The sequence below is a fragment of the Diuraphis noxia genome, unplaced genomic scaffold (genome assembly GCF_037042655.1).
Source record: "Diuraphis noxia isolate RWA-SAM2 unplaced genomic scaffold, SU_Dnox_SAM2 contig0003, whole genome shotgun sequence".
NCBI lineage: Eukaryota > Metazoa > Arthropoda > Insecta > Hemiptera > Aphididae > Diuraphis > Diuraphis noxia.
The window spans coordinates 79,387,360-79,497,830 of NW_028301713.1; the positions used below are offsets into that span (position 1 = coordinate 79,387,360).

General features: G+C 33.5%; 3 protein-coding genes across 7 annotated transcripts; 2 read left to right on the forward strand and 1 right to left on the reverse strand.

Annotated features, from left to right (window-relative positions):
• Nucleotides 1-14,765: 14,765 nt before the first annotated feature.
• On the forward strand, nucleotides 14,766-90,609 carry sv (paired box protein shaven). Of its 5 annotated transcripts, none has more exons than XM_089223009.1 (12): nucleotides 14,766-15,359; nucleotides 29,668-29,823; nucleotides 30,230-30,283; nucleotides 64,503-64,668; nucleotides 68,496-68,693; nucleotides 79,540-79,919; nucleotides 83,974-84,080; nucleotides 84,231-84,462; nucleotides 85,382-85,489; nucleotides 86,313-86,552; nucleotides 86,835-86,942; nucleotides 88,383-90,609. In XM_089223009.1, exons 2-12 carry the CDS (start codon nucleotides 29,697-29,699, stop codon nucleotides 88,610-88,612), a joined length of 1,950 nt encoding a protein of 649 aa, XP_089079135.1. In that variant the 5' UTR covers nucleotides 14,766-15,359; nucleotides 29,668-29,696; the 3' UTR covers nucleotides 88,613-90,609. The 5 variants fall into 5 exon arrangements, with proteins under 5 accessions (XP_089079135.1, XP_089079137.1, XP_089079138.1 ...); XM_089223011.1 differs by having other exon boundaries at nucleotides 86,835-86,955; nucleotides 88,383-88,559; XM_089223012.1 differs by having other exon boundaries at nucleotides 86,835-86,946; nucleotides 88,383-88,559.
• Nucleotides 90,610-92,744: 2,135 nt separating this feature from the next.
• On the forward strand, nucleotides 92,745-95,623 carry LOC107164642 (uncharacterized). The gene is made up of 4 exons (XM_015512536.2): nucleotides 92,745-93,027; nucleotides 93,829-93,999; nucleotides 94,060-94,323; nucleotides 94,390-95,623. The coding sequence occupies exons 1-4, from the start codon at nucleotides 92,872-92,874 to the stop codon at nucleotides 95,149-95,151; spliced, it is 1,353 nt and encodes a 450-aa protein (XP_015368022.2). The 5' UTR covers nucleotides 92,745-92,871; the 3' UTR covers nucleotides 95,152-95,623.
• A 1,925-nt stretch (nucleotides 95,624-97,548) lies between these two features.
• LOC107172186 (uncharacterized) lies at nucleotides 97,549-107,639 on the reverse strand. The gene is made up of 3 exons (XM_089223109.1): nucleotides 107,394-107,639; nucleotides 101,253-102,146; nucleotides 97,549-99,798 (listed from the first exon to the last, which is right to left on the reverse strand). The coding sequence occupies exons 2-3, from the start codon at nucleotides 102,144-102,146 to the stop codon at nucleotides 98,488-98,490; spliced, it is 2,205 nt and encodes a 734-aa protein (XP_089079235.1). The 5' UTR covers nucleotides 107,394-107,639; the 3' UTR covers nucleotides 97,549-98,487.
• Nucleotides 107,640-110,471: the final 2,832 nt, after the last annotated feature.

Here is a 110,471-nt window from a genome sequence, read left to right on the forward strand (position 1 = left end):
GGTAATAGCTGTATAAAGCTGTGTTATACGCATAAAAGTGGATATCTATAGGCATATATTACATGCATAAACTGGAAATTAAAAAAATAATAATCGACGTGACGCCTTCCGCAGAGCGAACCTTATTGGACGGTCGCCAGATCCATAGGGGGGATATAATCCGGCCCCCGAGACCCCCTCCTAGATGGACCGGTCCTCTCGCTCGCCCACACTCGTGCCACTTCCAAATAAATTATTACACCAATTGAACTGGCAAACGCGGTGTCCTCCGCCCGACAGGGAAATCTCAACGACTCATATCGTGTACCCATGTCGTATATACCTAGGTATATAATATATTTATATAAGTACACGGTTCAGGAAAATCTATTATGTTTTTTCAATAATAATAATAACAATATTACGTTAGGTATATCTAAATACATAATAAAACATAACCTTATTATACATTATGAGTATATTAGATTTTATGATCGGCGCGTATTTTAATAATATTACTATGGTATAAACGACATTGAATTTTTATTTTTACGTCAACTATGTTTTAAAATGTATATTAAATAAAATATAATTTAATATTGTAGAATAGTATAATACAACTACTTTTCCATTGTAATTTATGCTTATTGTTATATTTATATGCATATCGAGATTACAGGCAGACGTATTTATAAGTAGATACTAGATACTTAAGTAATGATTATATTTTATAGTCAATGATGTTGTTTAAAAACTGAATAGCTCTATCCATAATAATATTATATACCATATAAATATATTCGTTATAATAAACATCACATAAAAACGTGCATGATTAGTTTCCTAACACTTATATTAAAAAATGTTTGAATTACAATAACATCCACTCAATAAACTCGATGTAGATAAGATATTAGGATGCTGAGATTAATCCGTAATTATGAATTATTGTATATGAATATAATATATATTTATATATACCTAGGTATTGTATACAATTTACCTATGTCTTATACAGCTACAGAATATATACCACCGACAATAATTACTGCCGTCACCATTTATTTTTCTCTTTCGTTTTCTTAACTTCATATATTTTAAATATAGAAATATGTATTAATAGGATATTATTTAATTTATTAGATCACGACATCACTCAGGCGTCTCTGAGGATTGCCAAGTATATTGTGATTGTGGCCAAGTTTTTTATTTATTAATTTGGATCATTATTTAAACCGTTGTGGAATATTTTATAAAACATTTTCACTTCATCAGTAAAGTTATTGACTTAAGTTTTAAGTCGATTTATAATATATGAATATATGATTAGGTACGTAGGGTGGAGAATTCGTTAGTGTTCTAAGAGCGATATTTTGAAAATTTTGGATTTTCATGATATTTGTCCTTTTCGCATTACCCCAAAGCTGCAGAAGTCCATAATAATTTCAATAGTTATTTGCACACAACAGTTTAGTTGTAATAGAGTTTGATCATGCAAATACAAAAATATTCAATGCTATAATCTTTTAGTTGTAATATGATAATTCCTAAGTTCTCGTAAATGTTTGACCCACAGTTAGGCCGAGGAGTTTAATTTTTGGAGAGTATAGGGAATAAAAATGGGCATGTACCGTTTCCGCCAAAATTTGAAGTGACCGATTCCGCCATCGCCCGTTTCCACCAATTTAAAAAAGGTTCGATTCCCGTTTCCACCAATCTACCTGCTATGGTAAAATTATTAAAATTATATACATTATAATAATATAATATATTATATTTTAATATTCTGTATTAATTGCAGTATTATTTTCAACTTGAAGTAATTGTACGTGGTATATAATATGATAATATTAAATATTGGAAAATATATTTATAAATAATAAAGCAAATAATAATTACATAATATTTTGTTATATAGTTTTAATAAGTACAATAATAAAGTAAAAGTCACTTATTCATAAATAGATATAGTAGTTTTATCGAGTAAAAATGTTCTTATCTGTAGTTTCAATCTTATCGATTTATATACAATGATTCCATATTTAAGTAATAAATATATATTTTATAGAGTATGTATGGATAGGTACCTAATATAATATTGTATGTATGTGTGCATTTAAAATCGACACTATCATAGATTAATGTGTACAACTATGACAATCGCTTATCGCTCATTTGTATCTAACACTTCCTTATGTATCTACTACTGCATCATGTGTACGTAGTTTTAGTGAATTGAAATTAATTAAAACATTTTTACGATCGACGATGAACCAAAACACTTAAAATTTATGAACTATGAATAATAATTATTATTATTCCATAGCAGGTAGATTGGTGGAAACGGGAATCGAACCTTTTTTAAATTGGCGGAAACGGGTAATTCCCATACAAAATACCGTATGGAAAAACTCTGGGACAAGGATGTCCTAGGGTGTCAGGTATGTCTAAGATTGAAAGTTATTTGGACGGATTTACATTGAAACACAAAACGATGTAACTATAGTCAAGTCACCTTCAACTCACAAGTTGAAATGTGGAATAAAATAAACAAATTACATCCACTTATATTATTTTTTTGAAAATTTTTAATTGTTTAATAAATAATTTTAGTATATTTTAAGTTATCTATAATTTGCGCCGCAATTCAGTCTTCAGTAAAAAATAATAATAATTTCAGATTACTGTCGTGCGGCGTGTGACCCAAGGACTCCTGAAATCGTTAAATGACTTTCGACCACTATTCTAAGGAGCTCGAAGGAAATAAAATAATACGTGCTCGGTACCACAACTGCACGATATAACAATAATGAGTTTTTAGCGACAGCGGCGCAGCATCATTTGGAATCGATGTTAAGTGTGTTCGGTTGTATACCTGCAGCAGATCACGCGTACTGCAGCGTAATATGCCATAATACCGTATTACCATTAAATTAAGTCGGACACCCGTGACTTGTGTATTGACGATTGCCCAAATAATCGATTATTTTAACAAAACAATATATACTAAAATGAGTATACTCTGTTCTTATTACGTAACGAGTATCATCGAGTAGCGAATATTTTTCGTGCGCAAAAGCTGTGCTAACCCAATTATTTACACTATATAAACTGCAGGCAACTTACTCAATACTGGTGCTTATATTATATAATATGTGCCTGCAGTGATACGCATTTGTGACGATAAACAGTTTTTGATCGAGCGAATACGAACTGCACGATAGAAGTGGAGAAAAAGGCCAGTGACCGCGAAGTGTTTAACCCGGGCTCAGAATGACCGCCGACGCGGAAATTAACTTGCAGGTTACCCGATCGCTGTATAATCTATACCATAATATTATTATATTATACAATGTTTACCACGGTCGAGGTAACCGTCGCCCAATTATGATTTACGTAACTATCGTGGCTGGTATAACCACCAACCGCGACGTTTACCATAATTCCGTTGGTTAACGGCCTTTGAGGAAAACTATAGGGGCGCTGACATTTTACCTCCACGTACACTTCAACGATTCCTTAGAGACTGACCTATGAAAGACATTATACTTGCAAGCTGATAATTCTGATAATTTCCACGTCATCGTTGATAGTGAGTTTGAGTAAAACCACGCAGTCATCGTCGACCTTTTTCTTAGTGTTTGCATTTTCTTTCTTTGATTCTTGGCCGAACCGTTTTCGTGGACACTGTTCACAAGTGCGTAAAGTGTTGTGAAGTACGACTACAATGACACGAGTTCACGACGAACGAATTAGTTGATAAATCTCCAACACGCTTTGAAACAGTTGAAACAGTTTAATTTTCTTCAAATTTATCGGTTTCAGTTTCAGTTTTGAGAACAATTTTTTTTTTGATTTTGTGTTATAAATGGTTTTTGAAAACTTTCAATTTCGTTTTCGTCTCTCAAAATCAGTTTTTTTTAAACCTAGTTTCTGGTTACCGATCACTATTTATAGACTAGTTTCAATATATATTAAGGGATTTATGTAGGCACGAGCTAATATAATATTGCCCTGTTGCATGACCACTAGGTACTACTTACTAGTGAGCTAATGGTCCCTTAAATATGGTTCATTGACCCATGATTGTTCCATTAAATAAATTAAATTTTCATGAAACTCGGTATATAATATATTATTGAATTAAGAATGTCATATACACGGTAAATATTAACAAAACAACATATACAATATAATAAACCTTTTTGTGTCTGAGACAAAAAACATTTTTAATGACGGTCTAGGTACCCGGGTACCTATAATATCATTATCTGTGTTTTTACGATAAATTGTTTCGTTGTCGTGAGTTTATTGGTATTACATTGAACAATATATTGTTTGAATTATAAATAAATATTTTATGATGTACCATTTTTATCAAACACTTTATAATAATGGTTTTTCTATGATCGTAATTTTAGTATATCGACATTGACGTGCACACGTCACAACTGTTAATTTAATTTTTATTCAAACTCACGTCTACAACACAAGTATTCATGTTGTTTTATACTTTATTAGTGAATTATACGAAATAATATGACTGATTGTCAAGCTAGTAACCAACGTCGTTCGGTAAGACTACGGATATCTAAGTAAGTTATAACAATATTTAGAAACATTATCAAACATGTAATGTACAAAATATATATGTTTTAGAAACTTTAAAATATTATATGATATAATTGTTTTCACAATTCAGTATTATTGTTTTGTGTGAAATGTAAATAAATTCTATAATTAGTTCGACAGAAATACATTGGTAATATGAAATAAATACATGATATAAATTGATATGATTAATTATAATTATAAAATATCATAATATGCACAGTGTAACAATGCCATCTGATATAATATTATGTACAATATACGTTTTATATTTTTTTAAGATTACCTTCTGATGAAATAAGATAAGTATTGTCGGAATCTGATTCTGAAGACGAATATTATCCCGAACCAGCAAATATCGAAAATGAATAATCAGATGCATATATAGAGCATGTTATCAATTACAATGAAGAATTTGATTCAAATGAGAGCAACGAAGATGAATCTATAAATATTATGCCCGGATTTGGTAAAGAGTGATATGATGCACCATTTCCTCAAGCTCTAATAAGTTCTCGTAATATTTTGCACCAAAAACCTGGAACATCAAGTTCCACTGTATTATTTACAGCAAAAGAGATATTCAAATCTATCATGACAAAAGAAATGTGTGACATAATCTTGAGAGAAACCAAAAGAAAATGACAACGAGTTACAGAAGATTACAAGTATTGCAACAAAAAACTAACAGACAAATTTTACGTAACTAATCGACCACCAACGAAAACATTCAAACCATTTACTGAAGAAGAATTTGATGCATTCTTAGGAATCCTTTTTGTATCTGCAGGTGTACATCGATCTAATAAAGAGCACATATCAGAAATGTGGAAATTCGACTCGTTACCTCTTATTCGTGATGCTGCTATGCCTCGAAATCGATTTAAAATGTTGATAAGGTTTATTCGTTTTGATTATGTAAACACGCGTAACTACAGACAAAACTGCGCCAATTCGTGATATTTGGACAATGCTCAATCACAACTTACAAAAAAACTAAAAACCTACAAAAAATATAACAGTAGATGAACAACTATTTCCTTATAGAGAACATACAAAAGTAAAAGTTAAATACAATAAAAATGATAATCAAACAAAAAAAAACTTTTTATTTATGTAAATTAAATCTTAATTTGTATAAAATTATTATAGAAGTACCCGGGTACCTACTAAGTCCTTAAAACGTATTAAAAGTAAGAATTTTTTTAAGTTCAATAATTAAACATTTTTCAATAAAAAAATATAATTTCGTAAACTGTATATACCTACTATTGAAAGATGTCATGGAATTACAAAACATGCATACTAAAAATTTAAGAGGAAAATAAATTTAAAAACTAAAAATTTACCTGGGTACGTTTCCAGTCACGTAAATGCCTACTGATGAAAATGACATAATATTTAGTGATTAAGCTGCGGTATGCGAGGCTATATAATGCTGACAAATAATTAAAATTCCTTATTTTAATATTTTAACGACTAGAGTTTTAAATAAATAAATTTATAAATTTGGGAGAAACCTATATGAGGTAAACGAGTTTCAGTGTTTAACGGTTTCAGTTTTTCGATTCTTAGGTTTTGAGAACAGGTTTTTAAATTTTTAGGTTAACTATTGGGTTTTTATCTCAGAATTTAGAATCTTGGATTCGGTTGAAGTTATGGTGTCGAAATATATAAAACCTAAGTTTGATTTTAAAAATATCTGATTCTTCAAACCATGGTATCAATAGGATTGGCAAAACTTGAATTTTTCCAATTTTCATATGCATGTTAAATATGAAAAATTGTGAATGAGTCTTTTCAGACAGCGTATCAAAAAAAATTAAGTGTATGAAAACACAGATATTGCCAAAGAAAATATTTTTTAAGAATAATTTCTTAAAAAAATGTTTGGTTGACCACGTTGAAACACTGAAACGTCAAAAATATTTTACAAGCCGTCTAGCTACGTTTTTACGATAACTATAATAATACAATGTTTACACGTCCCCTCTCTCCTGTTCAGATGTAAATCAATATATTTTATTCAATTTAAATTTCAGATATTTATTTATTAAAAAATATTAAATTTAATCAAAATAATATCATTGTCACACACTCGCATTCATTATTAAAATTATAATTTTAAATTTTAAAGTAGGTGCCTGCACTGAAATATCATAATAATTTCATATAGAATTTTTTACTAACATTTTGGGATTTTTTTGCGTAATATTAGATATACTTATAAACTAATGATTTTATTTAATGAAACATTCATGTTTTAAAAAAATATTGATGCATCTAAATCGAAAGTCGATCGATTAATTCATAAGTTATTAAACTTTACCAAGGATATCTTAGAATAGTCCTTACTTTCTTAGTAGTTGTCCTACATGGAAGATAAAATATATTTAAAAATGTTTTTTCAAGTAATTACTAACCTACCTACTGATAACTTATTAGCTATATATACCTACTCTGTCACTCCAACAATTTAAACAAACTATTAAATTGAATATTTTTTATTTTTATTTTTTATTTCAATATATCATTCTTATTTATTTTCAAAATTAATTTTATCATATTGACTAGCTATTATCCTCAAAACCTTAACACATCAATTTTAATATTTCAGGAAATACTCGCTTGAATTTCAAATAATGAACCTCAACAAAGATGAGCCATCACTTTCAAAAAAAAATTTCCTTCTCAAAAGTTAAAAACAAAATATGTTTTATATTTGAGAAAAAAATTTCATATCACCTCACGTAGTTTAAAAAATTTAAGTATTTAGATATACTTGTACCTACCTACCTACCTACGTCATATTTTTATGTTATTAATATAAAATTCTATACTCTTCGTACATGGTAGGTAACTTAACCTATGGCCTATTACATTTTTTACAAACGTCTGTGACAATGTTACCCAATAAATTTGTGGTATTTATTCCAAGGAAGTTTTATACTGCTGCAGTTGTGTAACTAAGTCCAACGCCACATAGCGTGACAATTTTACACGTCATATATCGATCGTTAGATTAATAAATTTATTTATTTATTAATTTATTAATTGTCCACCTTGATTATATTATGACTTTACGAAATTGTAAGTAGAACGCAGAAGTACCTATACCTAATAATGATAAAAATATTATAACATTTTATACTTTTGTAGAACGAAATATAGGTATTTTAACATTATATTGTAATATAAAATTACTATGTATATTACTGATAAGTGATGAGTAATATAATAGTATAACTATATTATAGTGATAATCATAATAGAAAAAAAATAATACCTAACAAAAGTAATAAATAATAATAATAATATATTGTTTTCAAGTTTTAGCGGATAATAATATGGAGGTTGCACTCACGTTCTCAACGCATTCTCTTGACGTACCAATCAGGTAGTTACGCACCAGTAGATCGCGTTGCAGTATACTCGGTGACTGCATTTAAAAAAATCAAAATTTATATTGCCAAAACATTTCACCCGATGACCCTAATGTAGAATATATGTTAAACGTTCATTTAACGATTAATTTAATGGTTATTGGAAAGAAAGCAAAATTGTAGGTACTATAATACCATACTGAGTAGTAAGTATCATAACATGTTATTGTTAGGCATAACAATAATATGATGGACGAGGGACGACTAATCTGATATTAGAACATCTCAGCAGACAACAATTAACAGCAGTTGATTATGAACAGTTTCTAATGAATATTGAAATATAAATATAATTAATAATTTATTATTATCATCGTCTATACTCAATGCCACTCAACAGGTTCAGATAGACCACGTCCACGGTTTAACATTTCAGTAAGATCTAAAATAATAATGTATGCCATGCTACCTTAGGCGTGTCAATTAAACTTACTCAAAAGTATGATTGAAAAATAAAAATTAATCAGTAAGAAACTTAGAAAACCAATAAAATTCATCACTTGCAGGTTAATGGGTTACACTTATTTCTCACATTTTTAGAATATACCTAAGAATGTTTTTATTTTACATGAAAATCTTACTTGTTGGAATATATTATATAGGTTGGTAGTTTAATTTAAAACTAAATTTATCACCAGTGAATAAACATAAATAAACCTAGTTATAAATGCATTAAATATCGATTCACTACATTAATCGCAAACTTCGACGATAAATGCATGAATATCGTTATTTTTGGATTCAGAGCAAAATAAATTATTATTTTTATTTTTATTTAATTAAAACAGTAATAATTAACTAATAATATTCCTGGGTATATTTTTTTTTAAATTTATTTATTACAGGTTTTATAATTTTCAAGTTAGTAATTTGGGATGGATTTAGTATTGGAGGCACAAGTACAGTAAAATAATATAATATTATCTGTCTATTTATTAATGGCTCACCAATCAGACACAACTAAAAACTATGCGGTTGTCTAATGGTGTTTGAGTTGTTTTTATTATTGTTTTTAAAATCTACATTTGAATTGTATCTTCGTAGATACCACTATACATATAATAATAGAAATTAATAATAATAAATTTAATTTAAGCTTAAAAAAAAGCGGGTAAGTCGTGGATGTCGCTCTGCAGTACAGTAAGTTACAAGTGGGTTACTGTAATGGATGGAATTAAATTTAACACTATATCATTGTATGCGAAAACGATTCTGAGCGGAGACGGTTTATTTGTCTAGGATATATTATAGATTATTAAAAAATTTCAAATGCTAGATTTAAAAAGAAAATTTTTTATGAATTTCTAGCATAAAATAGTTTGCGAGTTTTTATGATTTTTACGTATTTTGTCAAAATTCAAACTTTGAATGCTTGTAAAAAAAAATTGTGACGATGTATTTATTTTATATTTCAACTGCTATTGTAACAATAGGTATGTTAGAAGCCTTGTAATTTTCAAGCCTTTTTACCCAACAAATACATTTTTATCGATATTAATTTTAAAAAAAATTAAAAATGATCGAAAATTGCATAGCCTATAAATAATAGTTCAAATTTACAATAAGCACAATGGAGGGTTGTATGGAAGGTCGTGGTTGGCTTGGTTGAAGAAGCTATTCAGTAATAGCACTTCATGGCTTGATAGTTGTGATTAGTGGGCTAGTTAACTAGTCCACTAATTGATCACGACACCACCTAATAGTTCAACTTAAGTCGACATTTTTTGAAAATTGCATGGTGGATAGAATATATTTATATAAACATTCGGTGAAAATTTCATGTATTTATGATGGTCATTTGTTTTAAAGTTACATCAAAAACCAAAATTGACTTTGTCGAAAATTAATTGTGCGTAAAAATTCCCGTTTTTTCCTTAATTTTTAGTTTGTCATCATCCCGATTATATTGAGAATATTTTACTTTTGACCCCCAAAGTACCAACAAGATTCATTTTCTGATTAAATGAGGTACTGAAGTCGAAAATCGAAGCACTTTTACTGTCCCAAAACGTGATGACACACACAAAAAAAAACGTACATCATAGTAAAATCAATACATTCGCTCTGCTCAGAATCTAAAATATGGCAATTTCGTATTATAAGTACGTAATAGATAGTTAACCATGTTGATTTTGTGGATTTATAGATGCATATACTCTACAATAATACATATTTTATTAAGATCAAATTTATTGTTATATTATAAATATTTATAAGATAATATTACCTGTATTAATGTGAAGTAAGTATGTATTGTAAGTATGTGAACTTAGTAAAATATATATACCTATGTTATTGCTGGATTTCTTAGATGTAAATTTTTAAATATACTGTATATATATAAATATATTATACTTTTCCATAATATAATTGTAAGAATATTGTATTGTTATTGTTAAGATTAAAGATCATAAGCACCTATTGTACTCGTATATTTAATTGGTAGCAAAATTTAGTCATAAGATAATGTTATAATAAATAAACTACAAATTATTTTATCAATTTATTTATAGCTCTTGCGCCCGACATTAAACTGCAGCAAAGTTTAGTAAGTGTAGGTAAGTACTAAGTACTTATATTGGCGAGTGAGATTCTGAACATAACTATTATCTGTTTTTTATTCTGAAGTTCGGAGTATAAATGCTTAAGTCCATATTTACAGTAGATTTAAATAAGAGGATTCAGTTGATCGATGTTTTTTTTCAAAAGAAGGTATAAGAAGCTCATGCTCAACCTTGAACGGAATCCTGTATTTGAGTAGGTATAAAGTATTTGAATACTTTTACTCAAGTACCTACTATATATAGTTGCATATGTCCTGCGGTAAAAATGTCTTCTGCAGCAATGCACGCGGCCCAGTAGTTTTACATATTTATACATACTACATGTTTATTGTGATTCAAATTGATACTTATCATTATTTTTATGTGGTAACCGATTGGTACCTAAACTATAACGTCTCTACCGGAAGTTAGAATGTAATATTACTTATTAAGTATGCATCTATATAATAGCATCTCAGTTTTGAATATGTGTATGATGGCGGTATACGGGTAAAAATGTATATGTTGTAATTTATTATCTGAAGATACCTATATACATATCATTATGCTCTGCAGTTAAAAATTCACAGCAAACTTTACATACGAGTCCTATATACCTAGTTAATGGTTATATGGTTATTTATAAAGTACTTTAAAAAGAAAACTATGAACAAATTATATTTTATTGATAATACAACCAACATTATACGGCGTGTGTTAGTGCCAACAATACATTAAGGTAAGCAATAGTAAAAATTATTTTATTGTAGGTATAGTATAGATGAATGCGGTCAGAACTCATTTGAAAAACATAATATATTAGTTATATTATGATAGTCGTGTACCTATCATCATCATCATCATCATCATCATTGCGTTTTTATAGTATGATATGATGTATACACTAAGTCTAATTGATATTATTTAAAATTTGAAATACTATAAGTAGGTAAATGTCTGTAGAGTGTAGGGTGCGGTCACATTGTTTTTTTCCCAAAGAAACGAGATAAACATTGTGTACACTGCCGGGTTTTAACAATAAACTATATACATATTAGGTATATAAAATTATTTAATATATAAATCTACAACACGATGCTCTACATAGGTCTATATATTCGTGGCCCGTCGTGTTCGCGTGAGAATGAAAATAACAAAAATAATATTATTGTTATTTTTACGGCAAACATATCACAATAATCTCATGTATAGGCCTGCATGAGTATATCTACACCCCGATGCAGTAATATAATAATTGCATAACATATTATGTCTCGGTCAACTATAATATATATCTACAAAGTAACAGGATAACACCAACTAGTAGTCAAGTATTTAATATGTATAGTGCAGTCTATATACTGAGCACTCGCAGTGCAGTCGAGTGGAAAACGCTCAAGACTCGGAAACAGGACGTGTTGTTTTTTTTTATATATTTTTATTTTCCCTTTCTGTCAGCAATGCATTTTAATAATATATCATATATATATATAATTTTATTATATATGTGTATACGAATGCCTATAATAGTATATAAAATAAGAAACAGAAGAATATTAAATAAATAAAAATATTATATTATTATCTGATACCTGCTAGGGTATCCATAATTAATAGGTATAACGTTTTGACAAATCAAATTTACGGCACCAAAACGAAGGCTATACATGTTCCAATCCCTTGTGCGGCATGTACAATATACCTAGTGACTTAAAAGTTAATTTTTATACCTGTCAGAAATGTTCCATGTTAGATATTCGTGTATAGGTATTAAAACTTGTTTTGTTGAACAATTACAATATATGAAACAGTATAGATACAACTATTAAACTTTGCTGTAATAACTAGAGATGCTCCGTGTAGTGAATTTGTTATAAACCGTGTACCGAGTAACAATTTTAATACTATAACCCGATATCGAGTATTGGCCGAGTAAATCGATTTAGTTACTCCAATATGTACCAAAATAAATTATTATTAATTTATCTAAAATTTTAGATTTTTCCCATTAAATTAATTACAGGTATGTATATATTTTGTAAGTACAGAATATATCACCGTTTGCCAGTTACCGGATATGAGTTGAGTAAAAATTTAGTATTTCGTAGAGTACCGAGAAAAGGCCGGGTACCGAATAGGAGCCGAGTCTTAAGAGGACGCCATATCCGCATGTGTCGTCATCGTCGTACAAGTGCGTAACATAACAAATTTTAAACTAACCGAGATAAACGTTATCTGCTGAGCGTAAAATTTGTTATGCGTACTTGTACGACGTAGACTACACATGCGAGTGTGGCGTCCTCTTAAAATAAATATGATATCGAATACCATGCCATCGAGTAATTGCCGGGTACTCAGAACTTCTCTAGTAATATCTAAATCGGACCTACGGGGTCCAGCTCTGGGGTAGTGCAAAAAAATCTAACTTTTAAAAAAATTTCCCAAAGAAAAATAACAAATGCTCTCACTTTGTTTTCAATCTTACACTCCATAATAACCTAAAAATAGCAACAGTATTTGATGAAGCGAGATGTTATAACAAAAGATTTCACACCAAACTACCTCTCCATTCTAATAATCCTCTTAAAAAAAGATTTTTCTACCTCGTCCATTCGAGGTAACCCCCAATACGGCTTAAGCGAAGATGATGCGTGACATTCTATCTAAAATTTAATTAGCTCTAAAAAAAACTCGAAATAGGTAATGTTACTAATGGGTGGCATCTTTCCTCAAAAAATTCACATGTAATTACTTTGTCCACATTTGCTTATTGTTCTAGCTAAGAACAGATAGTAAATTTCTTATAAAAATAAAAAACAAAATTTAATTTATAATTTTTATACTATAATATATTATGTAATTTGTGTGAACAAATAATGTTAACCAACCATCAGTTTAAATGATTTAATAATCAAATTTTTTATCGGATTTTGAATGAAAAATACTGTAGTTTAAAAATAAATTAATATTCATATACATATAGGCAAGTACTTATTATTTTTAATTCTCATTAGTGTGTAATTCACACAGCGTTGTACAAAAAATCAAAACCCAAATTAAAACAATGTACATAAATACATATATGCAAGCTTCTATAACAGGTGTATAATATACTATGCATAAAGGCATTAATCATAATTCATAAGCTAAATGCATATTTAATAGGTAGTCGAAGTTAATTAAATGCCGAATATATGTTTTGCTATTGTTCGATTTTTATGAAAAACAATAACTATTCTACTCACACAATGCATCAATATTTTGTATATTTTTGGAGATCAAAATAAGATAGGCCTTTAATATCTAATTATGTATAATTTTAATTTTAAAAAAAATTAATCGAACAGGTAAATTGTTTAGAAAACCAAAATATTATTTATTAAAAATTAAATTAAAATAAATCTTACAAGTGTTATGTTATATTATTCTAATTTTATACATATTGTAGAGAAATACAATATTTTAAATACCTACTGCGATTAACATTATATATTATATAGTTATATAATAATTGGACATACCTATAAACAGAGGCAAAAAGACGGTATTATAATACTTGCACTCCAGCATACGTCATATTATAATATAATATCATACTGTATAAAAGTTATGACGGCGCTTTAGTCATAGTTCTCGCGCGAATTACTTGCAGTGCTGCAGCACGATGACCACGGCACGGTGTACGCCAGGCGTGAGGTGGGTAAATGTTGTGTTCTGCAGTGCTCGTATGGCAAGTATAGTAATAATAATAATAAATAATATAACAGTGTAGCGTGCGTAATATTGATGGTAGGACGTATAAATATATTATATTATCGTTATTATTATTATGGTGAAACTTATACTGTGGCGGGAAATGACCAAAAAGACGCGGGCGGCAATAAAGTCGTCGTCGTCGTCCCCCCGCCGCCGCCAATAGCGCATCCCCACTCCCCTATAGACCTGAAACATTAGCAATGATATGAGGGGGGAGAGGGGCAACATGTAGCCGCGTGTGCGTGTGTAGCCGACAGGTAAATGCGCGCGCCAGAGCGTGTGTGTGTGTGTGTGTGTGTGTGTTTGTGTGTACGCGCGTGTGGCACCTGTTGCGGGCGGCCCCGGCTCCGGGCCAATGGCGTGAGGCCCTTGTGACGGCGGCGGGGGAGACGGTGTTCCGAGCGTTTGGTTTGCCAGTGGACCATAGTACAGACCGGTACCTCCACGCGCATAGTAGCAGTGCCTAACCAGCGAGCACGGCGGACGACGGTCGTGACGCACCATCGGTAGACCATATAGAGAGCTTGCGATCTCGCCGGTGTGTGTAAGTGTGTGTGTGCGTGTGCGGTGTTTGTGCTTCGATTGACTTATCGTAATTTTTTTTTCTCACCCGGTTTGCTTCTCCGCACCCGTGCGCATCGACGCCCTAGCCCTTCGGACCACTCGACCGGATTTCGAATATTAATTCCATTTACGAATTAAACAATAATATTAAAATATTTATTAATTTATCGTCGTTCTTATTATTATTATTCGTAAATCGCCGATTTCGCCGTGCCACACCGTAGTCAATACGATAATTATAATATCATATTATACCTATAACATAAATCATTAACCGTTTACAAAGACGTGCGTTGTTCGTCAGTAAAGTTGTATAGAATAACATAATATTATCACCCTCGTCGTCGTCGACCGATTTCGTGGGCGCATCCGTAGAGAGTGTGCGTTCGTGTAAGCATCAGCTATAACTTCAGCTTCGGGACACGGGACCTACCCCGGAACGCGCTTCGACTCACTGCTTTTGGTAAGTAACTATACCTATATTGTCTATATATTATATTATTAAACACCTACCTGTGCGATATTATTATATTAACAACCAATAAAATGTTATTATATCAACGACACATTATGATCCACCACGCCAACCAAGTGACTTTAACGCAAGTAAACGCCGGAAATGAATTTTTTCAAATTAGATTTTACAGGGTAAATTCGCATATTTTCTTCGATTAATATTAACTCTATTCTTATCAAACTACTAAAATTTTAAGTCGATAATATTTATTTAAATTTCAAACAAACTTTGATTGTAATCTATAATATACCTATAGTAGGGATATTTTAATAAATAACTTAAGCTCTAAATAATATAATAATAATACATTATTGTTGAAGTTAGATAGAACGTGTAAGAAAAATTTGAAAAAATATCATCTCCTTGACTACGCAGCAAGCTTTGCGTGCACGTTTACAATATTTTCCGACGGTGGTTGCTGTAGCCTGTAAACACACTTCCTTTCCTCTCGTTTTCATAATATCCCACGGTCAAACGTTGTATAATATGTAAACATATATATAGTATTATACTCACACCATTAAGTTCATCGTGACACTGAACTGTTTTCGTATTATTAAAAAAAAAAAAAACAAATACATATAAATAAGCCTAAAACTGAATTAATATTTTCCCACGGAGTTAACACTGTTGTATATTTTGATTATCATTGTTGCAGTACAAACATTATTTAATTAACTCAATACCAAGTGGCAACTGTTCAAAATCTTATGATTTTCTACACAGGTTATTTATTTTCCTTTTTACAAGATAAATATTCGTTGTTCAAATTCCTTATTTTACGGCTATAGGTTATACAATTTTTTAAGGTATTAATACTTACTATAGTAGCTAATTTATAGCATTATATTCCGACTAATATTCCACATCTAATTTTTGTTACACTGAACCTGTATATTATGTCAAATGTTTAGTTAAAATTATTATAATTTAAATACAATAACATTTTTTTCGTCTATATGGAAATTCTAGTTGAGGATTATTATAATATAACCTGATATTTATGTTATGTATTAGTAAGAATCATACAGACAAAATAAATTGTCCACACAACACAAAATCACAAAAATTAAAAAATATATATATAATCAAGTTATTGAGTTGATAAAAACGACTACCATTGAATTGGCTCCCAATTTGGGGTAAATATAAATTCGATCCTTGAATTGGCTCCTGAAAAATGTATATTTGAATTTGGCTCCTTAAATTGTTAAATATTATTTTTTAACCAGGGCTTCTCATATTATAGGCGTTTACTTTTACGACGTAAAATCCAAATATATTCAACTTCTTTCTAAATATATTATATAGTATTCAATCTGATACAAAAATTATTATAAAGAGTTCCAATACAACAAAACCACACAGGAAAGAAATTAGAGTTAAAATAAAATTTTTAGAAAATTAAATTATTAAATATGATACTGGTGTAAGTTCGAGGTTTCCATACATAAAAATATTGACCAATAAGTATAGATCCCGAAAAAAAGTCTAATATAATATTTTTATTTAACTTATTAATTTGTATATATAAATTTTATAATGACGCATTTTGGTAAAATACTGTCTGATTTTTATTTTTTTAATTTATATAATATAGATAAATTTTATAATGACGCACTTAGGTAAAATATTGTCTGTTTTTTAATTTTTTAATTTAATTTTGTTTAACGATGTAAAATATACGAATTACGAATTATACGTACTTTAAATTATTAACATTTTGGCAACCAATAAATTTTAAAAAAAAAAACGATAGGGAGCCAATTCAACAGTAAATTCTTGGGAGCCAATTCAAAGGTACTTAGTAAGGGTAAAATATTGACTACCTGTATTGAAGAGCCAATTCCAATTGCACCGATAAAAACTAAATAATTTTATTTATATTAGTATCCTGGTTAAGGTATAGTTTTATACATAATCTTATATCTAATACCATCATTTTTGAATGATACAGAGAAAGCTTTAATTATCAGACACTCTGGTGCTAAACTTTTGCCCGCTAACCAAACTTAGATGGGTTCAGTTTGTAAAAAGGTAGAAGTTCATTCCCAAAAATGCGTTCACTACTTATTGGTATACTGGTATCCGTTAAGGTAGGTTTCATTGTATTATAAAATGGAGTAGCATTGAGTATATAATATCTCCAACTATAAAGTTAATATATTTTTTAAATCTTTTATTTTAAATTTCAATATTAGACTATATGTTAGGCTCGTGATGCATAATTATGTTATGTCAAAATCATTTTCCTCGTACGTTCTTGATAAGCGAAAAAAAACTAACAGACACAAACAAACGATGTGCGGGTGAATCCACAGGTCGGTGCCCAGCTTTGCCGAGCCGCACGTTTATTGTTGTCGTTTCCGCCGATTACCATTCTTTTATCACCCATAGGTACTCCATAAACACATACATAAATGCAAATATAGACGATTATTATTATTATATTATCCACTACATACCTAGCTATGTGATTTCATCATATAGATACAAATAATATATTAAATTATTGTAATATTGGTACAATATAGATATTTATAAATAACTGTAGATATATATAAATTATATAAAATATATACAGAAGTACAGAGGTACCTAAATAGTATAATAATAATATATTATATATAAAACACAATTTACACTTTTATCATTCCGATCAAACTTTTCGGTAGGGAACATAATTATAGGTATATGATTATCTAAACATCGAGGTAAACGCATGTTATGCGTACGCGTGCTGCATACAAACGCTCAACTTGCGCAAATTCGTTTAGGCCAGTATCACGGGTAATCGTTTTTTTTTTGCACTAATTCTTACTATCGACCTCCAACGAAGTCATTGACATTTCAGCGAACACGTCACAACCCTTTCAGTCCCGAGCTTACAATATATATATATATTATACGTGTGTATACAGTTTTGTGTCGTTATCAGAGTCGAACAGCAGCTGCTGACATTGCGCCTCGCACAGACATCAAGGACAACACAAAACGATAATAATTACGGGTTATACTGCTGATGACGGGTCCCCTAGTCGTAGTCATAGTCGTCGCCATCAAACGTCTATGCGCCGCACCCGCACTCGACGTCTGTACAATATATTATAATGATATTATATTATGAACACTATGGCCATAGGTATTATATATAGCGATATAGTATAAACACTATAATTATTGCGCGCTACCGCGAGTCGTACACAACACCCAGACGGCCGGCGCGGCGTCCGCTGCAGAGCAGTCATTTCCCTAGACTTGATTTAGATATTATTATATTATGTTTTTGGATCATAGTAAAGTCACAATAAGCCAAAATCGCTAGATAGTGAGTACCTGTATTGGATGACCGTAACTTAACAGTATAATTGAAAGAGTAAAATAAAAATATTATCGTATCACATACATTTAAACTTTATGGGTAGGTAACTTATAAGGCTATATACATACTTTTTTTATAAAGTCGTTATCCCTTTAAATTAAATATAATTTATCTATTAAACAACAAGTGATGATATTTAATTCAATTATAGGCACAGTATAATATTAAATGATAGTAGTGTTTAAAAAGACAAATTTAAAATCAATTTAACAGTAATAGTAGATTAACTTCTAAAATCAGATACACGAAACGACAAAACTATGATAGTAAATTAAATATTGATTTCAAGGAACTTTAAATAACTTTAAATAATAAATTTGATTGCTTTAACACTATTTAAAAAAAAAAAATAATTAAAATATGGCTTTTTACGGTTTTTATTAAAATGTATTATGGGTTCTAGGTAGTCATTACTCATACATTTATAGTCGGATTTGTTGGTTATTAATTTTTTGAGACTTACCTTTATAATTTTTTTCAATCTTAACATTTGCCAATAAAATAAAACAATAATATCGTATTACCTTGTATGTGGCTTGAATGGTTTTTTTTTTAAATATTTATTAGGTTTTAATCTTATATAAATACAAAAAACGATAACAATTTTTTATTTATATACCTATCAAAGATTATTTTCATGTTCTTTGATTATTTTTGAAAAACAACAATATTTTTTGAATATTTATTATTGGAAGGTACTATCAGTCGTTTTAGAAAGATTTGTTTATGTAATTTTTTTATATGGTACAAATAGTTTATCTAGTGTTTAATATAACTATTTATTTTTTATTAAATTATTTATAGGTACTGCTATATTTATTTTTTTATTATTTATATATTTTTAAATAATTACCCGTTGTTACATTTATCGAAAAAAATTATATCACATTTTAATATTTAACCTAACCTTAAAATCTTTCCTCACAAACCGCTCCTTCGTAGTACGATGTGAGGAAGAGTATTCTAATACTCATCCTATAAGAGCAGGCGTACCTCAAGGCAGCATTCTCCCATCTACATTGTTCAATATATATACAGCTGATCTACCTCAATCAAATAACACCAACTTAGCTACCTACTTTTGCAGACGATACTGCAATAACCTCATCCAGTCCTAACTTAGACTCTGCCATAAATAACCTCCAAGACCACCTAACTATAACTTACAAAACTGGTTCAACTTATGGAGAATAAAAATAAATGAAAGCAAATCCACTCATATTACCTTTACCCTCAGCCCAAAAAATATTCCCCCCGTTTATCTCAATAACAAAATAATCCCTATGGGCACATCAGTCTGCAAATACCTCGGTCTCCATCTAGATAAAAGACTGACCTGGGCAACGCATATAAAACTAAAACGAAAATCCTTAAATCTCCGTCTGCACAAGCTAAGACAACTACTCCGCTCTAAAATCTCACTTGAAAACAAAATGTTAATTTATAAACAATTAATACGCCCAGCAATGACGTATGGCATCCAATTTTGGGGCTCTACAAAAATCTCTAACCTGAAAATATTCCAAGTTTTCCAATCTATAAACCTTCGTCTCCTCACAAACGCCCCATGGTATGTAAGTAACAGATCCCTACATCATGATCTCAACGTTCCAACGATATCTGCACTAGCTTTGCATAACTATAATAACTTTCACAAAAACGTGCTAAATCATCCTAATCCCCTAGTCGCCAAGCTAACATCTAAAACACTAACTGACAACCCTCCCCGTCGTCTCAAACGAAAATGGCCACGTGATTTTCTAACCAATTAACCAAAATTATATATTATAAATACATTTATTTTATACAATTAAATTAAATTTAAATTAAGTTCATATTGGAAGTAGTGTCAATTGACTCTCTCTTCCCTCAAGCCGTCCAGTCTGGTAAAAATTGTTATCCAAATTACTTATTGTATTTATGTTATACAGATTGTATATTTTTTATTTTTTATACTTAAATAAAAAAATATATATATATATTTCATATAAATATTCCAAAAATGTATACAAAAGTAAAAAAATTATTTATTTATTTATTTATTTATTTTAATTAAATTAATATAAAAAGATTAATAGGCTTCTATGAGAAAAACTCGTGTGGATTATCTTTGCTTACAAATATTCTTAATGATATAGGTACCTAATAGATATATTAATATATTATATAAAGAGAAAAAAATATTTTACAAGCAAATGATTCTATATAAATCACAATTATTAATCCTGTGAATATTTGTATTTTGGATGTGCATTATATTATAATATTATAATATATATTTAATATAATGTATGTATTATTATACAAAAAAAATAAAATAAGTTTTAAAATTTGTCTTGAGTATTTTTGTTTTAAAATATTAATAAGCTTGTAGATTCAATTTCATCCAAAAACTCATTTGATTAAGTATTCATTGAAGTAAATAGAAACCTAAGAATTCGTTTTGATAAATGGGTGATGTGCACACTGGGTGCGTGCGCGTGTGTTTTATGAAGAGGAAGAAGAAAATTACTCGTGGAAAACCACAAAAAAATCAATCGGTTGATTGGAAAAAAAGGTGTATAATAAAAGTGTATATATAAAATATACCTACGCCTAACCAATACATAAGAAGGAAATGAACGAGAAAAAACCTCAAGAGAAAGTGGCAGATTAAATTTTCCAACGGTGGAAACCCGTCCCAGATGGAAAATCCAATTAATTGCGTAACCATCAGTTCTTTTTCCGGTCATTCGTAACTGCAGAGATACATTTTTTATGTATATATATATATATATATCGATTTACGTTATTTCTCGACATAGCTCGTATACCGTTTTATTTTTATCGCGGAAATTGTCGCATGAAATAAAATAATTTATAACGAAAACACGCAAATATATTAAAAATATAGTCTTATTATTATTTCATTGTCGTAATAATACCGACAGGTCGGATCACTGCCAGGTTGTTATATTATATGATATAATAATATTATAATGATGATAATAACTATAATATTATAAAGTTATGTATAATATTTGATTGGTATGAAGAATTTCTGTGTCCTATTCTGCAAATTTCCGGAAATCAATTTTACTCTATATGATGGCTATTATATATATATATTAAATTACACATCATACCTATATTTGGTTACTGAATAAGTATGATCAATCGTGAAAAAATCCTTTTTTACTGACCGTATTAAACTATAGGTACATGTATTTATACATATTATACCTATATTATAGGTACTAGATTGGTAGGTATATTATATTGTAGTGTGAGGTGCCGCAGTATATACACGTGGGGTTGTTTCTCCACCGAGCCCCACGGAAACCCTCGCCCACCCTTAACAGCACGCAGACACGTTGCCGTCACAATAGCCGTTAATTGTCTGTGACGTTTCCTCTGTTACCGCGTCGGATGTCACAGGGTTCTGCAGTGAATGGTGGACGGTGTGTACTGTGTATGTAGTGTATTGATGCAGGTATATATTACTCGCACATTTTAATAATAATAACAAAATATAATGCATACCTATTAACACCAAAAGAGGGTGATACTAAATGTGTATAATATAATATATGTTTATGTATAAATGCGTTATAGAAGCGAATGTGTTTTATGTACGTTCAGTTTGAGTAAAACAAAAGCTTCAATAGGAATATTCCAATATATAGTATATGTATTTAGATGCCATGAATGAAAGATGAATAGCATCGCAGAGTGGTATTAAAACCACATATTGTACATACTAAATATAGGTACCCAGCTGCCAACTAAGTAATCGGAGCTTTCTGTAATTGGTAATCGTTCAATACCAAGTGGAATGTCAATATATAATAAGATACGCATAATAATATATAGCTGGCAATAAAATATTACGTTTTAATTTTTTTATTCTGATAATAACATCTATATAAATCATTCGGTTATTCAGCCCCGTTCAGTATGTGCTTATGTGCATTGAGTAATTGGAAAACAATAAGGTGGATTAAGATACATTTAAGCTACAGAAGTATTTTGAATTTTTATTCTTATTTTTATAATTTAAAATTTAAAAAAGATAGTTATATTATTATTATCGAAAACACATTCGCACGCACGTACAATTCCGCAAGGACTTCTGAATAAAATAATACAAAAAATCTTAAATAAATGATTTTCTTATTTATCTGATTGGTAAAATAATTTAATCGACCTTCTTGAATTATTGCTCGTGTACCTAAAATTTTAATATCATCCAAAACAGAAACTAGGTAAATATTATTTGAGCTAAACTCGATCAAAGTTGATTATTTATAGATATACCCGTATTAATTAGTAGTCAGGGAAAATCTATTTGACAAAGTGCTATATTGGTGGTGATATCATAATATTAATAATATTATGTATCAATATATCTCATGCTATATATTTTTAGACTAAATAAAGCTATACAAATAATATTAAAACTCGACAAATAGTTTGCTATGATAAAAAATTATTTAGAGCAATCACACTTATCACAGAAAAAGTTTTCGTTAAAACATTTCTGGTGTTAATATGATCCTAAAACCAAATGTTTTCTTATTGATAGATATGTCTAAAATATCGTTTGTTTTATACTTTCTTAAGAAAATATTGTCGATCATACAAAAAAATATCAAAGTGCATATGTTATCATTTATAACAAATTAGTAGATAGGTATAGGTATCGGTAGGACATGTATAGGTGAGTAAAAAATATTTATTGGTTATGTAAGTTGTTTATAATGTATATTTTTTATGTGACGAATTAATATAATCATAACATATGTAGGTAGTACAAGTATATACTATTATACACATATATTATTTTGTATTTTAATTCAGAAATAAACAGCTTCCGATTTCTGAGTACAATAATTACCAGCTATAGGTAATACTGGTAATAGACATTATTAATAGTCTTCATGACGATAAAGTGAGAAAATGAAGGATATCCGTTTTTTCTTCTAACGCAAAATGAACTAATTTTTATTCCGAGCGTCCTTAAGAAATAGTAGGTAAAAATTTGTGAAACCATAGAAAATCACAAGGTTCAATTTTGCCATAATTGATCAAAATTATCTTACAGTATTGTAAATCGTTAAATATTTTTTTTATTTTTGAAAAAAATAACAAGATCAATAGTGTTGCATACCTACACTATATTTTTTTTAATCTTAAATTAATATCAAAAATATTGTTTATATTTTAGCTGCTATAATCAATAAGGTATTTTATATAGTTTATTACACTGTTATCTTTAAAAAAAGATTCGTTATTGATTTAAGTTCATCATTAAAAAGTACGTGAAAGCCAACACAGTATTAAATTGATTTCATGTCATTATGTTAACAAGACCGCAATTACGAAATTACATTTTTTTTTATACAAAATGTCGTTACCTATAATAATATACAATTTTAACTGAAATCTAAAAAAAGAAACATTATGTTACATAACCAAAACAATACTTAATATTTAATGTAGGTACTGTTATCAAATATTTAAAATTAACCAATTTGTCGATAAATTATTTTTTAATATTGTTCATGGTTATAGCGTTGAAAATCAAATAAACCATTTAATAGTGTATATATATTTTATTATTATTATTAATAATACCCTCGGCAACATGAGCCATTGATCTTACAGTGCAAAAATTATAAATTACAAAAATTACATAAATTACAATAATTGTATGTATGTATAAGTTACATTAAATTTTGGATATAAGATTGGCGGCTGTGATGAATATTGAATGATTGGATAATGGATTGAATTGGATAATGGATTGAGGGTGATTGCATAGAGTTTCTGATAGTGATCTGGGTAGGTTGTGACTTCTTCGGGTACTGTCATAGGTTCGGTATTTCGTGAGTATGTGGTTGATGGTGACTTGGACACCGCAGGTTGTGCATATTGGGGGTTCTTCTTTGGGCATTAGGAAACTGTGGGAGATTTTCGTGTGTCCAATTCTTAGTTTGATTATTATTACTTCGAATTGTCTGTGAATTTCAAAGGGAAATGTCCAATTATCGGTGTTTTTTTTTAATATGGTTAAATTTCGTGTAATAAGATGTCCACCTTTGATGCCATCTTTGTTGACATTTCTTTGTTATGAGCATTCGTATGTCACTTTCTCACTTTCTCACTGGAGGAAACGATTTGTGTGGGCGATGATAGTGAAGATGTGATAGCATTTTTGGCTGCGATATCAGCGAGTTCGTTTTTTTTTTATGTTAGAATGTCTATAGGCGACTATAGGTATCCAAAAGAGTTAGTAAGTAAGTAAATAAAAGGTATTGTAAGGTGTAGATTTCATTTTGAATATATAGGCCATTGTCTGAAGGATTATATGTGTCTTTTATATTGTTGATCGAATTGAGGGATTCGGTAAAGATAATAGTGTCTTATAAGTGTCAAGTGATAATCGGATATTATTTCGATCGCTTTTAATATGGCAATTGACTCAGCTGTGAATGCTGAGCAGGAGTAAGGAAGTTTATATACATGAATTTCAGTTTATATTTTATTATTTTATATTATAATCTAGAAACGACTTTTTGCACGACATTAAGTAGGTACCTATATGGGAAATTATTTGACTTCTATAAACAATATTTAACTCGATTCCTACATATTATAATGACATGCTAACCATGTTCATCTAAGTAACAGTGGTATGCTTTTTGATAATAAATTCTGTTTATGATGTGCGATTGCAACGGTTCGAAACCATGCGCTTTTTTCATAATATTATAGGTAGGCAACAGGCATATTAGCGTCGGCGATAAACCATCCTATACGATTGTCATGCATATTCTGCTTAAACAACAAGCCGAAGTGTTTACGCATATACGAAGAGGTTTACCGATATGTAGGTATGATGTATTTTCAATTTTGTTGATATATACTACATCATCGTTATACTCATGTGTATTCGAATAAGCGATTATAACCTCCCACAGTCCAGAGTACGTCGAAAAGTTGTATTATTATTTTTATTATTATTATTATTATTATTATTATTATTATTATTATTATTATTATTACTATATACGCCGGTTACGGAGCTATGGACACGCGCTGAGTCAATATATTAAACATACAGTACTCTTAAATTATAATAATATATATTGCTATAAAGTCAGATTGCATTTATTTATTTATTAATATTTATAAAATATCAAATATTATATGTATTATTGGTACCAAGAATAGTATAAGTTTTTAGATGTATCGCGTCATTCTGCATAGTTGCATATCGTAATATTTTACACTTATGTAAAAATCATTATAATATATATATAATAATAATAAAATATTATATACAATACTAACGATGTTTTCGTCTAAAATATACCCAGACAAATACAATATTACAGTATAGGAACGTATACCTAGGTGTTTGTGTATATGGGAATAGAATCGTCATCGGCGACCGCGACGTATAAACAGACGGCCTTTCGCCGCGACGTTTGCTTCGACAACGATTTATTATAAGGTAGGAACGCGACTTGCACTGCGCGTGCACACGTTACATTGTTTTTTTTTTTTTTACGCACATATACATGTACCACGCCGTCGTCGGTTCATCCGAGTTTACTCCGCGAAAGCAATGATTTATTTCACTTTGTCGTCGTTCTCTTAATTTTTTTCCCCTCTTTGCACAGAAAAACGCAAATATTATTCCGATTTCATGATTGATAAAGCGGTTAAGTAAAAAAAAAAAAAAAATGAGGTTAAATTTCTATTCTTCTGTCTATGTGAATGTATAATGTCAACGCGGTTTTACAACACGCGAGTGGTCATGACGACAATATTATTATTACTGTATCGTAATATTATATGGTTGTAGTGTGTGCTTTTATATAACTATATATTATAGGTGGCACGTGAAAAAAAAAACGAAAAAATAGTCTTTGAAAGTCAACTGCTGAGCCGCGTAACGTATCATATTATGTATTATATATGAGGGTATATGATATATATATATATACATAAGTACTTACCAATATGTGCGGTAAGTCATATCTTTTTATATTATTATGTACTTGTATATATATATATATATATATATATATATATATATAATATTAGGTATAAGGTATATAATAGCCGTTAACTTGTTGTGCACGGACCTAGCCGTCGTGACGATTAGGCCACCGGACTTTTGGATGTTAAAAATAAAGGTTCAGAGTTTCAGACCTTCCTGCAACGTGCAGTTGCATTAAATCTATGCAAGTCAATATATGATTTTGGTATACACCACTAGTGCGTGGTCCAGTAGTAAATTTGTCTGCGGCGATGATGATAATGATATAATATAATATATATTTCTGCACTTTCACACCTTGAAACCTGTTGAACGCGACGCCGTGGATTTTCACGTACAAATACAGCCGCCCACTCATATAGCACATAATATCGAAACGATACAACATAATGCATAATAATAATAACAACAACAACAACAATAGTAATAACTAATAAGTAATAATAATCTTAGTAAATATTATAATATATATATATATAATTGGTATATAATATAATATGTATAGAGCGTATAAAGTATAAATATGATATACAACGTGCACGCATTAAGGCGGTTCTACCGGACGCATCTCGAGGACAAATCAAACTCAAACTGTACTCGGAGCGCTGTTATTATCACGGTATATATACATATATTATGTTCTTTCGCGCGAGCGCGTGTCTCCGCGACCGCGATCGGCATTCTTAACGCCGACGACGATCGCCGACCGTCTCGCCTCCTCCTTTTATTTAGCAGTGTATTACATTATATTTTTATTATTACCATTATTTTTATAGATCGCACCGGCTCGTCTCGCACGCCGGACGCACGCTCACCACACCGCCTTCGTGCATTTGTTTTCGTTATATTTTTGTGTACCTACCTATTATAATATAATAAACGTCGCGCGGTAGATAAAACCCGATTTATATGAGGCACGTGAACGAAATGCCAACGCGAAATGATATGAAAATTTTTATTTCAGATTAAATATTGTACCGAAGTAGAAATAGCATTCGTCCATTCCCTCCCCCCTCCTCAACCACTGTGCGGTGAACTTATAACGATTAAAACGTTGAAATTTACCGAGTATTTAAATCACCCAGATGTTCGTCGGTTTTTGACCATCGACGTCTGGATATTATGTGCACACATAGATATAACAAAGGTTAACGATATTATTTAATAGGATTATAATACATATATCGCTTTTACATACTCTTAAAAAATTATGGACTCTTCATGACAAAATGAAAATTAATATATAATAATGAATAGGTACGCTCAATTATCCTTATAATTCTAACATTTCGATAACGAATCTGCGAATGCACCTATACAACCTATATAAGTATGTAAAAAATGTATACCTATACACTCAAAGAGACGCTTGAATAGGCTTTTCGTCTTGAGATAATTTTATTGAGAGATACCCACGAACTGATTGTCACTGGAGTTTGCATTCGTGCAGTGACACACGTGAGCATAACGGGTCCGATCCGCGTAGCTTCACGGGAATTTTTCCTTCTCTTATTTTATTATTTCATTTTATTTTTTACCTCATTTCTTCATTTTTTCCCTTGTTTTTTTTCTCTGTTCTCATTCCTTCATGTTGGTTTCGTGTTATCAAACGCACACACACACAACGCGAGATGACCCGGTACATTGGAAGAATATCAAGCCACGATTCTGACCGGACCCGCGTGATCGAGATTTATACGCACACGCGCACGCCGCAGAGATGACACCCCACAGTGGTTGACCACTAGCGTCATCACGAGCTTCAATTTTCACACTTTTTCGTTTTTTTCGCAGCGTACTTATCCGCACGACTCGGGACATTTACATAAATACGGTCGTTACAATAATATAATATATATCCCATCCCGATAAAAGAAAAGCTATATTGTAATATGCTATATATAAATGTATATACCTACGTACCTACCTAGGTATAATGCACATGAACATTGAATGTTCTATAATATGTATGCGTGTGTCATCAACCTAAATAATACTAATACCTAGAGATACCCAATCCACGAAAAATTAACAAACGCATTGGTGGAGATAATCTTATGTTGCCTTCACGTTGTTGCTAAAACTGTCTGAAAATAAAATTGAAAGGTTAATTTAGTATGAGATACGTGCGTATATGTGTGTATACCGCAGTACGAGTCGAAGAACAAATAAGAGCACAGCGCACTGTCAACGATCGTGGCAGGCCACCGGGATAGCGACAACTATTGACCGCTTGTAATGATTGTAATGACACGGTGACAAAGCGAAAATCTCCGACTTAACACCTCAAGGGTTCTGAGTAACATGTACGGCGAAAGACAGCCGTCGAACATCAGTCTAAACTATTTGCATCGGTTCTAGTCTTAAACGTTAAACCATAATTTAATTACGTAGGTATTATATTATTATTTATGTAATGTAAATATCTGCATATGCCTACATATTATAAAGTCGAAAATAAAAACCAAATTAGGCAAACACATCTGATGAAAACTGAATAAAACTAGTTTTTATTTGCCTATTAGATTATACGTTTTTGGTTTTATAACATAATACACCTTTACGATCTTATGTTTGATTTTGAAATATACGACAAATTATTACAAATATAGAAAGAAGTAAATCAGGTGAAATAATTTAGAAATATTCTATAAAAATATAATTACACATGTGAAAACTCATCATTAATAACAATATTTCTGTAATAATACTCACCTATGTGTCACTATTGTACAATAAAATATAATATTATCAGTAATTCTATAAATTCCATTGCACTTTTCTTTACAGAATTTAATCTAAGTGTAAATATGTTTTTTCAGACGAGGTGAATGACACCGTGGAAGGGGTTATGATTGGGATGGAGCTGGGTTTGGGGCACCATGGCGGCTCCTTGCACCCTCACAATATGCCACAACATCAAATGCACTCGCAAGGACTTATGCATCAGACACAACAGCAGATGCACCACGACGATGGTAAGTAGAAATATCATATAATATATAATTATTATCAATAATCATAGATTATTATTTCTTATACAAAACAATTTATTACATAATATACTAATAGATTAATTCACTAGTCATCACTCTTAGCAGTGTTATTATAATATTATTTTGCAGCTTTAACCATTAGAATTACGTTAATACGGGTGGGGGGGGGTATAAAGAAACATACCTACAACTATAGTAAAATTGTATAATATATTATACATAAGTATTTATCTACTTAATTAAAATATTTTATACTCGACTTAAAAATCAGTCAATTGACACTATTTTTAAAATTAAATTCAGGGTAAAGCTGCGATTTACACAATCCGTAAAAAGATTGGTTACGAAATGTCTTGTAAACTTTTTTTTGTTTTTTTTTTTTTTTCAGCTGGATCGGGAAACATTAGCAGCAGTAGCAGCGTCAATGGTTTTTCACAAGAAGGTAAGTGCACAAATAAAACAATATAATATCGTAGATAAATCGGACGAGTATACTCGCTTATAATTTAATACCGTTCTGGATTCACTGCGTATAACTCGTGATGATATTATATTATATTACGCACTGCTCAGTTCAAGCATGTATAATCGGGTAAGGATTACATATGACGTGACAACATCGAGTTAAAAAGAATTAAAATATACGCATTTATAGATTTTTACGCGTACCTACCAATATCTACTATACAATCAGTACCTGTATACTACACAATTACTATCATATGAATTAGTTTGTTATAAGTTATAACTTACCAACCTTCTCCGAAATGAATTAATTGTTTTGTGTATGGCTATATATTACTATTATATGCAACTACATGACTTTTAACAGTTTTAACCGACCCAATGGGTCTGAATATAACTACGGCGCTTTATGTTTCATGGCGTTTAAAATTAAAGATAATAGTACAGTCAAGTCACAATAACTCGAAGTTGAAGTGGGATACAAATTTGCTTATCTTAGTATTACATAGATATTTGAGATACCTAACTTGAATCTATCAAAATTAAGTTCTAGGGAAATGTAAAAAAAAAATCGAGTTGTCAAGTTTTTCAAGTTATGCGCAACGTACATATCGTATAATAATAATACAATCCATGCAATCGTAATCTCCGGGCCGGTCGGTGATCGATCCGGTCGATCACGACTAATGTAATATAGCCGGGTGAAGTAGGCACGCGCGAAACATATATTATTATAATATAATACATATTCAGTCTATAGAGTCTATCTATAGTATAGACGATAGACCTATGTTCTCGTATAAAATAATATAGAAGGCGAGGCGGCCGATAAATTGTCGTCGTCGTCGCCGCCGCCACGTATGTTCTTATGTGCATACACATATCTATTTTTTAAACAATATATTATATGATTTTACACGCGCCGTGTTGGAAACGTTGGAATATCGTAGCATAATATAATGGAAATACCGTGTACGCCCGGGAGTGTGTGCGTGCGTATAGTGATGAACTAGACACGACTCGATTAATTCGCATGTAACATATGGGATGGAGTTGGACAACAGGTGTCGTCATTACTTATGAAAATCATAAGAGACCGTTACCGACGTACGACGGCGTTATGGTAGCACTAAATAGGTATTTATTCATTAATTTAATATATATATTCATATAATTAAATAATATTAAAATGTATGATGATACTGAATAGTTAATATGGACACAATTGAGTAAAATGGTAAATAGTATAGAAGGCAGACTTAGGTAGAAACAATATAGACGATATAGCGACGGCTTTTTATATAATACCTAATTCGTATAATATTATTATCATTACGGCAGATGGAGCAATAATAAAATAATCGTTTTCACTTTCTTTAGTAAAAAAAAAAAAAGAGTAATTAAAAAAGCGCTATTTTCTTCCAATTCGTTGAACACAGTGTTGTAATGCAGTATTATACATTTAAAGATAGGCATGTAAAGTTCGAACGAGGCGGTGACCGTATAATTTCCAGAATTCGAATTTCGAACTATAATATAGTGACATACACCTTCATCGAACGTAGCTCGTATAAAGTGAAATGTGACCGTTGTACAACCACTTTTAGCGTCAACAAAGTCTACCGTTGTTGTCGTCCCCATAAGCGACCTCGAGAAACAAGACTGTAATATTGTAATCATACACACGCCCAATGGATTAATCGTTATAATATATTCCGATAATATGCTTGAATGGATAAATCCATAAAATGTAACGAGATATTTTTTTGGTAGAAAGTGATTTTTACGATCTTAACAATAATAATTACATTTATTTGTTATACGACTTTAGTTTGTTATTCCAAAATATAGTAAATAACATATACGTGTATAAAAACGAATATATCTATACCAATTATATCATCTGATTGATTTGTTTGCTGTAACTGTTCTCTACAGAATATAGATTGTTATTTATACTGTTCATACGAAATGTCGCAGTGTCGATTTTGTATTAATTTATTATAATCATAATAATATAGCATCCTCAACAGTATTAAAAACAAATTCAAACCAGGAGGATTATCGTAAATATTGTAAACACTGTATGCACAATAATTATCATCATAACTACAACTAATATCGTCACACTACAATTGTATTATAACTCAAATGTATCATCCCTGCAATAAAGTATAAACACAGACACACACGTAACAACTGTAATTACCATGACTAAAGGCCGTAGATACGGGGTTCTTGAGATCAATTAAAAAAAATTAATAGCATAATATTTGCGTAAGTATACCTATACTCTTCTCGTCCAGTTACAGTCGGTATAATATATAGGTACGCTAGCGGTATATTATATTAATAAAATGTATAACTACACGCGCCGAGGAATTTGCTCACAATGCCCTAGGTCAAGACTGCCGGTGGCTTATTGGTTATGATACACGAGACAGATACATTAATTGAACATATTATACAAACATACATATTATAATATTATACATATACACGTTGTAGCGTTATTATTATTATGTGCGTACACGTGTATATATATATATAGTGCAGCGCTGCTGATGCTGTTGCTGAACAGTAGTAGTTCCAGTTACGAAATTAGCATAGGAAGGCTAAAGTTTAGCGAAGGGTGCGGGTGAGTGCGCGGAGGACCGCAGGTGAATTATTCATGAGATCGTGCTCGGCGATTCGCCGGCGCTCATTGAGGGCCGTCTGGATTGATTAAACAACGAAAAGCTAAAGAGAGATAGAATAATATGGTGTGAGACAGAGAGCAGGAGAGAGATGTAAAGATATAGTAGGGAAAAAATTCTACGTTTAAATATTCATCATCACGACCGGACACACACTAGAGTATTAGCATGGACCAGTTATTAAATCCGGATCGCCGCTTAGTATTGTTTTACCGTGTCACCGACGACTAGGATTTTCTCAACTGCTTAGCAAGCACTTATAATATACATTCTAAACTCTATTTGCCTGTACACGTCCACCGTTCTTTCTCTTATCGTCCTCAGTGGCCAGTGCGATGACACACTCGTCATATTATGCTATCAAGTTATAGTCTTATTATTTTTTTTTTTTTTCAAACTACCTAATTAAAAACAAATTTTATCAGTAATTTTATTAATAAGACTGATGTCAGCTTAGAAAATGTAGTACAATATAGATATGGTAACCACCGATATCTTATGGCTCGTATGCATCACTTCGAAGCGTACAAGCCCATATCTCGGAAGATGGTGCTGCAGGTCTAGAATGTCCCCAAATATTGTAAATTGTTTCGGAGACTTAGAGTGCTCGTAAATACCCGCGAAACATGTTAGCCAAAAGAATAATCATACTTGTCATTAAACACGATCGTTTACATAATAAAGTAATAAATAGTATTTAAACCGTGGTTGAAAGTTTTTGTACTAATTGTTAAACTATTTTAATGACTGTACCTGACCTATACCTAGATTATCTTAACCCTTTATCCAGGATAATATACTTCTAACGTGGAGGCGGCAGCAGACATACATCTGAAAATCTTATTGTGTTTTTTATTATTATTATTACTAATGCCTTTGGGTTGTGGGAAATACGAAGCTAGACGACCGATCACAAAAAAATGGTCATCTCAAAATTAGAAAGCAAAAAAAAAATAAATAAAAAATAACCGTCGAAAGTCGTAATTATTTTTAACGGACATTTTTTACCATCTATTCGTACGAAGAAGCGTGCTTCCTCAAGAACAATGGGCGAAGATAATGAAAATAGTATGTTTTTTTTCCGTTGTACAGTAGTCACATTATATTATTACTGTATACACTCTACGTGTACGTATTATACAAGTATACGTGTGTGTGTGTTACATATTATTATACAATGTGTACAGTGGTGGGTGTATTTCGCGTCCGTTGACGGCGGCGGCGGTTGAGAGAGCCGCGCATCTGCCCCCCGCAACGGTTTCACCACATGTCGTACACCGCTACTACACCCCCGCCGCACTGACACCACAGGTCCCACCCGCGCTCGCACTTGTTACGCGGCCTTGTCATTAACGTGTAGTTGATTGCGTTTTAAATCGTCCGATTGTGTCAAACACCCCCGAAATCTTCCATTTAACGGCTCGCCGCCGAGAAACGTATTTTTTATTATTATTATTTTTAACCGTTTTCTCGGAGACGTTTTTAACGTACCTTTTTACATAATACGTTAGGTATGCATTTTTTTTTTTTTTTTTACTCAACAGGCCTTACACAAATGTAACGTACCGACGTATATTTATAAGACTATAAGGACAAGTGCGTATCATTTTTTTTCCCCAAAAAGATATGAATAGTTTGACCATTCGGGTATATTATAATAACCGTTGACAATTATATTATTAGTATAAGGCAGATCTTGCAATATAATAATAATTGAGCGATTTTCGAACATTTTTTACACGTGTAAGGAACATGATCTGATGTTCTGCTGCGACCAGTAGGTATAATATTATAATATACCTATATAACCTATAGGTCGCGTATACATATTATCGTTTATGTTATGTTATTATTATTACTACGATATAGGTATATGGTTTTATTGGATTGACGTGGTACAAGTTTTTCGCTCTCGGGACGATAAAACGATAACGTTTTTACGATGTGTAGGTATATGCGGACCGACTTCCGCGTCGATTTCGTGTGTTCGCGGGTGATCGGTAAACATAAAAAATATAAAAATATATCTCCGCATATATTATTATTATACATAATATGCATCGTTTCAAAACATTGACCTAATCATGTTTGCATGAAAAATTTCAAACCATCACGATTCAAACGTAACCCGAGGAGGTAATAGTTGTAGCGATGTTATAATATAGGTGCAACGTATGTAGGTACAAGAGAAGGTCGCGGCGTTTTTCTATTAATTTTAGTTTTATATGAGCGAATCGAATAACAATATATGTATAACTGTGATTAAAACGACACGTATAAGCATTTTTTTAAATTTTTTTCAACAAAAAACATAGTCAAGAAAGTTTTACCAACAAATTTAATTATTTTACGAATTTATTAATTTTTATTTCAAATACTGAAAGATTAATAATTAGACCCTTTATTGCTTATACCTATTATTGCGCTACAGCCGCTGTGTATACTCGACGACGATTACAATGTGACACAATAAACAACCTTGGCTTGCAGGTCCAATTAAGAAAAAAAAACATATTTTACTTCATGCGCTCGCGATACCTCTAATTATTATTGTACAAGCAAATAATTATACTAAACCTATCACATACTTGTCGTGTCTTGTAATGAATATATAAGATCTTAACTCATCCGTGAAAATGATAATTTTACGCAATTATTTTATGATATACAATATTATAATGGCAATATATTTTTTTTACCTTCGCACAATCATTCTAGATGAGGCATAGGTACCTGCAGTTGAAATGTGTGATTAACGAGAAATCGCCTGTTTTGTTTTACGTCAAATTCAATAAACCAATCTATTTAAATGTGTTACCTATGAAAATTTGGTTAGAACAAAATAAAGCATGTTATTGTAATGTACATTGATCTTACTTTTGCAGCGTTTTCAGCTCTTAAAAACTATTATTCAACTTATATCAAGTTTATTATATTTTGGACCACGTCACACGAAATATAACTCACTGTGAATCGGCGGTGACGTTGAGTAACTATAACCCGAAATAAATCTATTTTTAGACTTATTCACTTCCGTAATTCGCCCATTTACGATCGGTCACGGTCTTATGGCGACGTGATCGTTTTCCACACTCGGAAGGATGATCGTACTACGTAGGTATACCGCATATATTTATGCGTACTCGTATATTCGTCTCTAAACACACACACACACACGTCAAATAATATATTTACACATATAGATCGTTTTGGAATATATTATAATATGCTGTATACTCGCGTGCGCGTGTTTGTGTGTGTGTGTTTTTGCTCGCCGGCAGATTAAGGGTTTGATGACACCGTATATAGACGTACTTTTTGCATGATTATCTCCACACACTCTCACACACATACACCGTAAGTACATGTACGTGTATTCCGACAATGGTATATATAATATCATAGTATATTGTACGTATCTATAATATATAGAAGGTAAAAAAAAAAAAAAAACACCAAGAATAATAACACAAAGAACCGATTTGTTGTTGTTTTTTTTATTTGTTCTCTTTTATCGCGCACTGCCGCCGCGCCGCCACTGTGCAGCCGACGAGGTATATAATGTATGTATATATAGGTACACAACTATTTTGAATAGGTGTCGGAGGCGAAAAAAGGCACAATGGCGTTAAATCTCCGTGTGCGTACTGTTTATATACATGCATAATGTATGTATCAATACACGCGCGTAACTGGGCACCGCGGTAGCAGTTTTTCCAGTAATGTGCATGTCGAAGTGGTGTTTGGCGGCGGCGCTTTCGTAACGTCCAGTCCGGCATACCGAAAAACATAACTCTTTAATATAATAATAATAATAATAATAATAATATATTATATTACTTCAATACGTACATATTACATAGGAACCTCCGCGGAGTGTATAATATATCGTCAGCGGTGGTAAGGCCGTGCTTGCACTGCCACTGCCTGCACTGCAGTTGTGCATTGTGTGTGTTATGCAACAAACGAAAAAATGCGTACTATTTTTTCGGGGTTAACGCGAATCGACGCGCCTTGTAGAACGCACAGGTATATATTTAGAATTTACATTATATAATATATAATATACATATTATAATAGTAGGTGGAATATTTGAGAGAGTTAGACGATTTGCCTTGTAATAGGTATATATTAGGTAGGTACTCGTATTATATTATACTTATACTGTGATATAGGCATCATCTTCGAGTCCACTATAAATTATTGGTAACTATCCATTTTAATATTATTTTTGTAGTCGTACAGATACAGTTTTCGGGAGAAAAAACCATTTTTCTTGTATTTACCGTCTAGAAAAGAAAATTAATGATAGCGTATATTTTTTGCTAAAAGAAATAAAAAAAAAAACAGAACGTTACATGATTTATTTGCGTTAACAGTATATAGTATACATTTACTTTCTATAGTTAGTTTTCTACTACCGAAAAATCGGTCCCAAACAGTCCCGCCAAATTTTCCCAATAAATAATATATTACCTATATTAGGTATTTATATTTAATAGACAAAAGTCCATCATTTTACAATACTTTAAATAGATAGCACGCATAATATTATAATTATAGTTAATTCGTAATAAATGGATACCTATTTATCATTATTATTATTTTTAAGTACCGTTTGGCGTTTATACAAGTTTAAGGGGAACCTATATTGACTTTTTTAAATAACCTATAGGTACCTACCTACCTAAATAATACTTAAAAAATTATTTTGTCGAAAAAAAGTAGGACCTAGGCATAACAAATAACACAAACGAATCTAATCGAATATAACATGCTCGCTTAATAATATTTTTTATGTAAAAAAATTTCGCTCAGTCTTTGATGATCTTCTTCCGGTGACGTGGTAAACACCACACCACTGCAGGCCACTACAGAAAGCGCTAGTTTTTTTTTTCTCGTCTCGAGTGCCACAGCCTATTGGACAAGAAGAATCGTCACGGGGGATTATTGTCTATGTTTTTTTTTCGCATCGGCGCAAAATCATCTTTCGTTTTCAATTATCCCTGGACCATCTGTCGTAATCGCCGTATAGGTTACCCGTCGTCGGTAGGCGTATATAGGTGTCAAGTATACGGTAGCACAAAGGCGTATAGACAACATAACAGCAACAACAATAATATTAATAACAATAATATCACAGACGACGGCAGATTGCGAAACGGAAAACATTACGAACCGTCAATCATCGCGCGCAAGCGGCGAAAAGCCCATACGGCGGCCGCGGGGCGCCTGACGCTCCAACGTCATAATATTATATAATAATAATAACACCTATATGCACATGATGACGCGAATTCGTTATGCAATTATTACATTATATTATTTCAGGGTATGTATGTTTATATATATATATATATATATATATATATACCAGAACTCGCTCGTCTCTTCCGGTGAGATCATCACCTACCTAAAGGGAACATTTTTTTTCTTCAATTTTACGTGGACAATTATTATAACTCTGAACTAGGAACGCGCTTGCAGGACAATTCAGCCGACCCGATGTCACGCGTCTATGAAGATTATTATAATGTTATCATTATCATTATTATTATTAAAAAATATTATAATGATACGGCGAAACGGGAGCCAAACGCGGTGGTCACGACGACGACAACTGTATTATTATAATAGAAACAGTTGTCAGGTATAGTATTCGCGCGAGTCGATGCAAGTTGCCGATCGCGCTGCACATATGTATAATAATATGTGCATGCGTGAGTGTATATTATATATGAATACCTCTCGTGTGCGTGCGTATGAGTGTATACGTGTGTGCGTGTGTGTGCGCGCGCGGGCCGTCTAATATCGGCCGAGTTTCCGCATTAACGCGCGCAACCCGTTCCACAGCCCACATCGCCGCCGTCCAGGTATATTATAATATTATTATAGTTGTCCGTACACGGTTTTTCGTGTTTAATCGGCGGCGGCGGGCCCTCGACGACAACGCTAACGAGGTCGATACAATTCCGACTGCATTATTATATATATATTTTATATTATTACATACGTATAGTACACCGCGCGTATGTGTACTTTTCTAAGGAGAAAAACCAATATTCCATTTCGTCTTAATTCCGCCGTTATTATATTATATTATTACACTCCCATATTATTATTATACACATGCAAAGCGTATATATAGATACGCAATTACAACGTACAGCAACTACAACTCGGATCCATTATTACGCGTATGTATATATATATATATATATTGTATACACATTCACTATATACTTTTATTTTATATAATATACGAGACTATATTATATTATATAGAAGTACTACGCATGTTGTACACGATGTCAATATACTACTACTACTACTAATAATAATAATAATGTCAATAATGATAATATTATAATGTACTCTGTCTCCTACTGTACATAATATATAATTATATAATTATAATTATTATACGTAGATAAGTGAATTTGTCGTCTTTGAAAAGTCGATCTCCAAGTTTCCATTTCGTGCCGTTTCATTCGCGTTATCGATGATAATATTTGCGCCGGTCTATAATATTATGCGCACTTATTATTATAATGCATACGGGACCAACGTGTCTACCACTCCCTGTGTAGGTATTGTGGAAGTCCGTTTCATGCAGGATGCGCTAAAATGCATGGTGAGGATTTCACCGGACTAGAGATGGCAGTGTAATCGCTGTTGCACCGGTCCTATTACGAGCCGCCGATATCTTGGTCTTCAAATGTCATGATAGGTACCTGTTTTACAAAATATCTTCTCGACAGGCTTCTAATAATATTATTCTAAAAAGGTACTGGCTTAAACAAATTCCCAAAAACTGTAAACTGCAACACTAGTATAGCTGAAATCATATTATTCAAGGTACATATATTATTATAATCGAATTAAATAGAATCATACTCTAAAATTGTTTAATATTCCAATCAAATTACTACCGCAATATTCTATAGTGACTATATTTTCTTTGCGGTACCTATGTACTGCGCTCGATTTTAGGCTCGGTAATGTGATGTAATATACGACTGCACTCCAATAATTCGTATCCACCAGTATACAAATATAATGTAAAGGTACTACTACTCGTACTATACCTACTCGTATTTGTACTTGTACCATGAGTCGTATACAGAGTTGGTGTCCGTGGGAACTAAACGCTCTTAATAACAATCATAATTCCACGTGGCGGCGAAGAAATAACATAGAGATTATTCCTAGGTTGCAAATTATCATTATATATTGGGCACCTCTCGTCGAGTTAATTACATTCTCTGATTACGTTAATCTCCCGTTGGTGACCGTCATATACCTTAGTATAGTTATAGTATCTAACCAAAACCAGCAGCAGCCATAGCCGCTGCACGCCCTTTTACTCACGCCGCCGCCGCTACGCCGTTGACCAGATCGTTCAACTGGCGCATCTGTAAAAATGCTTATACGGGACCTAATCGTTATCGCGACCCGACAATAAATCTTGGAAACGAAAATCCGATGAAACGTTACGTTATATTACTATACATTTACAATGCATAATCAGCGCGGTGAACTGCAGTTCGTGTTCGATAAAAATATAGTCCTAAATAATTCCGAAGACGAAGACGAGGACGAATAATGACTCGAGGCGACCCTCGGTCGGTTAATTATAATCAGTATCGGATCTGTGCGCCTGTTCTGCCGCGCATCTCACACACACACACATACACGATAGAGATTATTAAAATACGGACCCGATAAATTAAACGCGTATCGGTCGGTTGGTCCGGTCGAACTCTCGCGGGGGCCGCACGTCTGCCGCCGCCGTCGAGAATCGTGTTCGACTCTGGTCGATCGTATCTCTCGGGCGCGCGCGTCGTTTTATGTGTAGCACATATAATATCATAACAACATTTATGTGTATACGCGACCGGTATAATATATACGACGTATGCGCACAATATAATAACGCATAAATGCGAAATAGGTGAAAGGGCACGAATTTGTAGTATAAACATTTTTCTCTGTCTCCGTCTCTCCGCCTATATAGGTATACATATTATAGGTACTCCCATCGAAATGATAAACAATAAGCGCTATAGCCGTTTAACGATGCGCGGATACGATATTTTTCAAACGATCGCAGTTAGTAGGTAGATGATACGATAAATGATGTATAATGGTATATAAATATATAGTAGGTATACGACGACCAATCCCTCTCGCATGTGTGTACGCGAATTATAATATATACTCTACACTCGTGTACCAGGTACTGACTACTAATGTTAAGTACGAATGCGTTTCAAGTGTTATGATACGTATTATTAAGGTACCGTCTACGTCAAAATCTCGATGTAGCAGTTATACCTATATATAACGTCGATAAAATGTATACGGTATAGTTATATAACCATTATAATATTGTTCTTATATATCCCGCGAGTGCGATCGTTTCGACGGGTTGTACACAAATTATTCGTTACAATATTTTGATACACCTAATCACGTAATGATGATGCGCATATTGCACATATATAGATTAAGTTAGGTATATCGTATATGATATGCATGCGATGACGCCACGTCTTGGTGATATGCCAATAGTTTTCGTAAATAAGTTATGCGCAGAACGAAATATCAAACATAGGGTACACCAACATATATATTGTTATCAATGGATTTTATATTTATCGTACCTATATCGATACAAAAGTCACATTTGGAAAGAAAATAACCAAACAAATCACGAAATCACGATGCCAAAACATGCGATTGCGACGTACGATATAGGTACGCGCGTATTAAATACGCACATAATTATTATTAGCGGACGATTCGGAGCCAACAAATCGTATACAATACGCGCGTGTACATTATATGGCTATAGTATAATATAGGTATGCCTATAATACATAATATATAATGTACGGTCGATGCACGAGACCGATTTGCGGTTTTATTACCAGCGCGCCGACAATATATTATAATATATATACGGTAAGCCACCGCCGCCGCCTCTCTCGATCACCTATAAGCTCACTATGTGTGTGTGTGTGTGTGTGTGTGCGTATACTCACTATCCGATATCCCCGAAGGTGTTGTGTATATGACCGTACAGCTAGGAGAGTACGGCCGCACGCGCGTGTGTGTATACGAGGAAAAAACACGGCGATAAAAAAAAATTCAAAACACTCACGACCTTATAACTCATGCAGATAACGACGCACACAAACGGCAATATAGCGCTATTAAAAAAAAAATAAAAAAAACTTAAAAAAAACTAACGCTTAGACCGGCTTTCACACCTCGACAGTGGGCCACGCCCGCGCAACGGGCAACAACAAATTGCCCGGCCGGGATACAATATTATAATATATAATATTCTTCGGCGGGACTATAGGCGGCGGCGATGGGTCCGGGCGTATAATATTATTATTATTATTATTATATGTATATAAACACGTCTCGGCAGCCTCGTGTTTACCTTACAGGTAAATATAATATTATTATTATTACGTTGCCGAGCTGCGGACCGACGATGTTCTACGACATGCGTGTACGGGGGGTGCACGACTTTTGAGCGCGCGCGAGGCTCGTGTAACGGTGCTGCCCTGTGGGAAATCGGTCGGTCGAAAGTAGCCGCCGTCACAATAATAAACGATAAATCTGCCGGCCGATTGCGAAGATTTTCGATTCGTTGACGTCTACAAGAGAATGCATCGGAGACCGAATATCGTTATGATACGGCGCGTACGATGAACTTAAATATGTTATTCAAAAAGACTCCAAGTACATTGCATGCAGGGTTCACTTCGAAGCACCATATTCTCCGACGAAGCGAAGTAAATGTTTTATAGGTATAATGATACACCTAATCACCTAATTTTTAAAATATTTTTGTAAGTATACCTGTGACCTACTGATTATAGCTGCTCGGACACAGCTGGTTTTCGAAATACGTACATTCATGACTAATGTGTAGGAACAATTATTTTTACTGTTGTCTATATTAATATTATACTGCGTATTATAATATAATATATATTATATAGGAATAGTTTATGTGGGCACTATATAATAGTATTACGTATATGTATGTATATGCAATATCTGTTGCATGCTGGCTGCTAACATACGTATCGGATGTTTTTAAATTTATTTGACAAAAAGAAAAGAAAAACATATATGTATCGTTTGGGTATATACGGAGAAAAAAACGCTTGAGTTTCCGTGTCTAATTTTCTTATTATTTTTACAACCACCGCACGCCGTCATCGAAAACAACAATATATCGGTGTAGAAAAAATACTAAGATGTAAAATTATTGTAAATAAAGATTCATCCCACAAAATAATTTTATATTCTAATATGGAATAATCATTGTTGTTATGCCGCAATACCACCGCTATCACCGTCACTGCAATACAAAACAGTTTATTTGTGTGTAATAACATGATAATAATATAAATAATATAAAGTATTCCGGACGACAAGAACCAATTAAAATCTGGTTGAGAATCGTGATAGAGTCGCGAAGAAATCTTTGGATTTCTTTATTTATTAAGACGGTATGCTAAAAAAAAAAAAAAAACAGAATTACACGTAACACACCATACGTAGTTAACACTATAATAATATATATGATCTGTGTGTGTGTGTGTGTGTGTGTGTGTGTGTGTGTGTGTGTGTGTTTTTTTTTTTACCAAGGAGTATTGAATAATGTAAGTATTTGCCGCCGAGAAAATACTATCCCGGACGGATACGACATCGATTCTATAGAAACGCGCAGTGTCCACTGTCGATACCCGATTAATAGGGCACGATAGTCTCTGCAACTCCGCAAACGTTTCACGAATTTCGAAAACTGCCAAATGTATAACTGCGTATCCTTATATGTCGTGTGTCTTATGTGGACCGGAAAACGCGTCTTACTCTGCAAATATTCGTCTCATCAAAACTTTACACCATAATATAATCCCTCGTGCACTATACATCGGCGTCGATGCTTTTTCTATTTTATTTTTATTTTTTTCACTCTCATCCGAGTGGACGGTAATTTATCGCGCACCTTTATAACGCGCACGCGCACGTATATTACAATATAAGTAGGCTATCGTACGCACGCTGCCGATTGCCGGCGTAAAAACACCGGTACAAACGACACCATAAATAATTGTTCGTGTGTGTGCAATATCCTGCAACCTACGGGCCCCGTGCTTTGAACGAGTGAAAGACACACGCCGACTGCACCGGCCACTACTGCCCAAAGATACCGATCGAACGAGTTTCCGCCAAATCGTAAAGCCCGTCTACGGTGTGTGTACCTGCAGTACGCAGAATACCGTCGTGGCGGTGGTGCAACGCTGTTTATACACGCGCGTTTAGATTTCACACGATACCGCACCGATCCACCGCAGCTGCAGCAGCCGCATATACCTGAAGCTATTTAACGATTAACAATATATTTTATTAGGTATAAATATTATGTATAGATAGATGAAACCAACGGAGTCCGCGTTTATAGACATCACTTAGGTAACTAACTAACGATACACTGCACGTCCCTGGTCGTCACCAGACCTTCGGTCGGCCTCGTCTCGGGTCGGATTTTCCATTTTTAGCCCATTGATACACATTCGGCGACGTCCTTGATATTGGCCGCCGTTATGCCCCTCGCGAATGACACACCGGTCAAACAACAGAAACGGTGTCCGATGACGCGTTTTCGTGTGCATTTATGCGCTACACCATGGACGGCTGGCCAAGCGCGTCGTTGTCGCGAGCGTTGGGGTCATATACCGACCGCCGTCATCGATCGCCTCTGGTCAGACTAGCTGAAAGCGAAATCGCGCGCCCAAAACGCATATACATATACACAGCTGACTGTCGGTATGAATGAGTGAAGTCCACCCCTACCTCCCCCCTCCTTACCATCGTACTAATGCTGCGTCGTCGGTATACGTCGAGCAAGACGGTTTTTGCTCTTTACTCGTGCGCATCAGAGCGTTCCAGCAGAACAAGTAGACCAAACTTGGATATGGGTCAAAGAGCAGCCTACTCGATTGGATCTCGCGCCGAAACGCAAAGCGTGCTGCCTGCACTACCGTGATGGTTTCGCGCCTATAAATATATATATGAGTATAATACGGATGGAGACGACATCGCGATGATATTAAGACGACTGATGCCGGCAAAAGACGGATGTAGACCTGATTTTTAAGCCTTATTGCGTCTCACATGTATATGTGTATGTTATAATATTATAATAATAAGGAGCTTATCTTTCAACTCAGCTACGCTTGCTCCTGCGTGCGTACGTGCGTGCGCACACGCGTGTGTGAGTGAGTGATTGAGTGTGTGTGTGTATATGAGCGGTAAAGGATGTCAGACCAGTTAAGTTGGTGCGGTTACACAATGAAACCGTGTTCAAGGCCGTTCCCATACTACGACTATTATGATTAAAAATATCACGATGAAAAGGGAACGACTGTCCAAAAACGGCTTTCGGTAAACGTGAATTATAGAAGAAAAATAGTGATGGTGTGTGTGTGTGTGTGTGTCTGTGAAAAAATAATAATAATAAAACCGATTTTCTAGCGTTCGCAACGCCATGTTTACGCGCCGACCATCGTCACCGATGATTCGAGAATAACTCCCACGCCTAAACACATAATAATATAATATAAAATACCCGACTATATACAGTCGAATGCAAAACACGTGGAAAAAGTGAAAAACTTGCTGCCATGTATCGCGTGATCGTTCCGATGTATTGCGGAAATTGGCCATTTCCTCTCCGCGGACGTTTGCTCAGGCGCTCATTGTATACAATAACTAAATGGCACGTTCGTGTGTTCGAGAAGTTCGATACATATCGGTGAAAACGCGAGAGAAAATTCAATGAAAACTACTGTCGGCGAACATTATTATATACACGCCGCACCGCGCTGTCGAGAACTGCAGTGATTTACAAACTACCTACATATACATATGTGTATATTATTACACAGATATTGTGTATTGTAATAAAATAATATATATATATACCTACTGACACGCACGGGAAGTTCGTACGCCAGCTACGTAATAATAACACGTATAATATGTGTCTCCGATATCGCTTGGTTAAAAACGCATAAAAATGTCTTGTTCCCTCCACCCCTTCACCGGCCAAGGACCGCGACGACGATACGACGTGTCTTATCCGTGAGCGCACGTCCCCGTCGTCGGCCGGTCTCGGTGGCGGCGGTAGCGGTGGTGGCTGCTGTGAACCTGCCAGTCAGCATGATCAATGTGGGGCATATCTAATGAACCATGCGGCACGAATTCATCTACAATGCCTCTATAGTGCAGCCGCCGCCACCGCCGTTCATTGAGTTTTATACCGACGTTTAATATGTCCGAGCCGACAACGCGTGTGTATCCACCCAGCGTATTTCGTACATGTACGTTTATGTTTTGAAAAAAAAAAAAAAAAATTGCGTACGAATTATTCTGCTGTCTATATGTACGGCAGCTTTCGATACGAAAAAAAAAAATCAGGTTTACATATTTTCTTTAATTGGACATCATCCATCACTGTTAAGTTAATGAATAGTGTTGACAGATCCGTTGACCATTTATTGCACTTATACCTTACCTAGGATAATATTACGACGATTTGACCCTTCCTAGAAAAATGTATTGGCTTTTGAATGAATATGTACCTATACGACGACCTGCAGTATGTTTGACGTTCCCCAAGAACTGTGACAAATTTTTGAAAATGTTACCAGTATGTGGGTAATTTTAATAAGTTTTCCCACAAGATAGATGAACCATGAACGATGGCAGACATTGTGGAGCCAGGAGATCATTTGATCAGCTGACCGAACATTGTGGTGATTAGCGACGGTTGGCGGTCACGCATGGTTCCCGGTTCGATCCATTCATACGTTTTTTTCTTCTTCTAATACGAGAAGCTGCTCCCGGTGTTTGCTATGTATGATGTGTACAAACATCCCATTCATGGGTGTCTGATGCTACCGTCGTCGTCGCGTAGTGTGAAATAGCTTCAGGCAAGGTCTGAGCCGCGGACCATTAACTGCTACACTGCCTCCTAAACAGAATAATACCGGTTCGGTAACTGAATCGTCGTCGTCATAATATGTCTGCGGTTTTGTTTTTATATTTCCCCCCTATATCAAACCCGACTAACTGTGACAGTATTAAGTTCGAAGCATTTACGAATCTCTCATAATGCATCAATTAAAAAAAAAAAAAAAAATGTGCAATAATAATCAAATGTGTACGTAGGTACTCGTATTCTTTCTAGCTGATATATCACCAGTTTAATTGACTATTTATTGGTGATATACGATATTGATGATTGTCGCCGACGAGACAGAATATTGTAATGGATGCCAAAGAATATCATTAAAGTAAATAATAATAATAATAGTAATAAAATAAAAACAGCAGTGAACAAAAACCGAAGAAACTATCTGTATTATTAGTGGTGACTGGGTATAGTGGCAGATTATTAAACCGATGACCGACAGCAGTTCATTGTGGAAGGACTCTGCTGGTAACCTTGGATCGACCGGACGCTGTAATGAGCGAGAAGTCGGTGTTAAAAACATAACCAAGTTTCGAAAAATACCACAAAAATTTTAGACTGACATCATAAAAAAAATGAATACATTTATATGTATAAACATAGTGAACAGTTGCATCATAACCTTGATACTATGTGTGTGGTGAAAACAATAGGTTTCCACGTTCTGTAGCAATGGGAGCGATTCCCATCCGACCCTCTTCGACTTGCATTAAGTACAGCGTTGTCCTTGACATCAGTCGACTCGTGGTTAAGAGTTCTGCGAATTGATACGCGTCCCATGTGAAACACATCAAACACAGTATTTTCGAAGTCGCATCGAATGACGAAAACGACCAGCCGTAACTGTGAAGAAATTTAAATGAACTAAATAGTTTTTGAAACTCAATAATCAATTAAATGATTATGTGTGGATAAAAAATTGTCTGTTGCGAGTTGTGACATTGTGATCAACATTAAACCTGTGTTTTATAACAAACTATATTCAACCAAATTCACTATCGTTTAAGTTTGTCGCTTTTCTATCGATTTGAAAAACAATGATTTTACGCCTTGTATGTGGTCTCGAAAGCGAAATTCGTTTGACCGTGGGACCATGTCAAATGTGCGCCACACATAAAAAGCGAATAAATCGTCTGCACGCAAAATCGGAAAATAGTAGAGGGGATTCAAATTATGTTAAATGTCTGTGGATTCTAAGCCCGGAAATGACGTCACTAATTAGGGTGGGGTTTCCGATATGCAATCATCTTGTATCCCATTGTTACCTGTTAAAATGTAACCAGAGTGAATACCTCCTCTCTCCTATCCACCCCACACCCGTTTCCACTATACGGCCCTATTCCACATCCACTGACGATGGCTCTCTACACGCCCTACACTGTGACGAACCGATTAGAGTATGCGGCTTCCTATAAAAAAGATTCGCCGACGAGATGGACTAGTCGATTAGATAGCATGGTGAGTATACCGCAGACACAAAAGAACGATATTTTATTACACATTATTATTATAACTACGATTTATTGAATGTGTTTATACTATATTGTAATAGAATAACGCATATTATAATCATCATCGACACGGATAACGAAACTCGAGTTAGAACGTTGACATAATATTATAATGATCATGTTATTATTTTATGAGTATTATAATACCCGTGTAGCAACGAAGTTTCAAAAAAGTTTTGAATTTTGCTTTAAACTAATATAAATTAAATGTTTTCGTTATTCATTCATATTATATTAATTATAATAGTACTTGGAACACAGTCAATATAAGCGTCACACCACGTAAAAAATAAACACACACCTATACAATACTTGTGTAGTAGTAGTACTGGGCGCGGAATGAAAAATAAAACCAACGAATAATATAGTCGAAAACCATTAGGACGGCGTACGAGTTGATTGATGATCGGTTCATCGGAGGAATGTTCATTGACTGGGTGGGATGAAACGGAAGTGGCCGTGATTAGCGCGTACGCAGTGTTCTGACCGCAGTCGCACATCGCGGCGGCAGCAATTGCTCCTCCGCGGCAGCGGTAAAGTCTGGACAAAAAAATAAACCTTTTTTTGTATCACACACACACACTCGTACAAAGAAAAATATACCTATACCAAGTACAAAAGTAACAATGAAATAGTGTTTGTTTTGTTTTACATTATTCGATATATATAGATACGCATGTAATACACAAGACAGGAAACGGGTACCTATACCAACTGTACAGGAAAAAAAAAGGAAACGACACCCAACCACGGAGGTGTCAGGTGATCTTGGAATGTGAAGGTAGTAGGTACTTATTAAATAGAACGTTTTCGGTCACACTTTTCAATAACTTTTTTATAATGAAACTCTTCAACATAACCGCTACATAACATAACATAACATTGAAAAAATAAAATCCCAGTTTTCTCACAACTAAAATTATATTATTGTAATGTTCTTTATATAAGATTTCCAAACGCATTATTGATAGTGTATGTAGATATACTATGCACAATAAATATAAATGAAATATGACAAGATGGATAAATAAAGGTATTTTTTTAAATTCTTAATCGACAATATTTGGTTTTTGATATATCAGTTTGATTTTCGGTTAAAATTTTCTTGAACTGTATAGATTATAATATTATAATCACATCAAATAGAGTTAAGGCCATCGTTGGGTCGGAATCCGTGATGACATTAATATAACAATTTTTATTATTATTATTATTATTATTATTATTATATTTTCATCACGGATATTATTGTATATTATCTCTAAATCTCTTTTAATTCTCACGATTCCGATATAGACGTTCCCAATGAAGACGTTTCTTTCCGTTAAACACCACGACCACGGGTCCTAATATCTGGTCCCTGTGCTTAGGCACATGTATATAGACATTATGCGCATGTGCGGGGTATGAAATGTCGATTTGTCTATGCGATTCGCGTGCTCCGGGCCAGAAAAGAAGAGAAAACAGTGTCGTCACCGTCACCGACAGTCGTGACCGCCGTGTTTTTGGAGGCCCATTACAAAACGATCAGCCGGCGCAATAAAGACCTCACACGAAATAATGAAAAATAAAACGGGCCCCTCCCCCATCCAGCCACCTCCTCCACGACTACCAGCAGTTCTACTGCTGCTATGTTCTCATCTTTTACGGATTACCCGAAAATTGCCCCGCAATCAATTATCATTACCCGTTTTCGCGGCGGCGACATGACTGAGAGTGAACGGACGTGTTATAATAAAGTCGGTAGCTATATAATATTAAATTGTAATAGGACGCGAGCATTATTATTCCGTAATTTTCTTCTCTTTTATACATTATTATTTCTTCTGCCGACTGTATAGGCAAACGAAAATCATAATATACAAACACCGAACCAATAGTGTGTGCGGTACAATTGTTTCCCTGTATCCACGTACAACCGTACAACAGCACTGCACGAGTATAAATTGTAATTATTATAATAGGTGTAGAAACGAATTAAACTTTTACCAAAATGTGTACGTACGCGCATCACATTGGTTTTACAATAATAATATATTTTCTTATTATATTACTCTGTAAACGTTTATTTTTTTCCCTTAGATATTCACAAAAATATACCGTGGTCCATAAAAATCCGCGGTTCTAGTTAGTATAATTTCTTTTTCCTAGTTCTTAAGAATCTTTTGTTTATTTTTCTATATTGAATATTTTGTGTAAATGTAAAGATAAATTACAATCAACCGTAATTCATATAATAATTCTGATTATATAATTCGGTCAATCGATGATTTATTATTATATTTTATTACTTTTCAATGCCACGATAGTATGAAAACACACGTGTCTATCTTGAATTTGTTTTATATACTTACATATTTTATCGAAATTGTTTCATCTTGTGCAACCGATCGAGTGTCATTTCCCTTTGAAGTTATTGCTTTTAGTGAATTACCAGAATACTCGTGCTTCTGGTGACCCTTCGTTTTTCCAAATCAGCCATATTAATCAATTTCCAACGCAAACGAGTCACGTACTACAGTGGAATGTAGGTACATACGTCTATGCGATAGTAGAATAATAATAATAATAATAATAATAAAATAAAAAATACTGCACCTAATGGAAAGAGAAAAATATCGACAACCTATCGATGTTTTTGTTATAATATTATATTGTTTTGGTACTGAAATGGTCGTTTTTTCGAAACACAACGGGTAACGTTCCGTGACACCTGTACAATCTGCCAGTGTGGGAGTTCCAAATTATCCAAAATTTATCACAATTATTGATTGTTTCTAGTTCGACCAATTGGTCACACTCGGGCGGTGTATAAAGGGTAAAGTGTAATAGTGATTGATATTATTATTATTAATAATAACAATAATATACAAAACATCTCATGGCTAATATTCAAAGGCGTTATATTACCTCGTGGTGGGAATAAAGTTTTTTTTTTTTTCATTTTTGTAACTCCGCGGAGAGTATAATAATATACGTTAAAGGGATACGTAGTTTCTTTTCACGTTCGCCAATCTAAGAGTGATTCTGAATTTATTAAAATAGAAAGTAAGATTATAGAAACGAGAAAAATGCATCTTTCGCCTTTTCCCGCAAATCGATTTGTAACCATCTCAAAGCTTTTCCACTTTGGCAAATTACACCGGGGGAGCGAAGGAAAAAAACATAAGAGAGAAAGCAACTGAGAAAATAAAAGAAAAAGGTGCGTGCGTTATGTCTTTAGGCCATAACAAAAGCCGAGGAAAAATAACTGAGAGAAAACGAACTTTCCGTAATGGGGCAATAAATATCTGGAAGTAGTGTATGAGAAGGGGTGCGTATAAATACATTTGAACACAGAGGCGGGGCAATGGCAATGTGGCGTAGGGTACGAGTGGGAATATTGTCGATATTATTTTATTTTTATTCCAAAACACTAGAAATAAAAATGTTTAAAAACTTTTACGGCTGGTGAGATATTTTATAAAATATAATAAAAGAAACAAATTGTATGGACGTTTCACACTACCCAACCTGCCCTGCCCCAGTCATGATCGAACAAATATTGTATCACCGGTTTCGCCCAAACAAACGGTATTTGCTTACAACATCAACAGGGATGACATATGTTAGTATCCTAAATTTGGTCAGGCGCTAACATTTTATGTATGAGATTATCTTATTAGTTTTAATCTGCTAAGCCCAATAGATACAGGCATACAGTATTACAGCTGTTGAGTTTTTTAATTTACAATACTTTTACAAAATAGTAAACAGTAAAATAATAATCAAGTGTAATTCTAAACTCTAAATCTTTAAAATTGATAATTTTACTATTTCTATAAGTTCATATTACCTCTATTATATTATTCAAAAATAATTCACCTGAATAAAATATTTTAATAACAAATTCTGGTGAAAAACTCTTTTGTTATTTAATGTAATTCAATTATTAACTATAATCGGCTCTATTTATATTTTGTTATAGTAAAGGAAATAGTACCTATTATAGTTATTGTTGTTATGTAATTAATATTTCATTTTGAAAGTAATAAAAATATAAATTATTTAAAAGCAGACTATTTTTAAAACAATTTTATTCAGGAAATAATACATTTAAAAAAATTGCCTATTTGAAGGTTTTTTTGACGTTTAAAATATTATTAAATAAAAACAACAACAAAATATGCTTATTATGATACAAGATATTTTATAAATAAAAAAAAAATCCATTACATACGTTTTTAAAATATTTTTTGATGACTTTATTTAAAATGTGAAAACTTGATGAAATGAGTCATAAAGTAATACTTTAATCTATGCAATTTAATGATGGATTTATTATTATTATTATCTTTGGATGTGGTGTGTTGTGTTATTAAATTTGAAAGCATGTATAAATCATCGCTAGAGTTAGGATTTATATGCATTTAGAGTATAGTTGGTAAAACAATATTATCGTTATAGTTTAAATATATTTATTATACAATACTATAAAAATAACAAATTATTCCATTGTTGAAATGCACTAAAGTTATATTATAACCGTCAACAATAATTAATGAATGTCAAAATAATTATATTTGTTATTAATGTACCTATGTAATATATATATTCTATCTGAAATATTTATTACAAAACATGATATTTATTAGTATTTATAGTAATTAATACAAAATACTTATGATAAATGTATGATCATTGAAAATGTTTAATATCATTACATCATAATAAATACTACACTACACATATTCAAGTGAATAATATAAAATTATACTTTGATAGTATTTATCTACCAACAAAATTGAAATATTACTTCGGAGAAAATTATTTTCATTTATTTTATTAAACTGACAATTATTTATTAAAATATATTTATAATATATTTCGATAAAAAAAAAAAAATGCTGTTTAATTTATTTATATTATACCAAAATGTAATTAGTAAAATAGACATTATAAATAATACTGAGTGACAGGTTTAAAAAATGATCAATATAATACAGTACGGTAATTTGTCTTTGTATTGTTTTTTATAAAGTAAAAAAGGTATAACTTGTTTTTTTAAATTATAATGTAGAAATAAAATCTCGGGCGAAAATAAAAATAGTTTCTGTAGACATTAAATAAATCAGATTAATCTCATCTTGCATAACAATATTATTTCGTTGGTTCAATTTGGATAAAATATTTATTTCGTTAGTATTTTTTTTTTTTGTATTTTCGGGCATGTCATATTATTTTGAAAATGATAAATTCAGTAACACTCCGTTCTCATCTCTGGCTATAGTTCGTGGCCCGCAATGTGCACGCAACTGTGAAATATGACCGTGTACCCCCGCCCGGCAACCCCGTATATATTTTCGATCCGGTTTTCTACTACCATACAACAGAGGTATTATATTTTCTGTTTTTTTTTTTTTAATTTCGCGGACCGTCGACTACCCCTTACCCGGGGGGTCGTGATTGATTGCGCGCCGGTCTCGCGAATTATATTCAAATTTGACCTAGCGCACTGCGACGACGGTGGAGACGACGACAGTTTCAATAGAAAACCCCGACGGAATCAGATCCAACTTACGAAGCTCTTGTAATAATAATAATAATAATAATAATAGTAATAATAAAAAAAAAAAATCAAAGGCCACGACGTTATGACAGTGATGAATCGCAATGAACGTAATTATTAATCATAAAATAAAGATGTCTGAAAAAAAAAACAATGAGAAATTTACTTGCTCTCTCAACCGTCTATTAAGAATTTTTATCAAAGTAAAAAATTCGACGAAAACCAATAGGAAAATTCAATTTCAGCCAAGCCGTCTTTTGTATCTCCCATATCTTCTTGAAATTACTTTTGAAAAATATAAAAACATGAAAAATAAAAGGAACTGCTGGAGTTTTCCGACGCAGTCATTATATACATATAAACATTTATACATTATTCGTGGTGAGATCGCGTTTTCGACGAATATTTCAAAGGCCAACGCCTATGTGTGTGTGTGTGTGAGTGTGTGTGGGCGTGAGAGACATAGAGAAAAAGAGAGTAGCGGAGGTTGCACACTCGTACCGGTGAAGTTTCAAAGTGTTGCGACCATAATCTGCAAACGGCATTGCGGGCTTTCGCGATCCTTGATCCTCGGACCGTGAACGGCCCTCCGCGGTATTATTTATTTCTGCGGTCGTTTTCCGAGGGATAATCCAATCTTGAGAAACCGGGTGTATAATAAACAATGCGGGGAGCTTTTTAAGTGCTTTCCGCCCACAACAGCCTTTATCTTTCCGTCTGCCCCTATCCCCTCCACACCGTCATCTCTATACAGACCCGCGTATACGCATCCCCGCCTAACGTACACCGTTTCTTTCTCCATCTCTTTGACGACGGTACCATAAAACAGTAATGGCAAAAATACAAGCTCGAACCTCCTCCCGCACAACCGCACCAACAACGTCTCACCAGTTACCCAAACTCACACCGCTACCCCGGTACGCACATTTGATGTGTATCAACAGTTTATTTATATATACACATATCTTTATGATGTGTGTGTGTGTAAAAAACTTAACAAACCACCGTTCACCTCCCCCGCAAGCCACTTTTGAAAATACATAAACCTTCCCCGCCGTCTCCTCGATCAAAGCAGAAAAAGCGTTTTCACAAACCCTGGAATTAATTTTTCCTTAACGACGAAATTTCTACGGTTCCCTTCCCCGCGCGTGCGCGCCTCTAATGGAATCCTATAAAAGCCTTGTTTTGCACTTTTGTACCCGACCGAATGAATATCATTATAAAACATATTAAAAGAGTTGCGAAATATTTATTATCAAAGTTAGGTTCTTAAGTATTCATAACATTATTGTCGTCGAGCGCATGAATCTCTCAACAATTATAATACTATTATGGCGTACATGTTGTATATTTTGAACGCATAACCCTGATAATATAAGTGATAAAAATAAAATCGACATAGGTAATGCAATAATATAATATTCATTATTTTGACCATAAACAATTATTATTGTTCTTGGATGTTTAGATATGCGTTGAAATATTAGGAAATATTCGGTATTGTAAAATTGATTTGATGAAACGTCGGTATATGGTAACCAAATGAACATTTAAAAATGATTTATGTTTAAGCTTAACCCCCCCTCCCTCTCACCGTTGTTACACTCATAACGCTCACTACTCTTAGCTTGTATTATATAAAAATATGATTCGTTTAAATGTATATATGTGTTTGTAGTTTATATTACGTATATGCGTGTGGGACAGTGAGCATGTAAAGTCTTAAGGCTTCGCCTGGCGCTTCTTCGGATATAGGTACGAATAAAATATAATTATTATACCTACGTATAGTGCGGTGGTGATGATATCGATGGGAAGTCGAAGAGATATTCCAGCAAACTTCGGAATCGTGAGAATTTCCCACCAGAGTCCATATTATATTAGCGTCTCCGCCGTCAACAATTGGAGAGAAGTGAGTACGAATGTAACGAGCTGAGGAAATACGAACAGAGAACCGGACCATTGTGGTCGGCGACCGGCGTAATCGATACCCGACTGGCCATATTCAATTGCACTCGTGTGACAAGAGCACTGTGAGATATTCGTGATTCCCGGACACACCCGAAGGCACAAGCCGCTTTGAAATCGAAACTGCGATGCAACCTTCGTCGTCGCTAGGTGTCGTCGACGACCAGCGGTGCACGCCATCATATACGACGGTACACGCGTGTAATCGTATAATATTCGTATGGTCTTCGATTTCTTAGGCATGAAATTCAGAATCAAGTGTACGAGCGTTATAGCCGCATACATAACGTAATATTATGTGCCTATATAGTGTATATACATTGGCACACACTGCGTAATACGTGCATTCGGTTGAAGCAAAACTGCGATTCAATAATATTATATTATAATACAGTAGGTACGTGAAAACAATACTTATCGTGTGTTACATAAAATGTGTGCCAACGAATCGGACGGAGAAGATTTTTAAATTCGAGACGGCGATGCGACGATAATATTATAAATAATATTATAATATTATTACTTACCCCGAAACGAATTTCGACCAACTAGTTTGTTTGTTTATAGCGTGTGGTGAACGGACAACAATATCGCATTTAGTATTATTATTTTTTTCAACTGGAATCAATGGTAATCGTTTGGTAAACATCCAACTGTGTATAATATGTAGTTCATAACACTAATATATACCTATATATACACGTTCATACCTACAAGTACATATATTAAATATGTATATGTAATATATTATATACCCATATAGGATGTATACGCTCGTCGGATCCCTCTTTCGGTAGCTATGCTGCTGTCAGCTGCATCACTGCAGCTATTATTATTATTATATATACCTGCATCCCAACACACCTTTTGCCGGCTTTTACGATCAAGTGTCCCCCACCCGCTCGCGTTGTGTGCTCGAGCCCGTTCGCTATTCCCCGCATCCCTCTCGCTCAATCTAGCTCGAGTAAACGAACCTGGCGTTTAATCGATAGGGATATATATTATTATTATATATACACGGCTGCCGTCACACATATCATTATATACCTCCTGTACACAAACCACGCGGGGTAGCCGTGACAATCCCGAATTTATTAACTCCGCATTGTGAGCGCCGTCGAGAGGGGGACACACGCACAACAATATAATAATAGTGTTATACACCGCCGACTTGTGCAGCGTCTGAAATGCGAGGGACGCTGTAGATGACGACAATGTAAAGAATTTTCGAATTTTATTCCTCTCCATTCAATAGGTATGTGTGTAACGTTTTCGAGTTTTTTTTTTTATGACTTTCCGACACGACAATCTTACCGTCGATACACTTTATACGACCATTATACAATATGGGCTTCTGTTATATACATACGGTTTCGTTCCAAGTGTTCGTGGAAAGTAATTTGTTTAGCCGGCGCAAACACATTGGCGTTTAAGTATTGGTCAAAACTCAAAAGGCTATCTGCAGTTACCCTACACCATCACCGATACCGACGATAGCCGTTCCGGCAGATCGATCATCGGCGATCAGAATTAGAAACACTCACACAGCTCTGCCTCGATATCTCTCGCTCTCTCACCTTGTCTTACTTATTCATAATATTATTATGATACGAAACCGTACACCACATTGTCGCATATTTTGTTGCGTTTCTGGCGATATCTATAAATAATAATATTGTTTATTATAATATTATATATTATTGCTATATCATGTCGTTTAACCCAATCCACCGCCGCCGCCGCCGACTATCGAGGTGCACACGCGTAAGCTTGGATCATCATCGGTGCATGGCACGCCCCGGCGAATCCGTCATCGAGTCGGCCACCCACACAGACACCGCGGCGCTGCCACACACATAGGTACACACGCCATTGCACATCATTAACCGCCGCGCACCGCACACGTCATACGGTATACACACACCATCGGCGCGCGTGTACGCGCACACAAGTTAAGTGGCATTTTTTCACGTGTCGTCGTGTGACAATCATCGTCACGAGCGATGCGACAAATTCGCGTCGGGATCAGCCGCGTGAGACCGACCGGTGGCGCGGTGCGCGTGCGTGCGCGCGGCCGGGCGAAATGAAATGCATGTGTGACCGGGGAAAAAAAAATGATTTGAGCGCGTCACACGTCGTTTAACGGGTCTTTTGATGAGCGGTATAGCGGTGGCCAAAAAGGCAGTCGTCGCCGCCACACGCAAATCACGTAATGGCCACGGCGTATATATATATACGCGCGCAACGCAGCCGCGGCCGATAAACGATTGACGCCGCCCGCCGCCCGACGTCACGGACGATTGTGCGTACACGCCGTATAGTGCCCACTGCTGGAGCGGAGGGCCTGCAGGAGGAGGAGGCGTTAACTTAAACATTTAATTACCTACTGCAGCTGCATGTGGCTGCCGTCAGGTTTGCGCGGCTCAGACGTGCGCACATTATTATTTCTGTTTTTCTGTCGATTTTCTCCGATCATCGCTGCAGACGTTCAAAAGCGAATAGATATTATAATATATTGTGGCCTTTAATACAGTTTCTACATTTTTTATTTTTTTCAACTTAAATGTAAGTCCTTTTTATATACGATTTACCGTATTTATACATATATACGGTGTACATTATTGTATACATCAAATCTCAAGTCGAAAAGAAATAACTACCACACGTATATATAATATACAAACTGCAGTACATGATGTATATTGTATACTATATACGTATGTGGTATACTAGTATGTATATCGTACCTACATATATAATATATATATATATATAAACGGTTTTTTGCTTTATATGTGGCATTTCGATTGGCATTCCCCAAAGGAACCATTACACGGCACAAAGGACGAGCGGGATGGAAACAAACGTTTTGTAGCCCGTAAAGCTTTTGCGGGCGCGGTTTAATAACACAAAAAGCTCTGTGCTGGCTTTTTCGACTTTTGGCGCTTATTAAATATTTACGGCCCCGCCACCACCACCACAACCACCACCACCACCCGTTTACGTATATATTATACACTATATAAGCGTACGGCAAAGTGTAAGAGTCGGGTAGGGGGTGAGAAATGGTGAGGGGGTGACGCTCGCGGAGATCGAGAAGGGTGAAAAAAGCGTACGTAAAGCGTTTTCGAGTTTCCGGTCCGCCCATTGGCCAATGGCAAAGGGTCCTACAGGAACCTCCGCGCGGCACATGCGTCATCCACCACCACCCCGACGCCACTCTCACGATATACGGTGAGAGTGGAAAGGATTTTTGACGGGGGCCACAAAAAAATCAAAGTGCGCACCGCCGTGGGGTGGCTCCAACGGGGAGGATTTCAAATATTCACGAAACCCACAAATTTGGCACGCTTCGACGCGGCGAATAAATAAAAAATGTTCCTCTTCGCATAAACCAAGTAAACTGTATAGGGTTAAAACTCACGATACAAGATACCATATATGCAATGCAATTAAATTATGCACCATATATAATTTGACATCATGCAGTCGTCTTGGATGAAAATTATAAAAAAAAAAAACAAAGGCAAAAATTAAAATTTCGTCGACTTTCGTACTAACCCTCGGCCTCCCGAACCAAGTATAGATAGTTTATTGTTAGTGGGTTATACCCCAATTGATATTTTATAACAGGTATTGAATAAGAGATGTTGCTTTAAGTCAGAATTATATCATCATTTTGGTGTTGGTAAAAATCCATCGGTCTAAACATAATATTTTTTTAAAATTATTTTTTCCACGACTCTCTCTGGCCACGGTGGTATAGTTATAGTGTCTGGTCATATTATATGCAAAAAGAGATAGAAATAATAAACATAATAACATGATAATAGTATAATATAACAAGAGGAGAAAAAGATGAAAAATCAGACTCCGCGCTGCTCACGTAGACGAGACCGGGGTGTGGGGGGTGACGGTGGGGAGGGGGCCGTCCCCACCGCGAAAATCCCTTTGTCCCGCCCACCGGCGGCGGCACATAGGCACCACGACGGCGAAACGGCCGCCGCCGCACATAAGCCACCCCGGCCGGTCGTCGGCGGCGGCGGATACACATATTGTGCACGTCGTCGCGCGCGCACACACGCACACCGTCAGTCGTGCTCGTCGCCGTCGCCGTCGTCGTCTCGTCGTCTCGTCGCCTCTACGTCTCGTCGTCATCGTCGTCGTACGTCGCATCGGTCACACGGTTTTCTCACCCCCTCTCCACCACAAAATTAAACACCCCCACGCGACACGCGTTCGCGGCGTGCGTGTTATGTGCCGGCATGGTGCTAGGCGGCGAATCCGTTGTCGGTGAACTCGGTGCGGCCGCCACCAAACTGGACCCGTCCTGCAACATCGGGCTGTTCTCCGCGCTCAGGCCAGCCATGGACCTGTCGACGGCCGCGTACCGGTACAACCAAAACATGATGGAATACTACACGTGTGAGTACCGCGCATCAACCGTCAATCGGTGGTATGATTTCGTATATTTTATGACGTGCACCTGCAGCCGTGTACCAGAGTATCGAGATTTCGCAGAATTACCTAGATCGTCACTTATTTCGTTATCGTGGAGCTATAAAATGATAATGGCTTTATTTTTATAAATCATATATAATACTCGTGAAATTGTGTTTGACCATATGTCTCCGCAGTGGCTTATTCTGGAAGTGATGTAGACTTTAAAAATGTTTGGGCCACATACACGATACCGTTTCTACAGCACTGTTTATAGAGACGTTTTTCCGGTTTCATATAATCAGTGTTAAATGTATAATAATCTATAGCCACCGCGATAACGTGTCACTGGCCATGTGTTGTGGTTCACATGCATATACTTGTAGTGTAAAGCACTACAATATTTGGCGACGAAAAAAATATCGAAAATTTGCTCAATATATCCTAACAGTTGGACGATACCAGAGAGAAATGGAGATCTAAATAATTGTGCGTATATGGCAGTGGAATGTGAACGAAATTAATATTGACTGCAAAGGGCCCAGGGTGTCTGTAAAAGAGAAAAAAATTTGGAATATTCGTATCTTATATTATGTATGACCACTCCGATAGCACGATGATATTATTTGTTATGTTATCATTGGTGAGTTTGAGGACTCTGGACTTTATTAAACTCGGATAGGACCGTAGTTTGACCTATTGTTGTTGTGTAGGTTACCCATAACATGAAATTATTCAAGCGCGCGCTATAAGTACCTATAACTTTAGTGTAACACCCTGCAAAGATTGTCAAGCGCAATAAAATAACCGTCGACCGGGGTGATGGGCAGTGGCGATAACTTACCCGAAATATTATTGTATGTTTGTTTTTAATTCTGTCTTAGAGGTACACTCGCACCAATTAGCCGGAAAAAAAGCACTGGGGCTTGATTGGCACAATAATAATACAGCGAATGCAACTCTCCTGGCACGATTTTTGGTACCGTCCAATTAAGATTTCTTCGCGGTCCATTCGAGTGGACGACAACGGCTTTTGATTGTCTTCTAGACCAGACAAATATTCACTTTTGTATCCCAAAAATAAAAGATTTAATTAACCACATATTACCGAAACTGCCGCTGTATAGAGACCTCTGCAGTTGAAGCTATTTTTGTTGGTCATCGCTTTTGTGTGTTTACCATGCCAGTTTACGTTTTAAAATTAAATTTCATCAAAACTTTTAAAATCATTCAGACTTGACTTAACATTTAAAATCTTAACCCATTATGGTGTATATGTTCAATTAATAATAATAATAAAATAAAATGAAGATAATCTTTTAAGTTGATACATTAAACAATAAATGAATAATTCTTATTTTCTGTATAATGTATGATCGTAAAGTTTTTGAAATTCAGAGTAATCGATATAGTCCTGACATTAGATTTTACTTAATTATACTTGAGTTCAAAAATAGAAAATTAAATCAACCAACATTAGGCATAGTATAGTTTTTTTTTCTAATTCAGTAAGTATGCGAAGTGGTTCGTTGTAATATCGATAATGATATCATCATGATTATATTTCATACACGGGGCGACCAATATATACATTGCATACATGTCAAGTGGTGTGTGCACGCGTGGCCCTTTAATCGACACTCGATTCTGTAGGGTAGATTCATTAAAAGCAACAAGGGCGAGTAATCCCAAAGGGCAAAACACTCTTAACAGGGATAAAACTGCAATCTCCGTGTTGGAACAGTTACTGATTGTTTTCGCAACAAAAACCGATCCAATGTGGGCAGTTTATCTTATAATGCACACAACATAGTGTGTTTTTTTACTTTTATATCGACCACCAGAGTACACGTATTTTTATTATTATTATTTTTTTTTTTTTTAATTGAATTGTATACGCGACTCGAAATAACAACAATGTAAAGTTTCGTTAAAACCGTTCGGTGGTACCTAAAAAGTAAATAAAATGTATTATAAATATATTACACCGTATACTATGTATATTGATTATAGTAAATTGGAATTATGAAAGTATTATTATAGGTATACAATATTAATACAACTCATATTAATATACCTATTATCATATTGTATTATTCAATAACCCATATGTGATTTCAGATGATCGTCATATTATTAATATTTATTATTTTAGACGTTCGAAAATTCTGAAATCACATAATATATTATAGATTATAGAATAATAGAATTATACCAAGTTAATTGATAACTGATAATCTATTATACAATAATATAACGATACAACATTAAAAGTTCTCTACCATATTGTTATATAGAGACTATTATTATAGTCGTTCGATATACCACCGCGGTATATTAATCGCGCGAGGTCGTCGATCGAGGGCTCTTCACCGAACATAAGTGCACCGCTGTGCCCGTAGATGTGTATACATATATAGAGTATAATATATATAGTATAGAGGTGCCGCAGTAGGTATATTATTTACACGTATATAAGTATAAATTAGCGGAGGTTTATTGTTTTCACGGCGGCGCGGAGACTCGAGAGCCACAACATGTCGACCCTTAATAGCCACCGCCCTCTTAACCCCGTCGTCGGTACTCGAGGATAATCTGCTTAATTCGTCGGCCGACCCCCGCAAAGCCCCAAACGAGATTATCTCGTTAGACCATCTGATACGCGGGCACACGACTGCGGGTAGTTTTGTTTGTAATCGTAAACGCCACGTACCACACCCACAAACACACGTATTATTATTATTATTATACACAAACAAGAATTTCTACACACACACGTGCAAACGACCCAGCACGATAGATTTTTCGTACGATATCCGTATTATCATCATTACTATATATATACGAGGTATTTTATTGTTGGCCAGCCGAACCGGACCTTTTCACACTTTTCGCCCGTCCGATTCGGACCGTCCTCCGATCGCCACTCACTATATTATATTGTGTGTGTGTGCTCGTTGTAAACAAAATGATTGTATTAAACCGCCGCACGCGCCATAGCACAATACGTCCAGATGTTTTAATTAAAACGACGAGCTTAAATAGCACCCGTACATAATATAAGAGTACAATGATGATAATATTATGTATTATTTTAAATCGTTATAACATTAATGTATCGTTTACAAGTGTAATAATATGAATATAAAATATCGCCAAATAATGTGTTTTCCTGTACAACAAGACGACGATAAACTGAAAATCGATAATTATTCGCTATTGTTACCATTTTTTCTATCATTACCAATCATCATATTATGATAATAACATTGTCTTCGTCGTCGTATAGCGCAAATATTATTTATACCGCGGTTGCTGTCGCGCGTACAATATATTACAATATTATTATAATAGTTTATAACATCACGTTGCGATAGGGATAATGTTTGTCGCAGTGCAACAATTGCGTGTGAAGTGCGGACATTCGGAATGTGTATACCCAATATATAATATTATAATATATCATAGTATTAGCGAGTAAAAAACCAGGTCAATACGTGATTGCGGTATATAACAATAATCATAATATATATACAGGCGACGATCGTTCGGCGAATAATGATATTTATAGGCGTATGTGTAACAACTAACAATTATCGGTTTTTGGCCATTTTTTTTGTTTACTCCACGTCTTGTGGTGTGACGATACATCGATACATGATATATACGACATCTTATAATAACCTGTGTAAATATACGCGAGGAAGGCACGAACAAAAGAAAACAACGCGTTGATCGAATCGACGTGTAGGTACTCGTGTACAATATACAACAACAACAATATTATATGTAGGTACATGATACGGCGATGTATGTTATTGTCCACGTCATATATAAATACATAGATAGAGTACATAATAATATTTAATATTTGAAATCGATCCTTTTGTTTTGTATATCTTCGCCAAGGCTATTTAAAGACGTGTACACACACTAACAGATTATTATTTATTGTCGTTCGCAGGTCACGGTGGTGTAAATCAACTGGGCGGAGTGTTCGTAAACGGCCGACCGTTACCGGACCTGGTCAGGCAGAGGATAGTCGAACTGGCTCACAACGGGACCCGGCCGTGTGACATATCCAGACAGCTCAGAGTTTCTCACGGATGTGTTTCAAAAATCTTGTCCAGGTAATAAAAATTAATGCCAAATATTGGAAAATTATTTTATGTTTTTCCAATCGCATATATGAATTAAACTGTACCATATACTATAGGTACCGTATATACAAATTTAGGGGTCACCAATTTATTAAAGAACTAAAATAAGAATTTGAAAATTATTCGTGGGCCATCAAAATTGCTAACCTCGGCAATAACCAATGAACAAACATGATAAATTACAACACTAAAACGAAAGAATATTATCGGCTTTTACTTTTTTTTTCTTGTATATGCGAGCCGGATAAAATTTATCCGCGAGCCGCCGGTTGGTGGACTGCGGGATCTTTAATACTATCTTTCGGCTATTCCGATATCAGTAAAAAAATTTGTCCCACGACTTACCGAGCACAATAAGCTTCAATGTTCGTGATACATTATTTATTTCTACTGCAGAATAATATAATCTTTGTATATCTATAATCACTACTGCAGCTGCTCCGTATCAAAAATCGTCCAAAACTTGCGTGCACCGAGAACTAGCGGATTATTATATTTACCACTAGATTAAAAACCTTTTAAAATAAACAACCACCGACTTTTTATGATCCTAAGGACGATTTCCTTTCTACTCCGGTATTCATATATATATTTTTTTAGTTATGTTCAATTCAATATATGAAACAATTACCATACTATACCGGAACCAAGATAATGGATCTACTCTTTCGAGCCTCGACCGCAACTGATGTCCACGGGTTTTTCCCCCGCTTCCGGTTCTTCCTGGGACAATATCGTCCCCGTATATTATATTTGTTTTTTTTTTTTTACAAACATACCCTAATAAAATAGAGAAGGTCGTAAAACCATGTCGCCGCTATTAATTTTTATGTTACTCTCCGGTTCTCTCTCACCCGTACGCTACTCTATACGCGAATCTTTTTGCCATTTATTTTTTTTTGTTCGCGGAAACGGGTTGCGCGTGCTGGTGTATTACATGCATTATGCATTAAGGCACAAGTGGACCAACCAAAAAAAATATCAAGTACGCAAACTTCATATTGTGTCTATACATAGTCTATATTGCACATAATACAATATATTTTAATATATATTATAGACGTATGTACATTATTTGGCAATGGAAGTGTCCGAAATTCGATTTAAAATTATAAATTGTATGTAATTGTAACGAAATATAATTTATATGATAATGTGCCCATCGAGTATACAGTCAAAAAATCATATAATATTTTCACACCATTAACAATAATAATCACCATCAAAATAATTCGTATACGTAATAATAATCTGCAGTGATTACTGCTATAAACGAGCATTTATAGATATACGTATACCTCACTTCACAAATCTCAACCGTATAAAAACTCGTTGTATTTTGTGATTTTGTCAGCTATCGGCAGATAATGTTGTACGCATAATTTACCTAAATAACATGCCAACAAATGATATCGTATAACTCGGACAGCTTATTTATTACATCATGATGAAAATCTATAATATATAATAATATATGTATGTATATGTATACAGCATCGTCGGTAACAGTTAAAAAATGTACGTCCCTGTGACGTAGCTGGGGTACGATTATTGACAAAGCAAATAAAAAAAAAAAAACAATCAACATAATATTATGACGACCGCGGCGAGAGAACTATATGACGATGTGATGCGATCGAAAACTGTTTCTCTGTTTTGTTTGGTTTTTAAATATTTTACTGTCACCGCGTCGTAGATATCGCGTATTTATACGTATCGCTTGGAGTGTATAATATTATTATCTCCCGTCCGATCCGTTTCTTCCATCACCTCCGCCGCTGCATCTCATCCCTCAGCCACTGCAGACTCCGCCGCCACAAGTTTCCGCCCGACGCGAGTTTTATAATAACATTAACCGCGGCCGCGTGTATTATATCCGTGCGGCGGCGGCTTCATCTGGGAAGTGTCACCGGCTGCGCGCGCGTGCCCGGGCTAAGTGCAAAATTGAGTTAGCTGTATATACGCGCGCACGCGGTGTTGTATAATACGGTTTTAGTTCGGTCGGCGGCAGCAGACCTATAACAATAATAATAATAATACACGCGACGAAATTATTATATTTTATATGCGTAGTAGGGTCGACGGTACTACACATCGTGTATACATTTATAGACCGCGGTGGCAAAAACAACCGTGAAAAATCGTTGTATGCGCCCGTCCCGCGAACAATATGAGTCTCGATTATATTAAATATTATGAGATTTCCAACACACGCGGAAGGGTTGGCCGTCGACGGGACCGTGCATAATATTGATAAATTCGCGAAAATCGTCCAGTGCAGATACACTCGGCCGCGATTTCGATTCGACTTGCAGCTCGACGTGTGTGACGCGTTGCATACAATAATAATATGATATTATATACCTAAAACATAATAATCGTACGCGAACGACGTACACTATATACGATTTAATGGTAATTATCAGTACCTATATATAGGCGATTGTACATGGTGTTTTGATAACTGCAATGCATTATTGCTATATAGTGCTGCAGGGTATAATATTATACCATTTATACCGTGGTTGCAGCGTACTATGTCGTGTAATAGTCATAAACTCATAACAATCGTCTTCGCGATATTTCTGTGTCCGTTTACATTATTACGACGAATACGTGCTCCTTGATCGTAACATAAACTGCACGCCATCATATAGGTATTTTTATTCAGTGGGATATACAATAATAATATTATACAATCGCGTGGGGACGCAAACAGCGACGGCTGTAACCTGGTCGACGGTGTGGAGGGTCCGGCCGGGACGGGGAGGTGTGGGCGAATTAATAATCGTATCTCGCTATACAGACCACGCGTCCAAGAATAATATATTTTCGAGTCTGTGTATTTTTTGGGATAAAAAAAAATGACTCTAACCTCTTTGTGATTCGTATACACCGGATCGTATTTTCGACTCTCCGTGATTTTGGCTCAGGTGTAGACATTGACAAACTGCTATGTACTATAAATACCACTTTAGATACAAAGATTTTGGGGTCGAAAAGATACAACGCTTTAGAAACACAGTTCTAATTTAACGACTCGTTTGTTCCAATTAAGCTACTCTGAACTTTACGTTTTTAATGCGTCGAGACAATATTGTCAACGCGATCACTGCGGCGTGTTAATTGAACCGTTTTAATAGCAAGCTGACTAATTTTTACCTAGCAGTTATAATTTTTTCTTTATTTTTTTTTTTTTTTTAAAGCGTTGTACATTATTTTCAATACTCGGACTAAATAGCGTCAGCGATGTTAACATTTCACCATGTTCCACCGTTCCACGCCCGGCATGCAAATACTTTTCAGCGTCGTTTTTAAAAGCACCGGAAACAATGGTCGGACCTACATGAATAGACTAAAATCTGCATTTTCTATATTATACTGTTATACGCGGGACACGGAAAGGACGAAAAAAATTACAATCTTCCAAACACAATGATAATATATAATGTTATGTGTGTATCTGCGTATATTATTACTATAATAAATAATCACTAGATAGCTCCTTTGTTTTAAACGGGATCGTGTCCCGGAAGTAGGGCATCTTCATATGCATATAATGACCAACGGTCATTTTCCATATCCTGGTGATGACCACCATCGCAGGGAGAAGGCCTTTCATATGGTAAAAAGGACGCATTGTTTTTCGCAGCAATCAGAGATGTGCTTTTTACAGAAAACCAAATGCGGTAGTCACGAACTCAAAACGCGCGTAGCCACCATCGCAATCTTAAAAATTTAATAATAATGTGATACTATATTGTGTTATCCAATGTTCACATTTTGTCCATTTTCAGGTATTACGAAACTGGAAGTTTCAAAGCTGGAGTAATTGGAGGTAGCAAACCAAAAGTGGCTACTGCGCCTGTTGTAGATTCCATTGCGAACTACAAACGAGAGAATCCTACTATGTTTGCTTGGGAAATCCGAGACAGACTGTTGGCAGAAGGTGTTTGTACTCAAGACAACGTACCCAGCGTTTCGTCAATCAATCGGTAAGCGATATTTATTATATAAATATATATATATATATATTTATTATATAAATATATATATATATATATTTATTTTTTTTAATTATTCAATACATAATATGGTGAAAATTGATAATAATGCACGTACCATTTAAACTTATTTCTTAATGTGTAAACATAAGTACAATATTATTACATATCATATTTTAATATTAAATATAACACTCAAACCTATACTATAATAACCCAATATACCTAATACGTTTGTAATGTATAGACAGAAAACACTTGTATTTTAAACAAAATAATTATAATGAAAGACAAATGACAATTTTATTGTATATTTTTAAAATTCGATTTATGGATATTTGCATATTTTTTTTTCGTATAACCCTAATAATAATAGCCCATATGTCAAAAATATCGTTTTATTCCCTTTATTTTAATTCAACAACTTGTTTGATTAAGATAAAGACCACTAGGTTATTATAGTAACTTGATCGAGGGGCCATTAGAGATTACATGATTAGATGGTGATAGAAAGCAATAACAATAAAAAGGGTGTAACGCCCGGGGATTGGAATATGAACGAAGGAGGGGGCTGATAGTATATATGTTTTTATTAATCGCAAAGTAGTAGAAGCGACTGCACCCGTGGGATTCGGCGGCGTTTTAATAAAATTCCTTACCAATACAACTCTATAATAAATATATATATATACGAGTATACAACTGAAGTAAGCACAATTTACTATGAGGGTCACAAGAGCTCTACAATATACTATGTGACTGTATCAAACGAAAGTATACGTAACTTTTGAAGTTCTACGGAGTTTTACGATTTATCACTGATGATATTACCGTATTACTGTCCGATTTGCAACGTAAATAGCACTTTATTTCATGGGCTAATAGTATCCGAAAGGTGGTTTTCGATAGGTTGTATGTCCGAAAAAAATCAAACGTAGATTCATAAAATTCGTCATGGAACAAAGAAGGACCTACAGGCTACAGTGAAAACGACTACGGGAAATTACGTAATGGTATCTTGGCGTCGAGAAATTTCCAATTCAAATTACTGATAATAACCAATACTATTATAACATTATAATATGTAATAATATAATATAAAATGAAACTATAATAATATCCCGCTCGAAAAAGAAAAATAACTATTGCATAGGTACATAAACGTTTAAAACTTATCGAACATGCATAATATGCAGAAATTAATTATTGCGATATTTATTGTATAATGATAAAAATTCATATTAGGTATACCTATTATATTATTTAACAATACACAGTAGAATATTCTCTAATTTTTTTTTTTTTATAAATTATGGCGTTTATTGAGAATTTACAATCTGTACATTATATACAATAAGTAAATATGATATAAGAATAATATAAAGACTTTGCAGAGTGACATGAAGGAAGGAAGTTACGTTAGGTCTAATTTAAAAAAAATTTTCTAATCTTTCGTAAAAATAGTTAGGTTAGTTACGTCTTAAATATTTTTTTTATTACTTTTGAGCTAAATAAAAAGTGAAAAAAAAATCAAGGATTGAACAGTTAAACTATTATTAATTAAACGAATTATTATTATTATTTGTTATACTAATGATGTACGCCTAATCGAGTACAAAAATACACGTAAACACCCCTTACAGTAACACGATACACGATAAAATAATGTTCGTCGACAATGTCTGTTTTAAATATATTCAGTGTTGGAAAAAAAACCCGGACTAGACCCTTGAACATCGAATAATACACAACACATTACAATGTTTAAGCTTCACTAAACTCGTATTGTTATCGATCATCGTCGTCGTTGTCGTCGTCCGAGGCTGTTAATCATTGACGGCCAGTCGGAACGGAAAGACCGGCGGCGGCGGCACATCTGTTGTGCTACGAAAATCATCGGGTCGTGTTATTATTATTAATATCATTATCTTCATAAAGTCGCGCGGAAACGCGCAACCTGTTGTGTGCGTTTTTCACACCCTCGCACTTCACGTCGGGGAGAGGTCTTTTTATTCCAGTGGCGGGCGCGCGCCCCGAGTGTATACACGCACACACTCGGTGTACACACCAGTATATACGGCCATTTATCATTTCCGTGCGATTGAGTCGAAAAAGCCTAATCTGAAAACGATAACACTCTGTGCACGGAATCGTGATGACTCGATGACTCAATGACCCGTCCCTCGCGTTTAACGGCGCGCACCATCCGAAAATCACATTTCACAGTGGCGAGTTTCGAACTAACAGCAGCTAAGCTAGTGGCGTAACGCGCATATAAGGCGTTCAAACGAGCGCGAGCATCCGAGTCAGCTCGACGACGTTGTGGCTAGCTGCTGCATAGCCCAAACACTATACATTTCAAAAATCATATACAGTCTCTCATCAACAAGTTTATTACGTGTTTAACGCTGCAGTTATTCAACAACGCTAGATTGCTGCAGGAGCTGTTTTGGTAGACACGTTAGAATACGGCAGGATCATATAATTGTGTGCACGTACAGAAAAACGAATAAAAACTGTGTATGTGTGTGTGTGTGTGTATACATATATATATATGTGCTTAAAGAAAATAGAAGAAAAAAACACTTTTGTCGATCGCAGTCGAATATATATATATATATATTATATGTATACGCGCACACGCCGACACGGCAAACGGGGAAAGAGACGTGCGCTGGATTCTTTGCAATATCGATCTCTCCCTTCTTTTTTTCTTCGTCGACCCTTTGAGCAGCCATTCACCCCCGTCAGCGTCTTCTCCTCCGACCAAGGCACTTTTCTCGGCTTCCTCCTTAACACACACACACACATCCACACACCGGCCATGTCGCCTGCCCGCCGCCTTTCGTTTCGACCGGAAAACCGTGGAAAATTATACCCCTTTGGAGTTTTTCGCGTGCGACAGAACGCCGGAATCGTAGCGCATATTATCAGTCGCTACGTTATACCATGCGCACACCGTATGTGCGCTATGCGCATATAGTTCCTATCGACTGCAGGTTTTTATTACTCGATAATATAAACGTCGCCGTGCCTAATGACGGGATAGTTGTGGTCGAGATGACAATCTACCCCAAAAACTGGCCCCCTCCCTGTCGGAGAGTTAGTGAAAATCCGTCGACGACGGTTTATTAAATGTGACAAATCGACCGAGGGTGTGGACCGTACATCATCATCATAAGTAAAATATTCAGTGATCCGAAGATGTTATCTGCGTCGCATATGTCGAGTTTGTAGCATTTCAAGCGCCGAGCTCGTACGGCGGCTTCGCGTGCAGTATCCGATGACAAAGTATAACGAGAAAATTTAATTACCATGTTCATTATGGTTACCGTGGCGTACAAATATATAGACGGAGTACTATATTATATACATAGGTATTGTCGCCGAGAAAGCCGAATATGTATAAATATTGGCTCAGTTGTATTTTTTTTTCTTTTTATCTATCGCGAGTTCGTACGCGAAAACTGGGCACTCGGCTGGTGGGGGAAATAATAAAAACACACGTAAGCACAATGGCGTTTTCCAATCTTTCCCTCTCCAGTATCCACACGAAAACCGCAGATTTGCCACGGTAAACTGAACCCGCGTCATGCTAAACACTTTAACAACACTATATAACCACAAACGTCACACCACAAAATGTGTCCTATAGTAGTGTCGCAATAATATGGCTGAACGAGTATAATATGCTCGAATATTAAATTCGTGAAATTTCGTTCTTGTACAATGTAGGTATTAAATAGGTAGGTTACCTATACGGCTATACTATATAATATATATTATACACGTATAAGCTATACAGTTCCCCAACTATATGATATTGTGGTAGTTCACATTTATCCGTAAAGAGATATATGATTTTACACAAAATATTTGTAGTTGGCTTTAAATTTTATACACACATTTTTTTTTATCAAAAGAATACAAAACTTTAATATTATATTATATTACATATTATTTTGTCCAATAAATTTAATTTAATCTTTAAAAAGTATTTTTAATAACATATAATTTTATGATAACTCACTACCTACATACTTATACTAAGTCTCATTTCCAATAAAATATTTATAAGATATTAATAAAAATATATATTCTACAATTCTAAAGGGTTAACACCAGATTAATAAAAATTAATAGTCTAAATATATTTATATCTAATATCTATAGTAAACGGAAGATACGCAATAAATTCAAAAATGTTTGTACTTTAAGGACAATTTTCCATAATGAATAACTACAGAATTTATAATTTACTTTCAATCCAAAAAAAAGAAGATTATACCTATAGCCGACACATTTTTACGCCATCGTATGGTTATGGAAGTTCATTTTTTCATTTTCATGATTAGTTTTATTCCTATTCATATTTATTACGAAACTAGAACTGAATCCAGATGATTGTGATTCAATGTCAACAAAAATTTTAGTTCAAAATTAGATTGGTAGATTTACTAATAATTGACTTGTGATATTTTACTGTTTAGATGTGTAATGATAAATTGAAATTTATTTTTCTCTACAAGCTATATCTATAGGTATTAATGTACTATATTGTGTCAAAATATATTTTATATATATTTCAACGTAACATAATATAACAGTATCAATAGTTGTAAGTATGTTTTATACTTTTACACTATATGTTTATATATATATGTCAAACAATCAATATAATATAACATAGATAATTTTTATGAATCTAAAAAAAAAACAAAAATTGTTTGAAAATCTTTTATTTTATTATATCTAAACTATTTCACGTTAATGCGAATGTTAAAAATAATAATATAATATACGACTGAGAATAAAAATAAGCTTCTAATTCCTTTTTTTTTTTTCTTTTGGATGGAAGTACTAACATTTTTTCAACGAGCTATAAAAACGTAGCGAAAAGAGGGCACCTAATATAATGTAATTTTCCATGTACGCAAACTATATTGTACACGCATAATCAGCGATTACGACAACGGTGTATGTAATACGCGGGTCTGTCACTGGTGGCTCATAGTGGCGGAATAACGACGGCGAGGACTAAGGGTCGCGCACCCCTTACGATAATCATAATAATATATAACGGCAATAATTCCACCCCGACGCCGCGTATCCGGCCAATCGGACGCGGCAAATACCATTAAAACACAACCAATCGCGTCGCGCGCACTTCTATCACCGTAGTACCGTATAACATGGCAATATAATAATAATTATTATTATTATTACATGGTATATAATATATAGTTAAAGTGTGGAGGTTGGAGAGTGTTCTGGACATGCTTATGGTTTATTATTATAAATACATAGGTATAATATGCCAGTGCTGGTTCAGAAACGGACCCAGATTAATGCATTCGAAAGAAAAATGATATCATTAATTAGGTTAAACGAAACTTTTCTACAATCTATATGCTATAACGATATTATTACTATTTGTAGAAACCTAGAGTAAAAACAATAACAATATTTGTCCATCATCACGTCCATTATTGATAAAACATAATAATATAATATCACGTATATTATACACTATATGATAATAATAAGACGCTTTGATATACACTTTAATATGTCCACCATTCAGACATTCAGACTCGTTCGAAATAATAATCGATCCGAAACCGAAAAAAATTAACTGTGAAACGAGCATTTTGCTTGTTTTAACTTTTTTTTAACGACATTCGTTTTGAGATAATCGCTTAACCGGAAAACCAATTAACCCAGATTTCGTTTGCATCCTAATAGTCAATCAACTCACCACTGCCACTTTAACCAAGCACAATATATATATATATGTATAGCCAACTAGGTATCGACATTACTGGTTTCTAAACCACTCACTGTATATATTTTATTCATAATTAACACAGTATACTAGTCTATTATCTAATATTCTAAGCCATATTTCGGAATCCACAATTAATATAAAATAATAATATGTTCGATTGGATATTATTGTAAAATAACCTAGTTAAAACAAAACTTTTATTACTTAATCAGTTTTATTGTTTTTAAATAAGTACCTATTGCATTACAACACTTCTATAATACTGAGATTAATTTTAACAAATTTGTATTACAAAATATTTTCGAGGATAAAAAAAAAAAACAGGACAAGTAAAAATTATTATTTAAAATAATGGTCACCTGCAATAATATAGATTTCAATACTGACATTGATTTTATATTTTTAACGATTGTTTTACTTTCTCTAATTTATAAAAGTTTGGTATAACAATTACATAAACTATTTAAACATTTAAAGTGTAGTCGAAAACTTAATTTTAAACGAACTTGAAATCTTTACTGTCTACTTGGATTAAACGACTATTGTAATAATTTAGCTTATTTCGGTTAATTTTAAAATAAATCCGCAAAGTTAGCAAAATGTTTTTGTTTAATTACGCATCATCCCTATATTATATCTTGCGTGTGTACATAGTCGTAATTAAAAATAAACTAATCCAATATTTCGATGATGTCTTACGATAATTATAAAATAGATAGAATTTAACATTAGCATATAGGTATACTATTAAAACCATGTTATTACCAGTTAATAGTTATATAATACAAACCGAAATCTATAAATAAGAAAAAAATTATATTATAATAATTGTGATACATTTAACACATATTAAGATCCGAGAGTTGAATTATTTATTGTTTGTAAACTATTCACTTATAGTTTAAGCAACATTCTCAAGTTAATTAACTCCAGTTAATTGTATTCATTAACTTGCCTTACTAGGTTAGGTTAGGTACCTTATATTGATTTCGAAATCGATGTAAAATATAAACTATAGTTTTGATACACGATACACTATATAGATGGATTTAAATATTCTGATATACAAAATTATTAATAAAAAAAAATTCTAAAATAAATATTACATATTATTATCATTAAACCAGGATTATTTAAACGATTGACAGGTCGAATACACCGGCAACTGTACAAGTTTCCGATATCGGACGCAATAGGTAATAACTAATAATAATCTTGGTTTAGTCGTACTCATATAAGAGTATAATACGACCATAAACTGCATACAGTGTATAATATTACAGTTACAACTACGCTCGTTATGAAGATAATACATAAATTGCGAATAAATAAATGTGATTGTTCTAAGATAATCGTTATGCCGAAAAGATTAAAACTTAAAAGAAAAAAAAACATTTGAGAGTTAGTCAAACCCCGTAAAGCGCAACGAAAGAACGGGAATATATTATTATTATTACAAAAAGTATTATACAACACGAGTAATTAAAAACGAAAGATCGATTTAGACGTTACGAGAACGTTTATTTTGCTGGCAATTTCGCCTTAATTATGCCTAACTTCCGCGCGTACGTATTATATAATAATAATAATAATAACAATAACAACATAATGCATGCATCGTTCCATTAATCCACTGTAAGTCAATATTATATAACAAAAATAATGACAATAATATACGTCGCGCGGAAAATCTCTAAGCATCGATTTATTTTAACTGCAAGTTGTTATACGGTTGTTTGTGACGACGACACAGCCACCCTAATCTAAAATATCGAAAAAATACCCCCTCGCTTCACACCCCCCGACCCATCAACACCAATACAATCGGGACTTCAGTTCGCCCGGCAAATCGTCGTGGTGCGTGTTAGCTCGTGCGTTTCGAGAGGCTTTTCTCGGGCGAAACGTGCGCTGGCTTTCCGGCTACAAGTGAAACGTTTTACTGCGGTCTGCGCTTGCCGTCATCGTCATCGTCATACGTATAGTACGTACGTATACAATATTTGACGTTGAGGAAATACGGTCGGTGATCACTGCACTAACGTCTTTAGAACATAATACGTATTATTTTATGTTTATATGCGTATACATTGTATTATTATAATAATATGTATAATACGTATGAGCCGCCGTCGTTCTCGCGATAAATTATATAGGTAGGTTGATATATATATATATATATATATATATATGAAAAAACTATCATAACGCACTCGCGGTTCGACAGGGACGTGCTTGAAGAACCTATGTGTGTGTGTGTGTATGTTTGTGGATGTGAGTGTACGTACATCTGCTCAAAGACTCCCTGCTGATCATTGTGTGTAGCGCAACTCCAGCAAAGTCAGTTTGACTTATGCGTTTATATGTGTGTGTGTGTGTGTGTGTGTGTGTCGACGATCACAGCAACCGGCTTCACTCCATCAATGCGCCATTTGCACAATATAACATTATATTATAAGGTTCATACAATAACCATAAAAGGGACGTGTGCCCCCTCTCGACGGACCCTACTGTATGCTGCAGCAGTTTATTATTGTTATTATTATTATTATTATTACTATCATATACTCGATGAACATGTTTGCCCCGCAAAAACCTCGTTCACAAAACTCATTGATATGCCATTATATTATAATATACCATCACACCACACTCTCAAGATGCACACACGCCGAATATTATTACTGTTATTTACCGCTCGACTACAATTATTATTCTAGCGCGTGACTCGAATAAAACTTAGTGCAAGAATGATAATATATTATTATACGGAATTATTGGGTTCTATGGATAGTTCGAATTCGAACTGTGTTGAGAAATTATTCGGTCCACCGCGTCAAAAACTACCTATATATCTGTCAAAAGAAAATTACTTTTTTAAAATAATTTTTAGTTACAAATAAACAATATTATTATTGTCATGAAAAAAAAAATCGATTGTTGAATTATGTAATCGTGTTAGTTAACTTTATAAGAAACTTAATCAGGCCCCACTTAAACACTCAGCAGTAGGTGTATTTAAATTTTAAATAATATAGACAAATATTATTATATTTAAATTATTAATATCTTATAAGCTATAAGTTTCGAACTATTCATAATACGATAATGAATCTTAACAATAGCATTATAAGTTAGATGCCAATGGATTATAATATTATGTATATAAATATTTTTTATTGATCTTAAAAACATCTTTCAACTGAGACCATCTGATATATACATAAACGAGATACGTAAATACGAGATTATAGATGATACTTACAAAACTATTTTTTATAAATTATTATTTATAATCAACCTTCATTAAATATTAATATTTATAGTCAATGGTATTGCCTACTTCAATAATATGTTAATGATAAACTATTAAAGCAATTTAATTTTAAACAATCAATTCGATTCTCTTTAAATAAATATAAGCACCGAACTTACTGTTTACTATTAATTCATTAGGTATGTAAACAATTAACTGTTCACCAAGGGTTATTTGTGTTATTATATTTTTTGTTAAAACTTTACCTGTTGACATCACGTCCGGTCACGCGTTCATTTATGTCAATAAACAAATGGAGAAGTAAGTCCGTTTTATTCCGTCGTTTTGTTTAGTGACCCGTAACAGTTTTTGTGGAAAATGCGTGTAGCTGAATAATATATGATTGTCAAAAACAAAAGTCAAAACGGCCCATTGTCCGCACCATCAGACAACACACAATATATACGTAGTACACCAAATAACGATAATAACAATAATCACTAAATTCATGCGGTCCAATAGTTTTTTAAAGCAATAGTTATGCAAAATAATAATATTATGTTTTATAATAATATACATAATATATTGTTATATCATTGCGTTAATAATCGCCCGCAAAATTTAAAGGATATTTTTGACATTTGAACAACAATGGAGGGGACGCGCGCATTAAATTCGCTGTCGATCGGAATGCATATCATGAGAAAAATCGTGGCTTTTGTCTCAGCGCGGGACGAGGGTGGTGGCCGCCGAAAGACCGTAATAAATTTGCGGGACGATGATTAATGCGAATCGTTACAGTATTAAAAACTAGTTTGGGAAAAAGGACTCGCGAGAAGAGAGGGCACGTGCACGTCACTGGGCCTGGCACGTGCGCACCGAGCTTCCTGGACTTATGACAATTACCATAACTGTTATTGCGTTAAGTTATTAATCTACTCGATATAGGCTCTGTCGCACCCCTTGGCTCACTTTTTTAATTCATAAGTCACCAAACTGTTATATTATTATGTAGTTTGCTCGCTCTCTCTCACACACACACACTCTCTCTCTCTTCTTCTGCGTGTAGTTGCAGTATAATATAAACTCAAAACGCGTAACAACGCTGCAGCGAACGATACGATGCGGAACATCGTCTAATCAAAGGCCAGAGCGCGCACGTTCATACGTATAGCGGTCTATAATTTTCGGGAAAACGCAATTCCGCACTTGGAAAACTTTTGCGCGCCCTATACATAAGGCGGCTACACTATCCACAATATATACGCGTCAAAAGGTGTGGTGCGCGTTGCCCCCTCTCCCCGATGTGCAGCACGCACTGTATAATACATCGTATACGTCGTTTCTGCGGGGCGCTCGGACAAACGGACCGCGAAGCTTTTAATATAGTTATGCGTGCACTGTGCCGGCGCGTAACTTTTGTCCCGAGTTTAAAAGTTGCCGGTCCCCGAGGAGGGCATATACACAGCACTGGTTCCACCGCTGCTTTTTATTATATGTTCGCGCGCGGCACAACGACTGCTGCAGTCTCCGTCCGCAGTGGCGAGTGTATTACGCGCGTAACAATAATATATATATATACGTGCATGTCGTTGTGTTGCGCCCGCGGCACAAGTTTTGGTGCAACTCGCCCGAACGACGACAATAACAATTATACGGCGTTATATTTTGTTTTCTGAACCGTTAAATATGCTCATTGCCGCCGGGGCTGCGGCTCAATATAATTATTACCGCAGCACAGACCCTGCACCGCCATTGTTCGGTCTGGTTTTCAACTATACATCGTGTTGTTGCAGGATCGTTCGAAACAAGGCGGCTGAGAAAGCGAAACATGTGCACAACCAGCAACAGAACCTGCACCACCATCAGAACAGCAACAGCAACGGTAGCACCGGTGTATCGCCGAGCCAACAACATCATCAGCAACAGCAGCAGCAGCAGCAGCAGCAACAGCAACAGCAGCAACAAGGTTCCGGTCCCGTGTCGGTGATCGCCCACGCGCCGGCCCCGCAACAGTCGGCCGGAGGTGGCGGTCACCTTCACGACCGGTACAGCATAAACGGCATACTCGGCATACCGCAACACGACCCCAACGGTAACGTGACCACAGCCAAACGGAAACGCGATCTAGACCATCACCACCATCATCAGCAACACCAGAATCACCATCACACGGGTAAGCATTATATATATATATACAGTCGATTGACAATAATTATACGTCCGGTCGATTCGACCTGTATAAATCTATAAGTCCCGGCTATAAATTTTTCTTTTTTTATGTACAAATGTATACGATATCGACTATAGGGACGGATGAATACCTGATGTGACGGTTGGCGAGCTCAAGTTAACTATATATATATATATATATATATTACTTTACCTAACCTAACATGTAATAAGCATATACTGTATATATGTAGGTACCTATTGGACATATTATGCGGAACACAACACTAATCATACCGGATTACCGGAACCTGCAGGATTAATAATATAATGAAACGTGTAAACGCATACCGTTTATGTGATGGTTACCGAGAATGTATGCGCGTGTGTTTGGGCTCGGAAACGGAGTGGTTGGAGGACGGGGAGCGAGCAATGTGATGTGTTCTCTTTGAATGAGTTTTTAGTGAATATATACATGTATAGAAGTATATTATATGCTGTAGTGGCTGAATCGTAGGAGTAGGAGGTGGATAAAGAGGATAACGATGACGACGGCGACGACGAAGGGTATACCGAAAAGTTCTACAAGCTATATTGTTACCTAGCAACGCTCCATTACACCGCCATAGTTGTCCGGCCCGCGCCGTCCCTCCGGGAGAGGGCGACATCCTTCGAAAGCTTTTACTTCACTCTCCTCCTATATACATATACCCTTAACCTCGCCCGCCTTCCTCTCGACCACCGTCTTCCTTTTCTATATGCCCGTATGTATGTATATAATATACATACATAAATGTGTATGCGTGTGTGTGTTCGTTTTCCGATAAGTTTATACCGTTGCCGTCGCCGCCGCTGCGCTGCTGCAGCCGCCCAGTCGACCGTTACGAACATAATAATATATCCCCCCCCCTTCCACCACGACTGCTGACGGTGGAAGTAGAAAACTACTTTCCACCCAAGTGCGTTACAGCCACGTCGGAAAAGTCTTTGGCGTTATTACTACCACTTCTATACTACTTCTACTATACTAATAATAATATACCATGTTTAGTACCTATAGTAGTAGTATAGGTTACTGTAGCAGTTGGCCCATTGACTATCTATACTTCCGCGATGAGGATGAAAAGGGGTAGAGATCTAAACTGCAACGCACAAACTTACCTATACTTACACTAGATCGTGTCCTCGTAGTTTTTCACGTACTTCTATTCCGTCGATGCGAGTTTCCTGTTTTTTTTTTTTTATAAAAAAGTTTCCACCGGTATATTATACTCCGTGGTTCGTAATAAAGTAATCTTTATTTTTTTCGTAAAACAGGGATGGAAAAATTACAGTACATCATTAATTATTCAATTATTTATCGCATAAATAAAATTATCCATAATCTTTGCTTTCGGTAGTATAATATCTATTTTTTATTTGCATGTTGAAATAATTAAGATCTATTCTGTTGTCCAATTAAAATAATGACCTACGAAATATAATTTAATAGGTACTTTTTTTTTATTATTATTGATAATAGGGCTTCAACAACAAGGTCATTAGCCTGTGGTAGGTGTACAATGTTATATACAATTAAGTTACCTATAGTTAGGAATTACATAATGATTATGTGTTAGTAGTTTTTACAGTTTTATATAATATTTACAATACAGTTTTGTTAGTAATGATATTTGATAGGTACTTCATCGGTGTGTTTTTGACATTTCTGTAGTTTCACAATAAGTACCTACCTATTTCAATTAAAAACATTGTGTACGACATTCCAAAGTCCAAACATGTTTAATCAAAAATATTCAAAAGACAGAACATTTTTTTTTAAGATTTAAAATGTCTCAGAATATGTATGCTATTACAAATCAGTTTACTAATTACAAGATTCTATTACTGCAAAACATTTAAAATGGGTATTTAATGACTGATTAGTGATTAGTATAGTGTATAAACTGTATTATATATCACACATTTTTGAATAAAAAAAATTGTCGTCAGTTTAATAATAATTTTAATAAATTGTATAATTATTTATATAAAAATATATATATATTTTCTACGTGAAAATTAAAAAAACAAAACAATTAGGTATGTCATTTTTATTTAAATTCAATATTAAGAACTATAAGAAAATCACGGATGAATGGAACATTGACATTTTTAGATTGTTGTAAGACACTTAATGTCAATGACCTGTATTATTCTTGAATTTGAACAAACTTTATAATAAAATACCGTAAAACTTCAAAAACAATTATAGATACATTTATACATATTGTATTATATCACTGAAATCAAATTACACAGCGCAGACGCTTTAAAACAACATCGGGCGTAAAAGGAAAAGAAAATCGTGCTCAACAATATTGTATTTGTTTCAATCCACTTAGATTTGTGGAACAATTTTTAGGGTATAAAACGTGCGTTGAATATTATTGTCAAATGGCATCTCGAGCGTCTAGAATTATTTTCCCTTAGAAGATACGTGTAGGCAAACAGCAAATTGAATAGCCGAACGAAAAGCCTTTCACCCTGTCTGGGTATCCGTGTAAAGGGTTTTCTCTTTCGTATCGTTCCTTTCCTTTCGACGCATTAGGCTCACTTTGTACAGCGATACGCCATCGATATTGAAAAGGTCCTTTTATACACGTATATTTATATATATATACACCCGTACATGCTTTCCAGAAACTTTGACAAACTTAAAATCCCTTTTGTCTTCGTCAACCCTTTCACGGTCTGTATATATCCGAAGTCTTTGTCTATATTGTATTGTTATATAAACAGTGTATTATATATATATATATATAATATCGAAAACAATTGTTACAAAACAAAAAAAAAGTTTATATTATTTACAAGCAGGCATTTCAAATTGATTAAAATCAATAGTATCAGCTATAGTATCTCCAAATGTCCAAGCGATCGTTATAAAGTGTGAATTTTAATTTTTCAAAACAAGAAATTCCCATGGAATGTTTAATCTCAATTTTCAGTATGCAAAATCATATTTTTGACTATCCGGAACAGGTCATGATTATCTGCGGATAACAATAACATTGTATACTATACAAGTATTATACAACCCCCTCCCCCCATTAAGTTATACTAAAACTCATAAGTGAGGAAAAGTCATCAACAATAATGTTATCTAATTATCATTATTATTTGAATATTGTACTACATATCCGCTTAGTCCGTAAGAAACCTATTAATCATATACACCTCAATACGCATAGAAAAATGGCAAGCGCAGTGCAGTTTCAAGCAAAATATAATAATACATTTAATAATCATTAATAGTTACGCAGTGGGCCTTTCAGAATATTAAGTATACGCTAACATTATGTTTATGCGGTATGTCTGTGGCCTAGCTGCGCTAAGTGTATTACTCACACGGAAATAATTTCGATCAAATCAAGTAACGTGATTAACGGCCTTCTTTTTTTTTTTCGAGGTACAAAAACTTGTAAAACATTTTCTACTTAGTTCTTGAAATAAAAAAAAAAAAAAATTATAATAATACGACGTGTACCTCCTATACGACGGCACCCACCACCACCGACAAATTTAAAAGCAGTCGATAGAAATCGATCATTATTTCGCGGAAAGCCATTACCGTGGAGCGCAAAGCGAGCAATCAGATTTATGTCGAATTGACAACATTAAGCGCGCGCGGGCCCGTGTGTTTTCGGAAGCTCCGGCGGGAGGGGAACACTCGCGTAATTCAATATATTAGTTTGACATTTAAAGCTTTGAATGCATATTCCCAACGGGAACGGGGTAATAAGCAGCGAAACACAATCTGCTCTTTGACCTCGGGGGAATATTTGTGTGCAGTATATAGTGTAGTCGGTGTTTTTATTTTCCGAAAGGGTCAGGACCCGGATGCATATATACACATATGCGTGTGTGTGTGTGTCGCGTTTTTGTGTTTTTGTGTTTTTTTTTTATTTACGCAATCGCGAGCCGAACTTTAACGAGACGTTTTTGTACGCGGTCCCAAAACGCGCGGTTTGTTTATATATAAAACCTCGGTGTTAATAATTTATTATTTTCCGTAGACGAAAACCGAGACCTGAACGGCCACGCGGACCACCAGCAGCAAATCAAGAGGGAACGATCTCAAGTGCACTACAACGGCGACGCGTCGCTCTATTCGAATGTATCTGTAAGCGCTCGTTTGATTTCTCATTATTGTCCTGCATAATATAGTATCCGCCTGCAGCTGCAGCTGTCCGCGATGATAAAATAATATAGAAATATTCGTCCACGAAAATAACACACTAAACGGCGCACTGTTTGTTTGTGTTCTCTGCAGCTTTGGCCCGGCAAATGGTGTTTGAAAGACGAACACAAATTGTTCTCGGAACTGAACGCGGCGGGCGTCACGTCCGGTGGCGGCACGTCGCCGTTCTACGACGCCAATCAGACGGCGTTCTCGGCGACACCGCTGTCGGCTGACCTGTACGAGAGCATGCAGGCCCAACCGCCGCAGCAACAGGCCCAGAATGCGACGCCTGTCTACACGCCGCCCGTGCCCACCTCGCTCGGTGAGTGATGATAATAATAATTATTGTTGTAATGATTGTGACCAAATACAGTTGGTGTGCATGATGATGATTAGCCGCCGAGTTTTGTGCCAACTAATAATTATTTCGAGTACACATAGTTTAATATTGTACACACAGGATGATTGACCAAACATTCTCACTCTCATTTTTTCGTTCAATAATGAATTTATCAAAATTCTAAAAAAAATGTTCCAATATTCAGTGTTTTAAAATTATTGAGGGTGTTTGTACTAACTCAGGTATGGAAGTAATGTGACAGTACAAAATTATATTATAAAAATGAGAACCCCCCCCCCTTTGTTTCCATGCATGTATATTATTATTAGGCAGACTTTTTTTTCTAATAATTTAGATGTACCTATTCAAAATCCGAACGAGTGATTACCATTTTTTTACAAATAAAATTATAAATGTTGATGTACCTATGAATATTATATACTTAAATATTAATTATTAAAATGCTCAAGTCACCGCATATTCCTCATATCTTTCAAACTCATGATCGTGAACCTGTTATATACTTACAACAGCAGATGAGGTTAAATAACTAAAAAAAAAAAACTAACTACTCAATTTCGATTTTAAATTTTATTATACATCGACATTTCCAGAAAAATATCCGCAACGTAATTTACGATTGCAAAGGGGAGATTCTCGTTGGAATAATATACAAGTTATCATGTATCCACGGGACACTCCAAGTCCTATAGTACAAACATATTTGAAAATCTGCATTATTGAGGATGTAAAAAAAGGGATGAGCGGCATGCTTGATGAATCACCCTGTATAATATTATGATAGAACAGTAGTCGGATTTTATAGAGTGTTATGCAATTTTATACGTAGAGTGTTTTGTTATTGTGTTTTTTTTTTTGTTTGTTTTTGTTTTTCGTCCAGTCGGCGGAGTCACTCCCCTTGCCCCATTAACGATGCAAGAGATCCAAAAGATGAGTCCCAACACCGTTTTAGATCATACCCATCTGTCGCCCGTACAATACCACACAGGTGAGTCTTCCACAGCGGCATGACCAATAACCGCGTCGTTTTTTTTTTTACTTTTTAACGTTTAGAATAATATTATATTATACGTTCCGCCGTGTTTTTCCCGTGCAGGGCCGGTCAAAATTTATTTCGCTGATAGTGCCGCCAGTGTACTTATAGTGCATATCACAGCGAAACCTCTAAATATACCGGACACTCTCGGTGGCTTAGGTTACGTCGTCCGCTATTTGGAGGTGTCCGCTGTTGAGAGGTGTCCGTTAAAGGAGGTTTCACTGCATTATATTTTATCACGATATACTGCTGCAGTGTATTATAATATGGTCGCATATACCGGCAAATAAATATTAACTGCAGTGCTATATATGTATTTAGGATCTTGTTACCCTACATATATAGCCACCCTCAAAATACACGTTTATTATTGCCACCCCCTCTCCCCCGCAGTCCATGGCCATTCGGTAAAGTGTTCCTTTGCACTATCTCCCTCTACCTATATAATATCGGCACCTAATTAAATTAGTTTTATCGTATATACATAATAATAACAATCGTTGTTATTAACGGAAATTAAATGCAAACATATTATGAGTACCTACCTCGTATAGTTATCCCATTATACAAAACAACAATCCGTTTGAAGCATAATTTTTATGAAAACTCGCTTCCCGGAAACGACCCCTCCCCCCACCGCCGTTCAATTAATGTAAAAAAAAAAATCAGAATCCACTTCCTACCGGACATTGACCGGTCCGCGCGGCTTTTCGGTCGCATGGCATTTTGTTTTTTCGTTTTATTTACGCTTGTTGTGATGGTTTGTCTCGAGTAGATAGCGGTACCGCCCCCGGTGGGTTTAGTAACGGCGGCAGTGGCGGCGGTGCCGGACCTCAGCAGTCCGGCGGCGTCTCACTGTCGCTGTCAGCGGCTGACGTCACGCCCGCCGGATCGCCCGACCCGTCGAGCCTGACCGTGTTGCAACCGGCCAACAACAACCAGAACAACGGTACGGTGTACGCGGCCTCGGCGCCCACCATGTTACCCGGTTTCACCACGCACTACGCCACGACAGGTAAGTCGCGCGTGCCAACATTAATATTATATAATATCATTATGATATCACTGTGGACGGCCACCGCGGACGGTGATCGACGCGCTGCCCGATCATGTGTTACCCGCGTGATCGTGCGGTGGCCGCAACTGGTGATGATGTCGCTTGAATCGATGATGGTACACCTATCGATTGCTTGTCGGGACGCATTCAAGTGGCCCGCGAGTTCAAAAGATGACGATGATATGCGCATTTGACGTACCTATTATATATAACAGCGTTTTTTTTCTCGTTTTGTTTCAGGCGCCGGCACCGAATACGCGTCGTACACGAGCTCGCCATACAACCAGTACGCGTCGTCCCCATATGCCGGCTACAGTTACAACCCCACAGGCACCAGCGGTCTTCTCAGTAGGTATTTCGCGTGAGTTTTGATCTACGCGAGTCCGTCGGTCACGGCCATGCACTATATATTATGAAATAATCACACGAAGTAAATCCTTATATTATACTCTGGGCGTTGAAATGTCCCCTGATGTCCACCTTATAGTCCCGCATGGTGGATCGCCAATTATTCTATTTTACGAACTAGGGAAGAAATCATCGCATCGGGGGGGGGGGGGGGGGGGGTACATGAAGGAGTGTTGAAATTAAAAAATAGTCAAAAACTACCATTTAATTCGTATCGTGTCGCAGAGCTGCAGCAGATTTAAGCGTGGTCGGCGTTCTGACGACCGGAACCCGTCATCCTGATCGTAGTATATATAACACACCCACTATACATAATGCTTCATGCGCTCATTCTATTTTAACAATCTAAACTATTTAAATCATAATATTATATGGATACATCACATGTGTACTATACTATACTTTCCAGCTAATATAATTTGTTAGTATTTTCCCTAAACTAGCTATAGGTTCGGTTAAGTTAAACTGATTTGAAATTATATAATATTGTTATGCTTATAAGTTCGGTTGTAACGGGAGAAACGGTATGCAGGTAATATTATTAAATCGAAAGAGGTTACCGATGTTGATCGAAATAATAGGTTTTAGTTTTTTAATTTATCAAAAATATTATTATGTATTAAGGCATGATAACATACACGACGAGAGCCTTAATGTTTTTAGTTCTTAACTAAACATAAGATATGTACCTAAGTAAATATATATTATTGAGGGAATGCAATGACGAAACATTCGTATCCATCATACGCAAACGCTGCAGGTATATACTTCTTCAAAATCAGCAGCTTTCCATAGTTTACTTATTGCAGCTGATATTAGATTAATGCAAATGTAGATAACGTCCTATTGCGAATTTTTTTTAGAATAATTGAATTTCATGCAGGATTTATTAAAAAGTTCCTTAACATTTTCATTATGCATATAGTAAACTGAAAATATTTCAAATATTATTTCTGACAAATAATAAAACTTTAATCATCTGCAGAATGCTAAATAATGGTTCTGCTGACAGAACACGAGTATACTACTTTCCTTCAGTATGTCATACAATCTACTAAGGCTGCGAAACCAATATTAACCATGATATATAACCACAAAGAATTAATGCGGGGAGCGATGGCAGTGTATGCTTGTAAGACGGAGGTATCCGTTTCACTCACAGAGTAATAATTCTATATATTATAGTCTCCCTTTTTAACAAACCTATACCTATTTTATGACCGGATTTCTGGTCGGTCGTCTGACATTTTGGCCACGATTTCGTTAAAACGCATCACCTAAATTATAATATCATAGCGATACAATATCGGTGCTATGTCCAAAGCGACCCATATCATGATAACTTATGCTATAACACCGTTGTTTTGTTGTATGTTACAGATCACCGTTACTATTACAACAACAGCAACGGCCACAATAACAACGCGCACGAGATCTGCGGCAACGAGACGGGCAGCAGCGCCAGCATGGCAGCCAGATCGCCGGTGGCGGCCACGAGGGCGAACTCGGCGGCCTGCGCCAGTGCCTCGTCGCCGCTGGGCAGCGCGTCATCGCCGTGCCAGGCCAACAACCCGGGCGCAGTGACGTCGCCGTACATCGGCATAAGTTAGAGGAGACCACACGGAGAGAGAACGTCCGCGCCACGGCCCAGCCATCATCAAAAAATAATTATAACGATGCAATATTATTACCGTTATAAATAATACAACGCACTTATGTCCGAAAATTATTACGTAGGATATTATGCACAAAAACGATTTGTATTAATTAAGGCATAGCAGGTGTAGGTACTATAGTTGGTAGGTATGTGTCTGTGTATGTCGTCACGACAACGATACTCACCCTGCAGAGTAGATACCTATTGATACTCATCGTACGATATTACGGAGAGTTCAACGAAAATTGGTTCTTATTTTTATTTTTCAAGCGCGTTGATAGTGCGTGTACAGAACTATAGACAGATATCGTGAAAATCATCAAAATTACCGATTAACGATTACCGACAATTTCTATTACCTATTTTGTTTTTAAACGTTGTATACGTATATCTACACATACATAATAATATATTGCTTATGTATACATGTGACTTAAATAATTTATGTCAGAACCCTATATCTATACAGTGTTTTAATCTAAATGTTTAAATATTGAGTTGTGTACTGCATGCATAGGTAGGCACGATTTTAGATTATAAACTATAGACACGACCTATTAATATTGTAATACGTTAGTTTACCAACTCTAAATATATTTTCCACTTATTTGCTGCATTTTTATTTTTATTTTTTTTTGATAGAAAACCAAAGATATATTTATAGTGTTGTTATATTTTGTAAAGAATCCAAATCTTATGTATATCTCCTATACATAAAATAGTTTACTTATAATATTATATTAATCGATCAAATCGTGGTTTGTTTATCATGACTCATGAGTTTTAATGTTATAAAATGTTATATATTTGATGTACATACAATTTTAAATGTAACTATATTTAATTTAATAATCACTCTCTATCTGAACATTTTTCGTGACTAGCCAATAGATATTGGATTTGTATACTTTTAATTAGATACCTATATTTAAATTTGTATATCAGTGGTTCTCTGTTGTTTACTTAATTAATTTTTTAAGACTACCTAAATATTATGTACCTCCACTACTTTTATTTTTATTTGAACAAGGATAACGAATAAAGCTCATATTTAACGCTCTCTCGAAACAATTGATCTTTTTTTAACGTTGTTTTTAATCAAATTCTAGTCTAATTTTAATTTTATTCAAATATAATTATTAATGAAAAAATTGTAATAACCAAAACAATTAGGTTAACATATTATTATGTTTATGTGCAACTTATTATCTATAAAATCCAAAACAAATTTTACTCGTCTATGAGACGAAATATGTGCAATGTCTGTATGAATTTGTATTTATATATTATTATTATCATTATTTTTTTTATTATTTTTATTATTATTATTATTATTATTTATACATATAAAAAAATAATATAATGTATCCTATTCGAGTACTTTTTTTAAACATAAATCGAACACACCCTAGTCAATAAGTGATGCTTCAACGCACTAATCAATGCACTTAAGTGATTTTGTACTTACATTTTTAAATTTTTAAATCTTTAGACGTTTTCTATTTATTAAAAATGTTTACAAAAATATGTAATACATTATCTTTATTATACATTTATTTGTTATTTTTGTATTATTTTTCTTAAATCAATTGAAATGTATTATAATTATTCTCATACTATAATTTATAGACGTTTCATGACTTCAAACAATTGTATTAAGTAATTTATTTAATCTGTATTAGAAACTCGATCAGTTATTATGTTATATACTTACTTACCAAAGAAACATTTTAGAATATCTTAAAATTTCTTTTAATAAAAAGATGATATATGAATATGACTATATTATAAAATTATACTGTTTATTAAACTGTATATTATATACATAATTAAGATGTTTGTGGTCCCTTAAGTTTGCTGTATGACCAAAATTGTACTTAATAATAATGATTATAAATTGTAAAAACAAATTATTGTACTTATAAGATAATAAAGAAGTCTGTTCATGAATATCGTCGTAATATATTCTCCTTACATTCACTTGCTGCATGCGTCTTCAGTGAAATCTTCAAATGTATAAATTTGTACAAGTTCAAATTGATATGATTACTTTTTGAACTTATAATAACGCACTAAAATTTTGTTATAAAATTAAATATTTAACTAATTAAACACAACCAAAGAGCTGATTAAGTATTGCTCAAAAAGCCAAGTATCACTGGCTGTGTCAACGGCCGTTATGGTGAAGTACAGGCATTTATTGGCCAACTGACTGCACTAATCTTCTTCGATACAGCAAAAATGCACGAATGATATAAAAAAAAAGTCTTATGGTGACTAATTTCTTATATTATATACCAGGGGTGGCCAAATCGCGTCATAGACTTTAGCGGCTCGCATCTTATCGTAACATTTTTACAAAAAATTTGAAAACATTAATTTATGTATTTGAAAAAGTGTAATAGGTATTTTATTAAATTACAGTGTATAGAAATAATTTGTAAAAATAAAGTGTTCTTGATATCATTTTTCTTTATTTACTATTTTCTTATTTGTTGCGTGTATATTTTGGTTGTAAGCTTTTTAAAATCAGGACTATATGTTGTTAACGCAGTCCTTAACAATTCAGTTAAATGATCATCCGTTACGATACCTTATCTGGCTTATCTTATCTTATTTACAATATCATAATATATATACAACAATTATATAATAATGTGACCTTTTTTTGTTACATTTTGGCTCTTCCGTATTTATTAATATATTTGGTGGCTCGCGAGTCTCATCTCGTTGGCCATCCCTGGTGTATACGGTGTATACAGCGTGCCCCACAGAGATCTGACATTCTGACTAATGAAATAACTTTTGGCTAATCAATATTTAAAAAAAAAAGCCTTTTAAATATAATTCATAGACACTAGCGTTACATTTTTAGAATACATTTTATATTTTTTATTTTTTTTTAATACTGAAAATAAAAAACTTAAAAATTGATAAAAATGTTTTCGAAATATTCAATATAGCCAATTTGTAAATCTGATTTTTAGAAAAATGTATATGGTAAAAACATTTATTTAAGTCAAATGGCTGATTTTTAAAAAAAAATTAAAATATCAATATTTTCGTTAAGTAAATTACGATCTAGTTTATGTTAGAAACCTTATAATTTCAAATAATAATAAAGTTTTTTAAAAATATTTCAAAAGAATATTTTTAAATAAGTGCATGTTAAAATCTAATTATTTTTTTTATTGTATTTATTTTAATAATATGTGATGTATAATCTATAAATTACTATAATTTACCTAACGAAAATATTGATATTTAAAAAAATTATATAATATCAGCCTTTTGACTTAAATAAGTGTTTTTACCATATAAATTTTTCTGAAAATCAAATTTACAAATTGGCTATATTGAATATTTCGAAAAAAAAATTTATCAAATTTTAAGTTTTTTATTTTCATTATTAAAAAATAAAAAATAAAAAATGTAGCGCAAGTGTCTATGGATTATATTTAAAAGAAATTAAAAAAAAATATTAATTAGAACAAAAGTTATTTCATTTGTCAGAATGTCAGATCTCTTTGGGACACCCTGTAAAGGTAAGTCAATACGTTTACATTGTGCTTTGACACAAAAAAAACCACACGCATCATTGTAAAATCTGTAAGTTCATTTCTTCATTCGAAATATAAACATCATATATATAATTTAATACAATATTATTACCGCAATCACATTGTCAAGACTTATAATTCATAAGTCATAGTCTTATCGCAGGAATATCTGATTAGGTTTTAGGACAATTACTTACAATGAGTGCTCAAAATGTACACAGAAATATGTAGCTTTGAGTAGTTTTTAAATTTCCTTATTTATACACCATTTAGGCTTTAGCGCACAACTCACCACAAATTCCGTCACTGAGTAGTGGGAATCCCTAAAGCCAATATGCCTCAACAACATAATTATTAATTATGTATTTCAAAAATCCCGCCAAATGCTAAAGTATTTCATAAAATCCTAAAATTAACGTACCGTAGTGGTTGAGTACAGTAGTTGGTCACATTGTAATTGTCCATTATCAAGTTGTATATCTATTGCACATTATATTATCCTGATTATCGAGTATTCGAGTTAATTAAAGTTTAAACAGTAAACACAGTATCTTATTTTGTGATTGTCCCGGTTATTTTTTTTTCATTTAAAATATTTTTATTCTTCTTTTCTTTTGTAAATTGTTTGCTTTATTTTTAATTATCTTCTGATATGGAAGAACGCGAAGATGTAATAGATAAAATGAAAGAAAGATTGGATGACTGCCGTCTATGTTTCAGCTCTACAAATGTTACAGTTCATATAGGGCAGCATTTGGAAAAAAATACATCAATTGTCGAAAAAATTCAATACTGTACTTCATTAATCGTATGTTTTGTCGTTTATTTAGTATTTTTGTCTATTTATCCAACTCAAACCTACTATTAAAATTACAAAATTGGAATGCAGTATAAATTCTATCAATCTATCATACCTATTGATTTTTTATTAATAACAAGGTTTAAAAACAAAATAATATTATACTTGAATAATTTTTAGTTTTCGTTTAGTGTGTTGTTCACAATATACCTCTTTAAAATTGGTTTAGTTTTGTACTCAAACATTTAAATTTTCATTTCTTATACCAGTTGTACCTAAAATATAATAATACTCTGAACAGTAGGCATCTACATTATATATATCATTGTTGTGTCAAATTAATTAATGTAATGATGGAATATGCAATGAGTAATTAAGTTATTTGTTAATTTAATGCCTTAAATACAAAAATAAATAGTATAATAAATAGTGTAGCAGTGAAAAGGTTATAATTTACCAGTATATACTTTACTTATATTTAGATCCTGGTGTGTACTTGAATCAATAAATTCAATTCTATATTCTATATTATCATAATATTCTTAAACAGACATGTGGCAATCTTTTTTCATCTGGATACGGGCACATCTAGTACATTGGAATTATAGTGACCGGTAGCAGAGGACAAAATTCGTAGAACTGGGGTATTCTATTTTGAGACAGAGTATAGGTGTAAGCAAATCAATAAAGATAACAGTCCAAATGAGTTGGTGTCTGATTATTTTTTAGTGTACTTACATTATTTTAGATATCTGTTAAGGTTAAAATTAATATTAAAATCAAAATCAAATACAATTTATGACTTTTCAGGTGAAAGTGGGTGATAATTTTCCTCAAAATATTTGTACAACTTGTGCTGAAAACTTAGATTTTATCTACAACTTTAAAAGTAAAGCAATAGCTTGTGATCTGGAATTATCAAGGAACGTCCACAAAGACATACATTTTACTTATATTCAAGTATCAGATGATCCATTAAATGTAAGTGTTATTATTATTCTATACATGAATGTGCTCATTAACTTTTTTGCATTTTATTAGATTACTTACAAATTAGACTTAGAAGAACAAGATTCTTCAGCTGATCTATTTGATAGTTGCTTATATAACATAGTGGATGGTGATGAACTAACGATTGAACCGGTCAATGTTACAATTGATACAAATAGCAAAAATACTGTGCACATTGACGAGAATACAAGTACTATTAAAGAAATCATAAATAATGATAACAATGAGTCGGATATTATTACTAAAAAACTGAATGGAAATTCGAACAACTATCAAGGTTCAAAAACTAACGATGTATGTATAAAAATATTTTTAAATCATGGATAATTGTTTGCTTATAGCTTATTTTATTTGTTTTAGCAAAAGAAAAGTACATCAGTTAATTTAAAACGTAGCTTAGATAATTCTTTATTTGAAAGTCAAAAACATAAATCAAAAAAAATAAAGAATGAAAATGAAATGGACAATGAAAAACCATTGGTTATTGTTAAAAATGGAAAAGTTGTATTTATTTGCGGTGAATGTAATTTTGAAGCAGAATCTATGATGTTCCTAGTTAGTCATCGAGCTCGCTTTCATTTAGATATAGGTAGTTTTAAGTGTTCAGAATGTCCAACTCATTACAAAACTTCAGGATTGCTTAAGCGACACATTTCAATGCATCATAATGTTACCCATATCTGTAAATATTGTGAGAAAAGATTTTCGAACAAACAAAGTCTTGATCGTCATACCAATTGCCATCATAATGAAACTCCATTAGAGTTTCAATGTGTCACCTGCAATGCTTATTTTGATACCTTGGACAAAATGGAAGATCATTTAGTTGTACATTATACAAGTCCTTCAAATTCATTTAGCTGTAATCATTGTGATCGTATATTTACAACATACGCTGCAAAAAACAAACATATTGATCTGGAGCATATGATTGAAATTGAGTGTGGCATTTGCCATGTTGTTTTACCAACTAAAGAAGCTATGGATAAACATAATAATTCTGTACATCAACCTAAAAAAAAGGAAAACAAAATGTATGAGTGCACTACATGTGGAAAATATTTTTCTGGTATTAAAGAAGTTTTAAGTCATAGAGAAACTCATTTATCCAAAAAAGTATAGTTTAATATTAGCTTGATATTATTATTATTATTTTATTTTTTATTTTTTAATATGCCATGACTGAATTTATTTTTGTATATGCAATTATTTATTTATGCAAAGTGATATATTTGAAAATTATTGTCAATATTAGTTTTAAATTTAAATATTATTTAGGTTACTAACTATCTAACATTCGGTATAAATATTCATTAGTGTTTATCACAAATATTGGCATTATATTAGATATCTTTGTTTTATTATATATTTTTGTTCTAACTATCAAAGCCGAATAATGACTATTATAGTATTATGACAATTCATAGTTAAGAGTAGCCATGCGAATAAATAAATAAATAAATAGTTAAGAGTGTTAAGACTTATGTAGCATTAATTTTAAAAATATAATTACAAATTTATAACCTAACCTAACAAATAAGGTTATAACTTGTAAATAAAAAAAAATACAATTATATTATTTTTTAAATTTGAATTATAGTTAAAATTTTCTAAATGTAACCTTAACCTAACCTAATCTAACCTTTAAACATCAATAACTGATGCAACAATTATTTTATAAAACTATATATACTTGTAAAAATGAAAAACAAATAGAATTAGTCATAGAAACTAACCTAACCTATACTTGGTACTTTAATTAATTAGGTTAAATGTACTTGTTAAGTTATCCATCTGTCCAAAGGTATGCTCTCTCCTCCATAACCCTGAAAGGGTCACCCTTTCTTTCCCCACAGGCAGGTAATTTTAGCGCCAAAGGGGCTTGAGCCCTCAATCGTCGTTCACTGAAAGTATTTTATAATTTATAAGTAATTTCAGTTTTTCACATTATTAGTAGTTAAAGTATTTAGCCATTATTTTCAATTTAATAATTAGTACTGGTATTTTCCACAATGAAATTATAGACCAATCTCTTTAACCTTATCTACTTCCAAATTATTTGAAATATGTTTAAAGGATTACCTAGTTACTAGATTTTCTTGTTAAATATAATTTTTTTTTTTAGATAGCCAATTTTGTTTTAGATCAGGAAGATATAGGTACAATAGACGCTATAATTTATCTTTCTGACTGGGTACACACTAATTCGAATAATTACAAGACAATAGTTTTAATTTTTTTAGATTTAAAAAAAGCCTTTGATTCAATAAGTTGATCATCAAGTTTTGATTAATAAATTAGAATGCTATGGTATCTGAGGAAAAACTTAGAATGTATTTATCTCATACCTAACTTATAGATCTCGAGTAAATTAATAGCATAAATTGTATGTAATTCTCTAACAACAAAATACGGAGTTCCTCGAGGGACAGTCTTGGGTCCAATTATATTTATTATTTATATCAATAGCTTATTAAATCTTAAAATTAATAGATCTATCATTCCATAAGCTAATGATAAACTATTTTGGTTAAAGCAAAAAGTGAAAATAAATTGTCTAAAATAGTTAAAACTTAGTTGAATATGTTGTAAAAATGTTGAGTTTAACTAGAATAAAATCTATCGCATATGGCATAATATAATTGTATTCATTTGAAAACTATTTAGTGTTTTTAAAAATCTAAAACAAACCCTGAGTCCTTTATTATTAAGAACTATCTATTTTTCACTCGCTCACAACCGATATTTAGGTATGGTATAAAAATTTGTGGTGGAACCTACAATACACGCATATCAAAAATCTACAGATTACGATGCATGGATTAATAGAGTCATAGAGATAATTTTATCCAAGCCAAGGTTATATCATACAATAAATTTGTTCAATGAATTTAAAAGTACTTACCTACTTTGCCATAAGAAAGTATTACTAAACTTATTTAAAACCAATGTTAGAAGTTTAAACTTTAAACCACATCATTCTTATAGTACAAGATTTAAAACGTTAAGTAGGTAGTTTAAAATTTTTAAATTATATAAAACTACAAACATTTTGGGAAGTTTAATACTGTGAATGTAGGGATAGATTTATGTAGACAATTAACTATCGATATAACCTGATTAAAAACAAAATGCATATTAATTAATTATTCACATCTTTAGATTTAAATAGTGTAAATTAAATTTAAAAAAAAAACTTTATAATGTTTTACTGAAAATTAAGTTTCAATTTTCAAATTTTAATTCTATTATTTTTACACAATATAATACTATATTTTAACTGGCTGTTATGAACTCACTCATCCCAAGTACAAGCTTTTGCTTTTTTTTTGGGAGGGGGGGGCTCGCTGGGGAAGTATCATATAGGTATTGTATATCTTATATACCTACTTTATTGTAATCTTCTATGACGAAACAAATTACTACTATTTATTATTATTAAAACGAAATATTAATTTCAGTAGTTTATAAGCAGTAGGTACCTATGTAGGAATAGGAAATAGTAAATATAAATCTACGGAACTATGAACACTCTTTTATTATTTACTTATAAATATATTATAATTATCCTACGTAACGTAACAAAAAAAAAAAAAAAAATTTATAAATTATAATACTATATTCATTTTTATTACATGACAAATATCAGTTAACAAATACACAGTACACTCTATATTGACTGTGAATGTTAATTATAAGTTCTACGAATTATTACAAAATGTTCACATGTCTTCTGATAAAATTTGTTTGAATTTTTTATTTCAATCTCATAATTAATGTTCTATATTTACATAAATATCAAGTTCACTCAATTTTTTTCAATAAATATGTCATGGATTTTTTTTACGTAAATATCATTACCTATTGAAATTAGTATTAGAATCTGTGTTGGGGCTAACGGTACCTATATTGTTTAGCGTAACTATTTTTTGCACCAATTTAACTTATTAAGTCTTTAAGTATCAATGTGACTTATGTTCATGTCGATCTACACAATATTCAGCCCGTTAACGCCCAGAAAAATGCCACGTGACCATGGCCTGTGGGTCATAATTTCAAATTTGAGCAATCGTTCATGTAGTTTAGTCTTAAAAAAAATAGCATAATAATAATTTATATAAACTAAAATAAGTATAAAAAAGTATAAATAAATAATTTAGCGTGTCTGTCACTATATAAGCCGCATAATATATTGAGTGTCGATGGCGTCCGTTTCGATCAATAAGAGTCTAAACGAAAATAAATACATTTCATTGCGGTCCGATACGAAGACAGACATCGATGTTCTGTCATCGGAAAATAAATTAGTAAATAAAAAATATTAACTATAAAACAATATTTTAGTGTCGCTTCACAAACAATAATAGCTTTGATAATAATTATATGTGAGCTAGTTCATATATACCGAAGTCTCGTCATACGGATTTCCGGATGGGCAAAAATTGTACTTATCCAGGACTAGTTGGAGGCGAATGCGTTTATCTTGGCTGCACTGTACGGGAACTGATTGGGAGCGTGTCCGTTGACCGAGGACGACGAAGACTCGGAGACGGCCACCGATTCGCTGCCTTCCATCAGCTCGTCAGGCTCGCCGCCCTCGTCCGCATACTCTTGGTTGGTGCGCCTCGACGATGCGTACGTGCCCTCGTAAAGTGGCACCGACTGTTGAATCTGAACCGAAGTGTGCATATGTACCGCCGATTGATCGGTTGGCGACTTTTCCGCGGGTTTTGCCGCATCCGTCACTTGACCCGGTTCATCTGCAGCCACCGCCACGTCGTTGTTGGCCGCCGACTGGGCGATCTGCGCCAGTACGCTAGCTGTCTGTTCGTTGGGTACGGCCGAGTAATACTGGTCCCGGATGCTCTGCAACTTCCTCTGGTCGTGTTCATCGGCATCCGACACAGCTGCAGGCGGCTGTTCGACCGACCCCTTGTCCCCGTTCCTGGGTTCGTAGTCATCTTGTTCCTGCTGGTACTGAACGTCGTTTTCTATTTGCTGCTGTTGTTGCTGCTGCTGTTGTTCTGCCTGTTGCTGTTGTTTTAGTTGCTCGTGTTGCTGCAACTGGGCCTGTTGTTGCTGCGAATACTGCTGCTGCTCCTGCTGTTGCTGTTGCTGCTCCTGTTGCTGTTGTATAAGTTCCTGTTGCTGTTGTTGTTTTTGCGCTGATATTTCCGCAGCCGAAGTCTGCGTGCTGTACTGTTCGGCCGATTGTTGCTGGTACGGCTGCTGCAAGTGGTCGGATTGAACCTGATATTGGATTGCTTGTGGTTGATATTGGACTGCTTGTGGCTGGTATTGGACCGTTTGCGGCTGCAAGTACTGCAGTTCGGCGGCTGCCGGTTGCGCGTACTGCAACTGGACACCCGTGGCTGCAGCCTGCTGTGCGTACTGTAGTTGGACTGGCTGTGCCTGGTACTGGAGTTGGTGGCCGACTTGCAGGTCCAATGGCTGTGGTTGTGGTACAGCGTACATGACAGGTTGCGGTACCATATAAGTGGTCTGCGGTACCACCGCGGCGGCGGCGGCGGCGGCCTGGTTACCGTTTAAAAGCGAGTACAGTTCTTGAGGCGTCAGCGTATCCGTGGAACCGATATTATGCTCGGCTGACAGCTGTTGGTGATGTTGGTTGTTCAAGTGCTGTTGCAGAGCGATGTCCAATGGTACGGCCGGTATTGTGTTGGAGTCTGTGTTGGATGGCACTTTGACCGATGACGGTGTTCCCGAGTTTTGGGCGAAATACGACGGTTGGCTCGGGGTTTCGGTTACCTAAAACACGGTATGCTGTGAGTATCGCTTCTGAATTTCTGATGCAATATAAATAGTGTTAATATATATGTTTTCAACTTAAGTATGATATATAATATTGTCCTTCTCGCTGTACAAATTACTGAGATTAACAAATGTTCATCGTGTTCTTTTTGGCAACGATGAATGTTTTCTCTCACTCGTACTGATTTATTTGTTTGGATTAGATAACAACACATTTTTTTATTCAATATATCTTTATCGATCTATGATCTCAACGAATTAAAAATTTATTAATCGAACGTGAATAAATTGACTAAATAGAACATTTGGTCAATTGGATAAACTATATTTACCTACTTCATTTTACAACAATCAATAAACAAAGATCAAATTTTTTATTTATTCTGGAAACAAAATAACTTTTTAATATCAAAATCAATTTAATTTATACTACACTCTATTATTTAGTGGAACTTTTTTCATGCTAAACATTATTTTTATTTTTACTCCAAATTTAACTTTTTAATAATTTTAAAATCCTGTGCTATATCTAAACACCAGTTATAATTTTAAATTTTACTTATCATCTGCACGCTTCATGAAACTTTTATTTTATGATAATATAGATTTCCAGTATAGATTTATTATTATGGTAATAATAAAAATTGAACCAAATTTCCAGCGAAATGCTTAGTTTACCTATAATGGAATAAAAAAAAGTGGTCATTTTTTTAACAGTTATTATAATATTGATTTTCTAATAATATGTTATGTGCATGTCTCGCATGCACTTATGAATGATTTGCTGACTGCCAACAAGTGACATAAAAAATATAATTATAGATACTATATATACACTTATACGTTGTACGTAAGAATCTACCGATTGTTAAATATTTTACAATCGTTATTTCCTTTCTCTGATTTAATGCCATATTATTATAATGAAACTGACATTATACATTCTATGTTATAAATGCGTTCGACTTAAATTTTGATTTTATTGTTATTATTTCCTCATAATTTGTAATGTTGTCTTTTGAGAGAAAGTAATATTAATATTTTCACGAATGTATTTTGAAGACAATTGTCTAAACATTTTAAACTATAATTAACTACCAATAACCAGTTTTTGCATTATTTTACATCAATATTTAACGAGTATCGAATACATTCTAAACTAATAGAAAACTTGTAATTATATGGTGACCTGACCGCATACATTATCGCCATCACGTCTAGATTTGCAGTTTAATTTAATTTAATTTTTGTGGCCTTCTCGAGATGTATTATATATTATATTATACATATTAATATTTACTATATGCTGCTATAAGATATAGCCATCATGTTTATAGTACTATAATACTACCTTTAGTAATTTATTCTATTTATTAAGTAGGTAAATGTATCGATTAATATTTTTAATAAATTATTCAAATCCATTAAAGATTTTATATACTTATTAATACCTGGTACGAAAGTTTCTCATCGGTTATCGAATTGTCCAACGGTTGAACGTACGATTGTTGGTGTTGCGCCCTGTACAATTGTTCATCGAAGTTGGCTGGTTTGTCTGCTGGATTTAGATTCGGTGCCGGTATAGTTTTGATAGGACCCCTCTCGTCGTCGCTATTGATTATGTAAGGTGTCCTGGGGTTTTCGATAAATGGAGCCGTAGTCGCTGGTGCTATAGAATTGGAAGCAGAAGAGAAACGTGGCGGAAAATCGGGTAATCCAGATAATTTTGGTCCGGTCCAGACGTTGGTTATCTTAGGAGTGGGCCGCGATGGTACTGTTTGTACTCGCTGCTCAAGTCCGCTATTAATTTGACCTTGTTGAGGAGAGTTATGAGGAGCTCCATTTTGCAGTAAGTGTGGTTTCGATTGGAACTCTGGTCCTATCGGTCTTAAGCTGTTAGTTGGGTGTTGTAGTTGTTGTTGATGTTGCTGTTGTTGTTGTTGTTGCTGCTGCTGTTGCTGTTGTTGTTGATGATAATGATGTTGTTGTTGGTGATGGTGTTGTTGTTGGTGTTGGTTTTGTTGTTGGTGTTGGTTTTGTTGTTGGTACTGCTGTTGATGTTTGCCGGGTGGTGGCAGATGAGGATATTTAGCAAAAGGCGGTGGTGGTTGTGGTGCGGGTCCGCGTAAGCCCGGTGGTAGTGAATGAGGATTAAATTTCGTATAAAATTCGTTTTTTCCTGAGTGACTACTAGGATGAGGAGAATACTTGGCGGGGATGGGTGCACCATTTGGAGATCTGTACTTGTGCGAAATCGGCAATGGTTGCGGTGGACCATAAATCGGTACGCCTAGCACCAGCTCCAAAGCAGTCACGAGCGCTAAAAGAGTTAGCACTACTTTCATCTGAAAAATATAAACAAATTTTAATTTATTTTCTTGACATGAATTAAAATTTTATCTCAGGAATTTTTCAAGTACAAACATATAATATGCATAATTTAATTTATTTTTAATATATTAATATTATACGAACATAAGGCATAATGTCAAACGACACAATTTTTACATTTAGTTAACATATTAAATTATTATTTATTAACATCATATCAAAAATAAAGTGTAAAATTAAACTTGCATACAATGCTGTAGTGATTCATTTAAATTATAATTAGTTAAAAAAGTATAACAAAGTTAAAAAGAACAATGTTATATTGACTGGTAAACCAACATACAATGACTTTAAAAGGAATTTAAGAAAGTAAGTGAGGCGATTCAATTTGCCAATCAAATAATTTAATCAAAAAAATTAGGTTAGCAGTAATATGTTTACGATCAACCAATGAAACAAGGTTAAGATCCTGAAACAGCGGTGAATAATTATGAGAAGGACGATCAATTATCAATATATAACTGTTATATTTTAAGAATGTTTTCTGGATTATTTTATTTTTAATCATATTACAAACTGGGATTTTAATCTGGAATTTGTAGACGATTGATAATGTATCTACCCTTTTCTTCGGATTGTCAACTAAAGTTTTTATATTACAAAAGTTCAAATTCATTTTAATAAACTATTTATTCAAATCAAATCCTCACTAATAGTCTGTCGTCGAAGAACAACTACAGCGAATTATCAAGAAAGATACATCTACTATATTTAATAGCATGTACATTAATATCATAATATATACAATATAGTTATTACTATTTTTTTTTTTACAGTATTGGAATTTCTAAGGAATCATTTCTTAATTTTTAGCAAGTTCTATAAAATGAAAAGTTTTTGTTTCCAAATGAAATATTTACTAGTTTGAATCCGGTATCTGTCTCTGAGACCTAGTCTGGTGAACAAAAAAATCTTTTGAAAATATAGCATTAAAAACTACCTATAAGCGGATTCTTTGAAGAGCTACTTCGATAAAAAGTTTAAGTACCTCCTTGCGAACACTTTTGGTCTGCACCATCAGATCAATCAAGGATCGCATTAAAAACGGAAATCACTTAGAATTGATACCTTAAAATATTTTAAATATAGTGGTTACCGTGTGCTATAGCACCCACCGATGACGACGTTTTGACTGGATTACGCATTCGCTCTCACCATCAATAGACAGCTAACCGCGAAGGGGAGTATAACGTCAAGTATGGAGAGATGAGTTTCGTTTCAGATTTATTGGCTATGATGATGCTGTTCAGACTTCTAAGTGAAAGCCTCAATCTCAGATTGCAACATATTATTTATAGGTAATATGATTAACGAACAGAGAACTCGATCGGAAAGGTATTGGTCTCCTGGTGGTTTGACCGGACTACGGTGACGACGTTTTACAGTGAAATTGTGAGTATTATAGATATACGCGAAGTACAGTGTTTGTCTGTATTTCGGGTGCGACCGGAAAGAAAGTGGTTTAATATAATTACTGCGCAAGACGTCGTTCGGTTAGAGACTTATATTATTATTATCCGGTTTATCTGTTCAACACACGCATACACAAGAAAGTCTATAGACTGCTTTCGCTAACTAATCGGAACCACTGGAGCATATAGAAAAACACGTATATGCATGCATGTTTGTGTGTATATATTGTATTGAATTCCGTTAACGTGAAACTATACGATGATCTTTTTGAATCGTTTTGGCAAGCGATTAAGAAAGACACAATATATATATATATATATATATATATATATATATATATTTATTAATTAAAATAAATACGAATAAATATAAATAGATCAGTTATATAGCATTAAATATAATGCGATACAATATAAAATGTAAGTTCATTTCATATAAATTGTACCCCCTTACTTCATCTTTATGGGTCGAAAACATATTTTATATAAAATATTTAAATAGCACCTTCAATCACTAGTTGATATCTCACTAATACTATAATATATTAAGACATTATACCTAATACTCGATACTAATAAATATATTTCACATAAATTAACGACACGTAATGCCTACTTAAAAGCAATAGCTAAAATGTATTAAATTTCGTATTCTATTTAATAAAACTAAAAACAAATTATTATCTAAGTATCATACTATTTATACTAACAAAATTACTGAACATTTAAATAATTCTAAAACTGTAATATAAATTATCACGTATATGTTCGGTGTATTGCAGCGGATTCATTTCAAATTAATCTTAATAATTTAATATCTACCTATATAAGTTTATTAAAAAATAATGTCTTACACGTACATTGGAACTTTCGGATATAAAATAGCATCAGTCTTATCGATTATAGTCTTAAATTTTCCAATATGTTCTCAGTTCTCATATTTTAATACTACTATTAAATTTTTAAATGTACTCGAAATTTACGACATTATAATCTTGTGTGCGTTTTATGTTATGCCAAGAAAAAATTAATTTTGAAATTGTCATTAGTTTTCTACAAAATTTGCAAATTTTATAATAAAGTGTATGTTTTTACTTTGACTCTTTTAAATATTAAATGGTGATGTGTCAATAAAAAGTGTGCCACAACCCACAATAATAAACACGGAATTGATAACCGGCTGATTTATGTCAACATTAGCAAAACATGTTTAGTAGAATTAGTATTAAAACAGTGGAATCTCGATAAAACCCCACATGAAATCAGTTTAATCATAATTAAATAATATCAGACAAGGTGGTTAGGTGTTTTTGTGTATATTATGTTGTTTGCCGTTTAGGTAATATAATAAGATGATAATTGACGGTCACTGGTAGCTGGTGTCCCGGTGAGTCGCTATTTAATAGATATCTATTACCCATACGGCCATACATAATATTTATATTATACCTGCATTTACGTAGGAGTATGCACGTAAATCTTTGATGTAATAATATATCACATGTGTTGAATGTTGAATGGGCACATCGCATACGTCGTTTGCGGTGTGTACGTACCTATGTCCTATACCAACAAACTAATATATACTGGGAGGACATGAAGACCTAACGATTTATATAACTTTTGTTCTGATCAATATTTCCATTTTTTTTTATATCTAATTTATTGGCGTTTGCGTTAAATTTATAATATAAATTTATTTTTATTTTTATTCTTAAATATTGAAAATTAAAATTTGCAATTTGCAAATCTGATTATTAGAAATTATTTGACGAAAAGTATTTTGTAAAAACTCTTATCAAAGTCAAGTGCTTTTTTATAATTTTTTAAAAAGTCAATACTTTTTGAAGTAACTCGTTTATTTTAAAAGCAATAACATTTTTTAAAAATGTAGATTTTAACAAGTATTTACTAAAATCTACTTATAAAATATTTAAAAATAGTTTATACTTTTTGAATTAAAATGTTTTTGTACCGCTAGATCATCTTTAAATAAGAAAAATAATGAGGTTTAAAAAAAATTTTAAAAAATAAATTGCATGACTTAAATATATGTTTTACATTCAACGTTGTTTTAAAAACTAGATTTACAAATTAACGGTTTTGAATTTTTTTTTATAAAATTTACATTAGTTTTTAAAGATTTTATTCTCAGTATTAAAAAATTACAATTAAAAATGTTGTATTACATATGTAGCACAAGTGTCAGTAAACTATATAGATAAAAATAAAAAATGTAATGTTGATTGAAATAAAAGTTATTAATTATATCTAATTTGACACATCTCGTCTACATGTTATACTGTAAAATATGTAATCATATTATTTAATAAACTGTACTAATGTATTTACCTACTACTTAGTAAGTACCTATTAATCTCTTAACCTAGTTGGAAAGAACAAAATATGATTCCCTATAAAAAAAACAGTGTCATTTCTCATAATAAAACAATTATGTTGATCATAAAAACTACAGTTATACAGAGTGTGATGCTAAAATATTTACAGATATCCACATATTTAAAAAAATGTTACACAAAATGATACGAAGAATTTATCAACTGTCAAATCGGACGACTTCAACTTGTGTATTCGGTACAAAAGAACAAAATCATCATTAGTATTCAGTTTTCGTAACTCTTAAGAGGTCATTCTTCTATCAGGAAAATTCACGCGAAGTATCTTTTGCGTGTTAAGAGCTTTATTTTAAGAAACAAACACAATTAGAAAGTGCGAAAGAACTGTATAATTTTGAATTCAATATGTTCACTTGGTCAGTAGAACAAACCAGGATATATTATTATTATGATGCGCTAAGCGAATAAGTAAGCATACGATAACGAATTAAGAGTTTATCACCTATCAAATAATCACAATCAGATATACAACACACGTCTAGCTTATATTTATAAATCATTTTAGATTAATAAATTAAAAGGATCTTTAACGATCGATCTAAATTTATACCTAACTTAATACTATACTGTTAAATTATGATTTTATTTAGTTCGTATTTAACCTAATGGTATACATTTACCTAAAACCGTAAATTTATTGTTATTCATCAAAAAGTTGAAAAATCATATTTTATACCTATAACAGGTAAATTTATGTACTGTGTAATTATTTTTAAAAAGGAACAATTATTGTTTGAATGAGTCATTATAGTAACCTTAACTAACTGACTTTAATTATATAATATAGTCAACATTTATCAAATAATTAAGTATTTGTTTACATTATTTGTTCATAGTTTTTAATGTTTTTGTTGAAAACTGTTGCAGAGAAGTTCAAAAAACAACTTTACGATATACTCATGCATTATTCTATTCAAGTTATGCGTTTATTTAGAGCGGCATCCAAATTCAAAGTTATTAAAGGTGACAAAACTAATAAAGGCGAAAAATATCAAACTATGGGCCTGGTTTTAATACCTGCAAGTATTTATAAATGCTGAATAAAGCATTTTGAGCTTCTTAATATCTTAAAAATAAAACCATAAAGGCGAGTTACATGAAAAATGTATTAATTTCATCAACAAAATTCAATTGCTTAATAATGGGCTATTAAATCATTTTTAAGCTCAATATTGATTTTTAAATGTTCATGCCCAGTTAAGAATCATAAAACCGACATCTTTATCAGTCTGATTTAAGAATAAAAATATATAATATATAATATAGCTATATATTTCGCTTCGGGTCTCCTTTGATTTCTATCAGATATTATTTACAACGAATTGTAATATATGATGAATAATTTTATAGTAATAATTCTTGATGTACTTACTTTAAATTTAAATTGATTGCGTTATGTAAATTCCAATAAATTATAGTTTAATAACGTTCAGCATCCGGCCATAACCGACGACTGACAAAACGCGTGAAGGTGTTGAACTTAAACTTCGCGCGATAGACGGGCACTGACTAATAGGTACGGAATAAACTACAACTATACTATAATACTACTGGACGGTTAAGAAGATGACATGCCCGGCACACACGACCAAGGTCACGACGGATATGTACGAATGATATTTGGGTCACCGGCCAACCAATATTTATAAGTTCCTGGGTACCACTCACTTTACCCCTCCAATATCGTGAACATCATCTTCTCTCTCTCGCTCTCTTACTTTTTCTCTCTATGCATATAAATATACCCATCTCACTTTTTTCTTCTTTCTTCTCCTCTCTCCATGCATCTTCTCATTTCCAAACCAAGCCGTAGAATACGAAATCATCGATATTCGTATTATTGTATACCTATAATATCTGCCGGCGAGTACGGCTTTCGTACACTATCTGCAGCTTTCCCGCCAAGGACACAAAGATATAATTATCGCAATTTTACGACGGATCGCGTTTTCAGGTTCACCGTAATCTCGTTGACATATTGTCTCGGAGAAATTTTTTTCACCGTGAAAGTGAATCGGATTCCGATCTCCTAACATTGGTATTCCAGTGTAACCTTATACTAGTGGTCGTTACCGTCACCGATTCGTCATTTTATTATTACTTTAACTATATCCCCAAGGTGTCGATGACTTTTGATGGTGGTATTCATATCCACACCTGATTATTACGATATCCCGTCGACACGATGCAAAGTTCATAAAACTAGTCGAAAACGAGTTCAAGTCACATAAATGTATTTGGCATTTTGTGAAAGCCAAGTTATACTATATAGTAGAAAATTATTCTGATTTACTAACGTAAAAAGGTCAATCACATCGTTATTGGTATACTTCTAAACAATGAATATTAAGGTTCACTATAGGTATATCATTTTCTACACTATTTGGCAATTTTTGAACTAATATTTACAGTCCCGGTGGTTTGAGTGCACAAATTAACTACCTAGTGTAGGTACCTACCCAATGATTATATTATATATATGTTACAAATAATGTTAATATTTGGATAAAGTCGACATTAGCTGGATAATACAACATTATCCAACTGTTAACATTACCCGCCGTGGATATTATTAAATGTTGGTTAATGTTATCATTCACCGGATATAATATGATATCATCCAAGAACTTTGGGATTATGTCTTAACAACCATAAAAATGTATAAAATCATTTTGAATTATTAATAATATTAAATAATATAATACTGTATTGTATACCTACCAATAAACCTATATACGGTTGATAATCTATATGAATGTAAATGTGTGAACAAACTCATTATAATAACAGTTTTCTTTTAATCAACTTATCGACCTCTAAACATAATATTATAGCCTAAAGGTATCTACCAAATAGTTATGTATGTCGCACGTGTCTTATCTGTCTACAACTTCTCAATTATTAACATTATACTACTTAAACCATTACCTATTTAAGTCTATTGGAGATATTTTGTCCTCTCTATTTTCCAACGAAAGTTTTGCATAATATGCTTGCTTACACATTTTGAGTAAATTTTATTTATTATTGCATTTAAATTCTCACAAAAATATAACCTTTTTTTTACCCGACGATTGCAACTGTGTCCGAAGCAACAGTACATTTTTTATTTTAGTAAATAGTCTTTAAAAATACTGAGACATTTTATTAAAGCTGTTGTGGTTCCCATAGGCGAAATTTCAATAAAAAAAACTAAGAGTGCTTATGCTATGCATTTTGTCATTTTAGTTTTTTTTTTTTTTTTAATAAAATTTTTGATACATATAAGCACGATCATTATTTGAGAGTGCTCATTTTAAAATTGGGGGTGCTAATACCCCCTAAGCCCCCCCCCTATTAGCGCCTATTGTGGTTCGAAAAGAAGAATTGAAGAAATGGAATTCATTAAAATACTTACAGAACATCGTCGAAATGGACTTCATCGAATCTATCCCTAATTTGTAAGTATTTTACATTCAAAATTTTCTTAACTTTTTGTGTTTCCGTGGTGAAAAAAGCTTAAGTTGATAAAAACATATTTAAGATCAACAATTCTGTCAGTAGAGAAGGGAGAAGTAAATAAGTTGGATTTTGTTGCAATTATTGAGAAATTCACTGAAACTAAAGTGCGCAGGCAGAAAGCGATTTAATTTTGAAATTTGATTTAAATAAGACTTTCTTTTATAAGATTTTATTTTTTTTAATTTAACCTAAATAATTAACCCTTTCATAGCTAATTAATTGTATTTATGTTCTTCCTTGATTTTATTTTTAAAACAAATTTTTATGATTTATCATTGACGGGGGGGGGGGGGCACTCAAATTATTTCCGCCTCCGGTCTACAGAGTCGTAGCGACGCCACTAAGTAAATACATAATCACACATGTAAACTGCAACCAGGTAAAATTTTAAAATTAATAGTTACATTTTTGCAAAAGAAACAAAATTTAAAAATTTAAAGTTTAAAATTATAATCTTTAATTTATACTTAATTCAATACAGCCATCACGTAATTTACTAATATGCATAATTAATAGAATAAAATTTAAAATTAAAAAAAAATATAATTTTAAAAAGTATAATACTAACTAGGACAAATAATAACATATTTATCAATTGGAGTTTGACAATTATTATATTTATTAATTACATTTTGTAGTTGTTCGCGATTTTTTTTTTTAGAATTTTGGTATTATAAGATTAATTTATACTATTTAGTTTAATATACCTACGGTTTCTATATTTGAATTTTTTTTAACTTTTCTATAAACATGAAAATATTTGGATGAGTTGTATAAAAGCTAGAATTAAAGTACGATTAAATTACTGTCATGCTTAGTGGTTAAAGTTGGCTCTGATGCTTGAACCCATATTTCAGGTGAAATAGGTGAATACTGAACTTTTTCACTTATATAATAAACATATTAAATTAAATAATCTGCAAATCATGTCATTCTTTCGTTCTCAGGC

Excerpts from the sequence above, each read along its gene's own strand:
- LOC107164642 (XM_015512536.2), top strand. The coding sequence starts at position 92,872 with ATGGAAGAACGCGAAGATGTAATAGATAAAATGAAAGAAAGATTGGAT. Across the intron at positions 93,028-93,828 it reads AATACTGTACTTCATTAATC|GTGAAAGTGGGTGATAATTT; the intron begins GTATGTTTTGTC and ends ATGACTTTTCAG. Across the intron at positions 94,324-94,389 it reads AAGGTTCAAAAACTAACGAT|CAAAAGAAAAGTACATCAGT; the intron begins GTATGTATAAAA and ends TATTTGTTTTAG.
- LOC107172186 (XM_089223109.1), bottom strand. The coding sequence starts at position 102,146 with ATGAAAGTAGTGCTAACTCTTTTAGCGCTCGTGACTGCTTTGGAGCTG. Across the intron at positions 99,799-101,252 it reads ATGAGAAACTTTCGTACCAG|GTAACCGAAACCCCGAGCCA; the intron begins GTATTAATAAGT and ends ACCGTGTTTTAG.
- sv (XM_089223009.1), top strand. The coding sequence starts at position 29,697 with ATGATTGGGATGGAGCTGGGTTTGGGGCACCATGGCGGCTCCTTGCAC. Across the intron at positions 79,920-83,973 it reads CCAGAATCACCATCACACGG|ACGAAAACCGAGACCTGAAC; the intron begins GTAAGCATTATA and ends TATTTTCCGTAG. Across the intron at positions 84,081-84,230 it reads CGCTCTATTCGAATGTATCT|CTTTGGCCCGGCAAATGGTG; the intron begins GTAAGCGCTCGT and ends TGTTCTCTGCAG.